Source organism: Puntigrus tetrazona, chromosome 7 (assembly GCF_018831695.1).
Source record: "Puntigrus tetrazona isolate hp1 chromosome 7, ASM1883169v1, whole genome shotgun sequence".
Taxonomy (NCBI): domain Eukaryota; kingdom Metazoa; phylum Chordata; class Actinopteri; order Cypriniformes; family Cyprinidae; genus Puntigrus; species Puntigrus tetrazona.
The window spans coordinates 21,701,312-21,824,257 of record NC_056705.1 but is presented as its reverse complement, the minus strand read 5'-3'; the positions used below and the strand labels follow the sequence as shown (position 1 = coordinate 21,824,257).

General features: G+C 37.8%; 8 protein-coding genes and 1 non-coding gene across 14 annotated transcripts; 3 read left to right on the top strand and 6 right to left on the bottom strand.

The window, feature by feature from the left end:
- The first annotated feature begins 1,280 nt into the window (after positions 1-1,280).
- On the top strand, positions 1,281-17,630 carry slc7a10a (solute carrier family 7 member 10a). The gene is made up of 11 exons (XM_043243935.1): positions 1,281-1,527; positions 5,263-5,467; positions 5,744-5,895; positions 11,119-11,244; positions 12,965-13,118; positions 14,170-14,293; positions 14,387-14,490; positions 14,578-14,674; positions 15,520-15,669; positions 15,769-15,946; positions 16,040-17,630. Exons 1-11 carry the CDS (start codon positions 1,380-1,382, stop codon positions 16,135-16,137), a joined length of 1,536 nt encoding a protein of 511 aa, XP_043099870.1. The 5' UTR covers positions 1,281-1,379; the 3' UTR covers positions 16,138-17,630.
- A 290-nt stretch (positions 17,631-17,920) lies between these two features.
- lrp3 (low density lipoprotein receptor-related protein 3) lies at positions 17,921-34,011 on the bottom strand. 3 transcript variants are annotated; one of them, XM_043243933.1, is made up of 9 exons: positions 33,580-34,011; positions 33,207-33,458; positions 30,113-30,251; positions 27,443-27,648; positions 25,847-26,241; positions 25,544-25,765; positions 23,936-24,408; positions 22,981-23,113; positions 17,921-22,166 (listed from the first exon to the last, which is right to left on the bottom strand). In XM_043243933.1, exons 2-9 carry the CDS (start codon positions 33,292-33,294, stop codon positions 21,315-21,317), a joined length of 2,508 nt encoding a protein of 835 aa, XP_043099868.1. In that variant the 5' UTR covers positions 33,295-33,458; positions 33,580-34,011; the 3' UTR covers positions 17,921-21,314. The 3 variants fall into 3 exon arrangements, with proteins under 3 accessions (XP_043099868.1, XP_043099869.1, XP_043099867.1); XM_043243934.1 differs by having other exon boundaries at positions 33,207-33,440; XM_043243932.1 differs by having other exon boundaries at positions 33,207-34,011.
- Positions 34,012-34,241: 230 nt separating this feature from the next.
- Positions 34,242-34,315, bottom strand: trnat-agu. Its single transcript has one exon. It is a non-coding gene; the product is annotated as a tRNA-Thr (tRNA).
- A 328-nt stretch (positions 34,316-34,643) lies between these two features.
- On the bottom strand, positions 34,644-42,789 carry gpatch1 (G patch domain containing 1). 2 transcript variants are annotated; one of them, XM_043243929.1, is made up of 19 exons: positions 42,693-42,789; positions 42,407-42,541; positions 42,236-42,321; positions 41,997-42,160; positions 41,821-41,918; positions 41,674-41,726; positions 41,318-41,563; positions 41,090-41,240; positions 40,872-40,951; positions 40,554-40,758; positions 39,595-39,966; positions 39,322-39,500; positions 39,031-39,158; positions 36,758-37,061; positions 36,326-36,605; positions 36,075-36,215; positions 35,601-35,695; positions 35,377-35,513; positions 34,644-35,245 (listed from the first exon to the last, which is right to left on the bottom strand). In XM_043243929.1, the coding sequence occupies exons 1-19, from the start codon at positions 42,760-42,762 to the stop codon at positions 35,218-35,220; spliced, it is 2,952 nt and encodes a 983-aa protein (XP_043099864.1). In that variant the 5' UTR covers positions 42,763-42,789; the 3' UTR covers positions 34,644-35,217. The 2 variants fall into 2 exon arrangements, with proteins under 2 accessions (XP_043099864.1, XP_043099865.1); XM_043243930.1 differs by having other exon boundaries at positions 35,377-35,510.
- A 1,289-nt stretch (positions 42,790-44,078) lies between these two features.
- Positions 44,079-46,682, bottom strand: cnep1r1 (CTD nuclear envelope phosphatase 1 regulatory subunit 1). The gene is made up of 6 exons (XM_043245853.1): positions 46,541-46,682; positions 45,497-45,568; positions 45,229-45,302; positions 45,022-45,131; positions 44,849-44,903; positions 44,079-44,761 (listed from the first exon to the last, which is right to left on the bottom strand). Exons 1-6 carry the CDS (start codon positions 46,563-46,565, stop codon positions 44,720-44,722), a joined length of 378 nt encoding a protein of 125 aa, XP_043101788.1. The 5' UTR covers positions 46,566-46,682; the 3' UTR covers positions 44,079-44,719.
- Positions 46,683-47,333: 651 nt separating this feature from the next.
- Positions 47,334-49,714, bottom strand: LOC122349706 (arylamine N-acetyltransferase, pineal gland isozyme NAT-10-like). 2 transcript variants are annotated; one of them, XM_043245852.1, is made up of 3 exons: positions 49,632-49,714; positions 49,463-49,516; positions 47,334-48,485 (listed from the first exon to the last, which is right to left on the bottom strand). In XM_043245852.1, the coding sequence occupies exon 3, from the start codon at positions 48,476-48,478 to the stop codon at positions 47,612-47,614; it is 867 nt and encodes a 288-aa protein (XP_043101787.1). In that variant the 5' UTR covers positions 48,479-48,485; positions 49,463-49,516; positions 49,632-49,714; the 3' UTR covers positions 47,334-47,611. The 2 variants fall into 2 exon arrangements, with proteins under 2 accessions (XP_043101787.1, XP_043101786.1); XM_043245851.1 differs by having other exon boundaries at positions 49,463-49,712.
- Positions 49,715-51,037: 1,323 nt separating this feature from the next.
- Positions 51,038-64,928, top strand: abcc12 (ATP-binding cassette, sub-family C (CFTR/MRP), member 12). The gene is made up of 33 exons (XM_043245472.1): positions 51,038-51,325; positions 51,601-51,641; positions 52,269-52,492; positions 52,607-52,662; positions 52,782-52,927; positions 53,150-53,296; positions 53,505-53,652; positions 53,955-54,191; positions 54,374-54,547; positions 54,643-54,790; positions 54,909-55,057; positions 55,512-55,619; positions 55,966-56,160; positions 56,256-56,327; positions 56,417-56,541; positions 57,591-57,663; positions 57,765-57,968; positions 58,832-58,966; positions 59,140-59,239; positions 59,556-59,621; positions 59,716-59,805; positions 59,912-60,015; positions 60,130-60,312; positions 60,476-60,702; positions 60,851-60,988; positions 61,497-61,686; positions 61,780-61,869; positions 61,956-62,145; positions 62,369-62,528; positions 63,176-63,254; positions 63,754-63,867; positions 63,946-64,110; positions 64,405-64,928. The coding sequence occupies exons 4-33, from the start codon at positions 52,618-52,620 to the stop codon at positions 64,495-64,497; spliced, it is 4,095 nt and encodes a 1,364-aa protein (XP_043101407.1). The 5' UTR covers positions 51,038-51,325; positions 51,601-51,641; positions 52,269-52,492; positions 52,607-52,617; the 3' UTR covers positions 64,498-64,928.
- Positions 64,929-100,401: 35,473 nt separating this feature from the next.
- cebpg (CCAAT enhancer binding protein gamma) lies at positions 100,402-104,045 on the bottom strand. Of its 2 annotated transcripts, none has more exons than XM_043244554.1 (3): positions 103,889-104,045; positions 102,643-102,882; positions 100,402-102,434 (listed from the first exon to the last, which is right to left on the bottom strand). In XM_043244554.1, the coding sequence occupies exons 2-3, from the start codon at positions 102,757-102,759 to the stop codon at positions 102,048-102,050; spliced, it is 504 nt and encodes a 167-aa protein (XP_043100489.1). In that variant the 5' UTR covers positions 102,760-102,882; positions 103,889-104,045; the 3' UTR covers positions 100,402-102,047. The 2 variants fall into 2 exon arrangements, with proteins under 2 accessions (XP_043100489.1, XP_043100490.1); XM_043244555.1 differs by lacking the exon at positions 103,889-104,045 and adding an exon at positions 102,991-103,249.
- Positions 104,046-106,433: 2,388 nt separating this feature from the next.
- cebpa (CCAAT enhancer binding protein alpha) lies at positions 106,434-108,654 on the top strand. The gene has a single exon (XM_043245004.1). It carries the CDS (start codon positions 106,670-106,672, stop codon positions 107,534-107,536), a length of 867 nt encoding a protein of 288 aa, XP_043100939.1. The 5' UTR covers positions 106,434-106,669; the 3' UTR covers positions 107,537-108,654.
- Positions 108,655-122,946: the final 14,292 nt, after the last annotated feature.

Sequence of the window (122,946 nt, the reverse complement as noted above, 5' to 3'; positions counted from 1 at the left end):
CTGGAAATAAAGATGAATTTACACTTCCTGCACTAGAGGGATCACTAACGCTCAGTAAAGAGAACGAGAGGGGGAGAGATGGAGTGAGTCATGAAAAGACCCACACAGAATGTGGTTATTTTTATAGAATTTCACAGTTCCACACACTGTGCATGCAGATTCGATCTTTTTGTTTCTTTGTTTAATACATTTCTTCAGACTGAAATATTTTGCACACATTGCCCACAAATACTGCAGAGGTTTCCATCGGGCCTAGTCATTCAAATCCATGCCTGTGCAAAAATATGATAAATATTTAATATCAGTCAAAAGTTTATTTTATATATTAGAAAACCATTTAATGTAGTGACGGAATACCCACTATATAAATCTATATATACCCATTTATATCAAATCCATACTGAAAATGTACGAATGTACGAAAACCATACATTTAGGTTAGTGTGTCCAAACCTCTAAAAGTTAAAGTAACCAGGTTTTTAAAATTATTTTTGACCCAGTGTGTAAGTAGACTGCACCCATATTTTATTTATTCCTGCACCACTTTCGAATTAAACGTATCTTAATCCAAACCAATTTTAACCAGTGCTTGATCTTTTACTTTGTTTTCATGCCCTCAACTGCCTCAAGACTAAATTTAAATTAATTTGAACAGCAATGGAAAACAGTCAGACTAAAGGTCCATACCATCATATAACACCAATTCAACATGAACACACACAAATACATATGTCGAAACAATGTAAAGGCATTCGAGATCACTCCTAACAGAGCGGAAAGAGTGGGTGGCACGCCAAATAAAGGCCTAATATGTAATACCTGTGCTGAAATCAGGCAACTGTGTGAGTATGTAATACCTGTGCATGACACAGGTTTTAGCAGTGGCTTGTGGCGGGAAATGCTATAATTATAAAGTAAAATATATTTTTAGTTTTTTATTATTTGCATATATTTTTACATATACTTGCATATATTACACTGCGGGATAATTCTTTTTTAAGATTAAATAACATAAATATTTTATATGTGAAATAATCAATTACACGTTTTCACGAACCCCCGTATAGCCAGTCACATTTTACATTAAAATAAATGTCTAAAGACATTTTTGAACCGTTCCTGAAAACCCACGCTCAACTGTTATACAACTGGATACTGATCGCTGTGATATCGAGGTGCTGCCATGCTCCACAGGTGTCTGGCTCTTTGTTCGCGCGCGGCTCAGGTGAGCACGTGCCAGCGCACAGCGCAACCTGTTGATCTCCACGGAGGCAGGCAGCGGGAGTTCTGCGCATGCGTGAGCGCCTTGCGTCCTGCATCACCTCGCTATATGAGACCGGGCGCGGATACAGATGCAGTTTTCTTGAACAGCCGCAGAAATGGATGGAACCGAAACGAACCGGAGAAACTGCGCGAAAACGGAGCAGCAGAAGATGTTAGACTCCGGAGGAAACCAAAGCGGATCTAAGGACAGAGTGACTCTCAAAAAAGAAATTGGTCTCTTGAGCGCGTGCGCCATAATTATAGGTGAGATGTTTCCTCATATTTCATATGCCACCGCGTGCGCTCTAACCAGACTTCAACTTTTTCTCGGCATGTTGCTTCGCCTGTCATTTTAATACTGTGTGTTTCTCTTTCCGCTGTACCTTCAGCCCTCGCTCGTTCGTACACTTTCTCTTCAGTGATACAAATCCACGTCTGCTATCTGGCATGCGCTTCGCTCTAAATGTCGAGCGTTTGTGGTGAAAAGTAAAGTTTCGAAAACTAGGTTTCAAAACGTATATCGTCACGTCGCAAGGCTGTCTCGCTCTGTTAAGACAACAGTCCAAGCACTGCTTGGTTTCCGCAGAGAAGAGCGTCTCGTGCCATGCCGCTACTTACAGTAGTCTCCATCAGACTCTGTTCATCAGAGCGCGGATTGCATCATTGAGGAAGAGAAACGGGCTGAAACTCAACCCCGCGCTTACGTGGCTACAACCCACTACACTGTGTCCTTCGCGTGCCCCGAACAAACCCACCATATACGACTCCGTTGCTATACACCGCAGCGGAAAATACAGAATTAAAGCAGGCAGGAGCGTAGACTCTCGTGCAGACTAAGCAAAACCGTCCTGCCGCCTTCGACGCAGACACAAATGTCTCGTTACGGATGTCAAAGCGAAAGCGTTCACTGTAGTCGGTTAAATCACGGTATAAGATTAAATGGGTTTTGGACTGGAAAACGGCATTCTCACAAGTGCACAACCATTTTAATTATGTTACAAATAACAGAAGTAAAACACTTTATCATTCGGGCACATCAACACAATGAATAATCCTCAGCATGTACTGTATGTTCATTGCGTACAATATATTTTACAGCGTTTTAATGTAAACTATTCATTGGAATGTGAGCTGAGGATCTTCAACAAAGTTATTCTGTTGCTCAGATGCAGGTCGTTTAATGGAAGCTTTAAAAAGTTTAATAATTTCAATTGTAATGTGTTATGTCACTCATAACCGTGTTATTTGGCTGGTCTTCGTGAAGCCTTATAGGATCGAGAATACTAGTAGTGACACTTTTCACTCCAGTGAATATTTCTTGGCATAGTTTTATTCTTTAAAGCCAGTTTCAATACAGGAAACGTACCTTGAAATATTAGCTACTAATGTAGGCTTCTGCCATTATTGTCTGGGATAAAAGGTACAGTACACGCTAGGTTTTTATAGAGATATATAAACAAGATTAAGGGGATTAAGGTTAAGATTAAGATATAATGTTAACTGTTTGCTTATGGCCTTGTCCTGACTGTTGTGCGATCAAGTAAAAGTGGTTCCTTTTTTGAGGTTGATTTCTCTGAGTAACATTAACATGCAGGTGCAGCTGAAGATTTCAGTTATGTTGACGGTTTAGTGGCTTTCACAATTTTGTTTACAGCCATTCGCCGCTTAAAAAAGGTTTGACATTAATCTGACGACAACCTTTAAGTATAGAGTGTAAAATTGCAGATTACTGCTCATTTACGTTAGGAAGTGTCTTCTAGAGGCAAAATAACTGCTGAAAAGCAGCTGGTGACTTATTTACCTCCTGACCATGGGAAAGTTTCTCTGTTCTACAATGTCGTCCTGATATTACTCAAGGTCAGTGACAAATTTTATCTGTTCCTTAACACATTTGTTTGCCAGTGCAGTTTATTTTCCTCTTTAAGTAATGTGGGCACAGTGAAACCTCATTTACACTGATCAGTTCTTTGGAGTTAAACTTGAATTAAATTAGTGGTTGACTGAAATTAGTTTGTCAATATCCAATGCCAATACCCGTATCTAGAGTGGGGAATAACAAATGGCCTGTAATCGTGATGATAAACACCACAATTTAATGTCAGCAAATGGCACGAACACTTTAAGACAGTATATTTTCTTAAAGCTGACAAAGATGACAATAAAATTATTTAATATCTGCTTGAAAATTGTGTCATAACCAATTGCAAATACTTTTGCACATTTAAAAAATGTTTTCCACTTTCTTGGATAAAACTGAATTATACTTTTGCTTAAGTTGAATAAAATTATTCAGCTTCACTATGTTTATTTTCCAGCAAAGCACTAAAAACTGGCATTTTACGTGCAAACTACCCGGGTGGAGCCCTGAGCTTCAGGCAAAAACAGACAGGTCCGACTCGTATAGAACGATAACTGGGGCTATTTTTAAAAGGAGTTGCAAACTGTATTTTGAAATGTGGATGTAAAAATAGTGACATAATCCAAAAGCAATTCTTGTATTACCATTTGCGTCTTCACTCTCTAACATAATGCTTCATAATGCTCACATCTCCACATTTTCATAAAAATAGATAATGCAATAATTTGAGTAGTTTTTCAGCAGACTATGTTATTATTACTTGAGTCATATTATTTTTTTGAACTTTCACTCGTACGTAAGTTAAATATTTTCTTAAGTAGCAATACTTTTACTTAAGTACAATTTTTTTGTATTTTTTTCACTACTGGGCAAGGCAGAGTTAATATTTCTAATAATCAGCCAAGCGGACATTGTTTTTTTTTATTGTCTGTGTTGTATGAGCAGTCAGAGTCAAGTGTGGTGCAGTGTGACCCCACGGCCTCACTCAGGAGCTTTAAGCCTCATTTGACTGAGTGTTTTTGTGATGCGTTGGGCTCTGTCTCATCAACTTCAGTGCCCTATCCTTTGTGCGGTTTTGAGGCATACAAACATTCACATTCACTCACAATACTACCAAATTCTATTTCATGTGAACACCCACAGACAAAGAGAGAACCCAAAAGGATTACATAATGCTTCAGCCCATAACTACGGCTGAGCCTGATATAATTGAAACTCTTTTGTTTAAGTTTCTTGAGGCATAATCATTCAGGCACTGCATATGCTCTGGGTGGTTTGACTAAGATGTATATGCAGTGATGCAGACCATTTACCTTTTACTGGATATTGGGCGCTCATCTTGATTTCACAACTGATGTTCACTCTAACATTGTTGATCTTAATTTTCGCGTCTGTTTGCCTGGAATGTGCAGCAGCGTTTTGACAGCTGCGAGGACAGATCTATTAGAACACATTGTCTCGCACTGAAAAAAACAACAACTAGATTGCAAATTTTTACAAATAAAAAAATATTTCAATATATCAATTTCAAAATAGACCAGGACTGTCCAAACTTCGACAAAGTGGACACACCAGGGGGCGTGTGTGTGTGTGTGTGTGTATGTATATATATATATATATATATATATATATATATATATATATATATATATATATCCAAAATGTCTGCCACAATATCACAGTTACTGTAAATCCATTGTAAATGTTGGTGGTTTTTGGATTAAAAAAGTATTCTTACTGCATTATTGTCACACAATGTTTCTCCTATTTTCCATGCCAGTGTTTAATGTTTAATGTGAGAATGTCTTTAAATCACAGCAGAATCTGTGGACTGTTTGAAAACCTATGCTCCAAACCCAAGTCGCTGCTCACAGCGCTGTTCAGTAGTGGCGTGATCAACAGTAAACGCATTAGTTCTGAGCTTGCACGGTTCAAATGAGTCGTGCTGTTCTGCTGAACTGAGCTGAACTGAATTACTGCTACATCTGGTCTAAAATCTTGTGTTGATTTTGTATGTCTATTTTGTTTATGATACAGAAAACCAATCATGTCCTGAGGTGAAGGGCTCATTTAATAAAGTAGTTTATTTTAGACTAAACAATAAATAAAGACTAAACAAAACATTGCTTATTCTTTTTCAGGCAACATCATTGGCTCAGGGATCTTCATCTCTCCAAAGGGGGTTCTAGATCATGCAGGCAGTGTTGGGTTCTCACTCATTGTGTGGGTTCTAGGAGGAGGGATCTGTGCCTTGGGATCTCTTTGCTATGCTGAGTTGGGCGTCACCATCCCCAAATCAGGTGGAGACTATTCATACGTGACTGAGATCTTCGGGGGACTGGTGGGGTAGGTCTATTGTTGCCCTCCAGAGAATTCATGTAGCTCAAACACTAGAGCATTGCACTGACAATGCCAAGGTCATTTGTTCAATCCCCAGGAAATGCATGTACAGCCGCAATATTAAATGGGACAATGTGGATGTCTCAGTTTGTGTGAAAAACAAACAGAAGAGCTTCTCTTTGGGGAGATTCACATGTGTTTACTTGCTCGCTCAGATGCAACACTAACAGTTTATTCTGCATTGGTGATGATAAAGATGGCCATTTGTTTATGTTTTCACAGGTTCTTGTTGCTGTGGAGTGCTGTGTTGATCATGTACCCAACAACTCTGGCTGTGATCGCACTCACCTTCTCCAATTATGTGCTGCAGCCTGCCTTCCCTAACTGCCTGCCTCCATACATCGCCACCCGGCTCCTCTCAACCACCTGTGTCTGTGAGTAAAACACACGCCGTTAGTAAAAATGCACTCTTCTGCTTTAGCAGGTCAGCTCTGATTTGATACTACTGTTTTATAATGATCGCTTAATTAAAATGTTCTAGATATAGCAATCCGTTCATAGAAATGCATTGTATACTAGCATTGATAATGACAAATTTGGACAATGTGGTTCATGTTATGGTTAAGAAGCAAGAAATAGCAGATATGAAAATATCAAATTAGATATGAAATCATAAAAAATAAGGATATTTGAATATCTGCTGAAGATTACATGTAATCCATCCGTCTAAACTGCTTGTGCTCTCTCAGGTTGTGTTTATTGTTATTAAATTGTTAGTGTTTTTAAAGATAATCTTCAGTGAATGTTTGATGACAGCAAAGGTAATGTAAAAATGGAGGTAATTAGGATTAGTAATTATTATGTTAATATCCATTGATGCTGTTAAATTAATAAAGCTGTAAAATGGTGTCACCCCTAGTGCATTCAGAATTGAACTCTGAGTAGTAGATATAGCATTGATGAGTCTACTTTGGCCTTAATTCTGTCTGTCTCTCTTTCCCAATTCAATCTTGATCCTAGTACTTAACCCTGGTGGGCACGTGGCAGGATATTTTTGGAGCTGGTGGAGATAAACCAGTCAAATGTATGTCTATGCAAGTGCGTGTGTGTTTGTTTCAGAAGAGCCCCGTGACTCGGCTGGTTTGGACCTGTCAGATCTGGACAGGGTCTCCCAGGAAGGAGTACTGGGGGTGTGTCAAAGTGAGGGCAGTGGTCCTAATGACAGTGCTGGCTGAGCTGAGCCATCCATCCCTATTTTTGGCAGCAGAATCCAGAATCTGTCCTGAAGAACAGCCAACGAAAGCTTTGAGTCATACTCCAAAGAGCAGGGTGATGAGGGCCAATGGCTCTATTTAAGGAAGACACCTAATTTATGTGCCCTATCAAAGGATGCTAGACCTGCATCCCAAATCGCTGCACTCTCTTCCTATTAGCCAGATATTCAAAGAACATATTTGTATGGGTCTGGATAGCCGGGTGGGGTTAGTATTGATGTTGTGGTATTAGGGCACCTGACCCTCAGGCTGTGTGGCGTCAGACTCCGTAATGGTGCCAGGCTTTGAGCCGGCGGAACATGTGGGCGTCTCCTCTGTATTGTGTATTGTTTGGGGACCTTGCAGTTGCCCTAGTTACCCCAATGCTCTTTGGTGGACAAGAGCATAGAGGCGGGACTTCGTGAATACCGCTAAAATACCGTTAAACCTGACAAATGAGGAGCAAATTTTGATCTTTTGATAAACTGCTTGGAGTGTGTGAGTCATGCTTAGGAAGGGCACACCCTAAAGCACACCCTCCCCCTTTCTGCCATTAACATTTAGACAAAATAAATACCCTTAAATAAGATAATAAGACATTTGCATGAAATGGTCTGAGGTCTTCATACACTCACCACTGATTTTTCACACAAATGGCCACATAAATGCCCCGTGCATTCTAAATATAATGGCTCCCTTTCAGTTTATAGTTGGACTGTGAATTGTAAATTTTGTAAAATGACATGAGATTTACTGAATCTTTCTCTTTTTTAAAAAAAAAATTAGGTTATTTGATTTGTTATACTGTATATCAAATCCAATGGCAAATACAACAATTAATTATTGAAAATCAGGAACATGCTTTGTAAGTACACGACCCTAGCCTATTCAGGTTTTTTTCTAACTGTCTTTGTTGATGCAGCGGTGGATATTTTTAATGTTAAATGGAAACCTTTACATGAACCTCCAGTTATGTGCGAGTGAGTGTTCTTAGTTGCCCTGTGTGAGAATTTGTCTATATTGCACCATGTGTTACATTTGCCCTCCCCTTCTGAATGTTCTGAATGAATGTCACAAGCTCTGTCCGCTGCAGTCAGATTACACACTGTGAAATACACACACACAGCATCTGCTGGTCTGGACACACAAACAAACACACCAACATCGAACCTGCATTAAAGGAATAGTTCACCCAAAAATGAAAATTCTGTCGTCATTTACTCAAAAGTTTGTAACCAGACTGTTTTGGGTCACCATTGACTCCCATAGTATTTTTATCCTACTATGGAAGTCAATGGTGACCCAGAAAGGCCTGCTTACAAACTTTTTTCAAAATATCTTCCTTTGAGTTCAGCAGAACAAAGAAATTCATACAGGTTTGGAACCACTTGAGGGTGAGAAAACAATGACATAATTTTCATTTTTGGGTGAACTATTCCTTTAACCTGCATAATACAACTCAGCTCAATTGACTCGGCTCTCATTTGACTTGGAAAAAAAGATGTGTGCCACATTGCGTTTTTACAACTGTATCTTTAATGACAGGTAGTTTACTGTTCTAATGCTTTGTACCTTTTTATTGGTTTATGGGTGTGTGGAAAGCTTCTCCTGTAAAGGCCACACACTCAAGAGATTGAAAGATCTGTTCATGTGACGCAACTCTGGTTGCTCATGTCTGCAATATTATTACAAAAACATTTATAAGTACATACATCCTGACAATACAAAGACAATTCAAATCAAAATAAAATAAAATAAAATAAAATAAAACAATGCTTTTTCAAGCATTTTTAAGTGGTTCCCACAAATACTGGTCACTGGCATTGCTGTTTTATTTTTTTTAAATTAATTTTTATAATACAGTTTAAAAAAAAACTACCATTTTAACAGAGTAAACACAAAAAACACTTATTTCAGGCTTTGGCCACAGAGTCTTGTAGTGTTTTGCACATTTCTGTGTATTTAGTGCATCTTTTGTTGGCTTTATCGGTCAATTAGCTGCAGAGGGATGCCCCTCTCGGGGGTTTGAAGTGAGTGGTTGTATTTTGGCAGATTTAAAGGCTGTTAGCACTTCATTAGAATTCTCCTCTCATTAGCTTTGTGTTCATTTAACTTCATTTGGCCACCCTTAGTCACTTCTGCACTGTGATACAAAACAAGAAGGAGCTGGAGTCAGATCCAAGAAAAAACAAAACTCATGGCAAACATTGTAGTGCTCTGAAACCTATGGTATAAAGTGAATAACCGCATGTCAGTGCATATTGTGTATTAATGTGTGTTATTAATTACGTGTTAAAGAGTTAAAGTTAAAGAGTCTTACAAATAGTCATATAAGGTTAGAACAACATACAGTATGAACAATATTCTTGGGTATACAATCTCTTATAAGAGAGCTATGTTGCCTGGTTTCCATAAATTAGCAAAACTCACACTGAACTTAAGAGAAGAGAAAACCATTGTTATACAATCAACGTATACATTTTTTTTTCTGAATAAAATATATAAAAAAAGTACATTTGGATAAACTCAGTATGCAGGTTAAGTTTTATTGTTTGCTTTTACCATGAGTTGTACATTTATCTTAGATAAGGACTGCTCTACTATCTCTAAGAAAAAAGATTCACTGAACGCTGTCTGGGCATAAAGGTGTGTAGGGAGCTCAGGATCACACGAGCTGATGAAGTTGTGCAGGTTAGCTGTTAGTTTGCAGGTCGTGAGCCGTTCTTGTCGACTGCCTACTCTCACCAAAAATTCAGCTGGCGTCTGGGTCGTTTTGTTGTGGGGCATCGGAAGCTGTTTGTCTAGGGGGGTCTGACAGATGCCCTGCATGTGTTTGCGTGTGTGGGCGGGCAATTCCGGCCATTGATGGATGAGTGGGGGTAACCCGTCTCCCCTTTGCCCAGTGTATCCCTCGGCATGCCTGGGTATGCTGTGCCGTCAAGCCCTGGAGACGGACCTCTGTGTACCGGATCTACACCGGAGCTGTTACACAATACGGCTCAACACAGAAGCCACTAACCTCAAACACAGATGTACAGGCAAGCAATGGCCTCTAACGCCTGTACTTCCGTCCCTGAACGTATAGTGTAGTTTTACTTTTTTCATCCGTCAACTTTGGTCTGCTTTGTATTGATGCCCCTTGAGAAAGTACTCTTTTCTTGGGGGGAGTTTCCAGTTCTTCCAAATGTAATGCATAATGATATAAAAAAAAAAGGTATTCTCATAAAGAGTTTAAAAACTGAGATGTTAACTAAAGTCTCGTAGGCATTTGATAAACAGAAATGGATAAACAAGTAAAGGTTGACATCAAAATGGGTCTGGTGTGGCCGCTAGCTGTATTAACAGTGCATCTCATCTTCATGGACTGTTCTTGCTTTTCGATGATACCCTCTCTTCCAACAAGGCATTTACAAGTTTGCGAACACAGGGACACATGGATACACATGGTTTTCCACTGCAAGGACAATCAGTTGATCTTAGTGTCTGCCTGACGTCTTCTTCATTGTACATTACAGACATCGCAGTTTATTGCTCTTGCTACATCTGCAGGGCTCATGCTTCCCTGCAGCACATCTATGGCTTGTTCACACAGGTGATCAGGAACATCTTTCTTCTGGTGTTTTTCTCAGTCAGTAGATAGGTCTCTTTAATGTCCTAATTGAATATAACTGTAACCTTCATTGTCGATTGCCTGTAAACCATATGTGTCTCTAGTAAAGTTTCAAAGGTGCATGTGCAATAATTGTTTATGGTTTATCACGAAAAGGGATGTTTGTGTGTTTCTGAGTTTATTTTTATTATATATATATATATATATATATATATATATATATATATATATATATATATATATATATATATATATGTGTGTGTGTGTGTGTGTGTGTGTGTGTGTGTGTGTGTGTGTGTTTTAATACAAGTTTTAGTACATAAATCACTCTCTAAGTTTTTGCAAGACAAAAAAAGTTGCAGAGAAACTGAATTCAAATAAGATTTTTCATTGTTTTGGCTGATTTTAATGTGTACTTTGTCTTATTTTCAATTATTCAATTTTCTTGATGTTCCCTTGGAAGTGTGCTGAGTGGGCCCCAACTGTTAGTTGAGAACCACTTAGCCATGAATGGGTTAGTGTTTTGCCTGCAGCAGTAAAATTAGTTACATCTGATCTTTATTTCCCCTCTTTAAACTAATAAAATGGACCATGTGACCAGTTAGTGCTGCTCTGCCAACAAAATCACACTGCTTCCATTGCTGTGTCACAACCTGATTTGTCCCCATGGCACTTTTTTTTCTGAAAAAGCTCTTTTTTTCTGAAAAAGCTCTTTTTTTAAAACATCTCAATAAAGCAAAAACTGTGAGTTTAGAATATGTGAATGATTAACAGTTTACTGTATGTTTTTCCAGTGTTCCTGACTTGGGTGAACTGCTCCAGTGTGCGCTGGGGAACACGGATCCAGGATATTTTCACCGTGGGGAAACTGCTGGCCCTCGTCCTCATCATTGTAGTGGGAATGATCCAGATTGCCAAAGGTGTGTCAATTACACTTTACACTTACCTTCTTGCCAGACATTGTCATAAAATATGCTACTCTATCTGAAAAAAAACTGAAAAAATCTGTTTGTGCTGTCTAACATTAAAATCAATGCAGCACCGATTTACCGCCGAAACATCTTACATTATATAAATGTGCAGTGACATTAATTATGGAACATTAAATGGTTTACAATTCTATACTGTATACCTATTGATTATTTCCTTCACTTTCAGTTGATAGGCCAAATCGTAGGACAGAAGCAATGTACTTCATTTCCTGAACATAGTGTGCATATGTACAGATACAGTCAGTCCAAAATATGCAAAAAAAACAAACCTTTATATATTCCCAATGATATTGGTAAGTATGTAACTCACGGAAGTTAAGAGATAGAAGAAAAATAAGCAATAGTAGAGAAAGAAGAGTTTGATAAACTCACATCTGTGAATAATTCCCACAGTAGAATGCCATGAATCATCAAACACTCCTAACATTAAAGCCAGTTGCTGTCAGTCTAAACAGACCAGTTGCCTATTATATAATGAATAAAAATAAACACAAACAAATAATAGGCTATTTTAAACCCTTTAAAAACCAATACTTCTAAAGCTTAAACCCTCTTGGAATATGTTAACATCTCATGAATAAATACAGATTTTGTCATTATTTGCTCACCTTGATGTTGTTTATTCTTCTGCTGGTTTTGGGGAAAATTCTCTGTTTTTTCCACTAGTGACATCTAGTGGTAGATATTTTATTATAAGTTAACTAAGCAGGGGTGTGTTTCCCAAAAGCACCATAAGATAATAATGGTTGTTAATTCTATTGAACTTTATTGGTGAAGATGGCACTTGCGACCATATCTGCTTTCAGGAAAGGCACCCCTGATACTTACTCGATCAAAGTGATTTATTTACAGTGAAGCACCTTGCAGCTAAAACCAACCCTAGTTTAAAAAAACACCCCTTCTAAAACTACACAGCTCTTAAAATGTAAACATTTCAAAACACTTGCCAACATCAGACATCATACACTTGCTGACTTTGGAAATGTCTACAGAGAAACACTAGACACAAAACATTACACAACTACCAGACTTTCAAGTCCTTCCGAACACAAACAACTTGTTCAGTGCGTTTCAGCCTCTAGAAAACTCACCAATAAAACCTCTGTTTTGCATTATTTAATTGGTTCTCATTTACTGTCATCAGAATGACATTTAGTTCATTTAATAACTGCATTATAATGCAGTCTATTATAAAGGTGACTCATTTACTGTAGACTGTAGCAAAATGCCAATTTTAGCCTCAATTTGCAGAATAGTTTTAACCATGCGTATATTATGTGACTTGTTACACAACCGAGTGCTGTTACAGTAAAGCAGTGGTGCTTAGTCATGCTCTGTTGTGTACTGTCCTGGGTCTAGAGTTGCAGGTAATGGCTATGACCCATTATGGGAAGGCTTTACGTTTTATTTAGCGAGCTTGTCTGGAGGCATTCCCTGAACTGACAAGAGAAAGAATTGAGTAAACGAGAGAACTAAGCAGTGCAGTTTCACACTTGAGTGACAAGAGAGAGAAAGGCTTTTTGGAGGCTTGGGCTTTCTAGTGGAATAATGAAATCAAATTGATGGCATATGAACAGAGCATTAGAAATACACAGCATTTTATGCTACAGGTACAAGGTCGTAAGCATTTCCTGTATTTTTTCTCTAGGACACTATGATGCATTGGAGCCCCAAGCAGCGTTTGAGTTCATAAAGGATCCGTCGGTAGGGCAGATTGCTCTGGCCTTCCTGCAGGCCTCATTTGCCTACAGTGGATGGAACTTCCTGAACTACGTCACTGAAGAGGTGGTTGAGCCTCGCAAGTAAGTCTTTTATAGTCTGTCACAATCATGGTCAACCCATCTAACAGGCTATAGAGACAGTCGCCCGGGGCCCCAATGTGCCTGGGGCGCCTGGTGAGGAGATGTACACGTTTTAGCATGGTTACTACAGAGTAAATATTCTTTGTTCTCCATCAACAAACTGCATTCAAACCACATCCCTACAGCATAGTGTACAAACAAGAATGGATGCATGGGCCTTGTTTAACGCACAAACCATACGCAAATATCGCAAATAACTGATAAATACCTTCAAGCTCCAAGCTACAATAAATACTGCAACCGTGTAAATAAAAGCAGCCACTAGTAAAACAAAAACGTATTGTAATCCGCATAATACATTCATGTCACGTTGCTTCAAGTACCGTATTGTTCACAGATTCCAAACCATCCTCAAAAGTGTTCAAGTTGTCGGAAATGCACAAAATAGGTCACAGAAAGGATTACTTGGCGGCCATTGGAGATGCTTTCTGCGTTTTAAGCACGTTTGGATGGCAGAAAGAGCTCTTTTGCCAAACACTAGTCATGTTTTCTCAAGAGTAATCTGGGCAACGAATTAAAAGACAGTCAACAAAAAAATGCAAAAATGTGGTCAATTAATCTAGACGTTAACTAATCTGCTTTAGAAGAGGTGTGTGCACATAGCCTATACATATTTAATAATTTGTTATTTATTATATGAAAATCTACTATACAGTGTTGTTATTGGTAACTAAAACTACAAAAATTAAAATGTAAGAGCCTTAGTCATTCAATAATGAAGAGCTTAATGAATGTATTAAAACAAATAAGCACAAAATCACAAAACAATTACTGACTGAAAACAAAAAAATCTTAAATATTATAGATAATAATAAAATATATAAAAATTTAAGTAAAATGATACTGTTACATATCAAAAATGTTGGTAATGTCAAAGCACTTTCTCTTGAACTAAAATATGCATTACAGTATGTATAAGAAAAGCTGCTTAAAGTACAATACCTCAGGTAACTCTTGCTGTATGTGTTTTATGGTGTGGTTTCTGTTCTAGGAACCTTCCACGTGCAATCTACATCTCCATCCCTCTGGTGACGCTTGTCTATACTCTTACCAACATTGCGTACTTCTCCTCCATGTCCCCTCAAGAGCTGCTGGAGTCTAACGCTGTCGCTGTGGTGAGTTTCTCTGACCTCTTCTGGCTCAAACAATGTACCATCTATTAGGTGCCTCGAAAAATTTGCATCTGTTTTTTGTGTGTTGCGTTGCAGACATTTGGAGAGAAGCTGCTAGGAATGTTTTCCTGGGTGATGCCCATCTCTGTAGCTCTTTCAACCTTTGGAGGGATCAACGGATACTTGTTTACATCTTCTAGGTAAAGAAATATTTGAGCATAACCTGGCCTAATACAGCAACCCTTAAACTTCAAGCTAAAACTGGCTTCATTGTCTCTGCCCCACAGGTTGTGTTTCTCAGGCGCAAGAGAAGGTCACCTGCCCTATCTGCTGGCTATGATCCATCTTAAGAGCTGCACACCAATTCCTGCCCTACTCGTTTGTGTGAGAGAGAAAGAGCTATTCAAACACACACACACACACACACAGCACATGCAACATAACACTGCTTTCAGTCTGCATGATTTGGTTGCTCTGATTCCGGTCTGATTCCGAGTCCAGAATGTTTTGTGTACAGATCACACAAACCACATTTAACCACATTTTACAGGTAATAGAAAACTCATGTGATTGTACTGAATTTGTTGTTTAAACACTAGCTAATCTGTCCTGTTGTTTTCTGGACAACAGTAAAGGACCGCCTACTCATCTGACAGACAGGTTTAAACATTGCTGGTTATGTGTGTATATATATATATATACTGTATATATTACATTTTGATTCACATTTGACAAGTGGTTCTCAATCAGGACTTACATTAAATATCTTTAATATCATTAAAAATATAATTTGCTAAACTGAGAGTCCTCACTAACTTTCTAGAATCTTGATTATTCTGGAATCACAAAATTAATCTTGGTTAAATAAATAAATACTCAATTGCTATATTTCCATCAATTTAACATGTGCTGGAAAATTGGAATATTGCATAAAACATTTGCAAATAAAACTTTTGTCTCTTTCTGGGAAAATATTAATGCACGTTCCTACACAATAGATGACTTGTGGGTGATGAAACACAATAAACCCTTCCTATCTTGAGGTGATTATACCAAATCATGGTAGACTTTGAGCCATTTCAAAATGATTACAATAACATTTGAGATGGTGTGTGATGACATCAGTGTGCTTGTTAGTTCAGTTATTATATCAGGAATGGTTGGACCATGGGGTGGCCTTTGAGTCAAAAAGACTCATGCAACATGTCCTTCTCTCTTGTTCTCCATAGTGTAGTGCGACCATACTGATCCTGTGCATCGGGGACACGCATAACCTGATAAACTATGTGTCCTTTATAAACTACCTCTCATATGGAGTCACTATAGCTGGGCTTCTGTACTACAGGTGGAAGAAACCCAAACTGCTCCGACCCATTAAGGTACTTCACTTACAGTCCTCATCAGGAAGATGGATTTAGATTGCCTGGTCAGTGTTTGTTTTGGTATTCACCTCCCTCTCCTTCTCTAACTTCGCGCAGGTGAACTTGTTGGTCCCTTGTAGCTATCTAGTGTTCTGGGCAGTGTTACTGGGCTTCAGTCTGTACTCGGAGCCAGTGGTGTGTGGTATGGGCCTGGTCATCATGCTCACTGGAGTCCCCATCTACTTCATTGGAGTGCAGTGGAAGAACAAACCACACTGGATTTCCAATGCCGTGGGTGAGTAAGACCAGCCAAAACTGCTTTGCATGGTTTTGTTAGCACTCTGCGATGAAAAACAATCTGACATCTGTAAATATATGTGTGTTTCAGAGAGAGTCACCTATCTAGGGCAGAAAGTGTGTTATGTGGTCTTCCCTCAGGATGATCCTTCTGAAATACAGCCTCTTACAGAGAAATCAGAGCTGTGAGCAGCAGAGGACTCCTCGCACTCCTTTTTGGAATAGCAAAGACCTGTTCTCCATCCGTTTTTGAGTGTTTTTCTTGTCTGATGCTGTGCGCGAGGAGATGCTCTCCAGAAGCTCCTCTGAGACTCAGCCATCACAGCAGAAGAAACAGATGTTGTATGTTTTCTCAGTCAGATGTCACATTTCTTAGTTGTAACTGTTCTCCCCTCACATACAATTGTTCGGACATCACCTTGTTATTGAATGCACCCTCCTCCTGTCCTGCGGGAGATGAATTCCCTTGACCTCTTCATGTTTTCTCTGGGAGTTGTTTGATTTTTGAGAACTGTCAGTGTATTCTCATGTGCCTTACAGGATCTCGCTCTGTTTTTGAGGTTTTTATCTTTAAGTAGATTTTTTTATTAGTAATCCCCCTGTGAGTGAGCAGAAGGGGGACTTGTTGAAGCCTGTTTACCTCTTAACCCAGTCTGATATTTAAACTCCATTTGTGAGTCTGAACTTTTTCACCTAGAGGATTAGGGATTGTCCTCTAGTCCTCCTAATGATTACTGACTCCCTCAAGCGAGAAAGTAGTAACGTATAGCTGCGCTCAAAATGTCTATGCAAGAATAGTCTAGGCACTTTAATATACTTGCAAATTTTTAGCTCATATTGCACGATAAACCTATTGCCTTGCTTCCTGAATCTCTTGCCACTGTATAACAGAGGCTCTGCCCCAGCACTTATTAGCACTGCCAATCCTTATGCTAATGATAGGAACCATGGGATGTTCCAAGTTCATTCTTCTCGCATAACGTTATTTACATAAAAGGTGCTTTACATTTTTAAAAAAAATCTTCTTAGCCAGACACTTTCAACTGTTGTCCAAAAAGGAGAGGAATGCCTTTAGATAACCTAGGCGTTTCTCTGTTTTGACTGGGATGCATTTGTTTTGGGCACTGACTATGGACATTCCACTGAGCTATGCAACAGCGATAATATCCATTTCTTCGTTTCAAACTGACCAACAAACCACAAAAGTCCGTCAAACAGATTTTGAGAGTTTGGATCTGAAGGAGTTGCGATTAGCGATTTTGCAACTAAACGTCACTTGAGTGCCCTCTTCTGGTTAGATCTTTTCTTGACGCCCGATCACTACCTTTATGAACACCCCAGTGCTCTTCTCTCTCCATGGGTCCAGCTCAGTGTCTACTCAGTGATGTCCCTCAGACTAGCAGTGTTCAAGCTCACACAGCCCACAGCGGCACGCTACGTTGAAATTCACAGCACAGTGAAATCTTAATGTAAATATTGTTTCGAATACATCAGGGATTCATTGTGAGATCGCATTCCTGACATTAGTGAAGTGTGAGGCGTATGTATTAATTATACATATGTTCGCTATTGTATGCACTATAGATATGTATGCTGATATACTTGTGTTTTGTAAAAAAAAAAATATGTTAAAAGGTGTTTATCAATAACAATATTAGCACATTAAATTTAATTCTGGAAAAGGTCGCAAGAAGTTGTGCTTTACTATGTGTGTTTGAGTAAAGACATTGGAAAGAGAAAATTAGACATTATATTGCAAGAAAGCAATTATGAAATGAGACATTCTCTGACAGAAATGACCAGTGGAGAAGAAATATACTAACTAAACCTATCTTTTCAGTAATTAAGGTTGTGATACTTTTAACAGGAAGTACCTGTTATTCAGCCAGTGGTCTATAAGTGTATGCATTAGGGAAGATTAGGTTTATAAATAACTACACTTCATCCAGGTAACAATAAGTTAGTCTGAATATCTAATGAAGAAATCTTGTTTAATACAAGGTACAGGTAAACACATTTTTTTCATCCTTCCAGCAAATGGAAATACATAAAAACCTTGACCAATACCAGCCATACACAACCAGATTTAGAGGTAAAAAAAAAATTCAAGGCAACCATATTCATGTTCAAGGCAACCATAGACTGAAATGAAAATTAAAGAGAAAATGAGAAGTCAGTGGTTTAAATCGAGGAGCCTCAGTAAACAAGAGAGGCACAGGGTGACGTACAATTATTCAAATTGATTATGTCAAAGGGACTTTAAAAATCTAAACGTTATTTTTCCTATTTTTTATTCAGGAACATACAGTTATTCAAAACTTTTGTAAATACAAAATTAATCATTTTCACATATTGTGTTGGACAACAGGTGGACGTCGAATCAAAAAAAACTAAACAAAAACACTGGTCTAGGATTTTCGAGCTGCTGGCCGAAAAACCCTAAAAGACTTTATAATGGCATGTGTTGATTTATTTCTTCTGTTGGATTTTACTTGAATTTCACAGAACATAAAGGACACTATATTAAAAAAATCATGGATGCCGCAAGTAAAGTCTCTTAGCAGTGCTTTAATTTTCTCAATCATTTCAACTGAGCCCAACAAATGACGAGACAGAAAGTGCATGACCTCTCTAATGGCACAATCTAAAGGCTTCACAATGTATTAAAACATCTGCGATTCTATAAAATCTGTCAATCTCTGAAATGGCACATTCTTAAACATATAGGATCAGAGAAGAAATCCTGCAGTCAGGGAATGGAGAATGGAAATGTGTGAAATAACAGGCAGTCAGCCAGCAGACAGAATGAAAGGAAGGAGATGGGTCTAGTTTGACTGGTTCTTATTTCCAAGCTTAGACCAGGTCGAAGTGTGCTAGAGCTAAAAAGGATGTAGCATTAGACTCCTTAACAGGACATACGTACATTCATGGATACGGAAGCAACATATTTATTTTTCTTAAGTACCAAATGCATTAATGCAAATGAAATGATAGGTTGTTATGAAAAACAAAGACACCGACGTGTGTGAGTGTATGGGGATGTCGAGTCATTTCTCCATGACTCTGATGTCCTGATGGCTTCAGAACTCAACTGAGGCAGCAGCACTTCTCCTAACAGCCGTTAACAAGGAAATCCAGGTTAACTGCTTCTCTTTCATGAGCCTTTATACGATCCCTGAGTTCTGCTTCCCTTCAAAAAAGACTCGCCGTCTTTTGCATTAGGAAAAAGCTTAATGTCAATGGTAGACCTGCCATGATATTATACAGTCTGGTAAGCAGACTAACAAAACAATCCTTAAATACAAAAAGCTGATAATCATCACTAAATCAGCAAACATCTCCAGTAGTTTAAGGGTATAAAACTGTACACTATTATTCAAAGGTTTGGGGTCATATTTTATTATTTTATTTTTTTAGCAATTCTTTTATTTAGCAAGAATGCATTAAATTACACAAAATATTAAGCAGCGCAACTGCTAATAAGCGATTATTGAGCAGCAAATTTATGAATGATTTCTGAGGGATCACGTGACACTGAAGACAAAGCTGAAAAATCAGCTTTGACATTACAAGGAATAAACTACTTTTCAAAGTAGAATTAGAAAGCAGCTGTTTTAAATATTAATGTTGTCGCTGTAGATTTCGAAAAAAATAAATTCAGCCTTGGTGAGAATTAAAGGCTTCTTTCAAAACCTTCACGTTTCAAAAAAATATCTTGCCGACCTCGACCTTTTGAACGGTATGTATAATATAAGAGGAAAAATGCATTTATGTAGAGCACAACCAACACTTTAACATTCAGATGTGAACGTATAAAGCATCATTCTGAGAGAACTGGCCGGTTCTGTTAAAACTTAGACGACCGTAGGATCGTTTCCCCTCTGCGGGCGACACGGTGAATCTCTTATAAGGTGCCGGGCAGCTCAGGTGAGAGGAGATCTCTGAAGTCTTTTCAGATTCTGAAGGTCATGACAGAATATTACTAATGGAAGACTGTTATATTCCATGTGGGAAAGTATACTCAGTCCTTGGTAATCAAATGGTGTTATAGTGTTGCAGTCACATTCATAAGATTTTTGGTGATTTCTAGCAAGTGAACAATCTGGAGCTGAACTGTGAGATTTTCTAATTAAGAATGACACTGCAGTGTCTGAGCTGAGATTGATTCCTCCATTTATACAATGAAGGAAAAAATGTCAAACATTCTACAACTACAAGACTCAAAACCTTTTAGTCCACTACCGTTCAAAGGTTTAGGAGTCAGTACGATTTTTTAACACATCTGATAGAAGTCTCTTTTATGCTCACCAAGGCTGCCTGTTTCTTTTATGAAAATACATAAACTGCAATGTTTTATCAGAGTTTAACAGAACTGTTGAATTTTAATTCCCTGTGATGCAAAGCTGAATTTTATAGCAGCCATGACTTCAGTGTCACGTGATCCTTCAGAAATCATCTTAATATGCTAATGGGGTGATTATTTCTTATGATCGATGCTCAAAAGTGTGCCGCTTAATGCTTTTGTGGAAACTGTCAATTTTGGCTTTTGATTCTTTGTAAAAAGAAAGATCAGAAGAACTGCATTTATTCGAAGCGGAAATATTCGTAACAATGTTGAATCCAGTATGGCCACTTTGATTACATTTTTTGATTTACAAATCTAAGAAAATGAAAGAATTTTTTTTACTGAACCCAATGCTTCGAACGGCAGCGCGTTTATGTGTATAAAGATTGATTTCAGTCTGACTAAAGCAATAATTTGTCTTTTAAAATGCATATGAATGATGACTGAAGTCGTACCAGTCGGGTTTCTGCAAAGTTGCACTAACAGATGTAATTGCAGCATGATTTTATGTGGCATGTACACATGTTAAAGGGATGGTTCATCCACCCACCATCACGGTACTATCGAGAACTGGCATCAATTTCTAATTTAGAAGGGAATAAATATTTAAAGTGTTTTCTTTGTGCACAAAAAGTATTCTCATAGCTTTATAAAACTACAGTTGAACCACTGATATCACACTGACTATTTTAATGATGTCTTTACTACCTTTCTGGGCTTGAACTTCATCAAAAATATTTTACTTGCAGGAACAACATGAGGGTATTTAATTAATGACAAACTTTTGGGGTGAACTATCCCTTTAATCAGACTGCAGTTGGCTTTAGTCTTGTGTATTTAATTCTTCAAATATCTGTTTAAGTATATGTATACTTAAAATGTAAAAAGGCAAAAAACTTGATTCTAACTGCGTATGTAAACGTACTGTACTTTACGACTCTGGATGGAAGTCTGTTGGTTGAACCTAGCAAGGCTCACTGTGTTGGCACAAAATCAGAACAGGGGTGGTGATGAAGGCTATTCAGTGCACTAACAAAATCTCATCATCCTCTTCCTCGCTAGTTGTGAGTCTGCAAAGCCTGACACTGTCACTAGGAACCTCTTCTGTTACTGAAGATTTCCTGGCGTGCCCATGAGCATCTGTGAGCGAGTCTGTGTGTGTGTCCATATGTGGTTTTCTGAACGTGGGAAAGCTTCGCTGCTCCTCGGACTGACCGCTGGAGGACGTGGGTGACTCAGGGGAGGAGAGCGGTGAGATGCCCACAGAGGTGTACCGTAAGAGAGAGACTCCTCTGAGCTCTGCAGCCAGTTCCTGCACCAGCCGCCTGGAACACCTCGACCGGCTTGTGCTGCGTTTGGGGCTGTCGGGGGGTCCAGGAGGACTGTCGTCATCTTTATGTTTAGGGGAAATGACCTGTTTGGATCTCATTCTGATCCTCTCTAAACTTCTGTCATCTTCATCATCTTCGTCCTCCAGGGTGTCAGAGGTGGAGCGGGGTGAGCCGGGGGAGGGCAAGGACAGAGGAGAGGATGGGGACTCTCTGTCAGGTAGGCAGAGAGCCTCGGTGTGAGCCTGCAGGGCCAGTCCCAGTGCCACCGTTGAACAGGGGGGCGGAGTCTGTCCCGCACTGTCACTTGGCTCCTCGATGCCATCGTCCGTTGTGTTGTAGCTGTGGAGGCTCAGATCGGGGTGCGTGCTTGTGTGCGTGTGGCCTGGAGGTGTGAGGAGAGGTATCTGACCCCGTAACCGAGAGCCACGATGAAACAGGCGATTCCAAAGACGACCAAGTCGCCGCCGAGAAGAGGAGCGACGAGAAGAGTGGCGACGTATCTGCCTCCGCATTGCTGAGCGGAGATTCTGCAGAACAGATGCCTGGGAGAGACAGAAAAACAATAGACTTTATTAAAAACCCTGTAATTTCACTAGGAATACAGAATTGGTTTGTTTCCAAGTTTGGACCAATCAACCAGTAGAAAGTTGTTTGTTTCTAACGTGACTTCTGTGTGAGCAGTGCATATTACACTAATAACAATGGAAAGCAGATATGTTTTTGCAATCAAAATTTTGCAAAATTTTTACTAATATGAAAGCAGTTTAAATTAGCTGTTAGTATTTTATTGGTGATTGAAGAGCTTTGGCGTGCCTTATTTTACACATAAGCTAGCTGAGAGGAGTTTGGAGAATGGACAATTTTGAGGAATTTGATGAACCTGTGAGATCTTCTTCAAGGTGCAAATGGAAATTAAAAGCTGAAAAACGTTTTACGGAAGCACGCAAAAGCTTCTCGTCACAACGGTGAGGGAAAAGCTCTGTGTATGGTGTGTAATCACAACATCCATTCAGTCTATGATCACAACAACGTTTGTCAAGCATCTTCAATGTCATCTAAAGAGATTACAAACAATAAACAAGTGTTTTTTTTCCAAAACAAACAAAACCAAAACAACTATTGGAGTTATCTGCTTTTGCTATAAAACCAACATTTAATATATAAAAAATACTTTCATTGAACTTTAATTTGATAAATTACCTATATTTAAGTAATTAATATTTAAAACAACCCAACTGCTTGATATTACTTGGAATATCAGAACAGAAAAAAACAGATTTCAGAGTTACAGATTTTCTTCACTTTCAAGAACTCTTCATCTGCTGCTAGTTTAAATTGAGTGTCATCTTCACATACCTGGGTGGGGTTGTACACTGGGAAGTCATCGACTGGAGGTATGAGACCTTGAGCTATCAGCTGACCATAAGAGGGCGGAGCCTCCCTCTGAACAAACTCCGCCTCTAGCCGAGTCATCTGGGTTTCAAAAGCTCTATGAGAAAGAGGAACACAAAAAGAGCTGTTTTATAAAGATGCTGATTGATGCTGTTTAAAAATGTATAAAAAAAACAATGACTTTTGAAAAAAGGGAAGCTACTGAACACAAGCAGGCAGGATATCTCTTGAGAATCCCCAAGAGCTGTTACTAAACCAGCATTTTGACAGTTTGATGAAGTGCAGGTATTTTGGGTGCTGCTGTGTCTTTACAAGGCTAACTGGAGAAAAACTGTGCATCACCTCCCAGAGCAGAGTATGGGTTACTGCAAAACCAATTATGTTTAAAGTGAAACAAGATAAGAGTAAATCCTCTTTCTCCTCATGTTTTCTTTCTTTATCTGGTTGGGATAAACCTGTGCTTTTCTAGTTTTTAAGCAATGGTTTGGCTATGGAGGTGAAACTATTTAGGTAACAATACAAATTATATGTAAAACACTGATTAAATAAATTCAAGCAAAAACAAAATTAGAAATACTAAGAAAAAAAAAGTAACACTTCAGTATAGGGACCAAATCTCACTATTAAGTAGTTGCTTATTAGCATGCCTACTATAAACATATTGACAGTTTATTAATATTTATAAAGCACATATAACCAATTCTACAATCCTACCCAATACCTAAATGTACCAACTACCTTACTAACTATTAATAAGCAGCAAATTAGGAGTTTATCTAGGCAAAAATAGATAATAAAAATAAATATTAAACGAATATACGGTACATATACACATATCATGTGCATAATAATATAATACATTTTAAAATGTAAATTTCATAAAGCACTACACATTTTCTGACGGTGGAAATCACCTGACCTGTACTCTCTTGTCCTGAGCGAGTAGAGTTTAAAGGCACAGCCCAGTGCAATGACCAGCAGCAGTCCACAGACCAAGCTGCCAATCAGTGCCGCTGTGATCACCTTCCTGGGCACGGATGCAAGACAGTCTCTTTCATCACTGCCGTCGAGGCAGTCCTCCTGTCCATCGCAGCGCCACGTCTCAAAGATGCACAGGTTGGTTCCACAGTGGAAGTTTCCAGGCTGGCAGTCAAAGCAGTTTTTCTCATCTGAGCCGTCGGGGCACTTCTTCTGGTTGTTACACCTCTCGGAGGCCGAGTAACACGCCCCACTGCCACCCTCGCAGGGATACTCTCCTGGTTGGCACAGAGGGCAGTCCTCCTCATCTCGGCCACCAGGGCAATGCCAGTAGCCGTCACAGCGCTGCAGCTCAGAGTAACAGCCCTCGTCCGTGCCACATGGATGCTCACCTGGGAAGCAGTACCCTTTAACCTGCAGAGAGAGGAATGGAGGTTAACACATTGTTAGTGTTAGTGTATGAATCCTAACCATAAACTGCAGTAAGTACAGTTTACTTCACAGTTTTTCTTGTGGAGATCTAGTTCAAGCTACATATCAAGTTATATAGCTAGAGGATAGTATCTCTGCAGATTCAAACCATAATATATTATAAGAACATTTTTCACTTTTTTTCTATACAAACTACTGTTATAAAATTGAAAGTCAGTAAGATTTTTTTGGTGACACTTAAGTTTAGGGACCAGTTGTAACTACTTGCTTATAAGCATGCCTATTATGCATATTGACTGATTATGATTATAAATAGAGTAAAAACAACAACTGTTGTAATGTATTTTCAAATGTTATATATAACATTATGTTTTTTTAAGGGAATTGTTCATTTTCATCAGTCATTACTTCAGCCTTTGCTGTCACGTGGTCCTTCAGAAATAATTCTATTATGTTGATTTGCTGTTCAAGAAACATTTGTATTATTATTTATAAATATTATTAAAAACAACCATGCTGCTTAATTTTTAATAGAAATCATCATATTTTTTTAAAAGAATTCTCTGAATAATAGAAAGTAGTTATTTGAAATATATTTTAAACACAACTGTCTTTATTGCCACTTTAAATACATTTTATGTGCTCTTGCTGAATATAAATATTACTTGATTTCATATTTTTGTTTTTCACCCAAACTTGTCATCACATAAAAATCATCATATCTTCACACGATGTATGAAAAAATAAGCTTTTAACAATGTACTAAAATACAATTCTACACTGTACTACTTCTTGTTTTGATCTAGTTTTGCATTGTCTGTCCTACTCAGTCCACCTGTCGTCTATTAATTAGCCCCATTAGTCCTTGTTTGGTTTAGTAATAATAGTTCTATGTTTCCTGAGTTAATTCCTCCTGTCTCCATTTATTATTTTATAAATGTGTTGTGTTTATTGTTTCTCTAAGTTTGGGTCAAATACTCTTGCTGCCTGATCATGGTCTCCGTGAGCTTTTGATACAAAAACCAATTACAGTACAATAGCAAAGTATTCAAACAAGAAACACAATGTCAATGCAAATGGAGGACATCATTTATCAGCATCACCAAGATTGAGAGACCTGGTAGGTGGCGTTGAATCCGTGTCCAGGGCTGTGTGGTTTGGCATGATAGAAGATGCTCATCTGTCCCTGGGATGACTCCAAGAGGGCTCGTCTGTGGTTATTATGGTGAGAGAGAGACTGCAGAAGACGTTCTGCACGTTCTCCCAAACCATCGTAAACACGGACAGAATCTCCCACACCCAGCTGTAGGTCCACCTGCAAAACCAACGGCTTGGGGTCCTGGAACCAAACCAGTTAGGCAGAATGCTGTAAGTGATTTAACGCATTCTAAAATGATAATAAATAAGGTTCTTATCGTACTTGTGTGTCTAGGAACCATGTGCAGTGAAGATCTGTGCCAGCGCTCCTGTTTGGACGGAAAAAATCAGGTGAGGCAAACGTCCCATAGAAGTTGACTAAGTGTTTTCCGCAGGAGGTGTCGGGACAGTGGGCCTCGTCGGATCCGTCAGGACAGTCCCTGGCTCCGTTGCAGCGTAGTGACACCGGCAGACAGCGGGTAGATTGGATATCAGAGCACTGCAAGGTACCAGGCGGACACAGACTGACCCGGGCGGGTGTCGGCGGGGCAGCGCAGCTCCTTTCGTCTGTGTTGTCTCCACACTCATCCAATCCATTACAGCGCCAGGAACGTGGCACGCACTTACCATTTCCACATAAATATTCATCATTCTCACAACTACTCTGACCCAGGCGACCTAATGAATAAAAAACAGAGACAAAGAGAGTCTTTTGCACATGTAAACACTGACAGTTTGCTGAAATAAGCCAATCAAATCTACCCACTCTGCAGATGGTGTTTGCCTGGTGACAGCTTAACAAACACAGCCGTTCGGTATTATTGATTGAACTGCACCTCTGAGGAAAAGGCACTAACGCAGCATTTCACTCCTCTCACACACACACACACACACACACACGCTCATGCGCACATTCCCCGTGGAGTCGAGCAACGACAGCCAATTATCTCCTTCATCTTCATTAGCTGCATATTAGATCTAACTAATAATCAACAGCCGAGATCTGTGTAATACACACTGACAGAAGTGCTATCCAAAAATGCACAGATCTTGTGCTGCGAAGCATTAGCGTTTCATCACAGATCTATGGCCATATACTATTGATCTGGTCAATCTGTGCTTACAGTAAATCTATATGCCACAGCAACAGTCTCTGTGATTTAGTGGCTCTCTAATGTAGGAAAACAACTAAATCTGATGAAACATTACAACTCAAAAGAAAACGCATAAAGTATGTTAAGCAATATGCCCAATCAACTGATATTAAACCTTAGAACGCAAAAGCATAATATGGCATCAACACTGTACTTCTGTTTGGAGTTTTGCTCACCCAAACATGTAAAACAAAACAAAACAAACAAATAATTGGGCACAAAATCAAATCAAACATTGAGCCCAAAATCCGCATATTAGAATGATTCCTGAAGGAGCATGTGACGCTGAAGAATGAAGTAATGCTTGCTGAAAATTCAGCTTTGCCATAGAAGGAATAAATTATATTTAGTCTACATTAGTTCTGTCAAATGATTAATCACTCACATCCAAAACAAAGGTTTTTATTTCCATAATATACGTATGTGTACTGTGTATATTTATTATGCATATATAAATACACACATACAGTACATATTTCTATATGTATATTTTTATACTATACAGAAATATATTTAATATATAGATATACCATATTTTTCTGAAATATATACATGCACGTGTTTATACACGGCACACAGAAAATGACAGAAAAAAAGTTCTTCACACAGTTATCATATTAGAAGAACTGGAATATGGGGCACACGTACAAACTACTTTTACTACGAAACACAAAAGAGCAGAAAGGGCTTCTAATGGAACATATTCACACTCTGAGTTCACTCACCTCGTATATAAGACAGTCTGAAGCCCTGTGCCTGTCCAGAGCTGTTCGACTGAGAGTGAAAGTAGACCCAGACTCGTCCTCTGGATGAGATGAAGGGAGGAGGAAGAACAGAGCCACAGAAGCGATACTCAGCTTTCCACGTGGGGCCGAGCAGCAGCCAGTCTCCCCTGCAGTCCCCCGTGTCCTCCACATCAAAGCTGTGAAAACTGGACACAGCAAACACACTGTGTTTAATACATGGGCTGAAACCTCTGCTGCCACGGTATAATAGCGTACGCTAGCCTACATAAAAACTTCTAGAACAACATCAATAAATGAAATGTCAGAGGTGCAATAAATCGATAAAAAGAAGATTAAAAGAAAAGAAAAACATTAAAAGAAAATGTCACATTAATATTCTAAAAAAACCTATTAGTTTTCTTCTCTTTTCCTTATATGACCCTTTTATGTGTTTGATTTTCTCACCACACCAACCTCTTCTGCTGTGACAATACAAGACAGTTCTGCTTGTTTAAAAGTTGAGCAGTACGTTGGAAAATATTCTTAATATACTATTAATATACTTGCATATTAATAATTCATTTTAAATATGATATAAATACCAATCATATATATATATATATATATATATATATATATATATATATATATATATATATATATATATATATATATATATATATATATATATATATATATATATATATATATATATATATGCGATAGAATAATGTCCAACAAAGAAATTTATTTGTTTTTCTTTTTCTTTATTACAGGTGCTTCTTAATGGTTTTCCCTACAAAAATAGTTTTCATTAATATAATAGTATTTCCTCAGATACCACCTTAAATTAAACAATCATACAGATTTTCCCACATAATATGAAGGACCCTAATAACATTTTTGTTACATCAAAGAATGGAAGACTATAAACAAAAGAGAGTGCAGTAGAACTATTATATAGATTAATAGATTACACACGCTCTCTCTCTCTCTCTCTCTCTCTCTCACACACACACACACACACAGGCTGACACAAATACTTAAAAGTGTGAGATAAAATCAGAATCCAGTACCATTACAGAACAATGGATTATTTGCAGCCAAGAATTTGACAATGTTATACATCTATTGCTATGCTCTCTCTCTCTTTCTCCCTGCCATCTACTCTTCAAATTCAGCTGCTTTATCAAATCTTTTGTTTTAAAATACATTTCTAATGTCTTCAGGAGTGGCAAAACATGTCAGAGTAAGATATACTCGGATGTTCTTGGGCAGATTTCACTTAATGATTTTATAGTTCAGGCTGAAATATGATATCACAAATATTTCGTCCATAAGCAAGAATAAAACTTTTATTCACCATAAAGCAGAGACATGACTTTCACCCCTACCGTGTGACCCAATAACTCAGCAGAATACATTTTAATTTAAATGATGAGATAGACATTATTAAACTGCACTTTCACAGAGTAGTCATTAAAATACAGACATTCAAATCTCCTCTGGCTGTCATTTAAATGGACGTGCACACACACATTATGCAAAGCTTCTGAATATTTCAGACAGGTCTCAAGAAAAAGGATGACCTGATGGCCCGGGGCCAGCGTCAGACAGTTTTTGGCCAGTTGGCATAACTGTCTCTTTACCTCTCAGGCCTGTGCTGCACTGCAACAATAGCTTATACTCAGCGATCTAAACAGTGTTTTTGTGCACTGTTTAGATATATTAATCATTGTCAAACATTAGGCTTTATCAAAACTGCAATTTTCAGAATAAAATTATGAAAAGTATAACCATTATATTATATTTCCAATATTAAAAAAATAAATAAAAATAAATTAATTTTTAAAAACTACAAATGTTAATATTGTTCTTTATAACACATTTTTTGCAATGCGAACAGGGAAAATATCAGCAGGAAAATAAAAGGGACACACAAAAGACATCTCATCTCAGTACTCGAAGAACAGGTCAGATTCCCATATGTCAGTGTGTCTGAGGCAATTTGACAAAACGGGATTGATGAAGTGTTGCATAAATGCCTCTGCTCCAGCTTTTAGACAATGAATAATTAGCCAGCATGGATTAAAATACATTTTAATTCTATTTATCAGTACTATCATCCTTTTCCACTTCAAGGTTTGCCCTAAGAACAAATCTCAGAAGAGATGATGTCATGCTTTTAGATAATATCATTAAAGCGGTGACGTAGCCCACAAACTCACACACACACACACACACACACACACACACAACAGTGGCAGGAGAGGCAAGAAATAGTACATTATAAAATCCCTGCAGTCAGCTCTAGTCACACAGCAGTCTAAGCACTTTCATATGGAAGAATGCGCAAACCAATATACACTTGCAAACAGGCTCATAAACACCGAAATGCAAAAAACTATTCATTAGTGTGAAAAACGCTTACGTTGGTTTTTTGTTCGGAAATACCGTGCAGTCATACAACGGAGTAAAATAAAAACTGTTGGGGTCTCTAACAGTGTGAAAGTTGCTGTAAATAATTTATGTTCATGAAGAGCAGCACTTCCTGCTTGCACAGAGGACAAATACAAGCGCACAAGAACGGGACAGATGCTGGTGGGACATCTTGTTACAAGTCCCCACTCATTTAATCACCGCTGCGAGAGACAGCTTGCATGCATCTACCTGATGGTGATCACATCTCCGCGGCTTCCTTGTATATTCCAGCTGCAGTTCACTCCGGGCGGATAGTTGAGGGGCCACGATGGGCTGTAGATCACTCCTCTCCTCTCGGTGTGTAACTCCACTTTCCCACCACAGGCAGCTGAGGAACACACACACAAGACATTTCTATTGTTTGTGTTTGGCGGAGTGACTCATGAGTGACCACAGCTCACACACTGTGATTGAGATGACATCAACGCATCGCACCAGGCTTCATGGATTCCTGAGCCATATATTTCGTGGCAAGAATTTGATCCACTCACTCAAGAAGGAAAAGAGAGAGCCTGTGCAATTGCACTGACATATAATACTCAATTTAGCAGGGATGTGTGTGAGAGTGCATGCTCACGATTACGAATCCCAACAGAAAGATAAGAAAGAAATAGCCTGGGAAGCAACAGAAATAGTTCAGGAAGAATGAGGAAGTCCAAGTAAGTATATAAACAGCTAACTATTGTTTTCTTGCAATGTATCTACAATGCAGACACGCGCGTTTCCTGGACTTTTCCAATCATTGGTTATTTCAGGATTTTAGATTATACACCAGTGATGCTCAAATCTGGACCTCGAGGTGCATTTTCCTGCAAAGTTTAGCTTTAACCCTAATCAAACACTAATCAGAGTCTTCAAGATCTTAAGAAAATGTAGGTGAGTTTTATCAGGGTTGGAGCTAAACTCTGCAGTGCATTGGACCTCCAGTGTAAGATGTGAGGAACCCTGTTATATATATGTGGGGTGTAACGATTTGAGTATTGTGTATTGCATGATTCATGGTAATTTCCCAAATATATAACATATTTAGGGTCTCTTAACTAGTTGCATAATTAGGATGCATATTACTAGAATATTAGCCATTTATCAGTACTCATTAAGCACATATTAATGTCTTATTCTACATCCCTAATCCTACCTAATACCTAAACCTAAAAACTAGCTCACCAACTATTAATTAGGATTTTATTGAGGAAAAAGTTGTAGTAAATAGTGAATTAGTGTTTCCTATTCTAAAGTGTTACCACAAATATTTTATATAATAAAATCATTAGTGATTAGGGTTTTATATAATAATTTATATGCAAATATATAATACATTTAGAACAACAACAAAAAAATACTCTCTTTAATAGTTCTATGGCCTTTTGAGAACTAGAAATCACGGTTATAAAATTCCCTGCTATTTCTATGTTTTGCACGAGATGAAATTCCTGAATACAGATGCCGGCTCATGTTGTGATGCTCCTCAGCTCCATCTCTCATTTATTACTCTCCAGGAAGAACACACATCTGTCATACACCCGGTGACTGCTTTTACTCTACACATAATATGATTATGTCTAGGAGTGTCTGAAAGCCTTGAGCAAACCTGAAAGGAAGAAGCTAATAATACCCCGTTCTCTGCGTGAGAGAACAGGACAGACATCAGGGGAATCCCAGCATACGAGCAACAAATCATTTTATGATCTTGAGTCTTAAGGCTCACTGACATTCTCTTACTTCCCCAGATACATACAGCGCACGTTATAATCGCTATCAGGGTAGACAACATATTCAATTTTACACAGAAGAAAATAAGGCAGTGAGGCTTAAATAACCTGAACTCGAAGCTGTCTTGCCTGTATTATTTATGTGTCTGCTTAGTTACTTTCTCTAAATGAAATCCTACCAAAGCACCTACGAACACAAGGAAGAACATTTTGTTGCTATTGGGTTATCTGGCTTTGTTGTTTTCAATTTCAGAAGTACCGCAAACTATTAAAGTTAAATATAATGAACGTCATTGTTAGCAGATCCTCTAATAGGAAACAGTGTGTAAATATCAGTGATTCACATTGACTTTTAATAGATAAAAAAACATGTTTGGACACGAAATGCATTGCATTTGGGTGTGTGAGAGTGATGAAGAGACACAGAAAAAGGTCCCTTTGTCTGTCTGTGTGTGTGTGTGTTTGTGTGTGTGTGTGTGTGTGTGTGTGTGTGTGTGTGTGTGTGTGTGTGATGAAGAGCTCTAGGTGTTACTGGTACTATCAACATGCCCCCACCCCCAACCAAACCCTCTTTTGTCACCACCCCTTCACTGGAAAACACCTCCAAACACCACAGCCATTCCTCCCCTTTCCACGCTTCTTTCTCTCGCATGAGAGCATCCGCTTGAGTTAAAGCCGGCGTCTCTTTTCGTCTCACTCTCTTTTATCTGCGGTTGTCTGTTGAGCATTTAGCTGACCTCAACAGATCATGTGTTACTCAAACAAGCCTAGAGTGCTATCTAGGAATAGATTACGGGTGATATCAGATGCCCAGTGTTTGGGAGACGTGAAAGCTGCCGTCTAGTTGTACACATAGGTTTTACGCTCAAAACCAACGCTCAGAATCCCGAGGAGGTCGAAAAAGCACACTTTATCTGACCAGAACGTTTTGGGCTGGTACAAGCTGGTCTCCAAGCCTGGGAGATGCTGGTGCTCAGTAAGTTTAGGTGCCCTACCACTATTGAAAAGAGTATCAAACATGTCTAAAACCAATCAATAGACCAGCCTGGAGAAACCAGCGAACCCCTGTAGAAAATATTGTTAAGTGGTATAGGTAATGTTTACATTTTAATTACAACGCGGTGCGAAGAACTGCACGTGAACGACTCAATTAGCATTTTTTTTTTAAATCAGCGACAGGCTGCACAATAACGCACTTTTTAATTTAGAAAAACACAAACAGCCATCGTCTTGGAGGAGATCAGACGGACACCGCCGTGTTTATAACTGCCATGGCAACAAGCCAAACGCGGGTATGTCCTCCTCGGCTCTCTGGATGCTGCAAAACCTGCGTATGCCGCTTAACCTTTCTTTGTCACCGCTGCCATTCCCGTACTTCAACCTGCAGTCGCCCGCCTCGGCTCTGAATTAAATATTTAACATCATTCCGTAACGTGGTTTGAATAGAAGTGCAATGCAATAAAACAAAGTGAGCTAGAGCTCGACTGCTCTCATTTGAATCGACCGCGTAGCTTTTGTTCAATTAAATACCTGGCAGATATAATGTCACGATCCTTCAGAAGTCTACTTACCCACGCAAACCCAAGCCCAGCGCAGACAAATCCATTTCATGAGGTAAAGCCGAATCGCCCCGATCCTCTCCATCATCATCGCCGTCATCTTCTTCTCGTTCACAGCTCAGGTCATTTCCTCACAATCCGGGCAGATTTCGCAGCGCATTTCATTGTCGGCTTCGCGCTCGCGCTCGGTTCAGCGTCTCGCGTCAAAAGCAGCGTCTCTCCTCTTTCTGAGGTTCATTGCGCTGTCTGGAGAAAGACAGAGACCTTCAGAGGAGAGACGGGATTGGAGGTTCAGTGGGGACAGCACAGGACACACTGATTCTTGGTTAATGAATTGCTTTTCTTGGGGCGATCACCAAGCCGGTTACATTTACTTATTGATCACCTTTTTCTTTTCGCAGTACATCTTGACGAGTAATCATGTCGTCCCACTACTTTACTTCAGTTCCACAGTGTGCCAATTATGTAATAAGATGTATGGTGAAGTAATATCGGCAATGCAGCTCAGAGGTCTTCATCTGTCCATCGAAGACTACTGGAGCGCATCTGAGATCATTATTCAAAACACCAAGATAACAAGATGCAGATGTAAACGTGCAATGTTGAACTTAAAGGTAGCATCTTAATACAAAAGCCCGGATGCATTCGTGTAAGATCTTACAATGGATGCATGTAAATAGTTTTTTTTTTTTTACCATAGAATCTGCCTTGGTTTGTTTTCATGGTTTGTCTAGAGACTTACCAGCTGGCAGCGAAAGCCTGCACTCTCGTGGACGGAGGGATGCATCGCTGGAAACCATGGCCGTGCACCATTTTATTATTTTCGTGCTTAGCAATACAATATCGTGCTACGAATCGTTTCAGAGATCTCTGCACTTACTGGGTTCAAAATGCAAAGGTTTTCGTTCGGTTTATACAGCCTACGACTAGAATGTTCTTTGTAACACATTTCCAATCGCATTAGTCCATCCATTTTGAATGCGTTGTTTTGTTAAATTGTTTTATTTAGTGTTACGTATTTAAAAGTTTAGTTACGCGTGGTGCAAAAGGCACCGCTGGGATTCGAACCCAGGATCTCCTGTTTACTAGACAGGCGCTTTAACCAACTAAGCCACGGCGCCGCTGCGTGATTGGTCATTACTCACTGTATATATAGACGCTACAAACTGAGTGCGGCACGTTAGATGAGGAAAAAAAGGTTTTTATTTAACTGCACAGCGCTCAAACAACACAGTACTGACATCATTATGGTAATTTGTGTTGTATAGGTCTCGCTGAATTTTTTTCCATAATAAGCGCTCTGTTCGCTCTGGTGTAAATTAAATCAAAGTAACGCTGGATGGTTACTCCGAGAGAACCCTTCACAGTTGTGATGAATGTATTTAATTGACAGTCATTTTTGTCAACTATATATCTGATTTGTGTCAGATATTGTGTCTTAAATGGATATATCATGTACATTGTTTTTATTTCTGAAGAATAAACCGCAATAAAAAAAACGCAAAATACATATTTTGTACTGTGGATTTTTATCACAAACCTAGTCTACAACAGATATATAACAAATATATTCCGTTGGAATTTTTATTTTATTTTCTACATTTTATTGCCACATAGGCATTATTGTTTATTGTATAAATTGATTGTAGACTCTTTATTATTATTATCTCTGCACTATGGCTGTACATTTTCTAGCACTGTTAAGATGACTTGACTGTTTGTCAAGACAAATTCGTTGTGTAAACACATTCGTCTTTTCTGATTCAGATATCACACAATTAACATCTGGGTGAGGTCACACATATTATACGGTGGGGAATAAATTTATTAATCTGGAATATTTTATCTGCTTCACTTACGGCACCTAAGATTATAATAATAAGTGTTGTTTTCGTTTTTTATGAATTTATTATTAAAAGATATCTGCAATCATAGGACATTTGCCATTAGGTACACATAAATGCGCACACACACACACGCACACGCACACACAAATCTTCACTCTCTGTTCTTTAGACACATTCTATCTCTTGTTCCTGATGTTTTTTAACCTAAAGTCAGAGAGAAAAATGGAGAAAGAAAGAGAAATAGTCACATTAATCATTACAAATGATGAAATATGAATACCAAGACAACCTTATAATTTACGACATGAATTATGAAATGTTTCATGGGCTCTGACCTCTGCAGCAGTTCACTATTAGACACAACTCTATTTTCATCTTCACTGTTGGAGTCTGTGTCTTCTGAGCTGCTATTAGACTCCTCTACCCTCTTCTTCTGTTTACCTTTATGCTTATGTTTCTTGTTCTTTTTCTTCTGAAAAAAAAAAGAAAAAAGTTAAATTAAACATATTTAATAATTTTACAAAGATGTTGCCGTCACAGCTGCTCCAGAAGAACCCACCTTTTTCTCTTTTTTGTGTTTCTTGGCTTTGTGTTTCTCTTTATCTTTCTTCTTGTGTTTCTTCTGCTGCGGTGATTGTGCAGATGGGATAAACCCTGGTAAAGGGACACACAGTGTCAGTAAAGCGTCATGTTAATATAAACGACAGGTTATTGAAAAGTCCTGGATGAAAGAGAAAGTAATAACTAATATTACTGCACCTGTATATTCAGTAGTCTCATGGTATTAAAGAAACTATGTCTGGTGTGATTAAAGGTTGGAATACACTACACTACCTTTAAAATCTGAACAGATTTTAGACATACACTTAAATATCATACACTTAATATTGACAGAAAAAAATCATGTAGTGTATTGCAGGCTTTAGGTGAAATCATTTTAGGATTTCTAGTAGCAGCCATGCTTTAGACATTTATTTAACCTAATGCAAGTTACTATTTCTGCTTCAACACATGATAAATGACAGTTACTGACCAGAAGGTGGCAGTCTGGGGCCAAACTCCTCTTCATCCAGGCCTTGAGAGGTATCAGGAGCACTGTGTGAGGAGGACTGAGTATTTTGTGCTGTAGGTGTCTCAGAAGACGGCTTGTTCTGGACTGTAAGATGCTTTAAATCTGAGGGGAAGAGAAAACGGTCAATGAATGATTATGACAATTTGGCAATGACATCTGATTAATCAAAGAGATTTTTGTGGAGCTGCTCTTCTCATCATCTGTTCATCTACCTGGCACGTTGCTGATGTCAGGAGCAGGAGCGATTGGCGCCGAGACGGTTGGGTTGAGGGTCTCTGCACTGCTCTGGACTGGTTCAGATGTTGAAGGGGCCATCTCTTCTTCCTCACTATCCTCCTCAGATGAAGATGAGCTCTTCTCATCTGACGAGCTGGCAAAGATGGCTTTAAAGAGATCCATAGGAGGCCTCACTTCTTCTTCATCCTCTTCCTTCTCCTCCTCCTCTTCATTCTTTGGCTCAATCTGCTTCTCATCGGACTGGGCCACTTTTACCTGCATAATGTTATATTCCATTGTATACAGTACTAAATTAAAAATAATGTAGTGTTAAATTTATTCTTTAAAAGAGAATGTTTACAAATTTTTTAGGAGGCTTTTTTTTTTTTTTTTTTAATAAGAATTAAATGAATACAGTCCACTTGTACCTCTGGATTGGCAGAAACATGCGAGTCGGTCTGGTTCTTGGCCCCAGCTTCGTTTTGCTTGGCTGCTGAAACCTCACTGCGAGTTTCACTGAGGAATGCACTAAGTGGGTCTTTAGCTTCAGATACCTGCCCTGCTACGTCCCATCTGGATTTCTTATTGACTTCTGGAGTTGAATGGGGATGGGTTGTGCTGGAGCTAGGAGGTTTGGAAGCACTCGGGGCCTGGCCGCTATCCGGTATCGTCAAGAAATTAAAGACCGAGTACTTATCTCTCTTTATTTTAGGCATTCCCACAGTACTGGACCTGCACAAGCCAGACACGATAAATTGAAAGAAATTTGAAATACATTTTAAGAACAAAAAAATTATCTTCTAAAATATCTTTAATTGACAGGTGGACACTAAATAACTTATACACACACACACACACACACACATTTATTATTTTTATTAAAAATAGAAATCTAAAAATAAAATGACCTACACTACCGTTCAAAAGTTTGGAGTCACTTAGAAATGTACTTATTTATGAAAGAAAAGCACTTTTTTTTCCAATAAAGATAACTTTAAACTAATCACAAATACACTATACATTGTTTATGTGATAAATGACTATTCTAGCTGCAAATGTCTGTTTTTTGGTGCAATATTTACATAGTTGTTGGAAATGGGTGTCTATACACCTATCACTCCAGTGTTGTAAAGCTTTGCTCATTGCGCCAGAAGGCTAATGTTTGATTATAAAACCCTTGTGCAATCATGTTAGCACAGCTAAAAACAGTTTACAGCTGGTTACAGAAGATATAAAACTGACCTTCCTTTGAGCAGGTTGACTATCTGGACAATCACATTTGTGGGGTCGATTAAACGATCAAAATGGCCAGAAAAGAGAACTTTCATGTGAAACTCCACAGTCTATTCTAGTTATTAGAAATGAAGGCTATTCCATGTGAGAAATTGTCAAGAAACTGAAGATTTCCTACAACGGTGTGTACTACTACCTTCAGAAAACAGAACAAACAGGCTCTAACCAAAGTAGAAGGCATCGCTGCACAACTGAAAAAAGTGGATAAGTACATTCAAGTCACCAGTTTGAGAAATAGATGCCGCACAGGTCCTAGGCTGTCAGCTTCATTAAATAGTACCCGCAACATCTACAGTGAAGAGGTGACTCCAGGATGCTGGCCATCAAGGCAGAGTGGCAAAGAAAAAGCCATATCTGACACTGGCCAATAAAAGAAAAAGATTAATATGGGCAAAAGAACATTGGACAGAGGAAGATTGGAAAAAAAAAAGTGTTATGGATGGATGAATCGAAGTTTGAGGTGTTTGGAACATTTGTGAGAAGCAGAACAACTGAAAAGATGCTGGAAGAGTGCCTGATGCCATCTGTCAAGCATGGTGGGGGTAACATGATGGTCTGGGGTTGCTTTGGTGCTGGTAAGGTGGAAGATTTGCTCAGAGTAAAAGGGATTTTGAATAAGGAAAGCTATCACTCCATTTTGCAACACCATGCCATACCCTGTGGACAGCGTTTGATTGGAGCCAGTTTCATCCTACAACAGGACAATGACCCAAAGCACACCTCCAAATTGTGCAAGAACTATTTTGAGAAGAAGCAGGCAGCTGGTAATGGAGTGGCCGGCACAGTCACCAGATCTAAACCCCATTGAGCTGTTGTGGGAGCAGCTTGACCGTATGGTTACGCAAGAAATGCCTATCTAACCAATCAAACTTGTGAGCGTGGGGTGAAATTTCTCCAGATTACCTCAACAAATTAACAGCTAGAATGCCAAAGGTCTGCAATACTGTAATTGCTGCAAATGGAGGATTTTTTTTTGACGAAAGCACATTATTATTTCTAACCTTGTCAATGTCTGGAGTATATTTTCTATTCATTTTACAACTCACGGTGGTAAATAAAAGTGTGACTTTTCATGGAAAACAAAATTGTCTGGATGACCCCAAACTTTTGAACGGTAGTTTATGTCAATAAAAACAATCTATATTTATTTAAGCCTTTAATCGAACATAAATAATTTTAATTTTAATAAAATTTAGAACTTGGCGTTGGTGAAAAGTAAAAAAAAAAGAAAATAAAACTATACACATTGCATTAAGAGCACTTGTATTTTCTTTAAAGTCTGAAAATCATAACTGTATTTCAATTAGTGCAAATTACCATTGTTGTTTGCTTTTTTCTTAATCCCCTTAAATAGTAAAGCAGTATCTTCAGATATAGCATATGATTTAATCCATCAAATCTGTCTTACCCTGGATAGGGGTCTGGAATGTTGAACCTTTTACACAAAAGTTTATCAGGATGCCACTCAAAAGTGTCTCTGGTCAGCTTTCCGAACATCTTCATCTTCACAGCGGCCTGCTTGTCATCCACATCATTCTAAAAAATAAAGTGAAAATTAAAATACAATTATAATAAACAGTGGACTATTCTTGTACCACAGGCACCTTATTATTTCTATTTTAACCAAGCAAAATTCCTGAACTTATTACTAAACTTTAATGAGAAAAGTTCAGTGATTGAATGGAGGATAACTCTGTACCTCTTGATCCCGCGTGACCTCAACACTGTCTGTATCATCCTCTTGTTTGCCACGTGTGAAACGTGAGGAGAGAGAAGAGTTGCTGGGCTTATAGAGTAATGCAGCACGCACAAATTCCTCCCTTTCTCTCCCTCTCTCCCACTCCGTCATAGCAGAGTCCAGACTCGACTCCAGGCCATCTACAAATCACCGCCACACAGTGGAAATCAGATATTTAGCTCAGTTTAGCTAAGTCTAGGATAAATCACACCAAACACAGCTCATCCAATTTACCTTTATCGCCCTTTTTGAGTTTGCTGATGTACAGATCATAGCGAGCCTGTTTCTCTGGATTTTTTGCAAAAGGTTTAAAGGTTTTGCTAGCATCTGCAGTGGGACCGGACCAAGCATTCAAGGCCATCTGGGTTTCAGAGGAAGCCTGAGTTTTGGCTGGAGAGGTTAGAGAATCTGGCTGTGGGGTGGTCGACTGGAAACGGCTGGACAGAGACTGTAGAGCGGCAGCTTTGGCTGAAGCCACAACAGCAGCTCGATTTTCAGCTGAGGAAAGGTCTGCCTTGGACTTACTCCGCTCCTCGGCTGCTCTGCGGATCTCATTCAGCCGCTCTCGGTCCTTACTGCCAAGCAGCTCAAATACAGAGCTCGGGCCTACAAAACAAACATTTTAAAATACGTTTGGGTTAGAAAATTGGCCATAATACATTTTTGGGTTTAATTAAAAATAAAAAAATAAATAAAAAGAAATAAAAGTTTTCATTAGAATTCCCTCATATTCAAAATGAAAATTTGTAATTCGTAAATTAAAGATGACAACTATGTGTAGCTACTTCTGCTGAACAAAATCACGATGAAGGAGATAATTTTAAAAAAAAATGTCAAAAGGTTTGCCAGTCAGGGACCTTTTTGGATTCTGTAAAAAGAAAGTTGTGGCAACACCCCAGAATGAAGGCAATGCATTAAGTCCCGTAAGTTTTTAAAAAAAAAATTAAATATTTATAAACTCACTCTTCACCTACTTGCACTCTTTCTGAGTGATACATCAGCCAAAAAGAGAGAAATACAAAACACAAATTTTGACTGACTACATTATTTTTTATGGTATCTCCATGATAGCACCAACCTGAATTATTTACATTTTAATCATCACTGCCGTAACCCGATTTAATTTGCAATTACAAATATGTCATTCAAATCACTCTTAAACAACCTCAACACATACGCAGAGACATCATTACCCTGCAGAGATGTTTCTCCCAGCATGTCACGTCTCTGAGAAGAGTCTAAGCTGTGGCGGCCCTGCTGCGGTGCTTCCTGTGATAGGTGTCCACGTGAAGCATGCAGTGCCTGGGCAACAATGGGGCTGACGGTGGTCAAATCAATCACAGGACGGAAGTAATGTATGGGCCGAAAATCACGGGGCAAATCAGGGGGAGGATAGACCTAGAAAACAAAACAAATTTGACTATTTCAATTGGACAACTTATTCAGAGCAAATAAACTAAAGGAACTCAAACACAGAAGTACTACTGCCATTGTGAATAAAAGTATATTACTGTTTTAATTTCTGTGACTTGAGAGGCCAATGCAAACCCATCCAGAATCCTGCCCGAATATGCCACATGTCTTTTAGAATCTGGAACAACAAACACATTTGTCATGGAGAATCCATTTTTCCAGCTAAAACACTCAAAACGGCATGCTGTTCTGACATTCTGATGCAACCTGAATAATGACATTATGAAAACTCAGCAAAGTACTTCCTGTCACCCACCATTCTTCTTCGCAATGTACTGCTGGGGAGCAGTCCATCCATAGAGTCCATCCCCTGGTTCTTCTCCTCCCAGAACAGTATCATAGTTGGACATGGAGTCTTTATGATAAATATCAGCATCTTCGTTTTCCATTGCACCAACACCAAAAGCCTAAACACATGCATCTTCTAATAAAAAGGTGTACAAATTTATTTTTAAGGCCATTACCAATTGCACTTTGGCTTTACCTGTCCTGCAATCCCACCCTTGCGTTTCTGTGCTGAATTCCTGTCTCCAAATAAGCTGCTTGTTCTCTCAGACTGAAGTGTAAAGAGGTTTATATGTGCCGATTCTGATCCGCCCCCCAAGGCCTGCAGTGGGTTGAGCCCTCGGTAACCCAGACCATGGGAGTCCACTTTAGGGGTGAAGTCCACTGGGACCACATCTTTGGGTGCGAAAGTCACATTCTCTGGAGCGAATTCATCGTCATCCTCCTTAAAAAAAAATTGGGTATGTGTTTTTAAAAAAAGTTCAGCTGTAAGCCTGTTCTTCACATTCTAATCACATAGTTTGTCTCTGAATATCCACCATAAACAATGCACACCTCGGACTCCTCTGATCCATTGGGCGGCAAAGCGCAGCCATAAAGTTTCGCATCTGAAAGACGAGAAAGAGTAAATGTTAAGCTCCAAACGTAATATGGCACTAGAGCTAAAACAAAACATTTGCGTCTCAAATCTCGTCTCATTACCAGTGTTTTGTTTGCGTTGCTTTCTCTTTAGTCTTGGTCCGACTCCCTGGCCATCTTTCCAGCCCATTTTTCTCAGCAGCTCCACACCAATGGATGACCTAGCATTACACAAGGCAAAAGCCTTAGTTTACGACTACATGTCCGTTAGATCATATTAGTTAGAGAGTGATGAGTACCTTGCAGGGGCAATAAGCTCCTCCAGCAGTCCAGTGTCTCCAGGTATCAGAGCAGCAAGAGAGCTGACCGTTCGTGCCTTGTCCTTTAACTGATCTTTCCTCTCGGATGCAAAATCATCTGTAGTGATAATCTCTTGAGGGGCAATACCATGCTCACCAAAATCCTTCAAGTAAACACATCCTTTATTAGACACAAACGTCAAGAGTTTGCACAATATTACTGGGATCACCACACAAACCTCCTCATCCATAAAGTCCTCTGGTCTAGCATTCTGTCTCTCAGCCTTCTGCTGTCGAGATGATACAAATGTTGACGGAGTCCAGCCTAAAGAACACAGCAGACTAGTTAAACTGCGATTCTGTTTACTGAACTGAAGGTATCAGTGCACTGAGCAAAGGCTGTCACTGACCTTCTTTAGAGCCGACGGTGTTGAAGTAACCAGCGGAGAAGCCACCAGTGAAAGCACCGTGAAATCTCTTGTAACGGCCCTTCTCATCTTTAACCGTCTGTTCGTGCACAGGCACCGGCTTTCTGATGGGTTCATCTGAAACACAACGTTATACGAACACCGTGGATTTGCGTAGAGAAGTGTGCGCATTCTACTTCTGTATTTTTATTACAACATTATCAGCTTTTCCGTATCAAAAACCTTCACATTCACACAAATGACAGCTTCGCTGCACACGTTTCAGCACCTTCTTCCAGAGGCTCTAAAGGAGTTCCATAACTCACGAAATCCTCATCGCTGTCTTCGTCAGACGCCATGTTTACAAGTACGGTGGCCGCGTGCGTTTCTGCGATGTCCGATTCGCGAACCAATCGCTCTTTTGACTCGGATCATTTCAGTTGGTGAACTCACTGACATAAACAATACAATGTGAAAATTTATAACATAAAACATAAATATTCATAAAATAAACAATTCGCAATGTGCGGATAGAAAGAGCGTTGGGAGCGATACGACGTTTGGTTTGACGGATAGTGTGGGATTTATGTTTTAAAGGATTTATGTTTTACAGGTTTTACTCATTAGAAGCACTGTGCCCAGGCCTCATAAAGGCTCTGTGTTTTTCCATTTGATATTATGTGTTTTTCCATTTTGATATTATGTGTGTATGTGCTGTACAAAATGTCTTATCTACAGAAACAAGATATGGAGACTGCTGAGCTCATCTACTGGTCGAGAAGAAACAACTGCACCTGGTTCTGTGAAGGACACCCTGAATGGGAGGAAGACCCAAGCACAAGAATATAAATATTGTGTGAAATGTAGTGTGAGCATACAGGACTGCCCTGCATGCCTTGATGCTGTTGTTCTGTATCCTGAGCTCAGTCTCAATTATTCTGACTTTATTAAACTTATTAAGATTTTAAATTTAAGAGTAAGTCTCATCATTGACAGACCTGAACCTGGGAGGGAAACAACGAAGATTTTTCCCAACAATAGTATATAACGTTAAATGAAAAAGCATTAACTTGGTTTGGTGTTGCGTTTTCTGATATTTTAAGTGTTTTCACCAGTATGATCTTTTTTGGAAAACACGAATGTCCACTAAAACATTCACTATCCATTTTTACAAACCTTATTTTATCATTAACAGAAATGTGTGGATTTTCGAAGCGTTTTTGTAACATGTAATAGGAAGACGCAAGTTTCGAAAGAACCGATTCAGAACATTTCGAACCTTTGAAGACGTCTTTACGCGAATTAAGGCTGCTTTGTGCCGGCTCAAATTCAGTGTAAATGCCAGAACCACCTTAACACGTCATTAATAAATTACGACACCTCTGAGCCGCAACAGTCTGTAAAGACAGCTAGGACACCTCAGAAGCACATCGTACAGTAATTTGGCATAATACCTTCACATTTGGTAATCACTTTGATCCCAAGTGACTTGCATTCAAGGTATAGATTGAATCAGTGAAGGCATTGCCTGGAAACAGAACCCACCATGACATTTGTATTACTTGCACCATGCTGTACTTTCTGGGCTATCGGAATTTGATAAGCAGATGCATCATCTCGTTAACTGGCTTTCAGGTTAAGGGACATTATTAATAATAAAAAGCAACAAACATTGTACAACAAACAACTTTTATTATTGCCAACACAGCGCATTTAAAGATTTTCATGTAGACTTTTACTCTGGAGTGAAAGTAAATAAAATCTCAACCAATCATGACACTCATTAAAGATGCATTTGCCTGTTTCCCTTACACGTTAACCATCTAGTGCAGCCTTTGGTCGCATAAAAGTACTTTTAAAAACAACAAAAAGCAGCGCATCATGTCATAGGCATTAACATTCTACAAATGTTGCCTTCATGTACAAAGGTCAGCTTAAGGTGAACAAATATCTACACTTCAATATTTATTATGTGTTCAGCAATTTACTTAAAAATACATACACCGTATGCATCTAAAATAGGACAACAGCTTTACAAATGAGGATATCAAAATCCACAATCAAATAAAACTCAAATGTTCCGACAGAAATATAAAGATGTTATCTAAAAACAGAAGAAACAATGTTTTTGCTTCAAAAATGGGCATCTCTTTTCGAACTCCCATTGCTTCTTCATAAATTGCACAGTGAAGTTAAAGTCCTATTTGGGAGGTCGACCTTCACATACTTTGGATAATCTCCCAGCATTGAGGCCTATGTGCAATCTTGATGAATAATATGGTATGAAATACTCTCCTCTTCTGTCTCTTCAAGGTGCTATTGGATATGAGGCCGTGGTTTCAGGATTAGCTTCCCCGTCTAGTATGTGAGAGAGAAAAATACAAATGTTTGCACGAGAAAAGTTACTTTGCATTCTTAAAGATCACAAAGGACACAAGTACTCACGTCATCACAGGACATGTTATACTCTGCTAGTACTGTCCGGCAGCGTGCTGCAATACTGCAAGTGGTTAAGGTGAGATTTGGTAGTCATTCGCTGTTTATTGTGATTGTCAGGAGTCAACAGATTGGCTGAATACAATGAAGACCATACAAATTTCCTGTATTAAAAAGGATACATAGATGGTGCAACAACTCGTTTGTGTATTCCAGCAAAGAAAAGGCCAATCAGAGTCACACAGCTGATTGTGAAAAATGGATGATTCCATAAAGACGAGAAGAAAGAAACCTGTGGAAATCGATAACGTGGCAGACGATCAACTTCGAGGCTAAACAGGCTGAATGTGGCATCTGACGCTAATCTTACACCGCTAAATTTGACCTACTTTCTGAGTGTCTGGATCTATCAACCAGTTCCAGGCCCCTGTGGCAGTGCACACAGACACCACGATCAGAATCACTGCAAAAAGAAGGCAGAATTCATGAATTAAAACACAGCCATGTAAGGCACAATAAGCATCATTTCAGGTTTTGTTGATTATTGATATTGGAAAGCATGCATAGCATGTGTCTTGGCTCAGGCACCAGCCAAGAGGGTGTAGGTTTTTAAAAAGATCCAATAAAGATCTGACCAAACAAGCTGGACTGACTTACTGCGCCAACGACCTGTAGCCGGCTGCAAACAAGACACATACTCTGTCAGTCTCCTCTCAAAAGCCTTCAAGTCTGCAGAAGAGCAAAACAACTGTATCAGCACAGAACTGGCAGTGAGGTAACAGATGTTTTCCAATTTAAACATGTTTTAATTTTAATTGACAAAAAATAAAGCCACCACTTAAATGACAAGTTCAAAGATTCATTACAATGCTAGAAGTACATAAAAAGAACAATGCGTTTTCCCCAAATGTGACCTGTTCCCAGATCTCCCAATTTATTTATCAGCTAAAGTGATTTTCTGACAGCTGCAGGGCTTTTATTAAAAATACAGATAGTACTTCCGCAATTTGGCGTTCCAAACTTTGGACTGTTGGATTGAGCCCAGAGAATTACAGTTTTCCTAGATTTCTAGCAAAAGTGAATTCCATTAACTCTTTCCAGTTTTTAGTCACAGACTTTTTTTTTTTTTTAAAAAAGTTAAAAAACTACAACAACTACATATTGTCACCCCTTGAAGACACTATGCTACCCTGAAGAAACGCACAATGAAGAATATAAATATAAATAGATGGTCAAATACACTGATTTGAGTTCCCAGGCTCAGAAACATCAGCTGTACCAGGCATATCAGTGCACAGGCAGCTTTATAGCTGTTACATTTTTGGGGAACTTGGCTAATACCTTGCATGTATTATACGTCAGTGTCAGATATGATGGCATTATGGTTGGCCAACACGATGTTTAAAAGCGAAGACCGGGTTTTACACTGAAAGGGGAGCTGCACTCCTTGTTGAGGCACCAGTCTTGCGAGATTTCGTTTCACATACTTACGTTCATAATGTTGCTGCAGTGCATGTCAGCAAAATAAATCACGCTTTTAACAGCTGAAGGGTCTTACAATCTTAGCTCAAATGCTAGCAGCCCTGTTTCAACACTATACGTCTAACTTGCCATAACAAACACATGGAGGCTGCGCAAATATTTGGATATGACACTTGGAGAAAAGAACACTAAACTGATAATCGATCTATTAAAAAATACCTTCGGCTTGTTCTAATGAATTCATTGCTCTTCCCCCAAGTGCTGTAGTCGCTGAGTGTAGGCCCGCAAACACACGCAACTACCGTCAGCGGGCTCCAGCCAATCGCGGAAGCTCTCTTCTCATTGGCTGCCGGAGAAGGAGACGTCATCTTAAAGAACTAGATCCAATTGTTTTGTTTGTTTATTAGATGCTTCGATGTTTAGCTGTTTCCTATATTTTTTTAGGTAAGTATAATCAGTAATCAGATGCAGTTTATTTAAAAAAATTCCTAGTTGTCCGATAAATTCAAAGACTGTGTTTACTTGATTAAGTTACATTTATGGTTACAAGAATTTAAATAACAGCCAATCTAATTATACTTAAACATTTAATGCAACTGTACTTACTTTTTTCATGTTGAGGGTAGTTTTTACAGTTCTCCTGTTCAAAGGAAATTACGTACTAAAATTATATGGCTGAAAGCAAAATCATCTCTAGCGATGCAACATCTTCACATAATACAAATTCACATTGTATTATTCTTGGGAGAAAAATCAACAACTTTCACGCAAGGGTCAAAGTCTATAAGACAAATGGAACTGACATCATTATATATTATTTATTTGTTTGTAGACTATGTGGCTGTATATTCCATTTTCCCTCTCTTTTTAAATCAACTTTCTATCATTAAATAGGCCTATCAAATTTGATATGATATTCAAACATTTATCTTTTTATCATTTATTGCTAGCCTCGGAGTAATGCAAAATATGCAAGGAGAGAGCCGAAAGCAGGAGACAAAGTAGACAAAGGTAATAATTAGCAGTTTACTGACTTTAAATTCAACAAGCATTGTTATGTAAAGCAAATGCAATGAAAAATAAATCCTCCACATCGTCCTATGACATTTGCAACCTTAAAATGGAGACACGCTTTCACAGCTTAAATAACAAAAATATTTAAAAATGATTAAATATATATAGAGAGCATTAACAAAATAACAAAAGACAAAGAAGCAGAGAGTATACATATTTTATCCCAATATTCAAGCAAAACACACTGATTACTAAAATTAATAGATGAGCTGAATACTAGATGCAATAACTGGCCTTGTTGTTTTTGGGTGTGAATTTCTTAACTAACACCAGGTTAAATTTATCCCTCAGTAAAGCCTCTATCTCGCTGTCTGGGATTTCTTTCATGTCCACCAAGTCTGAGTCATCTTTGAATGTGACCTCGCTGTACGTCCAACCAATCAGAGCTCTGAAGCCCGTGGCCGTCTGAAGGGAGCAAATGGATTTGAGCATGAACAGAGAGTCTGGACTAGTCTGCAGGGTTTGTGACATCTCTCGGAAATGATCTGCATTACGGGGCGTTAATGTGAAAGTGTATAATGTTTTGGTGAGCCTTTTATCAATGAGGCTGGAATTAGCAAAGGCCTTATCTTTGACCATTTGCTTCCTCCCGGTCTTCTCCAAAACCCACTTAATCTCATTATTTATGAGGCGGAACACTCCTGGAGGCTGTGGCTGGTCTATACCTGAGATCAACTCTAAGGGATGCCAGATTTGGCACGACACTCCAAAGCTCACATCCGCAATGTACTGCTTGCCATCGACCTCCACCAGATTGATGATGTGAGAGTCCAATGGGAGGAACTCCTTTTCCTGAGAGTTGTACACTTTGGAGCCTAGTATGGTGAATTCGTATCCCATCTCCTTCAGAACCCATGAGAACAAGAGGTTGTTTTCACAACACCAGCCTCCTCGATTGCTCTTGACTATTTTATCATAGATGACATGCAGGTCCATGGTGTTCTTCTCGCCAGAATGGATGCTGAGGTTCTCGAATGGAATATTCATAACATGCAGCTTGTGGATGGTGAACAAGTTGTCTAGGTCAGCTTTGTCATGCTGGCCAGTAAACCCGATCCTGTTCAAGTACTCTTTAAGGTCCATTATGTCCCTACAAGCAAGAAATTTGTAACATAAAATGTGTTGTCATTTTACATGGCTATATAAAATATATAATTTCAGGACTTACAAAAATGTTAAAGTGTGTGTGAAAGTTTTTAATATTATTATCACATGCATCTTTCCATTATGTATTTAATGGAGCAAGATATTAATATTTATAACCTTTTAAGACCCAGCGGCCTCATATAAGGACATTCAATTTTAATGAATTTCTCTGAGAGTGTACTTGCCACAGTGTTAATTTCTGGATGTGCTGTACAGAGCACATTCAGGGCTTTTCAGAAATACCAAATGACTGGATGTTTCACCATCAACACTCCCTCTTCTCAATAAATAAAATATCATAATTATTTTGTTTACATTATTTTCTATTGCTCTAAACTATGTAAAGACATAAATAAAAGTTTTTTAAGAGGAAATACATTTCAAATTAATGAACTTCTTTAGTTGACTGTATATATCTAAATAAACATGTAAATAGATATTTTAATCAACTAAAATGGATACCACTTTAGAATACTGTTCCATCGTTAATGAATAACTACACAGGAACAAATGACTAATGCACTTTTAACATTGTAGTAACTACTATTATCTAACAAGAAATTCTGATTAACAATTTACTGCACTTACAACACTTTAGAATGAATTATACATTTTGAACCTGTATACTGTAATTCTACTGTAATAGTTACTGATTAACTAATAGTGAACTACCACAATTGACTAAGTAATATTACTTATTAATTCAGAGTTTCTTGTTAGTTAGTAGTAATTACAAGAGTGCTAATATTGCATTACTCATGTGTTCCTGTGTAGTTATTTATTAATTTATATATATATATATATATATATATATATATATATATATATATATATATATATATATATATATATATATATATACGTTATCAATAATACAATAATCAATAGGATACATTTTATAGCATTTAAGAAATATCCTACCGTTAAGATGAATTCAGTGCAAGCTGAAAGAAGCACAGTATGAAGAAAGAATGCCTGCAAAATGAAGAGACTGAATAACAAACCCTTGAAGCACACAACAATAAATTAATCATTGATAAACAAAGGTCAAAATCCACAAAGCCGAACACTTCTGTTCGACTCAACCCACAGCGTTCGTTACTACTGCTTTTCAAAGGAGAGCCTTACTAGTGATACAGACTGAAACAATACCGATCTGTTTGTTTATTTGCAGACCGTTAAACAATCCACTTCCTGTCTTGTGACTGTTGCTAAAACGACTTTGCCAGACACAGTATGACCCCTAATCTTTTGTGGGATGTCTCTACTAGACCTGACTGAGAATATTGTTTCTTATTTTCTGTCTTGCTCATACTCTCTCTCTCTCTCTCCAGTCTACTACTTTGCAAAATGTTAAATGTTAAATTCAGTACAATATAAACAGTTTATGTTTACTTCAGATGTTTTTATATTATTGTGAAACAATGTGGTGACCATTCATTCTAAATTATGAATATATTTTAAGGCATTTATGAACACCTGAAACTTAGAATATGCAAGATAAAAGTACAATAATAATAGGGCTAAAGTCAAGAGCCTTTTTTATTGTTTTACAGCGTCCTCAAGTGGTCAAATTAAGCTAAAGTAGATTCGGATTCACTTTTATTTTTTGTCCAAATTACTCATCATGCATCAAAAGCTGTTCATCAAATAACAGCTTATGGCCTGTTTGATTGCAAAAATAACAAAAATAACACTGTACTATATTTCTTACAAATTATAGATTAATTTCACCAATACACCTTTTACTGCTATTCGTAACAATATTATATCATATTCTTTTGTTTGTTTCTAAACTTGGTCAGCATTTTTATATATGCACGTGTTGACTGTCTGTAGGCTTATGTTATTGTACAGTATCAGCCTCCTAATTCATCAAATTGTATTACTTTTTCAGCAGTGTGGTTTTCTTTTGAATGATCAGGGCCGACTGAAATACATACAAGCGATAATCAATGTATGTGGAGTGAACAAGGACCGTTTTTTAATCTTAAGACCGGTTTCATCCTTCATTTCCTGGAGTTACAACAAAGACAAGCAGAGAAAGTGAGCAAGAGTTTGACATAGTTTGTAGACACAGAGCTGTTGTTGTGGAAAACATGCATCACTGAGCAAACTCCAAGGCTTGTGCCTGAATTTGGAGACAAACATGCTGTATCAAGAGTTCGCGACAAAAAGAAAAAGAAAGGAGGAAATTCCCTTTTCCTGTGTTCTTTAAACATGAAAATGAGACGTTTTATGTCATGCAAGGTATTTTATATTAGTTTCATTTTCTTGTAGTTAATGAGCATAGCACCATAAAATCTTAGTACTTGAGTCTTGGGGAATTTCATAGAAGGAGCGAAGAGTTCATCTACGATACTTTGGGGGGAAAAATATCAGATAAAGGCATTTTAGACAGGATGCCAAGGAGACAGGATGTTACGCAATTATTGCATTATTTCGAACATGCTTTGATGTCCGCAGCCACAGCCTATGCCTTGTCTTTTCATTTATGTATTGCCAAGTTGAAGCTATTCTCCACTTTGGGACCGATGCAGCCCAAATCCCGCTTGTAGATAGTTTTTCCTTTAGCCCACGGTCCTTGGAAGATAATAGATAATAGATTTCCCGAATATATTTTTTTTTTGAGGGAATGGGAATAGTGTGAGAGGGAATAGTTCCAACGACTGAATAAATAAGGGCTCTCTGCACGCTTTCAATCCAGCGCACTGCTACGCGAATGACACGATGTCGAGGACGCATGCGCAGGAGCAATTGTCGGGGAAAAGATCTACGATAACGGTAATGTGCGAAATACGACTTTGGTTTTGTAGTGTAATGGAAAAAAATGTTAAATGAAAACATGATAATAAATGTATAATTTAAATAAATTATTAAAGCATTGGCATTCTATAAAATATATACGTAGCTACTAAATATTTGGTATTAAACGTGTTGCTAACATTACGTTACTCATCTGCCAAGTGAATGTAATATATCGGCTATTGCTCGCATTGACTAATGCTTAGTCTAAAAGCCTGTGCCGAATTTGTTTTTATTTTACTTTTACTTCACAGTTTACAAGATGATGAGTAGTTAGCGACCTACTGTTGGACAGGTAAGTTTTTGTTTTTGTTCTTTGTTGCGTTTAGCTACATAAAATAATTTTTTTTTAACGTGCGACTAGGACAAATGTAACAGAATAAGAAGTTCTGAAATGATAATAATATTTTATTCGCACCGTGTTAATCATAAATTATCGTGACGCAGATCATGGAAAGGTTAAAAGATAGTATACCCAGCTAACTGTCATGTCAACAAAACTGACTCATCAGAAATAAAGTGTTCATAGGTCAGGAAGCTTTTAAAGCAGCATTGACCTGAACTGAGAGCGGGTGCACCGTCACCTACTGAGAAGTTATTATGGTTAATATATAAGCAAACAGGACAGACATCAGATTTTAATTGATAAAGGCTCGAAGAGTTCAAATAATCTCAAGTGTTTCTTTTATGAAACAATTGCTAAATGTATTTGCCCCGTGCCCTTCCTGTTGCTGATAGAATCTAGAAATTAAAGTCTGCCAGTTTGTTGTCAAAATGTGTATTAGCAGTAACTGTAACCCATTTTGACCTTAATTGCGATGACTGACGCATAAACAGTAATATAACTTTGTAAAAAGTAAGCGAAAGAACCTTCTTGTGTCTCACCCAGAGGTCTGTTACAAACTATTATAAACATTCACAGGCTTAAAAGAAAGATTTGCAGCATCCAGCAGGTGGTTAGAGAGACGGAGAGAAACAGAAGAGGAGTGTCAAGACCTCTGCTCATGTTAACCTTTGAGCCTGGTAAAATAGTGACGTAACTCAGCATCAGGACTTTAAAGCACGTTGCGGCTAGTGTATTAAAGCACTCGTGGTTAGCCTGACAAATACATTGACCAGTACAAAGACAAAGACAGCGGGTGAAGGGTGAGTAACCTTTACTACTGTTAATATATCAGTATAACTGTTTTTGACATAAGGATACTGTCTTTTATTCGTTCAGTTATATTTCATGTAACATTCTTCATTAATAACCCACAGAAACTGAAAAAATGAGGAACTCTACAGAGAAACAGAATGTTAAAGGAGTTTCTTTTGTAAGTGAGATGCTGATGGTGTATTTTTCTTCTGTCATAGCGTTTGTCCTCATGTGAGGTATTTTTGACTTTAATTTGATAATATCCATATTTCTTGGTTTTTCTCTCTTAATGCGCAGAAACAGAGAAGAGACAGTACCTCAGCCATGAGTGCTTTCCCTGAAGGTCCCCCGGATCTAGATTACAGGGAACCAGAACCTCCTCCTAAGAAACACAAGTACCAGCAAAGCTTGAAAACCCTCATCCCGTTCCGTTTTGGCTCAAAGTAAGACATTCATCAGATTTCTCAACACATTATAACTGGGCTACATATATATAAATATCAATAACGAAAGTGTCCATTTCATTAATAGATCAGAGAAAAAACTAAAAGAGCATCTGTTATTGCTAAGGAATGAAACGTTTCTGTCTTTAATCAACAAGTCTGTCGTTGATATACAGTTTCTGAAAAATTCATCCTAAATGTGCATTTTCCAACTTTTTACAGCTCACACCCACTCGATGATGCTGGTTTCTTCTCCTTCACATCATTTGCGTGGATGTCACCCATGATGTGGAAGATCTTTAGGAATCAGTTAGATGAGGACTCACTTTTTCTCTCACCTCATGATGGAGCCCACACCAATGGAGAGAGGTACAACAATTGAGCAAATTCTTCATAAGCTTTCCATTCGAGTCTTAACTTAATTTAGCACGTCTCAGCAGAATGAGTGGCTCCTCCGGTGTAGCAACTGGCGAACATGAAAGCATTAAAAAAGCCGTTGTCTGATGTTTTGGAAATTTTTGCGTGGAAATAAAAAATGTATATATATTTATTTATATATATTTCTGTTGTGATTAAGATTCCAAAGACTGTGGGATGAGGAAGTCGCCCGTGTGGGTCTAGAGAAGGCATCTCTTTCTGCAGTTATCATGCGTTTCCAGAAGACAAGATTTATAGTGGGATTCTTCATCTCTGTCCTGTTTGCTTTCGGATCATTTGTCGGTCCGGTATGTATAATAACTTAGACGCACATAGCATCTTCAGTTGAAAAACAAACCGACTATTACTTTCACGTTCCTTATAGTGCTCTACATTTTATATTGAAGATGATCCCCTTTTGAGAGACACACTTAAAAATATAATAGCGACTATAAATACCTTTTTATGCTTTGCGAGAAAATAAGTAAGCATGCTATTAGTTGGTTCTCAAATAGAATAATTTATATTGTCATTGTACTAAATAGTTTTTCTGATACACATCACGGATCTGTTTGTAATGTTAGTTTTTGCATTTTATATGCCTTCACAGTCAATTTTAGTGAATCAAATCCTGAGCTACATCGAGCAGCCTGGGTCATCTACACTGCTGCATGGCGTGGGTTTGTGTGTGGCCCTGTTCGTGGGTGAATTTAGCAAGGCATTTTTCGCATCACTCCTGTGGGCTGTGAACTTGCGCACCGCTATCAGAGCGAAGGGAGCTTTCTCAATGCTCGCTTTCAATAAAATCATCTCTCTCAGGAGTCTGACCAGCATTAGTATAGGAGAGGTAAGCTGTCGGTTGCCGATTCAATTAAATGTTGCCATTTAATTGTTTGTAGAATCAATGTATTGGTTATTTGTTTGGGGGAAATTATTTGTGTTTATTTATATTTACTAATCACTTTTAATTACTTACATTCGATATAAATAGAGCTTGTTGAGTTAATGCTGTGTTTCTCCATGGTGTAGACGATAAACGTGTTGACGAGTGATGGCTATCGGATGTACGAGGCAGTCATATTTGGGACGTTTCTGCTGTGTGTTCCGTTCCTGTTGATCATATGCATCATTTATGCCTGCGTCATTCTGGGATACACGGCACTTATCGGAATTGTGGTCTACTTGATCTTCCTACCAATACAGGTGTGCTGGTCCCTCCTGTTACGTGTTGTGAGATCTGCATTTGATATTTGCTTGTCACAGTAATGTTCTGTTGATTTTCTTCGTGTGCACTGTAGTTCTCCATTGCCAGGCTGATCGGTGTGTTTAGACGGCGGGCTGTATCTGTGACAGACAGACGTGTTCGCACTATGAATGAAGTTCTGACTTGCATCAAACTCATTAAGATGTATGCGTGGGAGGAGTCTTTTGAGAAAACAGTCACAGGTTGTCTATCCATCTATTCATTCATCCACCCATTTTATTTTAGTTACTCATGATTCTATGCAACGCAATAGGCTACTTTCTCTCATCTATTCCTACCTGTTTTTTTTTTAAAACCTAGATATCAGGAAAAAGGAGAAGTTGCTATTACAAAAGGCTGGCTATGTTCAGAGTTTAAACTCGTCTTTTACAACAATAGTTCCCACACTAGCAACCATCCTCACCTTTATTGTCCACACGGCACTGAAACTGCCTCTTCTGCCTTCTACTGTGAGTGTGAAAAACAAAAATAGGCTTATATTCTGCTTAAATTCATAAATAGGCGCTACCGGTCATAAAGCTTGGGGACAGAAAGAAATTGAAAGTTTTACTACTTTTAAAAAAAGTGCTGTTTTTTAAACATAAAAAATAGCACCAAATCATTATGTTAGAATGATTTCTGAAGGATCATGTATTATGTGTTGAAAATTCAGCTTTGAAAATTCATCACTTGAATAAATTACATTTTAAAAATATTTTTCAAGAGAAAAAAAGTTGTATTTTACTGTACTTTTGTTTGCTGTATTTTTGTTTTTTAATTAATGCTGACTTCTTTTAAAAAAACATTATGTAGTCTTACTGACCCCAGTGGACTTTTGGTACTGTAGATATATATTTGAGCATTTTAACATCATTAATTTTATGCAACTGAGTTATCAATAACCATCTTATGTTTTCTCCACAGGCCTACACTATCATTGCTGTATTTAACTGCATGAGGATGTCTATGGGCTTGTTGCCCTTTTCTGTTAAAGCGGTGGCTGAGGGTAAAGTGGCTCTTAATAGACTCAAGGTTGGACTCTTTCACGTTTCTCTCATTTTATCCAAAACCAAAGATAATTATCTCTCCTTTATATCTAAACCATTGTTGAAAAGATCTCTTTTCCCTGTGATTTTGTACCTTTGTCCCATTATCTGTTGTAATCTGGTATTAGTTCATGACATATTGAGGAAGATTTGAATATTGTTCATTCAAGTGCCAAGGACAAGTGTTTAGAAAACAAACTTTTTTTTACACACTCTTTATGTTGATACTCTGACAAACGTCTATCATGTCTAAGTAAAGATTTTGAATGAAGCTGGTTTTTCCCAGCAGTACGATGCAAATAACCAAACATTTAATGCTTGCATCTGTACAGAAGCTTATGATGGTACAGAACCCCAAAGGCTATCTCAATCAGGATAAAAATATGGAGCTAGCGCTGGCCATGGAAAAAGCTTCATTCTCCTGGAGCCAGCCAGATGCCATGAACTCCACCGAGAATCCTCAAGATACCTCTGAAAAAGCCAACTTGAAACCTTCACTCAGAAACATCAGCTTCACTCTTTCAAAGGTGTGATAAGACTATACTATATGAGATGTTATGGCATTCCAATACATTCAGGATGTGTTCTAGCACTACAGCAGAGTCTCTTTGTTCATTTATAGGGAAGTCTGCTTGGGGTGTGCGGCAATGTTGGAAGTGGAAAAACATCTCTGATTTCAAGTATTCTTGAGCAGGTATGGTGCCTTTTTTCTGCATCCTAACAAACTGTTTTGTATATGATATGATGAGGTGTGACTTACAGTATAATCATTTATTCCTGCAGATGCATCTTATAAGTGGGTCTTTATCGGCTAACGGAACATTAGCATATGTTTCCCAGCAAGCCTGGATATTTCATGGGACTGTAAGGGACAATATCCTCATGGGAGAATCATTTGACCAAACCAGGTGAAATTATAAACGTCAAATGCTAAACCAGGTCAAAGACTTTAGTCAACAGTTATGCTTTTGTTTTCTGAAAAGTGTCATTAGAGTTCACGTCTGCTCAGTAAACTTTACAATCCAAATCAAGCAGTGCGGTTGCCAGAGCTTTACTAAACCACAAATAGTTATGACATTTTACTGGAGGCCAAATGCCAACACCAAGTCTATTATGCCAGCATCTCTACTGGCCAGAAGAGGAGAGATTAATGTAGTGGAAGATTTAAAATAGTCAACAAAGCACTAAACTGAACTAAACTAAAAACGTACTGTCATGTCTTAAAGCAATGAAATTATTCATGACCACAGTCTTTAACCTTTTTGTCATGTGTTTTCAGCTATAATAAATCTTGATAAAACCTTCTACAGCATGATCTACTTGAAAAGTAAAAGAAACCTTCATGAAGGTGTAGTGGTTAAAGGTCTTTTAGATCTCATATGATCAGAATGTATTATAGAAATTTAGAATGACTGAAAGTGCCCCACAGTCTTTGGCAAAATATTGAAGCCATAAAAGATCATGACCAACCTGATCCTGCTGCAAAATCTTGTAGGGAAATCTTTTACCCTCACACAAATTCAAAATTCTGAAAAAATGGATGAATGGTAAATTTGAGCACTCTTAGTCTCTTTAGATCTAAATATTAGCAAGACAGTAGTTTGAAATTCTACATTATTTCATTGAAGAGCTACATTTCGTGAGCATGTCCCTGACATACACAGTTTAGACACCGCTAACTATTCATCTTGAAATTACAAGCATAGCAAGTGCCAAGAGTTAATTATCTGCCCCTCACCTTTCTAACACATGTAATTTACCAGATCCTGTTTTAGTGCCAAGAAGACCATGAACTGCTTTATGGCGTTTTTATTGCTTGTAATGACTTTTATTGGATAGGGCAAATTTCTGGCTCTGGTCACAGTCTTGGCTGCTTTATAATCAATGTGAAATTGTTGTTGAACATTGATCCTTTGTATTGAATTGCTGCATCCTAAACATGCTTGCTGTGTTTTAGATATGCCAGGGTTATTCATGCCTGCTCTCTGAAACCCGATCTGGCCATACTTGCATATGGAGACCAGACAGAGGTCTGTTTTACCAACATAATGTACTTTAATTAGACACTAATACATTAGCATTGCAATACTAAAGAAATTAAGTTGACAACAATAGTTATGTGTGTGTCTAGATTGGAGAGAGAGGTATTAATCTGTCAGGCGGTCAGAAGCAGAGGATCAGTTTGGCCAGAGCAGTGTATTCTAACAGAGACATCTTCCTTTTGGATGATCCTCTGTCTGCTGTTGATGCTCACGTTGGGAAGCACATTTTTGAAGAATGCATCAAGAAAGAGCTGAAGAGCAAATCAGTCATTCTGGTCACTCATCAACTTCAGGTAATTCACTCTTAACATTATTCCGTCATGTCCATCATTGGCCTCTTTTATCTTTAAAAGATTCAAACTGTTGGTGGAGTAAATATTTACTCCTACCAGAGAACATATAGATATGATTCCCAGTAGCTTCTGAAAACATGAAAATGTCAGGGAATTTGAAGCGTTTTTTTTTGTGTGTGCAAAAATCATGGTAATTAATAAAATCTTAAAAGTCATTATATAATTATATGAAAATCCTAGAAATGTTAAAATAATATTTGAGAGATATTGTTAACTAACAAACATCAGGCTAGTTTCTTATGTTTATCATTCTAATTTTTTTATCTATAATACTTGATTTAGTTATAGCTCTTCTGCTCTGCACTTTATATAACTAAACTTACGGGTTGCTTTTTGCCAAACAGACATTTCTGAGATTAAGGGTTGTAGTTGTATGTATGTAAAGTTAATGTATAACTGCTGTCCTGAATGAATATAAAACATGCACTTAATCTCATGCAGCCAGCTTCATGAAGTAAACAATAATGATTAATTTGTGTTGTCGTAATACATTTAATGTATAACTTTATCGTTGGGAAAATGGTCATCTAAGCTCGTCACGATTATGTAATGGCGGGAACACATTTTCTTTCACACGCATTTGCAAAATTCAACCTTAAGAGAAAGCTCAAACCTTTTGTTGACTCGTGTCACACATCATGTCCTAGCAAATGTGTGAATCAGCGTGATTCAGCACAGCTGCCTTTAATGTGTTACTACACATAATGATCTGAAAATCATAACTTTTAATTAGCCATTCTCAGATTTTATACATGCTTATCTCAGGCCAGGCTATCAGCTGCTCCTCTCTGTTGTGTTTGCAGTATTTGGAGTTTTGTGATCAGGTGTTGCTGTTGGATAATGGGGAGATGAAGGAGGCAGGCACTCACAGCGATTTGATGAAAGCTAAAGGCCGCTACGCTCACCTCATTAACAACTTCCAGCTGGAGCAGAGCAATGTAACCATTCTCACTTACTTCTCTTAGTTGCTTTATTAATTAAATATGCCCTTAAAATAAACTTATGTTCACAAGTACCAGTTTTCAAAACTAAGTAAAAGACAAAATCTGAAAATAAGATGGATCTGTGTGTCACTGAATTTCATCTTAATTTTAATTTTTGGACCATATAGGAAAATTTACAGTCTGATTCCAAAGCACATACTGAACGCAAAGATTCGAAGCAGACCGATCCAGAAGCAGAGTCCAAAGTCAACGGAATCGAAAATCCAGGTTATTTCAATATTTTAACAAGAGTATATACTTTTCTTTCATTTTGGATCCCATTAGGAGAGCAGCAACAAATCAGAATTTTAAGCTATTATTTTCATTATAAACTGCCTTTATATTTTTCTGAGATTGTTTTATTTTGTAATAAATAACAAGAAATAAATGCATATATATATATATATTTATAAATCTTTTGTAAGAGATATAATCAATGTTATGGTTTAAATATTCAGTCCCTTTGCCTGATAAATATTAAATGTAATGAATAATTCAAAACAGACATCTGCTTAAAACTTCTTTGTTTCGTTTCTCTTTATAGCTTTTGATATGTCTGATGAGAACCATGTAACAAATGAATTACCCAAAGACTCTACGGAAACAGAAGGTAGATAAATGAACACATTCACAATGTATAATCAAAGTATATTGAAAAAAATATTTATTCATAGTGGTTAAAATGGCCTGTATGTGTGTTATAGGGAAAAAGGATCAATTAGTATCCCGAGAAGTGTCACTTGAAGGTTCAGTTACATGGAGGACTTACCACGAGTACTGCAAAGCTGCCGGAGGTTTTTTTCTTTTTTTCTTTTCTCCACCTGTGTCTCTTTGTACTTTGTAAATGCAGTAACACTGTTTCTAATGTATGCCTTTATCTCTGTCTTTATATGTTTGTAGGGTATATACTGATCTTCTTTGTTATTTTATTCTTCTTTCTTCTCGTGGGATCAACTGTTTTCAGCAGTTGGTGGCTGAGTTACTGGTTAGAACAGGGATCAGGGGTAAATACAAACGCACACACACACACACACACACACACACACACACACACACACTCATTGAGACCTTACCATCTTACTATCAAATCAAATTGTTTTCTCTCTCTTTTCTTACAGAACAGCAGTAGTAATTCATCAAGCAGCGGTAATATTTCAGAGAATCCAGACCTGCCATTCTACCAACTGATTTATGGCATTATCATTGTTATTATGGTACTGCTGTGTATTCTCAAGGGCTACAGCTTCACTAAAGTCACTTTGCGTGCTTCTTCCAAACTGCATGACACCATGTTCAAACGGGTACGACATATTTAAAGCAGAATATAAATAGATGTTTCTTTTGCTATTGGTTCATGAAAAAAGCACTCGCTTTTATAAAGTTGAAGTGATCATCGTACTACTGTTTATTCTGTACAATGAGAACTGCAGCATTTTGATACCATATGACTGTACTTTTCACCAGATCCTTGGCAGCCCAATGAGCTTTTATGACACAACTCCAACTGGCCGCCTGGTGAATCGCTTCAGTAAAGACCAAGATGAGGTTGATGCAGTTTTGCCATTCAACATGGAGAACTTTTTGCAGTTCTGTCTGACTGTGGCTTTCACCATTGTCACCATCTGCGTAGTGTTCCCATACCTCCTGATCGCCGTGGGCATTCTCACAGTCATCTTTGCCATAATCCTATAGTAAGACATAAACATTACACCTTGACATCATAAGATGAGCTTTTGTTTTTATCCAGAAGTAGAATAGAAACATTGTATTTACAGATCCACCAAACAGGTTTCAGTGGCGTTAAATATACAACCCCTCTGTATTTTCTTTTCGCCCTAGTGTTTTCCAAAGGAGCATTCGTCAGATGAAGAGAATGGAGAATGTGAGTCGTTCTCCCTGGATCTCTCTCACCACCTCTACCATACAGGGACTCAGCACCATCCATGCCTATGACAAAAGGCAGCAGTACATTGAGCAGTAAGTACCCTCGATATTCACTTATACTAGAAAATATTTTACAGTGCTCGGAAACATATTGTGTTAGTTGCCCAAAATTAATATGAAACAATTAAGACACTCGTAAATCATATCCCAGAATGAAGAAAATATTCAGCATACCTAAGGAACAGCCGGCAACCGTTAATATTTAGACCAACAACATTTACAGGTGGGATATTGCTGTTATGCAACAGTCCAGTTAATACTAAAACCCGCCAAAGATAGCTGTGTGTTGCCACCTACTGGTGTAATAATGTAACTTGCAGAAAGAGAGACTGCTGCTGTTGGATCATGTATGGCCAAATAGATTCGAGGACTAGAACTAACTGTTGTATAATTTGAAATAACATTTAAGCTGTAAGATCTATGGCTTTTGAAGAGAATTCAGTAAAAAAGTTTTTCACACAAATGCTGTTATTAATCGTTTAGTAGTTTAATTAACCGATTAATTAAAAGTCACATATTGTTTGTGTGTTTCCAATGACAGATTTAAGATGCTGAGCGACACCAACACGAACCACTTCATGCTGTTCAATTCTGGGACTCGCTGGCTGTCGTTTTGGTTAGACTTCCTGGCCGCTACTGTTACTCTGTTAGTGTCGCTTTTTGTAGTGCTCAGCTCCAATGATGTCATAAGCCCTTCTCAAAAGGGCCTGGCCTTATCTTACACGATACAGGTAACTCAGAAAGGCTAAAACGGTATGAAAGTTTACATTGTGTCACGTTTAACTAGACATCTGAGCATGTTTCTTGCGTTTCCGTCATCGCAGTTGACAGGAATCCTTCAGTTTGTGGTGAGATTGGCCACTGAGGTGGAGGCCAAGTTTACCAGTGTAGAGAGGCTGCAGGAGTATATCACGGTAAGAGGCTTAAACATGAAGTTTACCTCAGTATACCATGCATTCACGTTCAGTTTAGAAGATTCCTGTATGCTTGTCTGCTGTAGAGTTGTGTATCAGAGGGTCCACGGAGCATCAAGGATGTGAATACTCCAGCCGGCTGGCCACGGGAGGGCGCCATTACCTTTAAAAACTACAGTATGAGATACAGGGACAACACGCCCATAGTCCTCAATAATCTCCACGTCAATTTTAAACCAGGGGAAAAAGTCGGCATTGTGGGACGCACTGGCTCTGGTGAGAGAAAACTTATTGTTTTATTCAAAGCTTTATTTGTTATTTTTAAATGTTAAACTTAATTTTCACTTATTATTAAGTTAATATTGAGTTAATATCAACAGTTACCTGGGTTAAGTTCATATGTTCATATGATATAAGTAAACGCATAAAGCAGCTTGTGCCATTTACACTATGAGCGGGAACGTTCTGATCATTCTTTGACCCTCTCTTTCTAATTCAGGGAAGTCCTCTCTGGGTGTGGCATTGTTTCGTCTGGCAGAGCCGGCTGAGGGCACTATATTTATTGATGATGTGGACATCTGCAAGCTGGGGTTGAGAGATCTTCGCAGCCAGCTCTCCGTCATACCACAGGATCCTGTACTCTTCATTGGCACTGTCAGGTGACCTCTCACCTTTCAACTCTACCGCTCTTCTCCTATCTTATTCACAATTTGTTACTTATTCTACCAGTGAATCACCTCACAATTATTGTGAAATCACAATTGCAATAATTAATTTACAATTGCAAGGATTATTTACTTTTATTTCTGAAGGGGTATTTTTTAGTTTTAGTTTTATATTTTCATTTATTTCCATTAGTTTTTGAAATGTATTATTATTTTTCTTATATATGTATATATATATATATATATATATATATATATATATATATATATATATATATATATATATATATATATATATATGTGTGTGTGTGTGTGTGTATGTTCATTTAATTTGAATTATTTTTTGTTTTATTCGTTTTCATTGGTACATAAAGTTACAAATGTTAAATGTTGCCTTTGCAAAAAAGGCGAAAATTTATATAAATTTATATAAAAGTTTATTAAAAAGTTGTTTTTATTCAAACTTATTTAAACTTTATTTCAAACGATACATGTTAGTTCACTGGTTATTAAAAAATAATGATTTGCACAGATGAATCATTTATAATAAACACTGCAACATTCCATTAAAAAAAGAAGAATTGTTGATTTCCATTTGATGGTGACTTTGGTGTGTTTGTTTGTGTGGTTACTTTATACAGGTATAACCTGGACCCCTTTAACAACTACAAAGATGAGGAGCTCTGGCTCGCTTTAGAAAAGACCTTCATGAAGGACACGGTAAAGACTTTTTCAGCTCCAGGCTTCCGAAGTTTATAAACTCGATGAACAATAGTTTTTTGTATAAGTATTCGGCATTTGATCAATTGGCACTTTAACTCAATTCACTCATTACGATAAAGTTAGCTTTCAGGTGATCCGTGGGGTGCCATGATTTCATTGTGATTTCAACAGTCACGGTTTCTACTAGGAGCAGCTCAAACATCATTAAGTTAATCTAGCCTTTTATGTGAGGATATAATTTATTGAGAGAGCAAAGAAAAATCACAATATAAGAGTGGGCATGTTAGTGTGAGCTGCGCTATAGTGATGAAACATAGACGTAACATCTGCTTAAATTCCTCTCAGTACCTTTCAGACTTTGGGCCATGGTAACATAAAAAAGAATAGAGAAACAGCAATAGAATATAATAGTCATAGAATATAAAAGAAACACTCAGGCATTCAGGTGTTAAATCATCCACACCTCTCTTTCTCGTTCTCTCTCTCGCTGTCGTAGATTGCTAAGCTGCCAGAGAAGTTGCACTCTCCAGTAGTGGAGAATGGAGAAAATTTCTCGGTCGGAGAGCGGCAGCTCATGTGTATGGCTAGAGCGCTGCTCCGCAATTCAAAAGTAAGAACACAAACACATCCAGAATCCTCTCGAAAATACTCCTTGCTCTTGACGGGTCTGATAAAGCTGTGTTCATAGATCATTCTACTGGACGAGGCGACTGCGTCTATAGACTCGGAGACTGACAGCATGATCCAGCACACCATCAGAGACGGTTTCCAGCACTGCACTATGCTCACAATCGCCCACAGAATCAACACGGTACTGGAGAGTGACCGCATACTCGTCATGGACCAGGGCAAGGTGAGCCACTGCCTCTCGTATAGACATTTACACGGCAAGCAACGTATAAAGTGTTCATTTGCAAAAACAGATAACTCAGTTTTTAACATTTTTCATTTACATCAAATTACAGTTGGGTTATTTTGATTAGGTTAAAGGATAACTAAAACAATTGGCTAACCAACACAATAAACACGCGATACCGTAATAAAAAACGGGATTTTGGAAAATTCGTTTTTGTAAAGAAGCTCTTCATATATATTCTAAATATATCACAGCATCCTTAAATGAGCCTACTTCTATGTTTTCTTTCAGGTGGTTGAGTTTGATCCACCACAGGAACTGATACAGAGGCCGAACTCTTTGTTTGCATCACTTCTAGCTGCAGCTAATCAAGTGAACTCCTAAAGCACTTACACTCATATAGTCCTTCACAATGTTGCAAGTGTCTGCAGCAGAGCTTATAAACCGAAGGGGCCATCCTTTTTCTAAAGGGGACCTCAGTAAGGACCCAAGAAACTTTTCAACATTAATAAGGAAAACCATTGCACTTTTTTTTTATTTGAGCTTCACATTATTAGTTTAACAATTCTGTTGTGAAACGTCAGTGGGTTCTGCACATTTTTGTGCTTTTTATGTCTACTTGATATTTTGTATTTCACCCAGACTGGGTTTAGAAAACTATTTACTTATATCACAGTTTAAGCTTTAAATGTTCACTCATTTTACATAGGTTCATCAAATGTATATATTTAAAATATTTATTTGATTTGTATATATATGAAACAGATTTTAAAGGATTACACATGCACAAATAAAGCCTTGTTTCTCTCTTGTAAGCTTGTATTTCACTTTATAACACAAGATGTTATATATTAGTAAATTTCCTTTACTGTGCTTGGAGAATGTTCTAGTTGAGTGAGTGTGTGTGAGTGTGTGTGTGTGTGTGTGAGTGTGTGTGTGTGTGTGTTTCTCATCTTGGACACTGGGTGTCTCTCTCCTCCTCCAGTACCAGAGCTTATTGGGCCATGGTTGCATCAGTGGAGACACTAACTGATGAAATGTGTTGAAATTTCAGCATCAGCGTGCATCTCAGACTGATGAGGGATTGAGGGAATTATTTTAACTCAGTGAAGAGACAGCGTGAAAGACATTAATCAGATATCAGTGACTTTTTATTGCTTGTGTCCAATATTCTTCAGCACAACTTCTGCAGTGACGCTCATGCGCCCGTATGACGCATCATTTAAAACTCTTTCTTTCGGAGACTTTTGTATTTTAAAATATATATTTGTATTTTGAGCAATGCACCGTTAACACTTATTTAGGCCAACACCTTTCAACGCATGCAGTCTTGTTTGTGTACACCAAGTTGCCATCGGCACTTATTGGTTTTTTATTGTAATGCCATCGTGTTCTGTCAGTCTGTCATCAGGTGAGAGGTAGAACCAATCCCCTTGACTTCCTGTCAAAGACTTTTTCCCATCATTTGCGGATTGTGTTTAACTACAGCGTTAGTCATGATTTACACTTAAGGTGCAGATTTACTCAACATTGAACAAACTGTGCTCTAAGAACATGGGAACATGCACACCAACAAGAAGTGCCATTGCCTGCCAGTACCTGTGTCCATATTGCATGAGTCATCTAATCAAATATTCTTTGACACAATGCCAAATGCCCTCACAATGCACTCACTTCACCGACAATCCAACCGCATATTGAACTTTCAACTTTTAAACATTCGATTAAGGCTTAAGTGATTACTACTTTATGGAATAAATATACAACGCAACTCTTTATAAGGGTGCAACATAGGTCTTTGTATTAACTTTGTCTTGCACCCACTAGGGTGCAGTGTTGTCTGAGAAAGTTGAGAACTTTAGAGCAAGTATTAAAATCACAAGTGTCTTGGCATAGAAACATAAGCTACACTTAAAAATGTTTCCGTGCAATTGCGTTGGGTGATAAAATATCAAACTAAGCAACACTCTTTTCAAATAAATCATACTTTTCAGGCAAATCATTAATGTTTACATTATAAAGTGACTGCTCTACTGTTAAAAAAAGCATTTGGACACCTTTTTTTTTTTTTTTTTTTTTTTTTTTACAAACGGAACAAAATGTCTGTAGTTAATAGTTTGCAGATACTGTTTGGTTTGATATTTTAATTGTGACCCAGTGTCCCAGCACTTTTAGGAACATACAGTTTCTACAAGTCAGCAACTCGACCTTACTCTGCATGGGAGAAGTGGTTAATCTGTGTTAAAGGAAAAGTTCACCCAAAAAATGAAAACTACCCCATATTTTACTCACCCTGAAGTCATCCTAGGTGTATACGACTTTCTTCCTTCAAATTAGTTTTTTTAAAAAAAGTTATGCTGTCTCTTCTAAGCTTGGTAATGCTCGTGAATAGTGGCCGTTATGTTGAAGCTCCAAAAAAAAAATAAAAAATACACACACACACACACACACAAACAAACAAGTACTGCTGAAGTAGATTGATGTTTTTTGTAACAAAAATATTTCTAGTTGTAAAATTATAATGTAAATAACTGACTGATGTTATTTTCCGCAAGAAAGCTTGAGTTCTTGCTTCCTGGCTGACCTATGACTCAACGTATGACGCAACTTACGTCTCACATCGTACGTCGAGTCAGAAGTCAGCAAAGTTACGGTAAAAGTTATGGTAAAACAGAAATATTTTTGTTTTACGAAAAACCATCAATCTGCTTCATAGGACATGTGATAACCCTTAGAGGCGTAAAGGTTAGTTTTATGTTGCAGTACTTAAGGATATATATGTATTTATATATTTTATATATATATATATATATATATATATATATATATATATATATATTTAGAATATTACATACACCACACACACACAGAAGAAAGCCATATACACCTAGGATGACATCAGGGTGAGTAAAATATGGGGTAGTTTTCATTTTTAGGTGAACTATTCCTTTAAGGATCCAAAATAGTGAAAAAATTCTATCACCAGCCTGAATGCCAAAACTAACCAATGATGTAAAGATCTGCAGTTGTTTAACAAACCTTTGTTGAACTAAAACTGATTTAGGTTTTTTATCTAGGCCCTGTTTCTCTCTCTCTCATCTGGTTGGTAGTTTGCAAGAACAATAAATCATTGACAAACGTGAACTCTATTCTTAGCCTTGTATTACAGTTGGCCCTAACTAGTTCTTTCCTAACTCTGTTGGACAAAGCTGAATGCATTGTTTCTGATCAGTGAAAGGGATCTTTGATCAGGCCAAGGCTTAATTGAAGATGATAAAGACAGTTAGCAGGCATGCTCAGTGAGGCCAGATGTGCCTGTAATAGTCCCCAAAGCTTTGCACATGCACAGCGATCGCAATATAATTGTGTTTTCCCTTTCGGAGAGTTTGGCCTAGCGATGTTAGTAGAGGAAGTCTTCAATCACTCAGCAGTGAAGCTGTTCCTCAATACTAGAAAAAAAGAAGAATTATTACACCTCTCAGTCTGTTTGTGAAGTCCTGCTGTTATCTGTCGGCTTTGGAGTGGTGGAACTTAGTTTTTTTTCTGCTTCTAAAATAATATTAGCAAAAAAAATAATAATACTCATCATCATTATCATAATCATAGTCATTTGTTCAAAATGTAATGGAATGTTTTGGGTTCTGCTGAACTCTGGCATCAAGCGTATTTTAAATCAGAAAATGAAGAGTGATAACTGTAAGTCACTTCAGGCAGGGCTCTGAAACCTGTTGAACAGCTCATTCATTTATTTAGGCAGTTGCATAACATATGCACACAATATTGCTGCAGTATTCGTCTTGTTACTAGGCTGATTGTTTTGTGAATTGCAACTGACTTTTTTAGTGGACATTTCAAGAAAATATACAGGTAAACATTTTTTAACAGAACTGATAATTGCATGCCCAAATATTACAATTATTTTGTTTTATTGTATTTTTTTTTATTAATTTTATTTTTGAGAATAGCCATGTAATAGGCAGGATCATTTACAGTTCTTGCTATAATAGAGAATTGTTTTACAGATTACTCCAGATAATACCCAAAATTACCCATTGTTTTATAATGAATAAGCCAAAAAAAACAAAAACATTGTTAATATAGTTAAACCGTTGTAACCACGTATCGACCCTGGTTTTGCTACATTAACCGTAGTTTAAATCATGGTACTTTTAAAACATTTCAAAATACGAACGTTCATCAATTAAAACTAAAACTATAGTATGTTTCGGTAAGAATAAACTTAGCATATGGAATATGTTTGTCTTTCTGGTTATTAAATTGCACAGTACTGTAGAAACATCTGTTCAGTAAATGTTCAGTTGATTTAAAGCAATTAATAGAAAACGACATCTGTATATGTGTTTGTTTTCAAATACATTTCAAGAACAAGCAAAAACAAACAAACAAACAAAAAACATACACATCAAGTACTAGCATCAAACATAAAACCTTCAGAATGTTTGTCTGAGCTCTTTAATTAAAATCGCTTATTTACAGTAGATTCATTTCACAGGGATACTAACCAAACCAAACAAAGTTGGTCAGTTAATCACATCACGATCCACAGTATATAAGTATTTGTACTGTCTTCTATTTTTTCAAAGTAAAACAGGATGACTGGCAGCCTTGACTGGGATCTGAGAAACAAGCCCTCTGTGTCTCCATAAACACCAAACCCCAATGATAAGAGAACCCTCTGGAAAACATTTCCAAATGAAAACAAAAGACGTAATCAATCCAAGCACTCAAAACATACCTGTGCATTAAAAACAATAAAAAAAAAAATCACACTCCACAATCCTCATTTCAACTTTACTGAACACATTCAAAGACATGCCATGCATCTGGATACTTCATTGCTTTTAACAACTAAAGGCCACTGCGCACTTTCGTCTGAAATGTTTGCGCTTTGAAAAATAAATGCATCCTCAAGCCGCGTCGATCAGGTTTACACACTGCCTCTGAAACCTACGTCCGTCATAAAAAATCAGACCAGGTTTGCATATTCACATCTGTAGCAAGAATTTTGATACAAAAGGATGATGAATACGGAAAAACACATATGAAAATGTAGGACTCAGTGTGCACAGACCTTAATGAAACGTTACCGTCAGAAGTTACAATCACACACACGCACGAGCATGTTCTCATAAACAGACATCCGCATTCCAGGGTCATTTAATCAAGACTCTTCAAAGAAGAGGATAATACTGACAAATAGCACAAATCAAGCATTTTGGAGCATTTAAAAGCTGTTTAAATAATACCAGACATTTTGTTTAACTCTTCTCTGGCGTTTGTTTGTTCTTTTATTTTGCCAGTATGTACATTTGTGCTTTCTATTTTTTTTGTCCTACATGTTTTTCCCTTCTCCGCGCATAAACAGCCTCAGACTGTCTCCTTTCATAATTAGCCCTGTCGCTCGTACTCTTCACTCTTACCTCTCTTTCTTTCTTTCTGTCTCTCTCACACACACACACAGGCACATTAACATGCACGCAGCAACAGCCTAAAAGGCCCATCACTCCCATCTCTGTCAACTGGTTGTGGTGGTGATAATGACACATGGTTTCACAGGAAAAAAAAGTCCCACATTGTGATTTACAGAAGATGCTCAAGGTCATAAATCACAAGTCCTGGTTTACATTACCTTTCAGCCAGCTGAATATGCACAGAGCTATACTGGGTGTGGTATGTGTGGGATATATTGAGGTGGATTCAAAGTACGAAATCAAATCCAGTGTCATGACTCTGCAGCAGCAGAATGTACTTGCGGTAACGCGGCATTTCCTGTCTCACCCTTTTACAAGGAAAGAATTCTCGATCTGAGTCAGCTAAATCAGGTATATCTGGAACCAGCTTGTTTACCTGCGACACCAGGGACAGTTTAAATCTGACACGTGAAACCAGACTCAAGTGCACCGTGACGGGTTTCACAGACGTGACCAGACGAAGCTGCATTAAGAAGTCATGCCGCCGCATTCAGCTTTGTACGAACGACACCTGTTAATCCTCAGGAATGTTTTCACAAACACCTAAAAAAAACTCGCTCTCTCTGGAAAAGATATGGTAGTCAGCGAGCTGTAAATCCAGACCATTGAACCTAACAGGGACTGAGATTGTTCTGTGGACTTTAAACACAAAGGACATTCTTTTACCCTCGTCCTTATCTCTTTTTTTTTTTTCTTCTGCGGTTTGTTCCTAAGTCTCAAACTCAAAGTTTGATGGTGATAATATATCACCGGCTATTATGCTGAGTATGTGTCTGATAAAGCTAATCCGCTGATATTCTTCTGCACTCGAACAGACTGGCCCGCTGGGATTTAGCTGGATCTTCAGTATTGAAATGGCAAAGGTACAAAAGCCTCAGCATGTTTTTGCAGGACTGCCATTTAAAAGTGCAACACAGCTGGCAGCAAGTGAGGATGAGCACCGGAAGTTAATGGCATCACTGCTGCCATAAATCCAGCTTAGCATCTCTACTTCTGTGAGGCCGCTCTTCCCCAGTGTATGGACAAAATGAGACCCAGGTTCCTTTAATGGATCAGTTCACCCCGAAAAATAAAAAGCCTGTGATTATTGAAACATCATCCAAACTCATCATATGCCAGAACACGAAGCAGAAATTCTGAAGACAATATTGGTCACCGTTTTTCATAATTACAACGGGACTGGAGCTTTCTAGCTACGCTCTCAGAAATAAAGGCACAAAAAAAGGTCTCTGGGACCTTACTTCTTACATATCTGTACCTACTGGGTTCCAATATGTACTCTTTAAGTACTAATACGTACCTTTAAGTTGCCAAAATGGACACTATAGGTACCTTTCGTAAGGTAGTGACAGCTTTTGTACCTTTATTTCTGATAGTGTACAAAAAGGATGCAATACACTTAAGTTTTTATGATGATCTTTAAGGTCATCGATACAATAGCATGCTGAGATAAAGAGGCATTAAGTCATATCCAGATCTTATCTTGACTTAATTCAATTTAACAGCTTTGTCCATTTTTCTTAACTTTTATTTGGTCTATATTGCTTACTCTAAGTAACTATAGGTCATTACACATGAAGATTTGAACTGTTTCCTGTATAACTGTGGCATGCCATTGACTCACTAGGCCACAAAGCAGCAAGGTTTGGGACGTAGCATTTGTATTCACGGGGTCTGATGAGACCCTTTCACCCGTCCAAGCCTTTTACATTGCAACATTTGATGACATATTGGCCCCATTAACAGTGTGAAGTGATTGACTACAATGCAATAACCTTTTCCCTACTGAAACCCTCCATATGAACAGATAAGCTGTGTAAATCACCTCTGAGTGAATGCAGATGTATGCTCCTCTCTGGCTTTCTGTAAGGTGAAGTGTGGAACTATACCTGCATTATGTTAAGCAAACACTAAATTATTATATTGTTTGACAGATTAATAAATCCAAATAAATAAATGAATAAAATCACGGAGTGTGGTGTACAAGCCATATTATGTGCTAGTTATAATGTGTATTTATACTGTGTACATATACTGCACATAGTGTTGGCGAATGCACTCATTTAACCTGAATACACTTTAACGAAGAGGAACAGTAGTAGTAAGTTTAATATAATTGACTGGTCTTACAAAAATGGCAAAGGGATTTATTTTTATACTTTTTAATTGATTTCAGAATCAGCCCCCTGGTACTGCTACACAGCTTCTTTTTTTTTTCGCAACATGCTGCACAAGCAAAAAAGCAGTTTTTTTTATGTGTGTGTGTTACTGATATAAAAGTGATAATTAAACTTGGAGTGCTACTTGTGCACAATACACAATATTAAGCCTAAAATGTGTTTTTATGTTAATATTGATCAGGTCTATATTATTCTATATAAAAGCTATATATTTAATGAGTACTTAAAGTATTCTTGCTTTCCTACAATCAAATACACTTCAGCATAACTTTGACAGGACTACACTACTACCGCACAATTAAAGTGCATTAAGTACAAAATTAGTTCTTCCAATAAAGCAGACTTTAAGTGTATCAGTTTAGTATACCAAAAGTACAATTTCAAGGTTTTTGTATTGAGTACATAAGTACATAAATGTAAATATTACACCAAAACAGCATTATCTTGAATAATGTCTAAATTAAAAGACATTTACTTCATGGTAGCGGTTGTTTTACCTTTTGGTGGAAAAACACAAGGAACTGATACCATTTCCGTGTGGACATGTTTATATTTAAGAGATGTAAAGTTAATTTTTGTGGCATAATATATAAAATAAGATTTTTTAAATATTTTTTCCATGTACAGTATATATGGCCCATACTTCTACCACCAAGATAAGTAATTTACAAACTTTTAAATGCCACCCAAACAATATCACTGCTTTTCCTTTCATCAGCACGTAATAGAGACAAAAAATGTATTAGCAACGCCTAAGAGATTTTTAGCAGTTAAATTATTTTGACCTGTCCAACTCCTGCAGTGTTAAATAACATGTGCCACAACTTTGAATGTCAGGTAGTGTATGGGCATCAAACATTGCCTCAGATGTCTTGATCAAACTAAAATGTTAACATTTCCTGCATCACTGAGACTGACTTTGCCATCTGTCCTCAGAAAAAAGTTACAGTTTATGATAAGCTGTTTGCTGACCAAGCTATGGGTGTGGACTTTGGTCTTCATTCACATTGTTTGATCAAATTTAAAACCCTGACAACTGTATGAGGTCCACCGATTTTGCATGCCACCTCGGTCTCTCTGCTGCAAAATACCAGTATTCTGAGCCCACTATCAGCATTATCAAGGGACTGGTCCGTTGCACAATAACAGCACCCAGCCACAAAAAGTACCAACGGAAAATCGTATTAAAAAATGGTGTGTCATATCAGGCGAGTGTGGTCTAAAGTAATGACCGTCAGGGGTCTTATTTGCATGTTATGCAATATCAGTTCTATTGCGTTATAAAAAATGGGCACACGAACACTGTAGTTTTTTTTTTTTTTTTTTTTGCATGATGGTTTAGCAGCTGAGCCAGAGCACATATGACCTGAAGGTCTGTCCCTAAAAGCCTCGGAGGGATGGAGGCGGAGCTTGGCGAGATAGGCCAGTGGGTGGCATCATGGCACAAGCTTCTAGGAAACGCTGGCATGACGGCCAAACTGAGTCCCATTAGAGATAAAGGTCTGATGAGTAATAGTCAGTTCTGTAATAGTGTAAGAAATGACCATCACACATGGTTAGCAGCTATGTAGGGCAAGAGTTGATGTTATTCAGCGAGTTCAGCAGGTCTATCAGTAGAACTAGTTTTGAAATATAAAATTAAACCTACTGGGATACCAGCAGATATACTTAATGTTGAATTTGGATTATTCAAAGATAAGTTTGGCGAAGTTTTAAACCTAGTGAACACTCCGCAGAATACATTAGAACTCTGCTTCCAGCACAGAAATTCATTCATCCTTTGAGGAACATAAATGTGTTGTGCAGGGAAATTAAGGAGCCATGAGCGTATGAGTGTGTGTATGTGTGCTTGAATCACCATAAAACTGTCACTTCGCTAAGATCTCTGCTTGAGTCACACAGGCTCCACATTAAACCTGAAATGCTTAAACACTAGTGTGAGATTGTTATGGCAATCATTTTAGTAACCTCATTCATACAGGTGTGGGTGTGCATACAAGGAAATTATAGATGAAAGATGACCTTGGGAAAGCCATTACCATTTTTTTTACACACTTCATGATCATTTATTGTACTTTTTATCTTCTGAAAGAACAGTGTGTGCACTTACTGGTTTCCTAACCGTTTCCTTAACTATTCAGTGCAGGGAAGTCCATCAGATCTCTGAGCAATTAGTATTGTATCTTTAAACTGTAAAGGACTGAAGTAATGCCTTCTGAAAATTTAATTGAAAAAAGAAAATGAAAACAGAAAACAGTAATTTTCACAATACTGTGTTTTACTGTATCTCTGAACAGAAAGAATACTTTACCGACCCCAAACTTTTGAAAATTAGTGATTATAATGTACACATTTGTTTTTAACACAATAAGATGAGAGACTTTTAATACATCATAAATATAGAAAAAAATTCTCAAGATATGTATATTCCATTTCAAACAGAACATACAAGTCTCCCAACTTCATTGACAGGACCTGCTCATTTCTTTTTTATTGTTTAAAATCTTCTGAAAATGTTGACTAGATCCCACTAGGCTCTCCAGACAAGCTAAAATGGCACTCGGAAAACTTGTGATGTGGCTCTTCAAGCAATATAGTGTAAAAAAGTGACATCAGTTGGCAGATTATCCATTAAGACCTCATAAAGTCCTCAATAACCATAACGTAGATAATGCAATACAAATAAAGTGTGAATGAAAACGGTCCTCTTAACTTATTAAATTACTTTAATAAGTGGTCATTAGAGTTTATCTCCTCCTGACAGCACACAGACTTTAATCAGACAGCTCAGATGACATACATTTACACGAACCAATGAAAAACTTCAGAGGCGCGTTCTTGGTGACGTCAGACACAAGGCTGAAGGTAAGGCCGTCTGGTTCTATCAGAGAAAGGTGCTGCCCAGTCTGATCTTTGACTGTTTGCTTTGTGTTTTACGTCAATTTTTTTTTTTAAGTTATAACAAGAGGTCAAACAGAATGGTCAATTCCTTCCATAAAGTCATTATAACTGTGTAAATGTGTAACTGTTCTTTTTTAAAATGAGTGTAGTGCTGAGAACTACGTGGAATGCAGCATGCATTGTATACTAAAACAATTGTATACACATACATGTAAAAGCTCACAAACTGACACCAAAGTGGACCAAAGGTGATCGTTAATGTTGCAACAAGGTTGTCCACCAAAGATCTCTTCTAGGATTAATCAGAACATCAGTTTGTAAATGGTTTATTTTCCTTGTATGTGCTCTTTCAGCACACACACTGGAAGTCATTAATTTCTGGCATTAATTTTCCTTTAAGATTGTGTCCCAAATCCCTAAAGAAGTTACAAAATCGATGAATGAGCTGTCAGAAGGCGGTGGGTGTAGGGGGGGGGGTGGTAACAGGACAGCGTGAGGCCGAGGATAAAACTGAAACCAGTAGATCACTGTGACAGGTGAAAGACAATGGAGACAAGAAGTGAAGAAAGCAGAAATGTTTGTTGCTTAGTAAATCTGCCTATTGATGGAATGGTGGAATGATGCGGCATAGTTGCTAAATCTCAAAAACAAAACTGTTTTGACAAAGTATGACAAAGTCATGACAAAGCAATCATTAAGTCGTTACTGTTCCCCTCAACAATGGACTCGAGTTGCTCCTGTCTTCAACATAATGTACAGCAAGTGTCTGCTAAGAGTTTACTTGCAATTTAATAACAACAAAAACAGTGTTTGATGGAGTCATGGGAGTTTTTCTTTTGGATGTATATTTAATAAAGCCATAATAATCAAATTAAGAGCTGTATTTAACATAAGAAGCGCTATTACTAACAACTGCGCATAAATAATAAATGAACACCAAATCAATAAAAATCTTTCCAAAATGCGATGACTGGAGAAGAATGGCTGCTGAAAATGTCATATATACTAATATATAATATTTCTCAGTATTACTTATTTTACTGTAGTTTGGTCAGATAAGTGCAGCCTTTGTGAGCACAATAGACTTCTTTTTTATTCCAAATTTTTGGTCAGCAACGCATTGTCATTATATGCACATATCTACAAGATTTGACATTGTTAAAACAGGAACAATTATGATGTAAAATGTGCTATTTTTAGAACACTTTATCAATTGAGCAAATTTGTGTCACTGGCCAAGTTAACTGTTTGTACTAAAGGTCATTTGCATTCACCGAAGAACAAAATGCTCTTTGGATGATCTCAAATCATGCTGGATCACATGATCATCAGGGTTTACATAAACTCGTGTTTTAACTCGTCGTTTAAGAGAAATATCAAACACTAACCAATTTTGAAACACGCAGATATTTTCAAAATAATTTAATTATAGACAAACAGAAGCATTGTTACTAGCAGTTGCAGACTCTTGTCCTCCACGTGACAATAGCATGTGCGTATGTCCGTACATGAAAGTGTGTTCTTTCATATGCGTGCACGAGTGCTAGTGTCTGTCCTGAACTAACCCCAGCAGTCTCTCAGTGCTGGAAACAGATAAGGCAGCTGTGAAGGCCACAGATTGAGTGCCAGATGCTGTAAATCCAGGGTGCGCTCACTCTCTACTGTGCACTGCATTGCAAACCTCCCTCAGGGATCTGCGCTGCATCTATCTCATGCCTGAACCAAGCTATAGTCACTGCCCACTTTGTTAATAATACCAATCAAAAGTATTTTTGAGGATGCATTAAATGTATTAAAACTGACAGTAAAGACTGGAACTAAAATACTTTTACAAATACTTATTTTGAATACTAACATGATTACTTAAATCCTTTTTTTTGCATTATAATAACTATTTTATGAGCAGAAAAGACTGGACTAACGGCTACTACAAATTCATCTTTGAATCACAGGAATAAATTACGTTTTAAAATATTATATTTTACAAAGTCAATTTAAAGTGTAAAATTTTATATATGCAATGACTATCAAAACATACATAATGCCAGACTGGATAATCAGCTAGCAAGAATTAAATACAATACACAGAGGCTCTGTAAAAAACATATGGGATCATTTGTCATGGGTTGAAGTGATTTGTGGATTAAAACATTACTGATCACATTTTACTGATGTAGGGAAAAACTGTAGCTGTTGTACTACATCCTAATTTACTGTATGTCCAGCCTCCCTTTCCATGTTCACTTAACCACTGCCATCCTTTATCTGTTGCTTGTTATTACTGTCTGGATTGTGTTAATGTTAAGTTAAGTGGCAAGAACGCTATCAGCAGTGCCATCAAGCAAGACATGTAACCCCAGGATGCTCTGTGGGAACTCTCAGAAGTGTTTTTGTAAAATAACTCGCTTTGTTCGAAAGGCATCTCCTAAATTATAAGCAATCAGTGGTTTTGACAGCAACGCAGCAACTTGGATTTAGCTTTTGGGGATTTTAAATCTACAGAAGATGTAGGACGACAATGTCTCTGTCAAAATATAGTTGAATGGTTCGGTCTGAGTGGCTTTTTGTCATTTTTAATATCTCTTTAAGCTGAAAAGAACAATTATTTAAGTCAGCGGAAAGCCCTAAAGTGAGCTACTTCTGATAACGTTTGGCTAAGAGAAGACGTCTACCTTTAAGCGTTGAAAACTCCAGTAGCTTCCTAGTCTGCATAAAGCAAGAAAAACGAGACAGAAAGTGATGAATGCTTCTCGTAGAGTTTACGGATCCAGCGTGTTTGAGGCCATATTCCACTGTGTGAATGATTCACCCTGAAGTAGTTAGTCCTCTTAAATTATGACATGTTTGGTAGTTTGGGAATGCTGCTCTGTCCTCAGAATTTCACAATATTATAATATCTCATATTTAAACACCTTCCAGTTAGGCACTAAATATCATTCTAAATCATCCGAACAAGATGGTTGCGGTTTGTTTTTGTGCAACTGTGTGTGCAATTCAGCGTGGAAGTGAAAAAAGATGTCTAATTTTAATCTTGTTGGTGAGTTCAGACTAAGGGAATTCTCAAAATGTCTTGATTTCTGTGTTGAATTATCCTAAACGAGGCTCTGGTGGAAAATAATTCAGAATAAAGTTTGCTCACACTTGGGCTGTTGCTATGGAAAGACCCACAAAAGGGATAAAGGTATAGGACAGTTACAGAGATGAGTGCAAGTTAACTGAAATACAGCGGCCAAGGGAAGAGCTGTGCAGATCACACAGGACACCCAATGAAATCTAGGCTAACATATTGCAGTACATCCGTACAAAACAGCTTACAGTGCAAAAACTTGACAACATGTTTTTGGTTAAAAAATAGAATGAATTATTAAAAAAAAAAAATCAACATTACTTACACACAGGGCCTAAATCTAACATAGTTCTTTATCTGCTATTGGCTGGAGACCATCCATAAACTTTTTTTTACCGGCCATGAAACTATATTTCTTAAAAAAAAAATTATTATCATCATATATGTATTTGTTTATTATTATTAAAAATAAACAAGGGACTTTACTATAATACTAATAAACTGAACTATTCAGTACTACTACTAATAAGTATTTAAAAAATAATTCAATAATTAATCTTTATTTGTTTTCTCTTTTACTTTTAAATGTTAACCATAACAGTTTTTATGTTGGCAGAAAACTACAGGGAAACTCAAATGACAAATTTATAATTACTATAATTACTAGTATTTGTGATTTGAGTGTTGCACTAAACCTATCACATTTTTAGGCTTTGTTACAGTTTATATATAAAAATGTTAGCAGCCAACTTGTGAGTAGTACTGCTTTATATACTTGCCATCACAAATTTGTTCATTGCATTTGGGGCTTGGTAATTGTTAAATGTTATATGCACATTTTAATTTATTTCAGTTAACAAAAAAACTTTAATGACTAAATTCTCGAAATTCCTACAACTTTCCTTTTGTGTCTTGAAGAACAATTGATCATTTTGGATGACCTACTCCTGTAGAATGAGTGAAATGTACTTTTCCTGCTGGTGTAATAAAACTAGATAGTCGTCAGAGTCATCGAAGATTGAGCTTTGTTGGTATGTTACCAGACATATGCAAGACCTCTGCGTGTAGGTGTATTTTATGACCATTCTGTGCCGAAGAAGTGATCATGACGATGCTAAATCTTAGAAAAACCACAATAACAGACACAGTGATGGTATTATCTTTTATTTTCCGTCAAACCCGAGTCACAACTTTTAAAACCAAACTAATTCTGATGCAATACAACATATTGCTGCTAATGCAACTTCACGTTCCTCCTTTTTAACCTTTTATCTTCAACCCTAACATAACCTCAGATTCCTCCCTAACTTTAATCCTACTACTGTCTCCATCCCTAAGCCTTACACAAGGTTTAACCCTGCCTCTAACTGACCCCAAACGTGCCCCAAACCTTAAGCCCAAAGGGTTAAGCATGACTTCAAGCCTTGAAGGAAAAGATCAACATATCATGCACTTACTGTGGGTGTAAATGGTGTGTTATGCATACAGTGACAGGGTTTGTTTAGTTTCTGTGGCACATTACAGCACCCTCTGGCTCTGTGTGCTCTTTCAAAGAGATGGCCCAGAGCAAGGGAAAGGGCTTGTTTGGATTATTTCCCACTGTCTGCATTTAGTCATCTCCTGGAAGCACAAATCCATGAACATTTGTTCTGTCTTCCCGTAGAAGAACCGAAATGTGGGAGATATCTCGTTCACTCCCTTGCTCACTTTTGGACTCTTTTTTTACTGCCCTCTCCAATTATTTTTTGATTCCTCATTCACTTTTAATCCTGTCTTTACTATTCCTCCCTTGACTATTTTCCTCCCTTTGCTATTTTTACTTTGCCTTCCCACCTTTGCATTCCTGCGCTATATTGACAGTGGAGTTTCATATTTTTATTATGTAACACTGAGGAGAGTTCACAGAATGTGTGGAAGTCAACTGTGTCTCACATTTTTCTTTTGGCCTGTGTCGAGGAATAATAGAAAGTGTTCACAAAAACATGAAAGACTGGAGTATGGAGCATGGAGCATATTCTACAGCATAAAGCTTATAGTAGATGAGAGTAAGATATTGCAAGAATGCTGCAATATCTAATACCTCTTCTAATCTGATGAAATCGTGGATGTGAGAGTGAAAAGAGAAATTGTGATGAGAAAGTTGGTTTTAAAGTTACCGGACTTTGTTGCTATTTTGATTTTGTTTGCATGCATGCTGGAGCAGTAGAACAATGAAGACAATGAAGAAGAAAAGTTGAAGCCTTGAGTCTTGGGAAATGCATTCGTGAACATTAATTTACTATATGTGCATGTATGTTCGGTGAATGCTATATTTTCACTGTAAATGACAAAAATATTTGTATCTGTGTTTCACTAAACTTTACCAAGGTCTCATTGGTAACCGTTCAAAACCTTTAAAGTATACAAAAAAGCAAAAAAAGTTAATTCCTGCGTTTTAGCTACATGGACCTTTTTCAGTTGAACAGCTTTCTTTACAAATTTATATAGCTCTCCATCTAAATAATTGTTGCAGGTTAATAATAAAGCAAACCAAGGAAAAGTGCTCCTCTAATGCTAATGACCGTTAAATGTCGCTCTTGTAATTACTCTTCAGATTATTATACTGTAAAACAAACAGTCGATCACCTGTGTTTGAGCTGAACGGTGTAACCTTTGCCCACAGTACCATTAAGTACATTTTAGTGTCTGTGTGTGCATGCATCTGCACCATGCCAGCTGACAATCCAAAGACCAAACGTGCGCTTCATTCCAAACAACAGCATTGCAAAAGAGCCCGTCGTTTTTTTCCTTCTCAGTCTCTTTCTCCCTTCTCTCTCTCATATACGCTGTCCCTTTCTCCTTTGCTCTATTGGGTAATAAAGGCGTGTGCGAGTCGTGCATGCACTGCGCGCTTTGAGGATTGGTGCTGAACTTTTTCCTCATTTAAGTACGTCGGTGGCCTAGACAATATTGTCCCTAAAGAGCTGTTGGCCACTCTACTCCTCCCTGTGTAAGTGGGTTTGCTGTGGAAGGTACTCACTGTCCTGTAACTGACCGTTGTTCTGGCTCTACAGTCAGACATACCAGAGCAAGACCCAACCCAAGCTGTCTAATTACAGCATTTCATTTATCATTCTGTTCTCCTGTCTCTCTTTTTTTTCTCCGTCTATCACTGTTTGGACGTTGTTATAATTGCTTGTCTCCCTTATATCTGCTTTACGATGGTCAAAAGTCACACTGCTGGAGACCCTGACCAGAGCGGGGAATTCTTCTCCGGTCTCTGGTATGCGTGTGCGCGTGTTTGTGTGTCAGACGACGTCTAGCCGTGAAGAGGTTTTAGCCCAACTAGGTAAAATGGGTGAACTTGGTCATAATTATATAAGTGCTCCGACAGATGCTCTTTTTATAACACAGAAATGTTTTTACTAAAGTTATATATACAAATGTTATACAAACACTAAAGTTGTATGTAAACAACTAGTATATACATTTTACCATCTGTTAATATTGTGATATTGTGATCTTTTATGCTATACATTTTGGACAGAACACAAGAATTTTGGAATTCTTCACCTCAATCAAATATGCATATCATTAAATGCATAAAAATAGTACACCAAAAAAGAATTGCATCAAAAAAAATTGTACGCCAAATAAAAATAAAAGCTTGTCATGTAGCATATGCATGTTTACCACAAGTTTTTTATATGGAATACTGTTTATATGTATGTTCATTTTTGATTGTTTAGAAATATTTATTGTCATATTAGGTTGAATTTCACTGGAGTTTTTTTGTTTTGCTTTTCTATTTTTCTTGCACATTTTTATACTGTTTCTTATCTGGTGTTATTAATTGAAAAGCAATTGTTCTGAAAGGCTCTCGGATCTTAATCTTAATTTGTGTTCTGAAGATGAATGAAGGTCTTAGGGGTTTGAAACACTGTGAGGGTAATTACTGACAAGAGTTTACATTTTTGGGTGAACTATCCCTTTAAGTTGATGCCACTATGCAACCTTTGGGCTTCTAATTCGCTTGCTGCTTGAGATAGTCAGATCCAGATGTGAAGCATTGTGCTGAATTGTGAATTTTAAATTCTGCTTCTTTTTTGCACTCAGATCATCAAAGACAAATCAGTTTGATAATATTTGTAGAAAACAGTACAAGATGCTTAAAGTGCTTGAAGAACTTGAAATTGACTTTTTGAAATTTAAGACCTGAAAAATACTTGAACAAAAGCCATATTTATAAAAAAATTGTTTTTAAATTTGAATTAAATTGCAGTATATTTGAAATTAGTGTTAATCATTTTTAAATTCAAAAATTTTAAAAGTCCTTTTCAATTTTTTTTTTTTTGCTTTTTGTAGTTAAATGACAAATATTCATTGTGCTGCACTTTATTTTTTTGTTTTATTAATTTATTTATTAGAATTTAAAAGTTAATTACAATATTGTTTGATAAGTAAGATCTCTTGAATTTCATTTTGCAGAACCCTGTAGAAAGCTATCCTTCTTATTTATCTCTATTCATATTCATCTCAGCTCGGCTGGTATTACACAGTAATAAATATTTCAGTATGATGAAAAATATGTTTCAATCCAAGTTGTGATTTTGATCATGTGGTTGATCCTGACCATTGAGAGCACATTATTCTCATATTCATATTCTACATATTCTCTTCTCTTTTTCTCTTCTCTCTTCTTGTTTTTTCATGTTTTGCATGTGTCACTAAAACAATCAGATTTACAAAAAAATAAATAAATAAATAAATAAAAAATTAGACTACACAAAGATGATGTGGGTCAACACGAAACACAGTTTTTCAAAAAGGGAAAAAAGCTTTCCAAACCTAGCTGGTCTCAAGTGAAAAAGCAATTGCCCCCTCCTGTTAAATCATGAATGACCAGTGATTGACCACTTTTTTTTTAATGTTTGAAAACACGAGGTACACTGCACTGCCTTTTTTTGATGAATTGTAATTGCAATTTTTTATGCTTCTATGCAACCACCAAAACAGCTGTCCTGTCCTGCTCTAAAGTCTTTTTGCTGTTATGTAAACTTAATTAGCAAAAACCTAAAACCTAAAAAATATAGCTCCAGGTAACCTGCAACAGACACCACAAGCTTCTCCTCCATTATTGCAGTCTTCGGATATTTCTAAGGAATGATAAACTTTCGTCACCACTTGTGCAGTCATTTGATTGGACAAAAAAAAAGAAAAAATGGAAAAGACGTTGAGCACTTTTGCTTTTTTTCTCAAACTTTTGGCACTCAGAGTATTCCTCCAAAAATGCACGACGCAGCAGGTGTGGAAAACTCACTGCCAACAGAAAACAATTCAAAAAAGAATAAAAATAATAAACATAAAAGAACACAAAACAACATCTAAAGAGCTGCAGGCCTCACTTGCCTCAGTGTTTATGATTCAACAATAAGAAAGAGACTGTGCAAAAATGGCATTCCTCTGAGAGTTTCAAGGTGAAAGCCACTGCTGACCAAAAAGAACACAAAGGCTCTTCTCACATTTTCCAAAAAAACATCTTGATTATCCCTAAGTCTTTGGAGCAAATATTCTGTGGATTGGTGAGACACAAGTTAAACTCTCTGGAAGTAAAACCAATACAGCATTTGGTAACACTTTCTACAAAGCCTGTATTTATAATACATTACAGTATAAGGTTAATCTTAAGGCATTATAATGAATGCATAATGCATATAAAAAAAAACCCCATATAATGTGTTGTAACATTTCATACATAATCATAAAAACAATTATAATGCATTGTGATATTTACGTATTTGTGATCATAACTTATGAGTATGATTATTTATAACACACATTGAACACTATATTAGATCTCATTTATAATGGACTATATCATATCTTGACATTGTTCACTTGATCTTGTGAGTGGTTAGGTGCTGAGTGTTATTTGAGTGTTTCCTGTGAGACTAATATTGAAGCTAATGTGAGCTAACTAATTCTTTCAGCCGAAAAAAATGTTTCAGTTATTTGTGAAAGGATGCAAAAAAAATGCATAAATAGAAAAATATTAGAGTAGTCTAAATAAGAATGATCTCTCCCTTTACGTCTATTATTTCTCTCTTTAATATATCATGTCGTTCCCCACATCCCGGTCTTCTTCGGTTACCCAGGTCTCAACGGTCCTGATTCAGCATTTCTAACAGCTTTTTTTTTCTTGGTAACTAAGACATTACATTTAATAATGGAAAACCTCCACAGACTCTCCTGATAATGTGTGAACTCTGTCAGACACACAAATCCTGATTACCCAATCAGCTCTCACAATGGGCCTGTTGGGGGCATAGGGGTGGGGGTGCAGGATGAGGTCGTCCAGTTGGCTTAGAGATTTCCTCAAGTAAGTTGAGTATGATGGTGTGACTCTAAAGGGGTAGTAGTGGCCAAGAATACAACACTTTTTGTGTCTTCTTTTGGCTGTGTAATTTGATGGTGATGAAAGAGCAAACATAACCAGCATCCTGTAATCAAATATTCATTTAGTTTTTTTTTTTCCTCTGAATATATCACGGCCTGAATCTTTTTAATCATTTCCTCAAGTTCCATGTTCATAAAAGAGATGGACCTCGCTGCAAATGCTGTTCATTTTTGTGACATTCTGGATGTCTTTAATGTGAGCACACCGACTTCCAAAACCAAGGAGTCCATGAAAATATACCAATTACTAACAAAATCAACTTTTCTAGTATTATTTCAGTATCTTATTTGTAAAACTATATAAAACAGCTATCTTTCAAAAACTCACAACCATCATATACTGTAAGAACAGCTATATCATTTTATCTTTTTACCATAGATGTGATATCTAGCATATGAAGTGTGAAAGTGAAAATTTGTTCAAATAGAATGTAATAAATTTATAAAGAATTAGCATTTCTACAATTGAACAAATAAATCATATTTATCATCAAATTATATTTAATTTAATTTTGAAATCAAACGATAGGTGTGTTTTTCTTGCTGCTAAACACAAGGTTTTAGGTTCAAGCTCAATTAAGGTGACAAAAGAAACTGTATCGCTGATAAAAACACACCATATTGCTCTTGGGAAGCCGCTTCTGTAATTAAGTGTCCTGTACCTCTCTTGAGATCAAGAGCAAGTAACGGCTGTGCAGCTGACAGTCTTCTGAAAACAAAGTTTATGATGTAACTGAAATCTCACAGTAGTCATCTGAACAGTTAAGTCATTATTTTGGAGATTCCAGGCAGGCATGAAATCAGGTCATTATACTGCATAATACACAAAGTTCTCCTTTTTTCACTGCTTAACTCAGTCCAAACACACTGAAAAATCATTGAGGTCAGCGTATGTTTATAATAGTGATATGTGATACGCAACAGATCTGTTTAACGTGGTTTGTGTTCATTTGTGTGCCAGGATTATGCTCATCTGTTGAACATCGTGAGTGTGTATTCGGCATGTCTGCACGAATACTTGTGCATGCGCACGATTCAACTGAAATAAGCATGCGTGTGCTCAGCGTGTGTTTGTTCCTCTTAATTATTCACTGAGACCTCAGAAAGCACAAGAGTTTCTTATCTCGCCTAAGCAGACAGCTTGACAGGAGAGCATTTGTTTGGCGGCTCTCTAAGTGTGTGTGTGTATGTGTGTGTGTGTGTGTGAACTTAAAGTCAAGAGAGGAACAGATAATGCACATGCACTCCATGGCCCGGACACTTCCAGCAGCTGGTCGTTTTACCAGGCCTGTGACACTAGAAGTGGGTTCTCTGACCCAGATCTGAAGTTCTGCTGAGATAAGAGACTGTGATGTGTGCAAAAAAAAAAAAAAAAAACTTCCATTAACTGTATGTTGGTAAATTGTTGTACTTTAAGTACAACTCTGGAACATATTTTATTCACTAGCAGTGCATCTAAAAAAAATACATGATGTTAAAAGTGTAATAGAAATGTATAAACAGAAGATATTACACAAAGTGTCTTTATATAGAGAGTTTCATGCAGTTACCAAGCCCATATAAACATCTCCATTTCATTTTAATTTCTCCATCATTGTTTAAAGCAAAAATAAATTGAAAACAACAACCGACCTAAAGATATCTCATTCAACAATGGCAACAAAACTACTGCAAGTCAACTCAAAATCTCAAAAGCATCATTGATGCTACGTAGCAAGTGGTGAAAATAACATATGAATATTAAATCAGACAGACTCACAAAAGCACCGCAGAAAAAATATATAACCCTGATAGAGATGCCAATCTAAAATGGTTCTCAAAATGTTTGCTGGTTTATCATATCCACAAAAAAACAACACCAAAAAAATATATGATGCATTTTACATGGTGCTATTACACGAAACTATTTTTCCTAAAAATGAAAGGTTGATAACATAAAAGATCCATCGAAAACACTTTTCAGGGTGGCCATTTAAACGTCATATAATAGCTTAAAAGTTTCTTAAATAAGTGGGTTTTTTGTATAGTAGCTGAGGCTTCAGGCTAATGATGCAAGCCTCTCAGGTTTGAGAAGAGACCAAACTGGAATTACAGGGAGAACCATATCACTGCTGCTGAACAGGTCAATTCAGTCCTGGTTACTCCAGGATTCAATCAAAAAAGTTGATTATTAAAAAACAATATACATTCTTGGTATTTATATTGATCAAAATGACGTGTTAACCAGAGAAATGAAAATGTTTGTGATGTTATTAAGAAAAAAACATGATCAAAAATCAATCAATAGACGAATAAAAAGCAAGCCTGAGACTAATCCTGATTTTGTGTCCATCTGGTAAGCAGTCATTCATTATTATGACATGTCATTCATTCAAATGGCAAACAAAGTACGGATTTAGCTTACACAAAAACAAACACATTGATAACATGACAAAAGCTCTTTTCTGTGAGTGTTTACGTTTATAAACAAAACAATATGCTGAAAAATATCAAAATCTGGTCTGGAAAAATACGAAGAAAACCGCGTCTATGTTGATTTTGAAATGGTCTATTTTTTTCTCAGGTCACGATATGAAGACGTAAACCAAAATGTTTTTGAACCTACACAAAAAACAAGTGTACATTCGAAAATGTGGTAAACATGTGCATTGTACATACACAATGAAATCTACAGTTATTAAGCATAATTTGTAAAAGATGCGTGATCCAGTACCAGTGGATAAACAAGCATAACTGAATACACCTGCATTACTCTTACACGACCTCTATAAAAACAAGTTCAGCCAATCACAAACGGTAAGCCATTAGCTATAAATTAGTTGATTAAAAGTACTAAGATACAGCACTTTTCTTGTTTTTCCTATATGCATGAGACCTAAAATAGTGACATTTCCCACACTGCTGGAAGGCCAAATAAGAAGCAGCATCCTCAGGCCACATGCTTAGCTGCTGCTTCACGCCACACACCACAGCAAGACAATCATCACACCGAGGTCTGTCACTTGGTGATCATTTTTCTGACATTTGGCGGCTGATTGCGGCCTGCTGGAATTCAAATATAAATGACATTATTTGATTTGTGGCTAGATGTGAAGTGACGTAATGGCTTTGACATGCCTTGTTCTCAGTGGTTTCTGCCTGGGGAAGTATGTGATAACAAACCGAGAGAGGCGACTGCCATAAAGGCTTGTTTTTAATTTTCAAAGCATTTCTCTTTTACTGGAGAATAACACAGAGTAATAAAAGTTGAAAATTGTAAAAAAAAATCATTGCATGCTCGGTTTAAGAAACTGTTTATCCAGCAGTTCAATGACCCAAAGATGTTCTTCAAGCATACTGAGATTACGGTTCCTTCAATAGCCATCAAATCAACTTCTTTTTTCAACGTCCGAAAGGCACGGACAGACAATGTCCCGTCTTTCCAGACATGGCTGCTTTGTCTCACAGCTGTTATCTTTATCAATTACAGACCCTTGAATCCTCAACCTCTCACTCCCATTTTCGCTCTTTATGTCTGTCTGTTTGGCTGCACGTCTGCACGGATTTCAGTAAGGTCACACATTATTCTCGGCCTCTTTCTCTTGCCCTCATTCGGTCAGTTCAATCTGGCAAAACCCACTCCTCTATTTCCTCACAGGCTGTGTCAGATCTCTTCCAGCTGCAGCTTGTGTTCATGTTTGTGTGTGTCAGCTGGGTGTCATTATGCCGCTGATCACATCACCTCTATGTGGAATCAAACTCAGGGGGATGAACTATAAACAGTATCCGTGACAACTGAAACTGCTTTCAACAAAAATGGCCTTTTACAGAATTCAAGGGGAATATCCTCTGCTGGAGACAAGTTTATTTTCTTTTAGCAACAATGACCACTATATGTATAAATAAAGGGCCACATGACCCGATTGTGGGGTTTACACATAGCGCACGCATGGCGAAAACACAAAATCATAATCTGGGACCTAAAGCTTATGGCAAAAAGAAAAGAAGACTGAGAGGAGAAAAGAAGGAAGGCTGTGCAAAACATGACATGATATCTGGCCCCTGGAATGTGACTTTTATTAGGAGAAATACTGCAAAAAATTAGGCATTAGTATTACCAGGAATCTCCCCTGAAAAGAGACTGGGTGGGTTTTTGAGTAACAATTGGGCAGGTATGTACATGTCTTTTTATATTCTAATAATTTAGATACAAAGATATTGATTATATGAACAGAAATTTATACATGCATGTGTGTGTGTGTGTATACAGTACACAGGCAAACAAACCTATTTTGGATGTGATTAATCAATTAATCATTTGATGGCACTAATTTCTGTATTTTATCAATTAGATAAGCTTTTGATTAATGATAATATCAAATTAAACATGGGAACCTACTAATTCAAATAATACCAGTTGTCATTTAATATTCATTATTATTATGGCAAATCAAATTACAACCCACATGTGAAATGCTGACTGTCTATCTCAAAACTTCCTGTTTTATTGTGCTATAAACCTCAGGTGGGCGGTGGTCATCTATGATAGATTTCATCCCTATACATAATTTCTACTGACAGTATTACAACTCAGCCCGTGTTACAACCTTCCCCAGACTTCCTTGACTGCCATAATGAAGCTGGTGAAGTGAACTTGCAAAAAACGGATGATATCACCGTATGTTCGAGTTTAAATTGAAAAAGGCAGATTGACGGGACAGGCCGTGATGTGAAATCAGTTCAGAAAAAGTGTTTTGAGAATCTGAGGGGACCTGCCAGAGAGAAGCCAATCAAGATGCCATGCCAAGCAAACGCATCACAAAGAGGAGCATAAACCAACCCACGAGCTTATCTTTATCACAAAAAAAATCAAACATCTGAATGAACTGATAAGATAAACAATGCCGTCCCTGCCAGCGAAGACTAAAAAGAAAAATGCTTCACAAAAGACCTTCGACCCTGAAGTAATCTGCTTCAGTTAATTGATGTATGACGCGCATGAGAACGGATATTAAAGTTTAGAAGGAAACTCTGTGAAAACAGACCGAGTGTGTGTATTGTTGTGGTGTGGCTCTTAAACACGGAGCTCTGAGAATGAAGTTTATTTACAGTTAAACTGACACAGCAAGCACAAAACCTTAAACAACCTCAGCAGAATGCAGGCAAAGCGTTAGGACCATATCAGCAGCTGGCTAATGGAAGCGCGCCAGGGTGTAAGTGAATGTGTCCATGCGTGTTTTAGAGTATATTTGCAGCGTAAATCACGATAAAGAGATGTGCACATACAGAGTTGAGAGATAACACACAGCACCAGATCAGAGCTCATTATGAGCTAATATAAATCATTAAAACATGCGTGTTTTAATGATTAGAGGCAGCAGCCGAACTCCGACTGAAAGTATATGGCTCTCCCTCTCTCATGTTCTTTCTCACCCCCCTACCCACCCAACTTCATATTGTAATTCACTCTGACAATCAGCATGAATTGTTTTGCTCTGGCATGTCAATCAAGTCAGCTGTGATTGCTTACAGACACTTGGACGGTCGCCGGGGTTAGCTAGGTTCCAGATCGGCCCGTCCTGTGGACATGCACACACGAAACAGAGAACATAGAGTATTGATGCGATTTTGGCCCGTGTGGCCAAAGTCCCCCCTCCCCCTGCCCCTCTAGATCCTCACTCTTTCTCTCTTAAGGGGGTTAAGAGCCCCGATTTGGCCAAATACACTTCAAACAGTAAATCTCGCTATCTCTGGAACGTTTAAATCTCCTGAGTGCATCTCTAATTATACTCGCATGTGCACAACCACAGGGTGTGGGAGAACATCATGCGTGTTGTGTGTGAGGCCGTGAGCTAGATGTGCATATATTTTATTTTTAATGTGTTCTCTTATGTGTGTGTGTAAGACTAGTGTAGCTGGATATTTGGTTGTTTTCTGCCACTGGGTTTTTTCAGATCAGGGAGTGGTTCTTTACTGGAAAAACTGCACACGAAATCATGAGACGGTAAGATTATCGATGCTAATATGTGCTTAAATTTGTGTGCATCCATTGGGGGTGTGCATACAGAGTGCAGCCAACACAAACATTGACTGAGTCCTGAAATTGGGGTTAAGGATTAGAAGTCCATTACCCCAAGGTATATGATGCTAACATATTGTACACTAACACGGACACACACACACACACTCAACATTTAGCACTGTTCTAAAGAACAGAGAATAGGCTTTGATCTGTGTCGCTAAGTTTAAATACAGTCTAACAAACAAAGAGGTAAGGTAATGTTAAACATCCTCTCAGTAAGGTGCTTCACTGGTGTATAATGCAAAATCCTGCCCAAGAAATAGAAATTACAGTCAGAGTAAAAAGATAGTATATGGTAATATATGGGAAATAGAGTAGTATCATGCCATATCTGCCATAGATTAATGGCATACTAAACCATCAGGCTAATTGGTTAGATTGCAGGGAGGATTTGTCATGAGAACAAATCTTATTTTTTCTATTGGTCTTGAACTTTATACTGACATCTACTGGCATGGATGAATTACCTTCTCAATCAAATACTACGTACATTAATAAAATATACAATTTTGGATGCATTCCCAGTTAGGTTTTGTCCATTGCTGGTCATGAGTCCTTTAAAATGTTTTTATTTTTTCTCTCAGTTCTCTAATGGACCACAAAGGAGACTTCACATATGATGTCAATACTGGCACTCATTTCTCCTGTTGGTGGGACAAACCTAGAGAACAAGCTTTTGTTTTAAAAGACTCTCACTTGTAGTTTGCTATTAAGAACAGACACGGGTGGATTAAGACAATACTCACAGGAGAATATATTGTGTTCTTCTAAAGGAAAAGTCTTTCATTTCATTGCACAAACACACAGCCAACTGTCTTACCGATATTCTAGACTTCACCCATTTATCTTGTCCTTCCAGCTACTAGCTAGAATGAGTTTGCGGCACTAAAGCCTCAGCATCACACACAAAAACTACAATGAACTTAACAGAAATAGGACTTTCTTTCATTTCTCGCACACTCTGGAGAGAGGTAGTTTCTTTTTTTCCTGGCAGGTATTGGCTGTTCTAAATAATTTGCTTCCAGCTTGGGAGAGCCAGAAAAAAAAGCAAGGCTGAATTATTGAATTAAATTGAGGCATTTAAATTCTCCTAAATTTGTGAGAGATTACTTAGTCAGGACCACTGCCATGGGAAAACTGGACCACTGGTATAATAGTGGACTACTACTCCCACACTTGTTTCCGATACTTTTGTTTTCATAATAATTGAGAAAATAATGATAGTCCATCAAAAACAACCAACATTTATCCTGGAGCAACAGTGCAACACAACAACAGAGCAACAGAAGATTAAAACCAGAAGATGTTTTTTCAGCCTGATGCTACAGGAAAAACTCAACAAAGATCTTTGATTCTTTAGATTTGCATTTTATAAAATGTTTGTTATGTTTTTGCACACGTCCTTTGGTACAATTCTAAATTATTTTAGCATAATTTCAGTTATATATAAGCAACTTGAGACCAACTACACTTTTCTTTTTTTTTTTTTTTTTTTTTTAGAAAACTGTTCAGTGTTAAAGAAATGAAAAATAAAATTTGATCATCATTTACTCACTCTCATGCCATTCCAAACCTAAATAAGTCTTTTTCTTATGCTGAACACAAAAGATGGTATTTCATGTCATTTTTAAGAACCACACAGTTGTTGGTCCGCGCTGACTTCAGCAGCAGGGAAAGAAAGAACTGTTTGATGACCAGCAATCTTCAAAATATCTTCTTTTTTTCATGTTTAATGTTTTTATAATGACACAAGTGTGAGAAAATGACGACAATTTAATTACATTTAAACAATTTTTTACATTTAAACAATTAAAACTACAAAGCTTTGATCACAAAACTAAACATATTATATCATAACTGCTAAATTTGCTCTTTGCTCAAATTTCTCTATAATTTTTCTAACTTTTATATTTTGTCAAACGTTTCAATAAAATGTTCCATTAAAAAGTTCAACTGAAATATCAACATTATCACAACCCAAATTCTGGAAATGTTGGGAAGTTTTTTTTACATTGCATTTGAAAAATGAAAACGAAAAGATTTTCATATAGCATGAGGCAATATTTTATTATAATAAAGAGCATAACATAACATGTTTAAACACAGAAGGTTTTAAAATTGTTACATTTATCTACTAAATGAGCTCATTTTAAATTTGATGTCTGCTACATGCCTCAAAAAAAGTTGACAAGGGGGCAACAAAGAGCTGAAAAAGCAAGAAATTTAAGGGATACTCCACCCTAAAATTAAAATTTTGTCATTAATCACTAAGGCTCATGTCATTCCAAACATGTAAAAGCTTAGTTTTCCTTTGGAACATAATTTAAGATATTTAAGACTAAACCGAGAGGCTTGTGACCTTCCCATTGACTGCCAAGTAAAATACACTGTTAATGAAAAAAAAATATGAAACACATAGTCAAAGTTTTCCATCTGACATCACTGGCTCAATCTGAGTAGTTTGAAGTGATGAAAATATTTTTGTACACAAAGAAAAAAAATATTCAAAAATATCCACTGAATGCACTATGTATACTAGCAAATCTCCTCTACTGCGCATAACATTAAAAGATTCAACGGAGGCACCGGAGCGCTCACTAACAACTAAAATACTCCATCATTTTTGGTCATACAGATAATGTTAATACATATTTTAAATATGTAAAGACTTTTATTTGTGTGCACTCACAATAACAACAAAACGCAATTTTGTGAAGTAATAAAAGTAAACAGGATGTGCTTTTTGCCACCTAGGACTGTGAACTAGAGCACAAAAAACCTGTGTATATATCTTTACGTCGCAGACATTAAAATATATTTCTATAGAGAGTGAAATGTTTACTTTCAAATGAACCAATTCAAATAGAAAACAAAGATTTTCAGATTAAGTAATCTGTGTGAAACATGCATACAGGTGCATCACTACTGCAGAGACGTCTTCATCTCTTAAACCGAAACAAAGAAAGCACTAGTTCATCAGTGAATTATTAAAATGTAAATGCAGACTCCTCACTGCTTTTCCCAGGCACATTTATAATAATAGCTTCCGCCGGTGCAATGTGGCAAGGTTTAGGTGTGTGCTTGACACCTTATTGTGCCTTGTAGGCAATTAAAGGCTCATTGTAATGACTTAAACGCTTTATTTATAAACATGTAATTAGTCAAATAATGTTTGAAATGAACGACTACTAGTCAAGCAGAAGAGTCCCTAGTTAAGGGCAGGCGTACTATGAATGCTGAATGTTATATAAAGGTTTTAGAGCAACATATGCTCCCCTCCAGGCGATGGTTATTTCAGTAGAGGCCAAAACTCCAGAAACTCACAACCTCGACGCCAAGACATCTTCAAACTGTTTTGAAACTAAGAGAAGGTGCTACACTGTGGGAAACATGCCCCCATCCCAACTATTTTGAGATATGGAGAACGCATCAGATTTGAAATTGGTTTATTTTGTGCACAGAGGTGTAAAACTTTTCAGTTTTAAAATGTATGTTATATGTGAATAAAATAATGGCTCACATGATTTGAAATTCTATTTTTAATTTGAAAACATCCCAATCAGAAATTGGGTTGTACAATTATAAGTCATAAAATATTCAAGTATTATGTTATCCCATAATACCTAAAACATGGCACTTTTCATAATGAATTTAAAGCTGAATGTTTTTTTATATAGCTGTGCTCTACAGCTCCTCCTTTTAAATTCGGAAGCGTTTTATTTAATTTAATCCATTTAATTAGCAGCTCATATCCTAAACCACTAGACAAGAAAGTCTGCTTGGTGATCTCAAACGCAGCCTTACATACAAACACACACAAAACGACATTTGGGAGAAAAGCCAGTCTCGCCTGGGGGTGATGAGCAGATGTGAAATGTCGATCCCATGCTTCTTTTCAGTTCAGATGTGTTTCCCTTCAATTTCTTACTCTTACTACTTTTTTTTTTGTTCTACTGTTGTCGAAACCTGGACAAAAAGAGAGATAAACAGGAAGAAAAGCATGAGAGAAAAAGCAAGGGAAAGAGAAAGTAGCTTGCATCAGATTTATCCATCCTTCCCCAGCTTTTTTGCTGTGCCTGCACAAATTTTACATTGTTGGCAGTAGAAAAGTAGGAGGAGAGGCTCAGTGGTGTGTGTCTTAGAGTGCATATTCTTCCTCACATCAATGAATATGTGTGTCCGTGCGTTCTGTGTATGTGTGAAAGAAAGTTTTCTCTTGACAGAGCACATGGGACTGCGTGTATCCCGTGCATATCGGTAGCATGCTATAATGGATATTTGTTTATGCTTAATTTTCAGTGTCCGGTGTTACAGAAGAGCAGTCACTCTGTAGTCATTCAATCTGTAGAAAATGTGAACACATGCACACATAAAGGGAAGAAACAAAGCATAATAGTGAGAATACTAGCCTCACGCAGAGATTCACAAGGTCTCTCTCTGTCACATGCACACACACAAACACCCTCAGGAAATATGGAAGGCTGCATGGTGTATCTGAACTCTGTATCGCGTGTGATGACATAAAATCTGGAAAAGTGAAAAAGCACAAAAGTTTTCCTGCTCTCTCTCTCTCTCTCTCTTTCGCCTTATCTGACCTGTCGTAATGAGGCTGAATGTTCTTGGCGCATGTGCGGTGCTCAGTCACAGCTGACATCTCCGCGGCTCTGTGTTTTATGGGGAGATTGTATGAATAAGAGATTATTGAAACTAATATCCTTTACTTTATGCTAAATTATGAAAACCATTAGGGGGCTTTGGTTCTTAAAAGACAAACAATAAAATCTCTCTCTATAGGGCATGTTTTCCAGATGTGCTGCTGCAGGACGTTTCTCGCCAAGTTCTTCGAGGAGGTTTACTTTAAACAAACGTATCTTGGCGTGCTCAGCAAGGAAAAGGAGGGTGATTTTACAAAAGGTTCATCGCTCATTTTTATGTGGAGGTTTTGGATGCTTTCGACCGTCCATCTGTTAGAAAACGTGCAACACGAAATGAAACATAATGTCAATATTTGCAGTTTGTGGGAAAAATATATTTTATCCTGCTCTGCCGAGGAAAATCTGTATTATGATCATAACTACTCTCATGCTGTGTTTTTTCTATTACAACTAGCATGCGGAAACCACTGTCGTTCATTTATGAATACCAAAAGACTGTTTAAACTGCTTCCCAGACCATTACTGTGACATATGGGGTCATTAATGGTTGTCAAAGCAAAATGTGCTTTTCGTACTAACAATGCAAGTAAATCGAAGGAATCCCAGTCTTAATATTAGGACAGAGAAATAGAATAGCTGAACCGGGTTCCCTGAGCATTGATGAGGTGCTTTAAAGTGTTAAGTTGAGTTTGAATGCAGTTGTGTGATGTGCAGAAGATCGAAGAGGAATCTGATATGCTTGTTTATCAGGGGAGGATTCTGCCAGAGACACTTGGCAACCAAAACATCATGGCCAGCCAATGACCTTCTCCCACACGGGCTAACAGCCAATAACATCGTCCGACAGGGGCCAACAGCCAATGACCTTTTGTTGACCAGCCTCAACCAGCCAATGAACTTTTGCATTCAGATACTTAATAGCCATCCTACGATTTCCAATTATCTGATAAAAAAACAGAAGTCGTCAATTTACTACATTTAAACATAAATAAAATGATCATAAAATAATGCATACATTTATATTACTAAACAACGTAATGTGAATATATAATGTAATATTCAATTAATTTATTCTTCACATAATTTTTGTATATGCATATATTATTTAAGCATATCTAAAAGATTTTTAAATAACAAGTAATGACATTAACTAATAAGAAAATGTTAATAAAAAAGAAAGATCAGATACATCCAAAATTCAAATAACAAAACAAAGACACAGAACACAGAACAAAAATAATACCTGATATACCGCAAAAAAAATTTCATCAGCATTTTGACTAAACATCCTCAACAGAAAAGCTCCTGACTGGTAACACTTTTAAGCTACGGTATGTGAATTAGATCGTGAGGTATTGAGACTGATTGATGAATTTGTTGTATAATGATGGGTGAATACTGTGAAACAGTAAACAGGGAGATAACAGTGTCAGTCCAGAGCGTCAGATAAAGTCAAGCCTGTTGGGAGGAGGATGTGGTGGCTGATATTAATGAGCATATTAAAACAGGAGATGGAGAGAGAAGCAACAGAGTAAACAGTCTCAGCATAGCTGAGATTCCTCGAGTAAACCCACTGAATTCCACTCCTCTACATGAATCAGAAGAGTGCAGCTCCAGCCCTGTTTGTTCTCTGCCTCCCTTTTACACGATCATCTGCAGTCTTTTACTGGGATTAAGAGCTGCACTCATTCATAGCTCAAGAAATCAACACTGTTCAGAGGGGGAAAAAATATCATAAAAAGAAACATTGGGCCATAAATTTCTGACTGCTGACTCTGACCTTAAAACACCCACTTCTTGTTTCATTAACCCTTCTAGGAACTGCCATTGTGGTGTGATAGAGTACTTTTAAGCACATGGCACGTGTTTCAATGGTTGACGGACAACTTAAAGTTCATCTATCCCAGTCTGCATGATGGATGTAAACAGTCCATGAGGATGAATAAACATTACTTAATCTTAGCTTTGTTGAGTGTAGTGGAGTTGAGCCAAACTCATCATGGTTCTGTTCAGCTCAGTTGGGCTCAACTGAGTGCAGTTGAGCAGAATGGAAACGCTGAGTTGAGCTGAGTCTTATTAGTTACACAGAAGCGTTTGATTCGCATTGAATGATTGATTTGCACTGAGTGAGGATGAACTAACAGGTTACATGTGTTGGGCACCTGCTACAAATTACTATCTAAATTAAGATGACAACTATTGTTTAGAGAAAGCTACTCAATTATAGTCTAAAAGCTATGTGGAGATGTATTTATGAAGAAAAAATGTTACAATTATGTTACTGTAAATTAAAAACAAACAACGGCATGCTATTTTTGGAAGGCTACTTAAAATGTTTTCGTATACAGTATTAACGCTTTTGGGATCAGAATATGTCTTTACCTGAAGGTGCTGAAGTAAAAAAAATACCCTCTTCACTTCATTCAGCGATATTTCTGTTTTGGTTAGGCCTCCGTTGTTGAAGTTTGTACTTCACTGTACCAAACAGTGAGCTGTTTGAAAATAATCGATTTTTCAAGTTTTTGACCAATTTTCTATAAAGAGTGTCCTTTGCGCATCGGAAACTGCTAGTTCAGATTTGAAACAGTCTACACAGGAAACAAAGCTGGATATGCAAAATATTTGTTGAAAGGTTGCAGGGAAATATAAAAAATATCCATACCATATTTGTTTAAAAAATACACGGACTAGTGCTGTTTCCACTTTTACTACTGAGATATGAAGAGCTTTACTGCCCATCGCTGATGGCTGTTAAAGGTCCCATGGCATGAAAATTTCACTTATGAGGTTTTTCAACATTAATATGAGTTCCCCTGGCCCGCCTATGGTCCCACAGTCGCTAGAAATGGCGATAGGTGTAAATCAAGCCCTGGGTAACTTTGCCTTTGAGAAAATAAAAGCTCAGATGGCCCAGTTTGAAATATTGCCTTTATGCCATCACACGGGGAAAGGTAAGCTCCCCTTTCTCTGCTTTGCCCACCCAGAGAGTTTAACAGACGAAACCAGATCGGCCGAATGGACACTCACAAGCTGAATCGGATCTATGAGGTGTATAGTAAGGACAAACTCTGCGTCTGTCTAGTCACGACGAAGCTGTATATATTTCAGTTTAATCAGGCAAAACGTTACAACTAGTCACTAGTCCAGCTAATCACAACAATGCATATACAGTAACACATGCTTATATATAAATTGTCAGTTTGTTTTACACACATGCACACAGACATTATTTCATAAATGACATTGTCGTGAGATGCCATAAAACTTTAGATGTGCACATAACAGCAAAAAACAGTACTTTATTGAACCTTTTCTGATAAGAAGTGTGCAAACTCAAGCATTTTTGATGATCGTCTCTGTCAAGTCCGCTCATATTGAGATGGTTTTTGTTACTTATACCACAAATATATATTCTTAAGGACATCAAGACCTAAAATTAAACTCCAAAAAGGTTTACGGCATGGGACCTTTAAGGGATGGTAAGAATAGCACTTAATGTTCATTCCCTCATGACTAAGCATCATCTCATCCTGTATGTAACATATTACATTTTATTTTTAGCTAATGGTGTTGAAAAAATGTGGGTGTGGGAGCAGCAGCAGCATAATAATTCAAGTTATGAAATGTAAATACAAGCATCTGCAGCTTGACATCTATGTTCTTTGGCCTTGAGGTTGTGTAGTAGGGCCCCTGAGAGAATATCTGCTTGCCTCTCCACCTTATCAGCATATCCAAACTGGAATCAGTCCAACTGTTAATATACTCACTTTCTACCTTGATGCCGTGCTGCCTGTCGAATGATGCTGATGTCAGTCGGTTATAGATTAACTTCAGAGCGAATGGGCCGTGGCAGGTTATTACAGTAACCTCAGCAATGTAAATGTACCTCACTTTTGAATCAGCGTTTTGCTATCTCTTGTCTATAGCCATTTGCCAGCTGGAGTGACACAGTGTCTACGGCCTTGTCCGTCTAAATCAGGTCACTAAATGCATCAGCATCTTGAAAACCACTTTATCGCTCTGGCCTTAGAGTAACCTGTGGGCTTCACTGAGCTTCAAGGTCTAGAAACGCAGTGCAATCTAAAATAAGTACTTCCGCTGGAGGTACTGAAAGGGATGTAAAGATAATTTGTAAAATGGCTATCAGTCTGTTCATCTCACGTTGACAGAAGAGAAATTTACTCTAGAGTCTAGAAAGAGAGGATATGTCAAAAGAAAAAAAAAAAAAGTAAAAGTATAGAAAAAGAGGAGGGAGAAAAGTTGTGAGCTGTAGTACTTGGTGTTCTATGTCCTTCCTCTCTACTGGGAAACTGTGTCTGTGTTCCAATACACGTCATACATCTTATCTCACTGAACAGGGTACATGCCCGCATATGCGCACATTCAACAGTCCAGAGTCCAAGTACAGAATGGCACACCCTCTCTCTGCCAGTCAAATCCTCTTACCCATCATTCTTCATTCATATTTAATATTTTTGCCTCCACAATTTTCTGTTATCAGTAATTGTTTTGCTATAAATGAAGTTCTGTTCACTCTCCCCCCTGCATTAAAAAAGGACTGCTTAAAGGTACATTCTTTCATAATACATAATTTACATACCCATGCTATTCCAAAGCTGTATACCGTTTCCACTTGTGATACACAGAGATATTTGTGCATTTTAGTTCTACACCATGAAGATATATATACAGGTTTGAAACAACACGGATTTGAGTAACTTAATCTTCATTTGCGTCGACTGTGGCTATAATGTCAGTGGTTCTTCTCAGATATTTAGTTTCTTTAACTTCTTTTTTTTTTTGACTGGACAGGACAGTGTTTCCCAAAAAGCATGCTAAACTTAAGCAGATCATTTGCACCTTAGAAGCCATTGGGAAACAATCTTGGCTAGAGATAACTTTGATCCAGTTCAGCTCTTGCTTTAAATAGTAGTTTACTAAGTGTGCTTGACTGAATATGCAACATTGCGTAATAGGTCTGTCACCCCAGCATGAGCGGTATTGTAAAATAGAATATCCTACGGCAGTGGTATTGGCATCATTTTCATAAGAACACTGTCAGAAAAAAAAGAGCAAAAATGTATTATGACAGTGTATCTTGGCCTAAGAATTAATTCAGGAGTTTGTGAATTTAGTTTTGCCATAACAATAAATACACACCGATTTAAGCAGTCATCGAGGAACTAAATGGGACATAAAACTCTCAACCATAACTTTCTTTTTAAACGCCAAGATTTTGTAATTCGGTATTCATGGTTGTAAAATGGTTTATTTGTGGTGAGGACTTCAGACAGAATGTAATTTTTGCCTAAACCTATCGTGGCAGTTCTAAAATAGTTTACAAAGGTGTTGGCCTCAGTTAAAACAAAGCTCACCTACGTGTAGTTTTACTTACTGCAGCAGATTTTTTTTTTTTTTTTGCAGCTTCCTCAGCTGACTTAGTAAATGAATGTCTAGGTTTTGTGCCCCTTTTCACAGTTAGTACAAACACAAGGAATGCATTTTGTATTCAATTTTAATTTACAATGCACAAAAACCCAGTATACATTTATGTAAAAAAGCAAGTTGCCCAGCAACCCTCATACTTAAGCAAAATATGCCAATCAAATATTCATGAAATATTGACTTTAGTCTCATTTTTGAGAACTTTTACACAATAGCTTTATTTTAGCCCAGCCTGATACAACAATACAAAAAGTATGCAGTTGCCGATTCACTATTCCTCTATAGAGCATAACCTTTAATTAGTTGTTTAAATAGTTCTAATCATGCATTGCCTTTCATGCTTGTTTTAAATGTTTAAAACTTCAGATATAGAAAATGAAAATATACAGTAGAATTAAAGATGCTTCAGACATCTTATAAGATTGCCTTGTCTTTTCTTATCCTCCCCTTTTTAAATTTCCTCCTGAACAGGAATATAGATCTTAAAGGCTGTCTGGTGAGGCTATGACATATAGCCTGAGGTACAAAAGTCTATCTACAGTGACTCCAAGAACACATAGCTCTACGAGACTCAGTGAGGGCAAAGGTCATGTGGCTGCTCCAATAACTTTTAGCAACACCTGTTGCTGCTGATGTAAATTCACACATACTGCTCCGAGACTGGTCGGGGAAACAAAATGGCCAAAAGTTTAACATAGTCAGATAAAGAGCTTCTTCAGATAAGGAATTTTTCTTTATAATTAAAATTACATAATTTCAGAATTTTCGGGCACATTAGGTGATTGAAGACTTTCGCTGTTCAGCACCAGTCAATCTTCGCTCAACAGTATTTACAAAGACAGAGGAGTTACTGATATTAAATAATTTGTCTTAATTTACTTACCAACACCCATATACACTAGAGCTAATTTCCTACTCTATCGGTTCTTCTCCACCCTTTTCAAAATTGAAGGCTTAACTGTAGGGATTTAAAGACTACTGGTAATGCAGACACTGTCTGGAGTCTGATGCAATACGTTTAGTCTGTCTTGAGTCTGTTACCATAGATACAACAGTGTATTTGCTATAATAAGACATGGTCAACAAATAAGAGTTTGAATCAACCCGAGCTGACAAAAAAAAAAAAAAAAAAAGCAGGAATACAAAATAGGTGCTCTATGCAGTTGAATACCTTCCTTAATTCCAACTCATAAAGAATAATGTTAACCGACTACTGCACCGTCTAATTTCTGAATCTTTTCTTTTAGACATTAAGAGTGGAGTGATGGAACACATTAACTCATTTTATATCTACTGTTAAATCTTCATGACCCGCTTTGGCCGGATTTCAAAACTGTCTGTCGGGGAAGCTTTCGCAGTCCTCCAAGACACTGCAAAGTTTCAAGACACTGAAACATGCTGCTTTGCAAATGGGAGGCAGATATTAACGTTATCTCCTGCGCATCAAGTCAGAGCGTGGGTTGCACTTTCTGTGGTTGCTATGGCGATCATAACATTCTGCATGAGATACAATACGAGTGGAAAAGGAAACCGAATTTGAGTGTACAAACTGAAGACGCACAAGTTAAACACTGCGGACAGTACACATTTCAGGAACGGGAGGGGGAAAAAAAGCATAATACGATTAAGTAAAATGATTTGCCTAGAGAGCCTTCACGCAGCCCACAGCAGAGCACACTGCAAACCAACATCAGGCCCTCACTGGCTGCTGTTACTCCCGCTGTTGTTGTTGTTGTTGTTGTTGCAGAGGTCTCCGGGGCCTCCACCAGAAGCAGGGGGCTGCACGTTGTCCGCGAGGTTGTGAGCATGCTCTAGAAACAGGTCTTTGAGCACACTCAGTTCTTTGCTAAGCAATTTGATTTTGGCCTCCAGTCTCTCGTTCTCCTCCTTCAGCTCATTGACACGCTGTTGGGTGTCCTGTGCCTTCTGCTTGCTTCGCATGCGGCTCTTCTTTTCGGCCAGGTTGTTGCGCTCTCTCCGTTGGCGGTACTCATCGCTGTTTTTATCCATAGCAGACTTCTTCATCTTGCTGGGTGGTGTGGCCTTACCCCCACCTCCGGGACTCACTGGGACTAATTGAGGAACCTGTCAGAATTGAAATACTGTCATGCTACCACATACCTAAAACACAACTAATTTGCCGTTTTGCAAATTGGGTTTGGAGAAGATCGTGTGAAACTGGATGATTGAGTGCACTTTACGAATACATACCACTGCACCGCTTTTATAGAGTCACGAACGTTAATATTCATAAATCCACCGTTAAGTAGGTTACGTTGCTTGATGTGTGTACCTGCTGTAGTCCTGCAGCTCCTGCCGGGTTCAGTGCACTGTTTTGTGGCTGATTCTGTATAACACTAACGCCGTTCTGATCTGTGCTGGATATCTTCTGTTGCAACTGCTTGCTCATTTGGATCCACTTCCACCGTCTTTCTCTCTCCCTCTCCGACCCGCTTTGTCGGACTTCTCAGAGCTGGAGTTGGTGTTAGCTGGTATTGTGAGAAGCTGAATGCCACAAAATGCAGCCGTGTGCCTAAAAAAACAGACAGGATGGAGAGAAAGGAGTTAGACAAAGTACCCTGCACACATCAGCATCATACTCCATCACACTTTGCATAATTTGATGCCACACAATTCCCACCTGAGCAGATGCACAGCGCAGAAACGCATTATTTCAGCAAAATGCTGCAACACCTAAAAGTCGGGTCAACCGCTTGTGCTTATCCGTTAGCGTTATGTTGTTGTAATCCGACCGTGCTGCCATGTCAATGTGCATATGTGGCAAATTTTCTTTCTCTCCTACGAGCGCGAGCTCAAGTGTTGCCTGCGGTTGCATCATCGCTCGCGCTCCCACCCGCTCCTTTGTACACGAGAGCAGGGAAACTCCGTAGTCATGCAGAACTATGCCGAGCTAAAGTTAACATTTTAAACAAACGCCAGAACAGTGAGGCTACTGTAGAGCGATTTAAAGTGTATTAGTTATGTCATTTCAAAGCCGGCCAGTCTTTTGTCTGTTGTTTTGTAGCGTATCTGGTCGGTTACATCATACACGGAACTGTGGGAATGAAGGGGAATACCGCTGCCTTACTTTAAACAACAGTGTGCCTACAATCAAAATGGCAGCGGAGGCGGTTAATAAATATCGTAATCTTTTTGTAACCATGTAAAAACACTCACAGAGCTTAGAAAAGTGTTTCTTTAGAGTCTGTATCCCGTGAGATCTACTGCATGTTAGCAGGTTGGCTAATTAGCTACCACATTCCTAACCATGACGTCAGGCGTCTAACAATGAACCGAGAGCGCATATATGCTGCTTTCTACATAAAAGTTAGGCGAATCGAGGATAATGCGCCACAGTCGACCGCGATCATGTTTAATCGTGGGTCACGAAGCTCTCGCCGGCCTCTGATACGGGAGTTGAAGGTATTTTGCAATCGAGTAAGCGGCACGGATCCTCTCAGTTAGCGAGCCATCGCTTATTGATAAAAATCAATTCGACAGTCTGTACAGCTGCCTTACAACACGCCCAGACCACTTACCTTGAGAACGCTCGAGGCTTATAAGTTGTCCACTTCAGTTAATAAAAAATAATGTCCTCTTTGTTCACGGAAAAAATAAGCACAGGTTGAGGTGTTATTGTTTGGTAAAGCGGCGCTTGGGAGTATTGCGAAATCTTGTGACCATGTAGGGAAATCTGCTCTCGCAACCAATCAAAGCAGAGGGTTGGGTGAGATGACGAAATGTACCGTTTGATTGACATGTCACTAAACCAATCAGGCAGCATTTGTCGGTTAGGGGCGTTTTCATGCTATAAAACATGAGATCTGTCATGAATACTAAACAATTTAACATTATACCTCTCATTTTATGGTTGACTTTTCTAATTTTGCTAAACCAAATTTATATTCTAACTTCTGTTTAACCATACAAAACGTGCTTTTTGCTTACTTATTGAATAACCCCGTCCCACTTTAAATGTATTATTAATTTGTTTCTAGGCCCATTTCGTGCCAAATTATACATTCAAATATGTACGTTTTCAAAGACAACCCCTTACTTTTTAATTTCAGGAATATTTTGATGCGTATTTTAACAAATCAATAATTTGTTGCTAGGCATATTTCTCACCAAATTTTACATTCGTGAATGTAGCTAAATTTTCTAAGACAGCTCATTACTTGTTTTAAATGAAAGATTAAAAAAAAGAAATTAAATCTATTGCATGTGAATATGTGATATGCTAGAATAGTTTGCTAATAACTAATGTACAATTAATCACCCTAAAGGTATTCTGTATTCTACCTTTTTACTTTTGTATAAGGTTATGGTAACAAAAATGCAAATTAGCTATTAAGATTCACAGAAGCGAGAGCTAAATAAACTATTCTAGCACTTTTCCAGCACTTTTGCGTTCCAGCACTTCTGGAATGCATTGCAATTTTCAGCCAACCACCAACAAATGAAACTGATCAAGCCAAATAAAATGTGGTTATGTTAACGACTTGCTTATAATAGAGCATCAAATGTACACTAATGAGTTTGGGTGTCTCTCATTGGGCTACCTAAAGTTACAAATGTCACTTAATTAGTTACTTTATTGTTCAGCCTTAGCTGAAAATTGGTCTTAGGCCTCGCTTACTTACAACATAATATAATACAATTCATATCAGACATCAAATAAATAATTAATACATTAATTCTACCTAAACATTAGGATCCTACCCTTTATTCAGGAGACTTATTAAGTATGGGGCAATAAGTCTTACCTAAGTGACCCTAAATTATCCTGCCATTCAAAATCATTCAGTTCCATTTTATTCTATTTATTTCTCACCTCTTAATCGTTAATATCGGATTATTTAGAAATGACTGCACATTTGAACCTAATGAGAGGATTAATTTATTCCCATATGAAAAACATAACGTGTACCATAACCTGCTGTTAAATGGCTCTATATGGTAACTTCTAATTTTGATATGCCAAAATAAGGTAGAGCGAAACAGAAAAAAATGGTAACGTACAACTTTTCTGTTGCTGGCTACACGTCCCGTGGCCTCTCGTCTCATTCTTTGAGTTGTGGTACGTGCCAGGCTCTCGCTGTGACAATAGAGGGAGCTCCCAGACTGCGCACGCACCGATTAGCGCCGATACGCGCGCTCCACTACAGCGCGTGCAATTCTCCAGATCGCTGTGTGCTCTCCAGCTTCTCTTGCACTAGGTGAGACGTGTGCTGCACTGTTTGTTTTGGCAGAGTGCTCGTATGCATTGTTGTGCGCAAAGATTTTCCCGAGATCTTAGGTGGTACAATTCTACAGCAGCGGTCAGATGGAAATACAATAATAAACACACCAAATAAAATACAAAAAAAAAAAGTTTTCTTTATTTTTGTGAGATTTAATGTGGAGCCGGAATTAACCGGCTTATCAAAATAATAATAATGATAATAATAATAATGATAACAATAAACAAAAAAAAAATCAAATGACATATTGGCTCTATGGTCCATGGCGCGTTTAATGCAGGCGAGTCTTAAGCGCTAATGTTTTTTGTTCGTTTGTATACTCGTTCGTTCTTTCTTTCTTTTATGCCACAAAACCCAAATGTGTATAATAGTTTTCGAAGGAATCTAGTTTGTGTTTCATTCATATAGCATCCATAGTCCAATGACCGTCCCCGTTGTGCCAATGTAACTGATCTTATGCCAGTTTAGTCTGCGCTCAATTTATCCCTCATGCATTGAGAATTTAAACAGGCATTTCAGTTCCCACCCCCAAAGGCTGATACAATAGTACACCCATTAAATCTCAAAATCTAATCAACAATTAATATGCAGTGAAAACATAATTATTAGGACATCAGTGTTATTCTTTTATATGTAAAAACATTGTATCGCGAAAAAGTATTATTAATTACAGGAAACGATCACGTTTCATCCATAATTCAATAAAAATGGCAATTTGTGAAGCCTAGGTCGGTATCAGTGTGGCGCTGAGCTCTCGCGCAAAGATCACGCAGAGAAGCATTAGGACCCAGAGCACACCCGCCCTCCAAACTCCAAAGCATATATAAGTGCACTCAGAAAAGTACTTGACAGATGTGAAGCTCACACGCTGAGGGTGTAAGTGTCATTTAAACAACGAGATCTCGTGTGGCGTTTCCACCTCTACACTCAAACCCATTTTACAGCCGAGTACACAGCCACGACAGGTTGTGCGCTCGCCTGTCCCGAGAACTTGGAGCCAGCGCGGCTTTCTCCGGTATTGCGAACAAGCTGGATTCCCGGAGCTCTTCACCATGTCTGGCTGGTTTTAGATACTCCATGGAGCAAGCAAACCTCTACGAGGTCGCCCCACGGCCACTGATGACCAGCCTCGTACAGAGTCAGCAAAACGCCTATCCCTACAAAGACAACGCTGGAGACCTGAGCGAGATCTGCGAGAACGAGAACTCCATCGACATCAGCGCCTACATCGACCCCTCTGCCTTCAACGACGAGTTCCTCGCTGACTTATTCCACAACAGCTCCAAGCAAGAAAAGCTCAAACTGGCGAGCGGAGACTACGAGTACCCCCACGGCGTCAATGGCACACCGGGGCCCCCGCAGATGTACGGCTGCCTGAACGGCTACATGGATTCCTCCAAACTGGAGCCCATCTACGACAGCCAGGCGCGAATGAGACCCGTGGCCATCAAACAAGAGCCCCGGGAGGAAGATGAGCTCGGCCACTCGATGCCCCCCACATACCACCACTCTCAACACCACGCGCCACATCTGTCGTACCTGCAGCACCAGATCGCGCACTGCGCGCAAACCACCATGCACCTCCAGCCGGGTCATCCCACACCTCCCCCGACGCCCGTTCCCAGTCCCCATCACCAACACAGCCACCTGCCCGGGGGCTCCATGAAGATGGGCGATCGAGGGAAGTCCAAGAAACACGTTGACAAGAACAGCACCGAGTATCGGCTGAGGAGGGAGCGCAACAACATAGCAGTGCGCAAGAGCCGGGACAAGGCGAAAATGCGCAATGTGGAGACGCAACAAAAAGTGATCGAGTTGTCGGCGGATAACGAGAGACTGCGCAAGAGGGTAGAGCACCTAACGCGAGAACTGGAGACGTTACGGGGCATCTTCAGGCAGCTTCCCGACGGCTCGTTTGTCAAAGCCATGGGCAGCTGCGCCTAACGAAGCGAGCTGGACTTTTGAAGTAACTTTTGCGCGATTTTTACGTCTGCTGGATAAACGCCGACACATTCTCAAAGTGTTTCTATAGGAGTCAGGCAGCTGCGGTATACATGTGCCTTTTGTACAAAACAAACGATAAGCTCATCTCGTCACACGTTTGGACTTGGCTTGTTGTAGGTGTAGTCCTGTTAAGAGTGTGTTAGCTACGCGAAACATATCAGTGCAGCTAATGGGCATGATTTTACCCTGTCAAAATACTTTTCATGTTAAGTTACCAGCTTTCGTACCCCCACCCCCCATCCCCTCCTCCTCGGGTGACATGCGCTCCCGAAGTACACTTTGCAGCGACACAAAAAAGGAAAAAAGAAAAAAAACTATTCCCACCACACCTGTTGCTGCGTAACATTCAGTGTATGATATTGTTGATTTAAACTTTTTGCAGGGGGTGAGGTGGAGTTGTTTCATGGACGACAACAGGCAAATGCCAAGGACTGGAACTGGTTTTTACTGTGGTAGGCTATTTGTCATTCATAACGCAGACTGTATGCACTATGTCATCCATACTCGACCCGAGGAAGCGCATTGCATTGTGAACATTTTTGCCATGATTTGGGTACTGATCTGTAAAACGCTTGTCAGTATACGCTTTTAGAGTAAACGCTTTGTATTTATGCAATATGATTGATAAAAATGTGAAAGGGTGCATATCTCTATGCAATGTCTGTTGCTGTCATGAGGATAATTCCGGTGGACGGTCACCGTGTGCTTTCTCACTGGTTTTGCAGTGAAGTCCTGTCTTGCTCTGTAAGCGTGTGCATTTTATGTGAACTGTTTTTTTTTGTTTGTTTTTTTTTTGTACAACAACACTCGAGCAGAGACCGCTTTCAGTGCCTTTTAAGTTTTTCCTGTTTTCATCGTCATCACTGACTGAACCTTTGGACAGAAATATACAGCAAGGAAAAGGAAGCACTTTTTTTACAAACGGCATATTGCAGATGTTATACGAATGTTTAATATGTTTCAGTTTTAAAATGAACATTATATATATATATATATATATATATAAATATAAATATATATATGCCAAAAAATTATGAATTAAAACATTGTCTTACTTATTTCTTGTGCGTTGCCTTCTCATTTTGAGCAGTTCTTATATGTGTACATATTTTCAGAGTCTGTGGGGTTCGTGTCTAGGATCATTTTCACCTCACCGTCGTTTTCTTTCTTGAGTTTGTTTGTGTAGCAACCCCACTTGACGCTTATAATTCGTTTCTGCACCGACAGGCGGCGCTCAAAAGTCGTTTGAGTTCAATATGCACATACATACATATCTGTGGAGCCCCTTTCTTTGAAAGAGCATGAGTAAAACTGCAAACCAGAACTAACTGGAATAAGACTAGTAAAAAGAAAACATGTTCGTGTCTTAAATGATAACTTCCCATTTATTACGTGAATAAAGGAAGGAGCTACCTCCAGGGTTTTTGAGTGTCACAGTTAACATTCAATCAACCCTAATTTACTGAGCTAAATATTTACAGCGAGCGGTGGCACTTTCAATAGAGTTAACATTAAGCGCATTGTCCTGAAAGATCAGGGTTTGTCTAAGTCACTGATAAGGACTTGTAAATAGCACTCTCATTGATTAATGCCTCTGCCCTCGGCTCTGAATCGATCAATATATTCTTCAATGAGATAGTGTGGAGTGCTACTGATAGCTTCATTTCTTCTGAGTACACTTTTCAGGTCAGGGAGATGGGGAGAGAGAAAGAAAGAAAGAAAGAAAGAAAGAAGGAGAGAGATAGTCCTTCTGACCTGTGGAGACGTGTTTCTCTCCATTGTTGTCAATTGACATGTTTTTACATTATCAGCTCTGGAATGATTGAATCAATAAATCAGCCCCCTTTCCAAACCTCTGCTGCAGATAGAATGATGGCACACGAGGAATCTGCCCCAGCCAGGTTCGAGCACAGCTGTCAGGCCAACTTCTTTCATTCTCTCGTACTTGCTGCCAACTCTTTTTCCTCGTTCAGCTTCACCTGTGAATGATCTGCTTTGTCTCACGCTGCTTCTGTCATAATTCAGAGAGTTCCTGTACACTTCCAGTACACCAAATTGTCTCCAAAAACAAATCAACAGCCTTTAAATCTGCCTAATAATATTCATTCTGAATTGGATAAAACAGTAATGGGAAAAGTCCTGATACTGTGGTTATATTTCTGAGATTTGTCAAACTTAATGGCAACAGCTTGACAATATTGGAATCTGAGCGACACATTAATAGTGGATTTCTAATATTCATTTCTATTGCTTTATTATTTAAGATTATAAAGGCTTATTCTTACATCATTTTAGTTATAATTTTAATCAAATGTTTGGATGAAAATGAGTTTTTATGCTGCAGTTGTGCTTAGAGACTAATGTAACTTTCATAATAAAAAAAATATAGTAAAATTAACACTGGATGATAACTATAATGACAATTAAATAACTGTAATGGTACAATATACTTGGAATCACTTTTTTTCCAGATGATGAATGCTAAAAAACACTGAAAGCCAGTCTGAATACGCTTAAGAATTTAAAGTGGCAGACTACATAACTGTGCAAAGAAACAGAGCTTAATCATATGAACATTACAGTTATCATTACACTCATCTTTTTTTTAGTGTGAATTGGTTATTATAGTCTATTACAGCAGAACCTTCTTTGCACAGAATTTTAAATGTAAAAATCAAATACCATATATTCATAAATTTCATTACTATACTCGAAAGCTAAAACACATGGTGCTACAGAAGCATTTCAGGGAATGTGTGGGAATAAGGTCCATAGGGCAAGTAGATGGACTCTCTCCTCCCTGAATGGAATACATTATAGCATTCACGCTAAAACCTGGATGCTTCCTTTGCCATCTTATTTCCTGTAACTGCAAGAATTCTCCAATGATTCACTTTTGTCTTCTCTCTGTCCAATATTTGACATGTTTGAGAAAAGCCAAACCTGTTCCAAACTCGACTCGAAGTGAGCTTAATGTGTATTTTTGTGCAGCTGTGTTTCATGTTCACTTTTGCAAAATTCCTTTGCTGGGGTGTGTTGTTTTTACCTCTGGTCAAAGACCTTGAGAATGTCTAAGATAAAAATGACAAGAGCCAAGTGAGAGTAAGCGTGTTTTGTTTTGTTAATGAAGGAAAATGCATGCGGCATAAAAATATGTAATATCTGTGAAGAATCTGCACAGTTACTCTTACTTACTGCAATCGACTTGATGTCCAACCGTTCAGCATTCTGTTGTCATTTTTTCCCTCATGTGGATAAATGCTAACATGCTAATTTGCCAAAAGCTTAGTTTTCAGCCAACCACTATGCTTATTCAGTATCTTATCATTTGCTGAGGAAGTATGTGAAAACAAACAGTATGATAAATCCAGTGCAAATGAATATGTGTGTGTAAGTATGCATGCAAGTCTGTGTGCTCAACCACGTTATTTGATAATGCGCTCTTTCTTGTTTGTCGTCTGACAAAAGTTTAACCAGACCTTTGAGTGAAACTTCAGAAGCCAGAAACCTCTCCTCATCCCCACACTCCAGATCCTCTCCTTCGAATGAGATATGCGTAATACTTTCTCACATTTGAGTTTGAGTTTCTGGTATAGTACAAATCCCTTCAGTATCAATATGATTTAAAACTCCCCGTCCAGTGCTTTCACCAGCTGCCAGCAGGCCCAGAAATTTCACTTTGGGCCCAATAATAAATATACCCCACAAAAACCTGAGCCCAGTGCAATAGAAGGACGTATATCACTGTTTGTTTGCTTAGGGATGGTCGTTAGAAGTCTGGAACCTGGACTTGACAGTTGCCAAGACAACCAAGAAGAGGTTAAACCGCACAGAAAAATCACACAGGATCTAACCACTCCCACCGCTCTCTGTCTTTCTCTCTGCGAAGTAAATAAATGCTTTTGCTCTTTGCTGCGAGAATTGTCAAGATGAAGATTGATTGTAGAAAAACAGAGATCGATGCATTCTTAAGTTAATTGAGTAACATTTTTCAGCGAGCTCTCGTTTGCTGTTTTGTTTTATGTCTCATTTACGCCTGGCTTGTTTTCTTCCCTGTTCAGGGGCTCTACCAACTTTTTTCAAGCCATACCTCACTGCAATTTATTAAGGCTGTTACCTCTCTCTGTTACTGTCTCACTTCCAGTAGATTGCACGACCTAAGGCTGCTAGTGGAAAGGGTGCGTATGTGCGAACTGTTATATTATATTTTATCATATTTACTGCTCTGCAACGGTTAGTCCCATTTTAAATAAACGTTTTGTGAACATAAAATACGTGAGTGTGCTGTGTACGTTTATTATGTAACCTGCATGTCTATATTTAAGAAAAATATGTAACATACACAGTGGTGTGAAAAAGTGTTGGGCCCCTTCCTGTTTTTTTTTTTTGCATGTTTGTCAAGCTTTAATGTTTCAGATCATCTAACAAATTTAAATATTAAGCAAAGATAACACAAGTAAACACAACATGCAGTTTTTAAATGTGGGATTGGCTTTTGCGTCATTGAAAAAACGCATGTTGTGTTAACTTGTGTCGTCTGTAATTAGTATTCGAATTTGTTTGATGATCATAAACAAGTATGACAAAAAAATCAGGAAGGGAGCCAACACTTTCACACCACTGTATATATAAACACACACACACATATATATATATATATATATATATATATATATATATATATATATATATATATATATATATATAAATAAACCATGTGTAATCATTGCCCAACATTAGCTATATTATGCAATTTAAAATTGCATTGATAGCCCTACTCAGCTGAACCACATTAGATGCCACAGAACATATCTCTGCTGCACTGGTTTTGGCATCACTTTTTGTAGTTGGTGTATGTACAACAATTTGCTCCGCACCACTGGGTACAACAGCTTTGTCACTTCGAGTGATTGGCTCACAGTTCAGGTCCTAACTAAATAAAACAGGCAGTTTAAGGACAAGATTACTGTAAGGGGTAATTTGGCATGCAGAGGGCCAGGGGGCTCGTGGGACCGTGATCTGGCCCTAGCTGAGATCTCCATCATGAATAATTATCTTTATCCTGCTTGTCATTACTCAATCATTACATCCATTTTTGCTTAAATGTCTTAGCAGGTCACATGATCGGAAATTGCTGTCAAAACACTTTTAAGTGTAAAACAAACTAAGTGTAGTGTTTATTTTAGATGATATGTTTTTATGAATAATATTGCACATTTCGTCAGCCTAAATCCTGAACTTATATGTACTATAAATGCTCTCAAATGAATCCAAGAATCAGTGTAATACAAATGACTGAATTGGCCAGAATAACAACTGGTACTTTTTTGATTAATGGACTGGAAAGTTTTGTTGCGTTACATTTTTTGCCAAGAAAAAAACCCCGTTTTATTCTACTTTTTACATTTATATATATAATGTACACACATAGAAAAACGTTGTGTGTGTGTTATTTAATTTTAGGACAATGATCTAATGTTTAATTGCATTTGTGTGAGCTTGTGTTTTAAGTACAATATTTGCGTTTTGCATGGTTACATCACAGTTAAAGTGTTCTTTTGAGAATCGTTGGAGCAAATTATACAACAAAAAAAGCAGAAAATAAGCTGCTCGGATTTGGTGGACAGCCCAGACTTTGAGAAGTGCGTTAAACAATTTCAGTTGCAGTGCATTACTGCAGCATATTATTTAAATCAAGACTTTATTACCACTTCATTCTCTCAGCACCTCTCTGTCTTTGCCTCTCTTACTGCTTCAGTCTGCCTCTTTTTCTCCTTTACTTTCTCTCATATCATGAAATGAAAATAGGTTGTTTATTTTCCACCTGTGCACTTGGGCTATTATATTTTGGCAGCCACTGCCCTCTCTTCTCTATTCTCATGGCGTTTCATCTGCGTCAGACCATCACACACCCCCTAAGCACACAGACTTGTTAGAACAGTGTTATTTTCACAGATAAATATGTAGCTCTCAGTCTGGCTCTACCATTGGCCACACCAGCAGCTGAAATGGAGGGATCTTTGGAACTAGATTCAGATTAGATTGGCCTCTGAGTGCTGATGATGTGATTATCAAAAAGCAGAACAAAATAAGACATTTGCTTCCTTTGAAGCACTTCAACTGTGTTTTAGATTGTTGGTAAAAACAGTATAAATACTTCAATGTTAAATATATTTCACGATATATATCAATGCAATGCAAGTTTAGTAAAATTAATTTATACAGTGCTTAATTCGAGACAAACTTATTTAAAGCAGCTTTAACCTTAATATCTTGAGCAGATCGCACAAGAGAATTTATCTTTTTGGCTTGTTTTGATTATCATATGATTTCTAAAATAGCAGCATTTAAATTAGGTTTGCCATATCATCAAAATTATGATCGGTTTGTCAATTTTTTGTATTTTTTAGTTCATTTTTAGTATATTTTAATCGGTATCGGTATTTACCAGAATAGGCAGGTCTACTGTGTTTAGTACTGGATTAACTGTAGTTACAGTAATCTCAGTGTGTATGTCAAAGACCACTGTTAATATGCATATGCCTGACAGTGCTGAACGGTGCAGTGTAATGCAGAGTGATTTCAGTTTTTTGCAACTATGCTTTTTGTTCCTTTCATGGTAAAGTGCCGTGTGCAGGCCTGATACCATCTCTTGTGGTTTTCTGTGGACGACTTCTTAAATGCATTCTCTTGGCTGTGACATGTACCACGGTTGTAAAGAACTGCTTTCAAGTCCTGCCCTGCTATTCTGGCCTGATAGAAAGATACGCACTAGAGCTTGTGTGGTGCTGCTGGGGTGTGTGTGTGTGTGTGTGTGTGTGTGTGTGTTTTACTGACTCAGTTAATAGTTAGAAACATTTTATCTGATTCATATAAAGGTTAGCACATTTGTTTATTTTTTTCTCCCAGAATTATTTTAGTTGCAGTATGTGTTTTGTCTGGTGAGTTTCAAAGGCCGTAGAAAATGAATAATGATAGTATTAGTTGTGTTAATTGTTTGACCGATACTGAAGGCACTTTGTGTATGTACGTTTGCTGGCAGGAGCCAAAAGATGAAAGGCTGCTGAGGTCACATACTTGTTTGAATATGAGGGTAGTTTCCAATGGCCGATTGCTCTCTCTGATAGGTAAAGGTTTCTCATCTATGGTGGCGTTTCTGATGCCAAAATGCTGCTACAGTTTAGTGAGTCACTGCCCCCTTTGATATGTGTGACTGACAAAGGCGTTTGAGATTTTCAGGATAACTTCTTATTACTGAACTCAAAGTGTTGTCAAGTGTTGGAAGGACATATGATATGAATCAATGTTCCTCCCAGGATTTGCGTATTTGAGTGGTTCCACAGTATTCCTCGTACATGAATTATAGATCTTTTCACAGCCTTCACAGTTGCACTGAATTGACATGTGGTTTGGATTCCCCTCTCTTTCCTCTCCCTCGCTCTCGGTCTATGTGTTATCTGCGTGTGTTTTTGTGAGCGTGTACCTGGGGGGTCTATAAGATTGAGGATGATGGCTGAGGAGTTCCACATGTCTTTTCTGAGTGAAATGATCTGATGAGATTTTTGCGGTCATTGTGGATTCTGCTGTTTTGGACTGAAAACAGAGCTGTCCCTCAGGGCAGCCCGTTATAATCAGATACAAATTAGAATTTCATCTGAATGAGGTCAATCGAGTGACTTCAGTTCACTTGCAAAAGAGATTTAGTAGATTAATGTGACTTTTTCTGAGATTTACTAGCTTAAAGTGGCAGCTATCTTTATTTTTCCCCACATTTTGGTTCAGAAGAGAGCTCTGCCTTCTGTTTTCTCTGCCAGCGTTCAGAGATACGTGACCTGACGGGCTTAATATTTGAGTTCATGATGTGTCCAAAATGGGAAGAAAAAGAAAATCTTTTAAAAATCTAGTTTTAGACATGTGTTGCACCATTTTTGAGAAACGTTTCATCTTAATGAAGAACAAAATTCTTCTGAAATTAATTAAGAAAATGTCATATATAGTATACAGAGTAGGTTTAGGGTTGGGGTATTGAAGGTAAAAAAATTGTAAAACATACACTACAATTCAAAGGTTTTTGAAAGATGTTTTTATCATCTTTGCTGATTATCAAACATTCAAAATAACAGCATTCACCTGAAATCGTTTTTTTAAATTGTTGCATCCTTGCTTAATACAAAAAGTCACCACGTTTTAAAACTTGAACTAACTTTTTTTTTTTTTTTTTTTTTTTTTTTACATTTTTCAGATTAATTGTGCATACAGATCTGCAGGAGTTTTTTGTTAATTCGTTGAATGAGCATCACATCATCATATCACCTTTTTATTCTTCCTCATTGTAGCATTTATGATCATCAGTGGACACAAAGTATATTAGGTAATTTCCAGTGCCTTTTCTCTCACTCTCCCACAGACCAGTTTCATATTAACATGCTTTCTTCAGATATCAGTTGACTATAAAATTATACAACCAGATCTGACATGAAACCCCCTTTACGGTGAAGCTTTTATTACCTCTATAGGGATTTCTGAGAAGCACTTGCTGTGTTACAGAGTGGTCCGTTGGTATGAAGCCATACCTCAAATGTGGCTGTTTATGTACATGGTCAAGCATAGACGTGAGTTTAAGAGAACTTGGACGATGGCTTGTGAACTTGTCACTAAAACACAAGTTGTCGATTTTGACGTGAAAGCACGCAGTTCCACATGTGGCGCCAATGTAGCCGTTTCCAACTGTTGCCTTCAGATCCAGAAGCTTTGTCGGGAGAGCTCGGATTTCGCGTGTGTGAGTATTGAGACTTGTTTCAAGCGAATATTTCAAAGCCATCTAGCTCTTTAAGCCTCGGCTTTTTTGTGCCTGGCAGGCACAGAGCATTTCTTTCTCTGTGGGTAAGCCTCCTCACTTTCAGGAATCAAACTGTATCGTAACCCACCAGCCGTCCCATACATCCAGAGGGTCCCCTCTTCAGCACGCCGAGGTGTCAGAGCCCCCTCACACATAATCGTTTTTAACGAACCTGCCAGCCCAGAGCCTGACCACATTCTGCCCCTGGTTGCGCATAGCTTTGTGCACTTAGCCCCTGGGATTTCAGGGGTTTTGGACTATGGACTAATAATCTGAGCAGGATCCTGACTGAAGCACGTGGGTTGTGGATGTTTAGAGTACTCTGCTCCCTGTGCTCTGTACACAGCAGGGGGGCAGCGGGATGCCTGCTCATGCTTCACTCAGCGTGGATAGAGCGGAGAGGGAGAGAGAGAGAGTGAACGAGGCACAGCCATGCTCAATTTGAGCAGGGGAATGCTGAATGCTGTTAAGGACTGCATCCCAGAGCTCTTACATGGTTCACTCTCTTTTATGAGCAAAGGCAGAGCGAGGTGGTCAGGGCTTTTCTGCTCTTGCTCTGATATTTAGGGTTTGGAGTCGTGGGCACTTTATAATGCTTAACCATGGAGGTTTTCAGTTCACCTTTGTAACCTCTGGGTCTCCACACTTGCAATAGTGTGTTAATTGAAAACACACACACACACACACACACACCAGCATGCACCCACACACAGTTGTTTGGCATAAAAAATAAAGGACTAACAAGAAGAGATCATCAAGATAAATCACTTCAGCAGTTTTGCTTTGAAAACACTGTATATGAATGTGAGTGGAACGTACCAGATGTTAAAATGCTTTTGCTTTTTGATACAATCAAATATCTAGAACCACCCAGGTGGGCTGCATGATTAATACTTTGACTATGCAGTCTTGTTGAGCATTTAGCCAGCAGGGTGGGTTGCTATTGAAAAAACAATTAAGAACAAATGAAAAAGGACAGAACATAAATATATAAATGTTTAATAAATACATAAATACATTTAGATCTTTTATGATGATCATTAGATCAACCATAATATAAAATGATCTCATTTAGATAACGATTATTATTAATAACAGGCACAATAATACTTTTAGGTCTTTAAATACAGTGTATATTTTTAAAATGACGATCATTACTAGTAACACACTGTATTAATATAATATAACTATTAAATGGTTATAATATATAATATTAATAGTAATAATAATTGTGTTGATATTAATGTATGTTTGTGATAATACATTTAATTAATATGATTTTAATATTCGATTTATAAATCATTGTTATATAAATTATGATATACACTATTTTATTTATATCGTTACAGTGTAATAGTAGTGAGTAATATTGATTGTTTAAGATTAGAGTTTGGCTTAGGTTTACTTGCACGCAATTATTCAGAATTTATTGTTGATAATTTTACTAATATTATTATTCATATTATATATAAATATATTTTAACATCTTTGTTATTTTCTTTATTCAAATTGAATCTGGCAAAACTGTTACTTTATTGCAAAGGTGATGAACTGTTGACTAAAGTTGATTCTGGCCCTTGCTTTGTCCTTCTTATCAGTGTGCAGCATGGTAAACCGCCAACAACAGACAAAGGATCTGAGGATTTCTCTTACTGGTTTATTGGTTGTTGTTGGGTTTCTGTCCAGTTTAAAGCGTTTCGGGAAACCACACTGAAGTAGATGTTCCCAAAACGTACAAAGGTTTTCTTCTCCAAATTTAAAAACCAAAACACCAACAATCATTCATAAATAACTGGTCAGTTTTTCCTTTCAAATGCGCCCAATTTTATACATTTTGTTATTGTTTAGTTAAAAAGGTGGATATTTGTTGCCAAATTTGCAATTGATAAAATAAAAGGCTGCAAGATATAATGCTATCTGAGCATATCTGCCAACTATTCATATTGATAACTGTAGCCTATAGTATTATTTTCCTTATTTAGGGAAATTCGAAGCACATGAAATTGCCATATACTCTGCCATGGAGCTCAGAGCCAGACGACCTGGGGCTAAACTCACTGCAGGCCCATTTAGCCTAATATATGCATGAAGTCTTTCTTTTCTCTAGGCAGGAGACTCTCGTTGCCTTGAGCTGAGATGAAGATGAGCCCTTGGCTATAAGATCTGATATGAACGGAGCCTTGGGTGAACACTAAACACAGTTCTTCATGTTAATCTCCTCGGCTGCGGAAAGTCATGCGTCTGCTCTCTCCCTCTGCTGCGTAGATAAAGTAATTAGGTACTTCCTGTGTGTGTGTGACTGACCGTAAAGAGTTAAAGCCCTCAAGCGTCTTAGAGCGCCTCTTAATAAATTTGTGTGTTTGTTCTCTCTGCTTACATTGATTGATGGTATTGTTTTAAGCCAGGGAGGTTTTGGACTGCTCCACCATTGTTTCGGCTCTTTTTTTCCCCCTCTCTGTCTCTAAAGGAAAGAGCGAGAGGGAATAATACGGAGGGGGTAGGGGTAGGAGAGGAATTAAAAAAGACAAAATGTAGCATTCATCTTGTTTATTCACTCAGCGTTAAAGCTGTTGAAATCTGGTATGTGGATTTTTCCCGCTCTGAGAGTTTTTGCGGGTGCTGGTGTTTCACAGTTTGCCTTTGGCATGAGGCTGGTGTGTGTATGTTCTCTGAAGCGTGCCAGTGTGTTTGAAAGCAAGAAACAGATAAAGATAGAAGGAGAAAGAGAGGTGAAGGAATTATAAATGATCCTGTCCAAGCATACACTGACCACAACCACACAGCCGTGTACTGTATTCTGCTTTTCCCTGCAGTCTCGCGTATGTGTAAGTGCATGTCAGACCCCCAGGACGACAGAGAGGGGAATAGCATCTCTGCTCTCTCACCACCGTGGCTCAGAACCGGGTATGGAATTTACAGTTCTAACAAAAGCCATTCCAACACTTTTTCATTGCCTTTTTTTAGTTTACGACTATTATTCTTACAAGATGTTTTAGGTTCTGGTCATCCTTGCTGACACAAACCACAGTACTTCTGATTATTCTTTTCTTTCCTCTTCTCTTTTCTTTTTCGATGCTTGGAATGTTTTGGGAAAACAGAATGCAACAGCGCTCTGATGGTGGTCTGCTTCAGTTAGGCTTGTCTAGGGTGTTAGCCACCAAGAACATACTGAAAATAACCCACTGTGGGGCTAGGTATGTTATTTTAGGGAATGTCCATTTTATATGATGGATATATGGAATTATGATTTGTTTTTCTCTTTCTCTTGCTCTCTCTTTCTAATGACCTCATGCAATCACTCTTTTATTGCTTCTGGGATTTAGCTCTGTTATTCTCCGTCCTCTCAACACGCTGCATTTACATTTATTCATGTAGCAGAAGCTTCATCCAAAGAAGCTTACAAATTAGAATAATTTAAACATTCATTTAAATTGTGGTATTAGCAAAATACTGTTCCAGAGTAGTACAATACAGGCCTCTAAATATATGTGACCCTGGACCACAAAACCAGTCTTAAGTTGCACGGGTATATTTGTAGCAATAGCCAACAATATATTGCATGGATCAAAATGACAGATTTTTCTTTCATGCCAAAAACTATTAGGATATTAAGTAAAAAAGATAATTTGCAAATGACAACTTTTATCAATATTTAGATATTTAGATAGTTTTAAAATAGTTCTCGGCCAGATCATACATCAACGAAATACTTTAAAAAAATGTACCCTTAAGACTGGTTTTGTGGTCCAGGGTCACATATTTATTTCCAATCAACTGTTAGGGAATGCATGATAACTTAGTATTAAATTGATTATCAGCCAACTATATTTATCAGTCATTATTGGATATATTGGTTAATGTTGGTTATTTTTTTTTTATTATTAAATTCAGGTGTTTCAATCAAAACCATTGCCATATAAAATCAACTTAGCCATGCAGTCTGCATTTACAAACATTTGTGGGGGGAAAAATTGGATGTTATGAAGAGCTCTGTTAAGGTATATATGGCATTGTGATAGGATTCTATATTTGCAGCACAAGTCAGTTCAGGAAATTTTAGTCCTGTTAGATATTCCACAGTCAACTGTAAGTGGTATTACTGGAAAGTGGAAGCGTTTAGGAACAGCAGCTACTCAGACATGAAGCCGAAGACCTTGTAAAGTCAAAGAGATGCTGGTCACTGACTGCTGTGTAAAAGTAACCAGTGCTCATTACATAAGCTGAAGTGTTCAGAACGTTAACTGGCACAAAAAATGAGCGCTTCATGGAATGGGCATGCAACTGCATGCAAGCCTCACATCACCATTGCAATGCCAAGCATCAGATGAAGTGGTGTAAAGCATGCCGCCCCTGGACCCTGGAGCAGAGAAAACACGTGTTGTGTGTTCTTGCTGATGAGTTTACTGGATGCCAGGTCAGCATTTCCTGCCTGATTGAACTGTGCCAACTGTAAAGTTCGATAGAGGAGGGATAATGGTGTGGACTCTACAAGGACTGGGCTAGGCCCCTTACTGCTTCAGAGACATGTTGAACAATAATTGTTTTGGGGATGGATTTTTTCTATTCCAGCATAACTGTACCCCAGTGCACACCATAAAGGTCCATAAAGACAGAACTTGACCAGCCCACACAGAGCCCTGACCTCAACCCCTTCAAACACCTTTGGGATTAAATGGAATGGAGATCGCAAGCCAGGCCTTCTCATTCAACATCAGTGTCTGACCTCACAAAAGCTCTGCTGGAAGAATGGTCAAAAATTCCCAAAGAAACATTCCAAACTCTTGTGGAAAGTGTTCTCAGAAGAGCGAAAGCTCTGATAACTACAAAGAAGGAACAATTCTGTATTAATGGATTAGGTATATAGAATGCTCTATCTGTAAAATCATTAAAGTCCCTATTGGTGTAATGGTCAGGTGTCCCTACTTTCGTCTACAAATAATGTTCAGTTGCACTTTATTTTACAGTATGTGTACTTACAATTACTTGAAATGTACCTACAGTACAGTGTATTTACTCAATAAAGTACTGGTGATATAAGGTAACTACACTGGGTAGGGTTAGGTTTAGGGGTAGGTTCAGGGTTAGTACCTAGTTATTACCTTGTTATTATAATTATATTGTAATTACAACAATAAGTACATAGCATGTACATGAGGAATAGGATGGTAAAAAAGGCCAAATTCGAGGTGTTCTGAAGAATCTAGCATGTGGTTCAGGGAGGCTTTCACACTTAGTGAGTCACAAGTTCTGCAGAGGTTCTGTGTGAGAAACCTCAGAAAGTGGTTTGACACAGGTCACCACAGTCCATACAGACCATCTGCAGCCTGTAGGTGTCATTTCTTTACAACAATGTCTGAGACAATGCGTGTGTTCTCGTTGTCTTCATCCCTACAGAAATGAGTTGATCAGCATCATTTCCCACCTCTCGAGTCTTGTAAACTCATCCCCTGGTTGAGCGTAGCGCATGTTTTCATACCCCACTGTTTTTATGTTTGTCTAATCAAACAAAAGGAAGTGGAGAGAGAGAAACAGCAACATTCCCTGTCCACGCTGTTTACTTAATCTCTGAAGAACTGTTCATAAAATGACACATGAAATATTTCAAAGCTTGACTAGAGACAAATAACTCCAGCCTGACCACAGAATGTCTAGCTGTTTTGGTTATTTTTTTTTATTATTTGTAAAGTGTGTGTGTGCCTTTGGTGGGCTGTTTAGCTGTTTTGGGTTCTGTCCCTTTGTCCCTTTTTGAAGGGCATAAATATTCAAGAGGGCAACAAAACAAAAAGAGACAAAACACAGTGCTGACATACCACAGACATGGACATGCATTCAATACACAAGCCTTGGGCTCTGACAAACTCTGGATTGTGGGGTTGAAAGGTGATAGTGTGTTGAACAAGGTCACAAGAAATCTTTACTGATTTGATTATATTCAGTATACGGATGCACTGATCATAAATGACAGTAAGAGCATTTCTATTGTTTTCATATATTTCTATTTTATTTGTATTCATCAGAGAATCTCTACAAAATATTAAGTAGCTGTTTTCAACACTGATGAGAAAGGATCGTGTGACACTGAAGACTAAATGTCACATTCAGCTTTGCTGTCACAGAATAATTAGCATTTTAAAATTAATTACAGATAGTTAAAAAGTTATTTTAAATTGTAATAATTTGTTTTAACAAATGCAGCCTAGCCTTAAAAAACATCTTACTGACCACTTTTTAAAATGTATTAAATGAACATGAAATATATTCAATGTATATAACAACAAATATATTTTGATTGTTTGAAACAATAGTTTCTTTCTCTTTTCAAACAAATCTTTGTCAAACCAACATTCACAATTTGAATAAAAATATATAGGACTGTTGTGACACCTCATAATACACTTTTCTTTAACCGACTATCATGTCTTTTTTGTATTTTGTTTTTGCCTGTCTTGATATCATTAACTGGACATGATTTCTGATCAAAGTGTCTGTGTAAGTCTCCACCCTCATCCAC

What these genes read in the sequence shown, in the direction of transcription:
- slc7a10a (XM_043243935.1), top strand. Translation starts at nt 1,380, where the DNA reads ATGGATGGAACCGAAACGAACCGGAGAAACTGCGCGAAAACGGAGCAG. An exon ending in CGCGTGCGCCATAATTATAG is followed by an intron (nt 1,528 to 5,262) that starts GTGAGATGTTTC and finishes ATTCTTTTTCAG; the next exon opens with GCAACATCATTGGCTCAGGG. An exon ending in TACTTGTTTACATCTTCTAG is followed by an intron (nt 14,491 to 14,577) that starts GTAAAGAAATAT and finishes TCTGCCCCACAG; the next exon opens with GTTGTGTTTCTCAGGCGCAA.
- cnep1r1 (XM_043245853.1), bottom strand. Translation starts at nt 46,565, where the DNA reads ATGAATTCATTAGAACAAGCCGAAG. An exon ending in CGAGTTGTTGCACCATCTAT is followed by an intron (nt 44,904 to 45,021) that starts GTATCCTTTTTA and finishes AACCACTTGCAG; the next exon opens with TATTGCAGCACGCTGCCGGA. An exon ending in ATAACATGTCCTGTGATGAC is followed by an intron (nt 44,762 to 44,848) that starts GTGAGTACTTGT and finishes CTCACATACTAG; the next exon opens with ACGGGGAAGCTAATCCTGAA.
- cebpg (XM_043244554.1), bottom strand. Translation starts at nt 102,759, where the DNA reads ATGAGCAAGCAGTTGCAACAGAAGATATCCAGCACAGATCAGAACGGC. An exon ending in GAGCTGCAGGACTACAGCAG is followed by an intron (nt 102,435 to 102,642) that starts GTACACACATCA and finishes CAATTCTGACAG; the next exon opens with GTTCCTCAATTAGTCCCAGT.
- abcc12 (XM_043245472.1), top strand. Translation starts at nt 52,618, where the DNA reads ATGAGGAACTCTACAGAGAAACAGAATGTTAAAGGAGTTTCTTTT. An exon ending in TTTCAAGTATTCTTGAGCAG is followed by an intron (nt 56,328 to 56,416) that starts GTATGGTGCCTT and finishes TTATTCCTGCAG; the next exon opens with ATGCATCTTATAAGTGGGTC. An exon ending in AGACCTTCATGAAGGACACG is followed by an intron (nt 63,255 to 63,753) that starts GTAAAGACTTTT and finishes TCGCTGTCGTAG; the next exon opens with ATTGCTAAGCTGCCAGAGAA.
- gpatch1 (XM_043243929.1), bottom strand. Translation starts at nt 42,762, where the DNA reads ATGGCGTCTGACGAAGACAGCGATGAGGATTTCGTGAGTTATGGAACT. An exon ending in ATGTTTCTGCCAATCCAGAG is followed by an intron (nt 36,606 to 36,757) that starts GTACAAGTGGAC and finishes AACATTATGCAG; the next exon opens with GTAAAAGTGGCCCAGTCCGA. An exon ending in CCCCAGACTGCCACCTTCTG is followed by an intron (nt 35,696 to 36,074) that starts GTCAGTAACTGT and finishes TCCCTTTACCAG; the next exon opens with GGTTTATCCCATCTGCACAA.
- lrp3 (XM_043243932.1), bottom strand. Translation starts at nt 33,294, where the DNA reads ATGACGGCGATGATGATGGAGAGGATCGGGGCGATTCGGCTTTACCTC. An exon ending in GGAGATGTGATCACCATCAG is followed by an intron (nt 27,649 to 30,112) that starts GTAGATGCATGC and finishes TGCTGTGTCCAG; the next exon opens with TTTTCACAGCTTTGATGTGG. An exon ending in CATGGTTCCTAGACACACAA is followed by an intron (nt 25,766 to 25,846) that starts GTACGATAAGAA and finishes GTTTGGTTCCAG; the next exon opens with GACCCCAAGCCGTTGGTTTT.
- LOC122349706 (XM_043245852.1), bottom strand. Translation starts at nt 48,478, where the DNA reads ATGGACCTTAAAGAGTACTTGAACAGGATCGGGTTTACTGGCCAGCAT.
- cebpa (XM_043245004.1), top strand. Translation starts at nt 106,670, where the DNA reads ATGGAGCAAGCAAACCTCTACGAGGTCGCCCCACGGCCACTGATGACC.